At 32.6% G+C, this 118,149-nt stretch overlaps 1 protein-coding gene across 4 annotated transcripts; it reads left to right on the forward strand.

Annotated features, from left to right (window-relative positions):
- The first annotated feature begins 312 nt into the window (after window positions 1-312).
- On the forward strand, window positions 313-84,561 carry LOC103575353 (transcription factor SOX-13). 4 transcript variants are annotated; one of them, XM_008555102.2, is made up of 9 exons: window positions 313-1,154; window positions 18,190-18,265; window positions 18,414-18,518; window positions 64,460-65,290; window positions 67,768-68,041; window positions 80,498-80,782; window positions 81,015-81,354; window positions 81,413-81,619; window positions 81,690-84,561. In XM_008555102.2, the coding sequence occupies exons 3-9, from the start codon at window positions 18,472-18,474 to the stop codon at window positions 82,361-82,363; spliced, it is 2,658 nt and encodes an 885-aa protein (XP_008553324.1). In that variant the 5' UTR covers window positions 313-1,154; window positions 18,190-18,265; window positions 18,414-18,471; the 3' UTR covers window positions 82,364-84,561. The 4 variants fall into 4 exon arrangements, with proteins under 4 accessions (XP_008553324.1, XP_008553325.1, XP_008553328.1 ...); XM_008555103.2 differs by having other exon boundaries at window positions 67,771-68,041; XM_008555106.2 differs by lacking the exon at window positions 18,414-18,518.
- The last annotated feature ends 33,588 nt before the right edge of the window (window positions 84,562-118,149 follow it).

Below are 118,149 nucleotides of genomic sequence, written 5' to 3' on the forward strand. Positions count from 1 at the left end.
CCCTGGTACATCGTAGTGTATCCCCCTACTCAATCCCAATATCTTAGTATACCCAACTCGCTTACTCATTCACTGGCTCTCTTACTCACAAGCTTTATTCACTCACTGTTAACTCTCCTCCCTCTTCACTACCTTCTTCTACCTCTTCTCTCAAAACTACCGCTCCAGCCTCTCTACTCTTGTCTTCTTTAGCAGCCCACTATCTCTCCTTCTCTTTATTTTCTTGTCTACCTGGGCTGCCTGGACTGGGTTACCGCCGGCCCATGGTAAGAAGCCACGCACACGTGTGTGTGTTGCCGGGTATCTCTTCAGTGTAAGATCTGAACCTGTGGAGAACGCACCGTCTATTGTTAATATCAAAACTATTGTCACTATCAGCATCTTAATCTGCAGTATTGTCATCATCACTAGCGTTTCTATTGTCATTCCTCAAGTTAACAAGTGTCGTGTATGACTAAGTGCCTGCTAATAAACAATAAACTGCGCAATATCTTTTTATATTATCAGTGATCAAGTTATTAAACAGCACATGCTAGTGGATCTAGTATCAAGACCTTGTCAAAGACGTTTCGGGCGCCACACACTCGCACGCGTCCATCCACATTTGGGCTACAATCGATTGACCACGGCTAATCGAACCGAGGGTTGTCTAAGGCCTCAGGCGAATTTGTCCCTTAAGAATATTTAAAGGAAAGCAAGCTAGCACGTAGATAGACCAGCCCCAAACCCCAACCCCATCTCCAACCCCAAGCCCATTCCCTTAATTGATTAGACTTTCGGGTTAATTGTCGTGGAATGCTCTTATCAAGTGACTGAGGGATCGAATGAGGAGTGAAGTGTACTGAGGGTGTGTGTTTCTGTTAAAAGCCTTTAAGGAAAGCTTGTTCGCTGGCTAGGAATCAGGACCTTAAAATGACCATCGTCACTTTACGTCTGTCCATCTGGGGATTCAGTGTATGTGTTAACGTTAAACGTTTGTTTGTTTAAGTGATCTGTGATTGTACTGTGGTTGTGATTATATTTTTTATTTATATATAAATATATCAAATAATTGGAATAAATAGAAATAATAATAATAAAAAAAAAAAAGTAATAAACGATGAGAAGTGATCAGTGGTTTACGTAAATGGTTAACTTACGCAGAATTGTTGACGGTGAGTTTCTTCTTTTTCCCGCCGTTTTCTCTATACGTACTGGAATGCACACCCGATTGTCGTTTATATACCATTTTTGTGTTTGTGTCTGTTCTATACTTGTTTTATACCCCCCGTATCAATTCCGTAGCATAAATACTCGCTTTCTTGGAAATAATTGTTGAATTTTAATTTTTACTTGCTAATAGTACCGGTCAAGAAAGTTTTTGTTATCACGGTTTTAAGAAAATCCATTATATAAAAAGTCCTACTCTTCGGGTTCAATTTCAATAGCTTATTGTGGTGAAAGTATTGATCTGAGAAAAAAGTCACTAAGAGCTTTTTTGTAGGAAATTTAAAGAGCTAACAGAATGGTTATTATCATTTTGGTCATATCTTTGATAGTTTGGCTGTAATTTGAGTTTGAAAAAATTCCGAAAAAATACATAAAATCGGTGTTAATAAAAAATAAAAATTTTTGGTGGTTGGTAGTTAAAATAAAAATAGTTTGCATACAAAAAATATCCTCGAGAGTTTTAAAGAAGCACCAGCGGGATCAGAAGGGGTTGATTATAGCATAAACATTTACGGGCCGGGTCACAAAAGAGGATAAATTATCAGAGCCCTTCGTCATCTTAAATTACAACAAGTTGTTGCTGTTTCAAAACCTCAAGATGATTCTCATTCGTGTGTACGACACTTGTGTACCGACATACACCCAATACGAGAGCAAGAGCGTTAGTCACCCTGCTCATTTTCGTCTTGCTCTTTGAAGAAATTCATCCTACAATTCCTGCACATCCACTTGTCTCTCTTCTGTTATTTTGTATATGTATTTTTATTTAAACTTAAATCTTTTGCTCAGTTCTACTACGAACATTAACAATGTCAAATCCAATTAAGACATCTTACAGCCTCGACCAAAGTGTTCTTTCATTATTATTTTATGTTTTTTTTTACAAGGACGTTTCAAAGACGTTGCGTAGTGCCGTTAGACAAAACACTATTTCTTAAAGTTATGAAAACTAACTTTACACATTCGGTGGGTTTTGTCATAGTTGAGAAACACCAACCAACTTTTAAAAAAAAAATAACATTATGCTTTTTATTTTATTATTTATAATCTTTATCCCTACGGAATGGAAAACACCTAATGGCTTTCTTTGTTAAGCCTCTCTATTCTTTTCATCTTTTTTTATTCTCTATACGCCTTTTTATCACGGACACACATAACCTTTTACTTTTTTTTTTATTTTCATCCACCGATTAAATTTTTAAAATAGTTTTTGATAAATACTTAATGCATGGGATTTATTTTTAATTTATTTACTGAGAAACTATTCGTCGGAGAAAAAAAGTTGTAGAATTTTATTTTTGTAGGAAATTTAAAGAGCTACACATTTGTTTCTATTCATTTTCTCTGTATCTCTGATCGTTGGTTCACAATTTTAATTTAAGTCGCGGAAAATTTAAAAAATGCACACCTTTGGTTGTGCGGAATTTTAAAAGCTTATTTAATTGAAAACTATCAATCTGGGAAAAAACGTCAATGATACCTTTTTTGTAGGAAATTTAACAAGCTACAAATTTATTTCTATACATTTTTGTCGTATCTTCAATTGTAACCCCACAATTTTAAATTTTAAGCTGCGGGAAAAAAAATTTTAAATGCACACCTTTAGTTGTGCTGAATTTAAAAAGCTTATTTACTCGGAAACTATCAATCCGGGAAAAAAAGTCAATGATACCTTTTTTGTAGGAAATTTAACGAGCTACAAATTTATTTCTATACATTTTTGTCGTATCTTCAATTGTAACCCCACAATTTTAAATTTTAAGCTGCGGGAAAAAAAATTTTAAATGCACACCTTTAGTTGTGCTGAATTTAAAAAGCTTATTTACTCGAAAACTATCAATCTGGGAAAAAAAGTCAATGACACCTTTTTTGTAGTAAATTTAACGAGCTAAAAAAATCACTACTTATATTTATTGTAGCTCGAATAGTTTAACCGTAATCAGCATTTAAACATTTAAAAAATAGTAAATGCCTTTGAAATTAAAAATAATCGAGCAATTGAGTAGGCAGTAATGATAAAAGAAAAGCATGAAAAAAAATAAATAAAAGTAGAGGACTCTGGGCCTAATTAGTCAGGGATATATCTGGAATCTCATGGCATCGAGTGACTATAGTTGTTTGGTCCCCTTAAGTTTTATGTACGCAGGCGGATTTCTCGATCCGCCGGGATTAGCATACAAATCGATTTAAACTCGAGATAAATAGCCACTCAAAGGCTTCTCACGTGGAGCCGACTTGGAGCATTATCTTGTCCACCGTTGAGATTAACGCTTAATGCTTTATATTTTACCGTCCGTCTTCTTACCCCCTCCCCCCTGGCCTTCCCTATCGATAGCGGACTCCCGCGGTCGGAAACTCGACAATTAAACTCCTCCCGATTTTTAAAAAGTCTCTACATACATATATATACATATATATTTATTTCTCTCAACAATAAAAATATCTATTGCTGTAAATAATGTCGATGACCGCATTTTTTATTTCTTAGACCCAGTGTTTGGTGATCGGAGAGAATAAAGACTCGATAGGACGGCGATGGGCGACGGACGGACGGACGCTTAAGAATGAGATAAAAAGAGAATAAGAATGAGAATAATGAAATAAAAAAATAAAAAAAAAAAAATATTTCGAAATGGTTGATAATTTATGCTCGGCCCTTACGATAAGAGTTTATTTTATACTTTTTTTTTTTCTCAAGCTGTTCGAGCTGCCAGCAAGTCGGTCACAAAACGAATTTTAAAACTCGGGGATTACAGATATAGAAAAAACCTTTTCGACAGCTAAGATGAGATTAAATCATTTTTTATTACTCAATTAGACAATACTGATTTTTTTTTTTAATTCCATTCTGTTTTGGAGTCGGCTAGAAAAATATTTAAAAAATTTTTTGTTTCCCTGAGACGGGCGGGTATCAGGTGACACACGAAACATTAAAAGCTTTCTCTCTTTATATCTGTTGTCCTTTTTCAGCGACTCTTTGGGATGCTGGGTATCCCCTTATACCCGCGACAGGTCCGCGACACCCAGATTTACGCTCGCTCACCTGCTCATCCGTTTCAGGAGTGGCCCACTTGCCACCTCGTACACTTGTTCCAGCTGTTTTAAATACTTAATATTTATTATTGTATTTCTGGCATATTTTCAGTAAACTAACTCTTATATTGTTGATTCTAAATCTCTTGAGATTTATTTGTGAATCTGCAACTGATTTATTTATTTAGTTTTCGGTTAAATAATTGAGAATTATAAATTGATTACAGAAATCGAAATTCCAGATTTTAATATTTTTTGTGAGTCATAACAAAACTAGGCTTCCGTTTGACTTGAAATTTTTTTTAAAAATTCCTAAACACATCTCATAACCTATCCCAGACTTTATTTAAAGTCCTTGAGCCCCTTTCTACCAAAACAAATAAATTCCAAAGCAGCTTTACACCTTCTGGAAACGTTACAGACAAAAATTTACTATAGATGACTTCAACTATTTCTGACCATACAAACCCTTTATATTTGATATTCATATACTTTTCCTATCATATTAAAGACTAAGAACTGAAAAATTAACAGTTTTTCCAAAAAACCGAATTTCCGAAATTTTGCATTTTTGAGCCTAACAACCAAACTAGGCTTCCGTTTTGTTCAAAAATTTTTTTGTACATTCCCCAAGACACTTAGAAACCTCCTATTTATCTAAGCTTCAATCCTTCAACCCCTTCCACCAAAACAACTGGATTCCAAAACAGCCTTACCCCTTCTGAAAACGTAAATGACTAAAATTTACTGTAACCGACTTTAACTATTTCTAACCATCTGAACCCTTCATATTTGACATATTTATACTTTTCCTACCATTTTCAAGATCAATAACTGAAAAAATTAGCAGTTTTTCCCAAAAACCGAATTTCCGAAATTTCATATTTTTGAACCTAACAACCAAACTAGGCTTCCGTTTGGTTCAAAATTTTTTTTGTACATTCCCCGAGACACTTAGAAACCTCCTATTTATCTAAGCTTCAATCCTTCAACCCCTTCCACCAAAACGACTGGATTCCAAAACAGCCTTACCCCTTCTGAAAACGTAAATGACTAAAATTTACTGTAACCGACTTTAACTATTTCTAACCATCTGAACCCTTTATATTTGACATATATATACTTTTCCTACCATTCTAAAGATCGATAACTCAAAATATTAGCAGTTTTTCCCAAAAACCGAATTTCCGAAATTTTACATTTTTGAGCCTAACAACCAAACTAGGCTTCCGTTTGGTTTAAAAATTTTTTTGTACATTCCCCAAGACACTTAGAAACCTCCTATTTATCTAAGCTTCAATCCTTCAACCCCTTCCACCAAAACAACTGGATTCCAAAACAGCCTTACCCCTTCTGAAAACGTAAATGACTAAAATTTACTGTAACCGACTTTAACTATTTCTAACCATCTGAACCCTTCATATTTGACATATTTATACTTTTCCTACCATTTTCAAGATCAATAACTGAAAAAATTAGCAGTTTTTCCCAAAAACCGAATTTCCGAAATTTCATATTTTTGAACCTAACAACCAAACTAGGCTTCCGTTTGGTTCAAAATTTTTTTTGTACATTCCCCGAGACACTTAGAAACCTCCTATTTATCTAAGCTTCAATCCTTCAACCCCTTCCACCAAAACGACTGGATTCCAAAACAGCCTTACCCCTTCTGAAAACGTAAATGACTAAAATTTACTGTAACCGACTTTAACTATTTCTAACCATCTGAACCCTTTATATTTGACATATATATACTTTTCCTACCATTCTAAAGATCGATAACTCAAAATATTAGCAGTTTTTCCCAAAAACCGAATTTCCGAAATTTTACATTTTTGAGCCTAACAACCAAACTAGGCTTCCGTTTGGTTTAAAAATTTTTTTGTACATTCCCCGAGACACTTAGAAACCTCCCCTATAACTAAGCTTCAATCCTTCCACCCCTTCCTATAAAAAAAAAAAAAATTCCAAAGCAGCCTTACCCCTTCTGGAAACGCGCTCTTCCAAAAACTGACTTTACTTAAATTTTATAAAATCTTCTCATATATATTCCTTGAAATCGAATAAAATTGTATTACCGGTGATGAAAAGAAGCCTCTGCAGCAAAATAAACTTTCTTTTACCCAAAACTATCACCATTGTGATCCCGCGAGTTGATTAATTACATTTTTTACCGGTACTGTTAGAAACTTTTTCTTAATTTAAACTCTAAAACTACCTGTATATATATATTTGTTTATATATATTTATACCAGAATGTAATACTTAATACTTAAGAAATGTATTTAAATGTTAATAACAATAAATCAAGTGATAAAACGTTGAATTTAATCTTAATCATAAGATAAATCTTTTATAACCGATACACTTGGTATTATATATGTCAAATATAACACACTATATATATATGTATATAATATGAACGTTAATTCAAGAGTATAGTAGTTATCGGTTTGTGTCTTAGCTGCTGGTTGCTGTGTGTATTTAAATTGATTAGCATACTCGGTCTTTTCTCTTTACACATTTTATTAACTCTCTTACTTGATGAAATTTTTTTTTTTTTGGTTATGGGTTTTGTTTGGTTATTTATTTTTATTTTTTCTTGACTAACATCTTTTACTACCTAGATATCTAAGCACAGAAGAGTTACTGTCTTTCTATCATAGAATAAAAAAATATTTTTTTTTGTCGTAAACAAATAAATTTCTCTTTACAAGAATCGGGTGATTTTTATTATTTGGAATTTTTATTTTAAATATTTATTTTTATTTTTAAGTTGATACCCTGGATTTGAGGTTATAAATTTGATTTTTGGATAAATAATATAAAATTTTAAAAAAATAATTCGATTTTTCGAAGTTCCGTTTTCGGAAGGGGTAGGGCTGTTTTGGAATCCAGTCGTTTTGGTGGAAGGGGTTGAAGGATTGAAGCTTAGTTATAGGGGAGGTTTCTAAGTGTCTCGGGGAATGTACAAAAAAATTTTTGAACCAAACGGAAGCCTCGTTTGGTTGTTAGGCTCAAAAATGTAAAATTTCGGAAATTCGGTTTTTGGGAAAAACTGCTAATTTTTTGAGTTATCGATCTTTAAAATGGTAGGAAAAGTATATATATGTCAAATATGAAGGGTTCAGATGGTTAGAAATAGTTAAAGTCGGTTATAGTAAATTTTTGTCATTTACGTTTTCAGAAGGGGTAAGGCTGTTTTGGAATCCAGTCGTTTTGGTGGAAGGGGTTGAAGGATTGAAGCTTAGTTATAGGGGAGGTTTCTAAGTGTCTCGGGGAATGTACAAAAAAATTTTGGAACCAAACGGAAGCCTAGTTTGGTTGTTAGGCGCAAAAATGTAAAATTTCGGAAATTCGGTTTTTGGGAAAAACTGCTAATTTTTTCAGTTATTGATCTTAAAAATGGTAGGAAAAGTATATATATGTCAAATATGAAGGGTTTGTATGGTCAGAAATAGTTAAAGTCGGTTACAGTAAATTTTAGTCATTTACGTTTTCAGAAGGGGTAAGGCTGCTTGGGAATTAATTTTTTTCTATAAGAAGGGGTTTGTAGGTTCTTATTAAATTCTCAGAGGGGTTCAAGGGTGTCGTGGGGAATGCAGAAAAAAATTTTCAAGCCAAACAAAAGTCGGGTTTGGTTATTAGGCACAAAATAGTAAAATTTGGGCAATTCGGTTTTTTAGAGAAACTACTGATTTTTTGAGTTATTAATGACTTTATGTAGCAGTATGACTATATATATGTTAAATATAAAGGATTCGGATGAATAGAAAGGGTTAAGGTCAGATAGGTCAATTTTTTGAAACTTACGTTTTCAGAAGGGGTGAGGCTGCTTTGGAATTAATTTTTTGTACATGAAGGGGCTTAAAGGTTCTTATTAAATTCCAGAGGGGTTCGGAAGTGTCTGAGGAATGTAGAATAAAATTTAAAGCCAAACAGAAACCTAGTTTGGTTATCAAACTCAAAAATGTAAAATTTCGGAAATTGTATTTTTGGTCAAGAAAAAATATTTCATAAAAATTGTGCTACTTACCGTGGCTTCACATTAAATAATACAGTATTAAAAAAGTAATAAATTTTATGAATCTAGTACATAATTAACGTTTCAATTTCCCACTGAGTCCACATTAAACTCTAGATAAATATTTGATAATTATTTAAATTAATTCTTAATCCATAGAACCTCAGTATTTGTTCCTAATTTTAAAGGTATTATTTATTTAGAAAATAAAAATTTTAATTTTTTTAATCTATTATTTATTTAAATTTTAAATAAATTTATCATTTTTCATTGTAATTGATTTTTTTATCAATAATTACGAGTTTCCTTTTTTAGAAAATTAGAAAATAACGGTCATATTTAGGTCATTCAATTAATTTTAAATATATATAAATGTATATATATATTTATATATTTTTTATTTCGAAAAGTATAGGAAATGTAACGCCCTTTCATATGAATACCCACAAGCCATATTTATTTTTTATATTTTAAACAATGTATATATATATATATATATATATATATTCATATATATGGATGTCAATTATAAAAAATAAGTATAGCATGTGGGTATTCATTTCAAAGAGCGCGAAATTCTTCATATCATCTTAATATTGAAATATATATATATATATATATATATATATATATATATATATATATATATATATATATATATATATATATGACAAAAAAATTTTTTAATCAAATTTTGTACAAAGATAATTTTTGTAGGATTCGAATAAAAAGGAAAAAATTTAGTCTATGACATGTAAAAAAAATTAGAATATAATGAGTCAATTGAGAGCTTAAATATTAAAGAATTTAAACGTTGAGTTAAATATATAGATATATATATATATATATGTGTATAGATACGGAGAGACGTGTATCGGATCCCGTTAGAGCAGAGCCTTAATAAAGTAAATAAAAGAGTCGTTGGACAAGTCGAGCTGGCCTCTTCGTTCTTCATTCCATTCCGATATAATCCTCTTCCCTTCTTCGGTTCATTCTTTCAATTTTTTTTTATTTTCTTAAGTCGAAAAATAATATAATAATGATAACAAATGCGGACAATACAAAAGGTGGCCTAATTGCCACTGATAATGAAAAGAACTTCTCGATACTGGAGATAAAAAAATTTTTTTTAATGGACTATTTAAAAGGAAGCTGTACGAAACTTTTATTGGAGCTTGTTGGACCAATTATCGATGATAATTAAAAAAATATTTTTCTTTTACTTAATTGATCGACTGTCTTTGTTCGATATATTTTTTAAAATTTAATTTTTAGTTTGAGATCGAAAATCAATTTTTTGACGGTTTGATACTTCGATATATCGAAATTCGAGTTCGATATATCGAATTCTTAAGATCGATTATATGAACGTTTTTTTATACGAAGTATCAGAGATTATTTTGAATTTTTGGATTCGAGATATCGAATTTATAATAATCGATATATCGATAAATCAATAATTAATATATCGATGGTTACTGCTAACATTTCTGGAAATGATAAAAAAATTAAACTATAATTTTTTTTTCGATATATCGTACGTTAATTCGATATATCGAATACTTGATTCGATATATTGCTTTACATAAAGTCGATATACTTAATTTTCAATTTTTAGCATAGAAAATGTCAGTATCGATATATCGAAGTCAAAATTATCGATTTATTGAAGTTCCAAGTATCGATACATCGAAGTTGAAAGTATCGATATATCGAAGTTTCGATATCTCAAAAATAAAATATAAAAAAATCGATTTATTAAAATTTAAAATATCGATATATCGATGATACAATTATCGATACATCGATATATCGATATTTTCGATTCGATATATCGAAATCCGTGAAATTTATACTCCAAAAAAATATGACATGAAACTCAAAAGTTTAAAATTACAATATATCGAAATTTCGATAATCGATATATCGATAAATCAATAATTGATATATCGATTGTTGCTGCTAACATTTCTCGAAATAATAAGAAAATTAAACTATAATTTTTTTTTCGATATATCGAAGTCAAAATTATCGATTCATTAAAGTTCCAAGTATCGATACATCGAAGTTGAAAGTATCGATATATCGAAGTTTCAAGTTTTGATATCTTAAAAATAAAATATAAAAAAATCGATTTATTAAAATTTAAAATATCGATATATCGATGATACGATTATCGATATATCGATATTTTCGATTCGATATATCGAAATCCGTGAAATTTATACTCCAAAAATATGGCATGAAATTCAAAAGTTAAAATTACAATATATCGAAATTTCGATAATCGATATATCGAGTTATTTCGAGATTTTTCGATTTCGCGGAAAAAAAAAAGTTTCAAAAGTTGATTTTAAACTTATTTTGTGGTACAAGAAGCCGCAAAGTATGTTTACCTCTCAATATATATATATATATATATATATATATATATATATATTTGGGTGTACTAACATAACACGTATAGAGTAGTGCATCGTATCCATCGGTTGGTCATTAAAGTAAGTCGTTTTAAATTACAACCTACAGTGAACGCGCCGACTGACGTAGACTGATTGCACCCTACCCTGTATGTTTTTGTCATTGAATAATTATTGTCTACATGTTGAATAAAAAAAAAAAAAAATAAAAATAATAATAAGATTTTTCGGAGTATGCTCTTCTTTGGCTCTTCTTACTGTTATTCGTCTTACTCCTCATTTTTTCAGCCCGAGTACGTGGCTTTAATGGTTACCCTGGGATCGTTTACGTGTAGGCGTTTTTTTAAAATCCAAGTAGCGTAATTTTTTCATTTAATGCCATGGGAAACCCAAGGGATGCCTAATTTTTTAAACCAATGGACAAATAATTGCGCAGAGATGGATTTTTAATAATTGAGGTTAGGAATTTTATTTTTTTATTCTCTTGGAATTTTTATCTCATCATTACAGCCGAAATTATAACGAAATTTTTTTATCCTTCGATACAATTTTTATAAAATTAGTCGATATAAGAAGTCTTCAATTACCCTGATTTTAATGATTTAAGATCTTTGGAAATTTTATAAACCCAATTTTTGGGAGGATTCCAATTTTTTTTGTTACCATCCTCGACTTTTTTGTTTTTTCTAAATTAATTACTTGGAAAATGGGGAAATAATTTTTTAGGAGTTATCATGAATTTTTTTGAGAATAGAGCGGATATGTAAAAAATTTTTGAGCCCAATTTGGAGTCGGTAGCTCAATTAGAAGCCGAGTTATGAATTTTTGAAGTTAAACCAGCCGATTTTGATGAAATTCAAAAAATTGATTTTGAAAGTTCTTGAAAATGGGGAAAAATTATTTTTGGATAAAATTTCATATTTTTTTAATATAAAGGATTGTTTTAAGAAAATTTTGAGCCCAAGTCAAAGTTTGTAGCTCAATCAGAAGCCGAGTTATGAATTTTCAAAGTTAAACTAGTCGATTTTGATGAAATTCAAAAAATTAATTTTAAAAGTTCTTGAAAATGGAGATTAATTTTTTTTTTATATAATTTCATATTTTTGTGATATAAAGAATTGTTTTAAGAAAATTTTGAGCCCAAGACGGAATCCGTGGCCCAATTAGAAGCCGAGTTATGAATTTTCAAAGTTCAGTAGTCGATTTTGATGAAATTCAAAATATTAATTTTAAAAGTTTTTGAAAATGGAGATTAATTTTTTTTTTATATAATTTTATATTTTTGTGACATAAATGATTGTTTTAAGAAAATTTTGAGCCAAATTCAAAGTTTGTAGCTCAATCAGAAGCCGAGTTATGAATTTTTAAAGTTAAACTAGTCGATTTTGATGAAATTCAAAAAATTAATTTTAAAAGTTCTTGAAAATAGAGATTAATTTTTTTTTTATATAATTATATATTTTTGTTACATAAAGAATTGTTTTAAGAAAATTTTGAGCCCAAGACGGAGTCCGTGGCCCAATTAGAAGCCGAGTTATGAATTTTCAAAGTCGAACTGGAAAAAAAATCCAATACATCATATAAAAATTTTCTTTTTAAAAAAAAAAAATCAAAATTAAAAAACAGAATCCTTGAGCCGTAGAATCAATACTCTAGAAAAAAGAACATATCCTGAAATTAACCGATAATTAGAGCCCTGCTTAAAAGGCCATAAAAAAAAATGTCGATTATCTCCCGGAAAATGACAATTTGGTTATTTGTCGCCTTCTTGCCGCGAAAAAAAAAGTATACAATTATCCTCGAAGAATTATTTCGTAAATATAATTTTGTGTACATATACATGTGTGATGTGACATAGGTAGAATTTTTATTGGTTGTTAGACGCGCTCGAGTGAAGGCAAATGCAATGCGGCTACATCTATACACGGGTTTTGAATGGCCCCTTTGAATTACCGAGGCCGCTTGTTTTCTATAGAATAATATACGTTTGTACATCTATATATATACATATAAATATACATATACATTGAAAGCATCGAGCTGTGAGTTAATGTCTCCGAAAGTTGCATTTGTATCCGCCAGAGTATAAATATAGTTGGCGCCCAATCTCAGCGGCTTATAATCCTCGTTGATAAAATTACAATTTATATAAAATTATATATACATATAATTAATTCTATAAAAACAAGCGATGCATTAAGAGGTTAAAAAAAGTCGTAATTCATAAAAAAGTTTATTATCTTTGATACTTTTGTTGAATTTGTATATATATGTGTATATATAATATGTTTTATAATTAATAGCATAATAAGGTTATGTGTAGACTTATTATGGTAATGGTACAATTAAATAAATGAATACTGGAAAGAAATTTGCTTGGATTATTAGCACATTGATGCTGGTTGAGTCTGTGGTGATGTTGAAGATGCTGGTGAAAAAGACAGACCAGTAGCTTTAGCTCTAGATGATATTCACAAAGAGACTATTGTATAAGCGAATTCTTTATTCATAAAAGCCGTCTGTTCGTATTACTGTTCTTTTTGTATTTTTATGTATTTTGCAGCGTAAGTGTGAGCATGGATGGATATTTATATAAATGTGTGCGGGGGGATGTTACTATATGGACTGTAATAAATAGCTTTTGATTGGATACAATGTTGTATTATTATTGTACGCTGAGTGATTTGTAATTTGTAATTTGTGTTTATTGATATTTTATTTTATTTTTAAACTATTACGCCTTTTTTTTTATTTTTTTTTATTTCAGTGTTGTAGTAAAAGAAAGTACATTTTTATTAGTAAGTTTTGGATGAAGAGACATTTGGAAATTCAGTGAAAACAGATCCTAACCTCACTTTTGAAGAAATTCGTTAATTTACTACTACAGTGTCTAAACATACTTTTTTGACTACTTGACTTAATATTTTAGACATAGGTCACTGTCAAAAGTTTTCTAAAAAAATTCTAACCTCTATTGCAAAATAATGATTTTTTGATTTTTTCAATGCTCGCAGGTTGAAATTATGGAGTTTAATGGTGATCTGACTTAATTAATTACTTAAGTGTCGAAATTTAATTTTGTTTGCGAATTTACTAGATATTCTTATATTAGAATTTAATTAAAATTTTCAAGTGACATTTTTTTCTAACCTCACTTTTTTCGAACCTAATTTTCTACTAATTTCTGAGGACAAAGACACTATTAAACCATCAAATCATCTAAATTCACTTCTCCTATGGCTAAAATTACATCAAAAGTTGAAATTCTTCGAAAATCATGAGCATGAGCCCCGACAAAAATCTCGAAGTGGAAAAAATTTTCTTACTTCAGTACTTTTTAAGTGTCAATCGATATCTACCAATCAAAGTGTTATATGATACTGCTGATTACAATAATAAAACAGTGTAAAAGAGCTAACGGAAGATTAAGGTCATAAGTAACCCTCGAAAACAAGGATTAGCTCCCCTCGCTCGCTCTGTTGGCATCATTGTAAATTAATTATCTGGAAATGAGAAATCTCCGGTTCACTTTTACAAACTTTTATACATATATATATAATTTTTTTTTTTTTTTTTTTTTTTTTTTTTCATCTAAATCTCCATCAATAAGTTCAATGGAAAGTAAAAACTGTCCTTTGATAAAAACTGGACCCCAGTCTAAATCACTCGACCCTTTGACGATTTTTTTCATAATAGCTGACCTGGCGCCCATTATATATATTTATTTATTTATTTTTTTTTTCGTGTGGTCCAGAGATAAAAGTAAGACAACTATTGCGTAATTTCACACGCATACACTAATTATATTAGAAAACTATTGTCAGGTGACGTATTGTGTTAAGAATAGAGATGTTGCTTCATTTTAAGAAAAAAAAAAAAAAAAAGTAAATTGTCAAAAATTTTTTTTAAACTTCTTTGTACTATAAATGACAAGCGTGACCTTAGTAGATATATAATAACACAATACATAATAAATATACATAAAATATATATATATATATATATATATATATATATATATATATATATATATATTATATGATGGACTTGTCTTGTGATGTGTAGTTGCTTAAATTTTCACCTGGTCAAACAAAGTCCGACAATAATGACAACTATGATGGTTTAGCCTCGTCATTGTGTGGTGTATTATTATGGTAATAATTCAAAAATAATAAAATAAAGATAAAGACCGGTGACAATACGTCAACCTTAATTTAGGAAGCGTAGAAAGGAACGCGTAGCTGAACAAATATTAACTAAGCAAATCATTATAGTTGTCCGCGTACTTGCCACCTTACTGTTACCTACTCAATGTGCTCAAGTATGTGTGCGTGTGTGAATGTGTGTTTTTTAGTCAATAACCTTGACAATTTACTTTTAGTAACCAACAATTACACCAGTACTTCAATGAAGCTGAAGCTAGCGGCCGTAATAAGTAGCGGCCAGAATTTTTTTTTGCGTGGCCGCTACTTATTACAGCCGCTAGCTTCAGTTTCATCCAAACCTACAAAATGTGACCTTGAGCTGCCAGAAATTTCCGAGCTAATTGACCACGTTCAGTCGAACGATCACAAATTTGATTAAAATATCGATCTCGTAGCTCAATTATAACTAAAAAAAATTCGTAAAGCTGGTATTGCATAAAATGTTCAAAGTGAAAATAAAACAAAAAGCGAAATTAATTTAATTAGAGAGTTAAAAAAAAAGAGAATGGAAAAATGGCAGACGTAAAAGAGAATGGAATGAAATGAATATAGTGAGAGGTTGACAGTGCTCATACACGTGTTTGAATGATTGTACGTTAAGCACTAACAACGTTAACATGAAAAGTGGGTAGTGCGTCAAGTGTTGATTCGAGAAGTCCGAAGGTGCTCGAGTTGCGGGTACTCGTATTCATGCAATCGCTAGACACACACACACTCACCCATTTTCACACATGGACAGAAAACGACTACCGACATTTCCCCGATGACGTTTCTCTTACTCTCTCATTTAGTTTTGGTTAAAGCGTATATTAGAGAATACACGCAGGTCTTGACTTGCCGTGTATTGAGTTGGTGTAACGCAATTACGATTGTTGTTTGAATGAACAATCAAGCACCCTCGTCGCGCCCCAATCATTCAATTTATGTTCAATCGACTTTTGCTCCCTACCATCGGCTCCTTTGCCCCCCACCCCTGTTGGCTCCTAGACCTCCTACCCGCGAGCTCTTATAATTCTTTCTTCGTTCTTTGGCTTCGCTTCACCCCACATACATACATATATAGATATATGAAGAAATAAAGTCGCGAAACAGCCCCGGAAACTAATCGCCGCTGTACAAAAGTATTGTATGCTCCCAGTCGCATACTAACAAACTCAAACGAACAAAACTTGTTCTTATTTCCTGGCTTTGACAGCATAAGTATATTGCCGGTGAAAAGAAAGCTAATAACAGCAATATTCTATCGAGACAAATGTATTAACAATCAAAATATTTTCATCTCTAAATCCATTAAAAATTTTTTTTAGGTTCGTTATTTTATTTCAAGTCATTGTTAATTAGAAAGATATCATTCAACTAGAAAAGCATTATAAATTTCTATTAATACCTTTTTTAAATTATTAATGCGTCGTAATTAATGATTAACGCTTCGTGCTACTTATTAATCCTTCGTAATACTCATTAACCGAAATCTAGACTTATTAATGCATAGTATTAATCATTAATGCGTCATATTAATCATCATTAATAACCAATATTTAGTAATTAATCACTAATACTTACAAAGTATCCAATAGATTAATGCTTCGTAATTAATTATTAATTATCAAAAAATTAAGACTTTTGATGTATGCATCGATTAATTCATTACTTTAATGATTAATGCATGATTATAATTGACTAATTTAATTAACACTTAGTAATTAAGTATTAATATCCCTTAATTAATCATTAATTCATCAGTATCAAAATTTTCGACATCTTCATTAATGATTAATCCATTGTAATACTGATTAATGCTTCGCAATTAGTTATTAATTCATAATAAAAATAATAAATTACAAGATGACGAGGAAGAGGAAGATAGGTGGGGCGTATTAGTAGCAAAGTTAACCGAGAGCAAGCCCACTCTCGAAGGAAACTAAATAAACAAGAAAAAAAAGTACGCATATGTACGGCTGAGATATAAGCGAGTTGGGTGAATGGCCTGGCGCGTCCTTGCGAGCCACCTGACCATGCTACTCCACCAGCTACTCCACTCGGACTGAACTGGACTCGACTCGACTGGACTTTCCAGCATCCTGCTGCCGCAATTCTTACATTATGCCTACACTATATTGACTACATGGACAAACTACATGCTTGTACATAACATTACCCAGACATTTTACGCAAACAAAGTTATGTTGCTCAACTTAGTGGCCCTCAATTGAATCCTCGTAGTTTATTTGTCAATATATATATATACATATATGAAATAAATAATTTGAATTAGGACTTAACATAATGGCGGAAGAAATTAAATCTTAGTCTTAGCCGCTTTCTAATGCCAGCCAATCCAAACTCTGGCTACTGAAGTAGAGAGTATCTCTTACCTTCTCACTTATATTAGAAATATACTATATATATATATACCTTAGGTTGTAGTATACGTCAATATACTTGTATATCCACTCCCATATAACCAGCAACCTCAATCCCAACATCATCTAACTATTTATAGATCAGACCACCTGCAGCTTCCGACGGTTACGGCATGTCCGGCATGCTTTTTTTTTATACCTTTTATGAGCTTCAACGTTACCTTTTTAAGATATTAATTATAAGATTATAATTATAATTATTATTTTACGAGATATTTACATTTTTATGACAGAATTCATTTCCGAAATTGAACCTTCACTTTTATACTTTTAGTTTTTTATTATTATTATTAAGAATTTTTGAGATAAGGGTCTTCTGTTAGTGGTCGCTGGAAAGCTTTTTTCATTACCTACAACTTTGGTTCAGTGAAATTAAACCGTAGAATCGATCGCTAGAGAGGGACAGTTAGTTCAAGTTGCAGCCACTTTTCGGAAGGGTATGACCGCCTTTTTTTTTAGGCTTCTCATGGCGATATCTTTAAAACTATTCGTTTTAGAGGATTTTCGTAAGAGAACAAAGTTGTAGAGAATTAAATTTCCTTTAAAATAAGTCCCTATGATATCTAATTATAATAAATGGTACTAAGATCAAATGGATCCAAAAATTCGATTTCGAATTCCGAAAATAAGCGCTTAAAATTTTTTATTTCAAAATCGATTTTCGCGAGAAAAATATGAGATAAATATATAAAATATGTGCTTGTCTTAAAGCTTGTTTCATTTCCTACAACTTTGGTCTCACAAGAAAATGTCATATAACCTATTGTTAAAAAGTTACAACCATCTAATTCCCGAGTCCTTTCGTAGACTGAAATCAGCTTCCAATTCACCAGCAAATGATAAAAAAATAATAATTATTATTGTTATGATTACAGCCGTCATTGCTTACCAATGACCCATAGACCGCGAGCGTGGGTGGAAGCAGCCCGGAATTAAAGGATCCACAATCCGGTAAGCAAAAAAAAAAAAATAAATATACAAATTGGATTACAAAATATTAATAATTCGATATCAGTGGTATTTTAAAAATAATAATTAAATCCTTGAGATGTTAAAAGAGAAAATAAAATATTATAAATAATAAAAAAAAAAATAATAGACGCACAGCATGAGACTCAAGTCGACGCTGAGGGAGTTCCGGTGGAGACGATAATCGAATGCACGGGGGAATCCGGTGTTTGCTGAAGGGAGAGATATCTAATCGGTAAGAGACGTCTTTCTGCTCTCTACAATATATATATGTATATATATTTATATAAAAGATATTATTATTATTTATTAGTAAATGTGGATAGTGCGTATAGACACGGGTCTTACTTACGCTCACCTGCCTCTACTCAGTTCAACTTCTGTCTTATACTATAATACCAGATATATATACATATAACGACTGTAAACGTAAACGAGAGGACTCTCACGCGTACAGATTTAACCGTAGCCTTAAGGCATTTATACTCTATACTGCCCGTTGCATTCACATTGAATCGAGTGTGTCGTATCTACGTACAGGCCTTTTTTACTTTCTGTGTATGGATGTTATACAAGTCTGCCTTACTCTGACTCTTAATATGAATATGAGTGTTAGTGTGAGAGGCAATTGTATACCTGTACTTTTACTATTTTTTAAAATACTACCTTAGGCATAACGCATCTATATCTACTTAAAGTTACATTAAATATACATTCATTGTCCTGTAGCGCAACAGATAACGCTGATTTTAAGCCCGCTTATGGGGTTTATTTATTGGATGAGGATAAGAGGTATAGAAAATTAATTATATGGGAACAGGTAGTCAAATTAGTTGTTTTAAAAAATAATCGAATTTCAGAAAAATATAAATTCGGTGGTTAAATTTATGGGGTTCCGGTGAAATAAACCAGTTATAAGACATAGAAGATAAAAAATTGAATTTTAATATGAAAACAGAGAAAAAATTGATTTTCCGATAGTTTATTCATGGAAAATTGTCTATTTATAGTAAAAAAATATTTTATCAGAAAAATCATTAATTGATTTTAATAAGTCCGAAAAAATACTTTTTTTACTACTCGCCATTTTATTTTTTAAAAGTAATAGCTAGCAAATATAAAAAAAATGTAACCCTTTAAAAAAAAAAATTTTGTCCTGTATTGCAACCGACAACACATCAACGTAACCTAAAAAATAAAACCAAAAATAATAAATGAAATTGTCCTGTAGCACAACAGATAACCCATCATCAATAGCTACCATTTCCACTCAACGTTAAGTGGATATGAATTAAAAAAAAAAAAATGTCAATGTAACATAAAAATCCGTAAGTGGTGACAATATATATTATCAGATATATGTATACATTTAAATACATACTTGGTCGATTTAACCAAACACACGTACACATACCCATATACACATATGCATATATATATACAAATATGTAGCCAGTATTATATACATAATGCAAGCATTGATAGCCGTCGTCTCTTTCACGCACGCGATCTGTTGCAGTCGTGGCAACTCGTGTCCGGTGACAGCGTCCAGTGTCCAGTCTCTCCCTCCCGTTGAGTGTCCACAAGATTTATTTTCCCATGGAATATATGTGCGCGGGTTGTAGGCACCGTGAAAAGTCGTCGTCCTGCCTTTACTACTCTCTTATTTTTTTTTCTTACCATCTTGTTCTTGTTCTTCTACTTCTTCTTCTTATGCTTCTTCTTCTCCATCTATAATCACAAATATAAGAAAAAAAAAATTATTATAAGTACATATATATGTATATATAAATATATATATAGATTTTTCTTACCATTGAATTTATGTCCCTGAGTCATCGATAGTCTACTTAAACATCCGATCTATTGTCAATAGCTGTATCGGTTATTTTTTTATTGATAACGATTATCGAGGGTAGATAACCTTCGTCTTTTGTTACTCGAAATGTTATTTTGTTGGGTTTTAAAAGGTAGAATTTTTTAATCTGTAAGCAATAGGGTCAAGTTACAAATAAATAATATTTTTTTTTTAGAAAAATAGAATTTAGGTTACTACGAGTTATATTACAAAATATTACCTAAAAAAATTTCTTTTTCAAATTTTATCAATTTTCAGTCAAAAATTATAAAAAAAAAAAATTTTCGATTATTTGAATAATTTTCATGAACGTAAATTTATCTTGGATAAATATTTATAAATAAAACTTATGAAAATGTTTAATAAACATAAACAAAGAGCGTTAGGTATTAGATGGAGGGCAGAGAGATAAGATCGGATAATAATACACGGGACAGTGCACCGACGGCTAAAGAAATTAGGAATACAAACAGAGACATTGGGGGCCACATCATCACAGATTGAGATAAAAGGGCCACAGTATGCTTTCCCCTTCCTTTCTATTCCTCCTCTCTGTCTTCTCTATCTATCGCCCTCTCACCCCCTCCCCTTTATTACGCTGACGACTAATACGAACATTCGTGTTGAGAAGATAAAGTTTGTAAAGCATTTGGCTTTCACGCAAACATTATTTTAATCCAGTCTCACGGATTTTCGAAACACAGATAAAAGAAGGAGAGTTACGGCCCGGAAATCGGTGGACGCGCGCCATACTATGACCTGAGATCTGGTATGAGTTGATATAAATAAAAACTAAACAAACCTGACTGAGCGAGAGAAAGAGAAAGAGAAAGAGGAATAAAACTAGAGACCGGTAGAGTTCCACTGAGCCGAGTAATCAGAGAGACATTATTTTCCTTTGAGCTTTATGTTCGCGCGTTTTTAATGCTGGAAATGTCGACGAGCAAATTTTTATTCCTTTCAAAAGAAAATCATTTTTTTTCACTAGAAATATGAATTGTGACGTAAATTAAAATTGTTGAGTTTGCAGAAGCCTTTGGCGAGTGCTGCCAACGCGGGCTTTAATCAATTCAGAGACAAAAAGTCATAAAAACTTTTTTTTACAAAATTTAAAGATCTACAAAAAAAGTCTGATTGACTTTTTCTCTATTTTTAATATTTGACCCACAATTTTGATATCAAAAATTGAAATTATAATTTTGCAGAAGCCTTTGGCGAGTGCTGCCAACGCGGGCTTCAATCGACTCAGAGACAAAAAGTCATTAAAACTTTTTTTTACAAAATTTAAAGCTCTATAAAAAAGGTCTGATTGACTTTTCCTTTATTTTTAATATTTGACCCCTAATTTTGATATCAAAAATTAAAATAATTTTCCAAAAAAAATTTTTTTTTTTTTTTACTTACTTTAAATTCTGGATAAAAATTCCTCTCGAATGAGTACCGACATGATGAGTTTTTTTTCTAAAAATTTAAGAAAAAAAATTAATTTCAAAATAATGATTTTGAAAAATATAAATTTTATCACTTAAATTTTATGTCTCTCACCTTCACCATAAAATTTCCTCTCAAACGAGTACCAACAACCCTCCTCAGAAATAACTTGCCAACATTTTTCATCACGAATTTACTCAGCACACATTATTAATATCCTCTCTATTTCAACTTCTCTTCTTTCATTCTCATCTTCTTTTTATCTCTACTTCGCCTCTCTACTCTTTACTCTACTCGTCACTGGCCGGATGTCGTATAATGGCGTACGTTCACCGACAAAAGCTTTATTTTTCTTCTACTGCCATTTTCACTCTACTAAGCTACACTATATCCTCTTCTATACTCTTTTATTTATTTTATACCCCTTCTTTAGTCTACTAGTGTAAGTGCAGATTGTACAGTAAAGTCATGACAACGATTGCGTTGTATATATACACATATATGTATATATATATATATTTTTTTTTTTATTTGTGGCCATGGTGATAAAGGATCCTCGTCTTACAAAGCCACAAGATCCCTTTGTACGCCAAGTGTACAACGTAAATTTATATATATATGTATATTTATATATATATATATATATATATATATATATATATATATCTGTTTGTTTGATTGTATACATGAGACAAGTACGTGGAATAAAATACTTTCTACGAGAGTTAGTTCGAGAATTAATGGCGAGTTCACGCGCGCGTTGAGTGGTTTTCACACGCGAATCAACATTTTGTTGTTGTTTATTTAACTTGTTTATTTTATTTATTTTGTTGTTGTTGATTAGACGAGTCAAGTGGATTATTTATATATATAAATATAATTATAATTATAGTTATAAATTCTAATATATAAAATTATAAAAAGTCTTATTTTTGGTTTTAATAATAGATATCTTTGAATTTTACCTCCTAGAGCTGAGGATTTTGATTTTAGAATAAAAGCTATGGGGACTTTTTTGTAGGAAATTTTAAGAGCTACAAAAAAGGTATTTAACATTTTTTCGATATCTTGGATATTTTAGTCAAAATTTAAGATTTTATAAATTTGGACATTATAGATTTTTGAACATTATAGATCTTTATTGGCTTGTAGATCCTTAACTATAGATCAGATAAAAAAGATCTTGAGACGTCTTTTGTAGGAAATTTCCCGGACTACAAAAAAGGTCTCTATAAATTTTCCGATATTTTAAATATTTAACCCCCAATTTTCATTTTTCAAAATTTGGTTTCTAATTTTGGTCATTATAAATTTTTGAACATTATAGATCTTTACAGGCTCATATATCCTTTACTATAGATCAGATAAAAAAAATCTTCAAATGTTTTTTGTAGGAAATTTTCCGGGCTACAAAAAAGGTCCTTATAAATTTTCCGATATTTCTAATATTTAACCCTTGAAAGTAATAAAAAGTAAAATATTATAAAAATTTCGAGATCAGTAAATTTGTTGACCAAAGCCCATGTTTTTTTTATTCCCTATTTTTAAAGGAAAATAAGTAGAATATGCAGTGAGATAAGAAGGGTGGCCTTACAAGTTCTCATTCATAATAAATGGCGTCCGTGCGACATAAAATTTCTCCAATTGCAAAATTGATGCGGCTTATGTTACGCTTCCTCAACATCCCTTGTGAAGACTGCATATATATATAACATTCAAACTAAACTCAACGACGTAACTCGTGTCTCGCGGGTACGCTACTCGTTTTACTGTAAAGCAACTCCTCATATTATATATTGTAGTACATAGGGAGACGTAATTCATTTTTTACCGGACGCGTATCAATTATTTATAAATTGCTGCTCCCTCGTGATCATAAGATCACATTGGCAATACTTTTTTTCGTGAAAACAAGAAAAAAAGTTTTAAGGAAACCGGCTGATACTCAATTGAGTACACGTGACATTTTTTGTAACAATGGCTAAAAATTTTCTAATTAAGAAATTAATTTTTTTTACGAAATTCATCAGTTTTTCGGTTTCAAACCACGATAACTTGGAAAATATGAAAAATACAGCAAAAATTCACTGGACCTTTTTTGTAGCCAATGAAATTTTCTATAAAATTTATTCGGAACTTTTTTTGTTTTAGTAAAAATTTTAGGCTCCAGAAGCTTTTGAAAAAAAAAAGTCAGTTTTTTTGAAAAAGCGATACTGAGATGGAAATATTTAGATTATGAGCTCAATATTGAAAATAATGGAAAAGTCATAAGGACCTTTTTTGTAGCCTATAAAATTTCCTACAAAATTGATAAAAAATTTTTTTGATTTTGATCAAAATTTTAGGCTCCAGAAGCTTTTGAAAAAGAAAACTAATTTTTTGAAAAATTGATACTGATGAAAATATTTGAATTCTGAGCTTAATATTAGAAATGATGAAAAAGTTATAAGGACCTTTTTTGTAGCTTATAAAATTTTCTACAAAAAAGTCTTATGACTTTTTTTTCTAAAATTGATACCAACAGCTCTAGGAGCTTTTATAGACAAAAAATCATTAGTGAAAATGAGAACTGAAAATATCGGACCAGAAGAGAAACTGGGGTATAATAAAATATAAAAATAAAATGGTTGACTAATTTAACGAGTAATGCTAATTAAAAGGTACGATGTCCTTAAAAAAAAAAAGTTAAATAAATAAAAGGAAAAAGTTGTGCTTTGACCGATTTGCAAACAAGAATGAGTGTGGGTTTCTGTAGAATCGAGAGCAGTAATAAATATAAGGGACATAACTACGACTAGGGTGGCCCTTAAATGTAAGGGCAGAAAGAGAAAAAAAAATAAATATAGAGAGAATTAAAAGTGAGTTGTAACAGCGAATGGTCTAGTTTGGAATGAGGTGACGGGAAAAATGTGAGTGTGTATGGTGGTGTCGGTCGGAGAATTACTAGAATTGAAGGTGGTCTTGGTGAGGTCCCTTCATTGGGTCTGGTTGAGATGGTGACGGTGGTTCAGTATAGCAACGAAAAGGGACGCGGCGTAACATAACAGAGAGATTTTGTTCTCTAGGGAGCAGTCAAAGCGCGTGGCCCTTGCCATGACGATCTGAGCATCAAACAACCGTCTGTATAGATCTATCGTCGCATGTCAGTAAAGATGAGAAGGAGGGATGGGGTTGGAGAAAGGTAGGGATGTAAGAAGAAAGGGTGGGAGGGTTGGGGTGGGGATGAGAACTGAAGCGATTCAACGTGTATACATTGGACGGCACTCGATCGTATCTATCTATCTATCTGCCTACTTACGATGCGCCACGACAAGCTAATGTATAATCATACACGTCGAGTTTATATCTAGATGGAATACACGAGGAGACACTTTGTATCAGCTCTCAATCGCTGTTATAATAAAAGGGGACGGTATAAAGACAGGGGCCGTGTGGGTTTGCTGGGATTACTTGTTATAATTGCTGATTGTATCTTAATGACGAGCGGCTAAGTTTGGAAATGGAAAATTTTTAGCGGTTGGCGGTAAGTGATTATTAAATCATTGCTATCGATTAATTCGTTGCGTATTTTTATAAATTTATCGAAAAGAAAATAAGCAAGTGATAAGTAAAAAAGCAATCTATTATTAGAAATGAAAAGTTAGCAATCATTTTCCAGCAAAAGAAAATTGGTAATCATTTTCGAGCAACGAAAAATTAGTAATGCTTTTTCAGCAATGGAAAATTGACAATTACTTTTCAGCAATAGAACATTGGGAATGATTTTCCAGCAATAGAAAATTGGCTATGATTTCCCAGCAATGGAAAATTGGCCATGATTTCTCAGCAATTATTTTCCAGCAATCAAACTTTAGTAATGATTTCCCAGCAATGGGAAATTGACCATGATTTCCCAGCAATGGAAAATCAGCAATTATCTTCCAGCAATCAAACTTTAGTAATGATTTTCCAGCATTAGAAAATTGGCAATGACTTTTCAGCAATAGAAAATTGGCCATGATTTTCCAACATTAGAAAATTGGCAATGACTTTTCAGCAATGGAAAATTGGCCATGATTTTCCAGCATTAGAAAATTGGCAATGACTTTTCAGCAATAGAAAATTGGCCATGATTTTCCAACATTAGCAAATTGTCAATGACTTTTCAGCAATGGAAAATTGGCCATGATTTTTCAACTATAAAACTTTAGTAATATTATTCCAGCAATAGAAAATTGGCCATGACTTGCCAGCAATAGAAAATTGACAATGATCTTTCAGCAATGGAAAATTGGTATTGATTTCCCAGCAATGGAAAATTGGCCATGATTTTTCAGCATTCGGACATTAGTAATGGTTTTCCAGCAATAGAAAATTGGCAATGACTTTTCAGCAATGGAAAATTGGGCATGATTTTTCAGCAATGAAAAATTAGTAATAAAAATAAAAAATAAAAATCAGAAATTGAAAATCATCAACAATTACGCAGTAGTAAAAAAATGAATACTATCCCAAAAAATACATAATTTTTTAAAATTTGACACCTCACCCATAAATAAAACCCCAAATTAAATATTCTCAATCTAAAAAATCACTGCTGCTCAAAAGAGTATATCCCGTACGTACAATAATTCATATATATATACATCTTCCACTCATATAAATTCTTAACTCCATTGTTATCCATTTATTCGTACGAATCTGACAATTGTAATCGTTTATAACCGTTACATTGATACTTTATGTTACTTATACTACAATATACTACGGCACTATTCTCATCCTTTACTTCTTGAATCCCATTGTTAATACACATGACATTATGATCCACCGGCTTATGTTCGAACAACTACTATAAATATTCCATATATATATATCCCATATTTTTCTTTTAATCTCCCCTTATAACATTTTTGATACCGAGTCCCGCGATTTTAATTTTAATTTTAATCATCACTCATTTTTTTTAATATTTTATTTGGGAATGAAAAATAAAAAATTTGAAATAAATAAAAAAAAAATTTCCATTCACGTGACTAATTAATCTCAAGGTGAAAGTTTTTACTCTCATCTTCGTCCTCATTTTATTTTATATCCGTGTTATATATATATATATATATATATATATATATATATATATATATATATATATGTTGGTAAGAGTGAATTGTAAATTGAGATAACAATAAAATAGTTAAATTATAAAAGCAATTTATTGACAGTAATTGGTCATATATATATGTATATATATAATTTTAATATCAAGGTTGAGAAAAAAAAATTCGGATTAAAATGAGGAAGGGAAAAAATTCAAGTGTTTAATCAATTGGCGAATTAAAATATTTGTGATTAAACGGTTGGTTTGTCCACAATATGTGTTAAATGTGGTCTGATTATGATAACAATAATTGTGATAATAATTATGATTGTTTGTTGCGTGAGAGTGTGAGGTGTGGAGGTTTGTTTGGTGATTGACAATGTGTAATTGAAAGTTGAAGCGAAATTTTAAATTTCAAGGCTAGGAATTGAGAACAATGTTGTGTAATATTGTGATCGAAAATATGTAAGCTAAAATTATATTTTTTGCTTGTGAGAATTTTTTTTACTTTTTTAGTGATAAATAATGGCACAGAAAATTATTGAAGGGTTTCATTGCTGATTTTTTTGATTGAATTTTATGCGGAAAAATGACTAATTTTATTGCTGGGAAATTACTAATTTTATTGCTGGGAAATTACTAATTTTATTGCTGGAAAATGACTAATTTTATTGATGAAAAATTCCTAATTTTATTGCTGGAAAATTACTAATTTTATAGCTAGAAAATTACTAATTTTATTGTTGAAAAGTTACTAATTTTATTGCTGGAAAATTACTAATTTTATTGCTGGGAAATTGTTATATTTTATTGCTGGGAAATTACTAATTTTATTGCTGGAAAATTACTAATTTTATTGCTGGGAAATTACTAATTTTATTGCTGGGAAATTGTTATATTTTATTGCTGGGAAATTACTAATTTTATTGCTGGAGAATTACTAGTTTATTGCTGAAAATTGTTATATTTTCGTTGCTGGAAAATTGTTGCTGAATTTTATTGGTGAAAATTTAGCACTAAATTTTAATATCTAAAAGTTACTAATTTCATTGTTGCAACGTCTCTAAATCTAGTGACGAAATATGATTGGTATATCTCTATTACTGGAAATTTTTTGTTTCATTTTATTGCTGAAAAATTACTGATTTTATGGCTGGAAAATCATTTCCACGTTTAGTGTTGGAAAATTTTATAGTTCATTGCTGGAAAATTGTTGCTGAATATAATCACTGGAAAATAGACTTTTGAAGTTCGTTGTTAGAAAATTAGCATTTTTATTGCTGGAAAATTGCTAATTTCATTACTGGAAAATTATAACTTTATTTTTGTTGCTGAAAAACTATTTCTAATTTCTGTTGCGAGAAAACTGTTACTGATTATTATTGCCGGAAAATGGTAACTTAATTTTACTGCTTTATTTTTTCCTACTGGAAAATTATTGCTGAATTTTCCGACTGGAAAATTATTTCGGAACTTTTCATTTCTGAATTTTTTCACAACTAAAAATCTATATCTGACTTCGAGTATTTATTTCTATTTTGTATAAATAAGCAATTATCGATAATTTTTTAAATTTTCTTTAATAACCACCAAATTTTCATTTCTGAAAATAACCATTAAAGTTTTGACCACCAAAAAAATTAACAACTAATTAAAATTACACTGTAATTATGATGAAACAGTAAAAGCCCGAGGTAATAAGGAATTGAAACCCTAAATAAATAAAAAACAGAACTTTTTTGATAGTACCGTTGATACTCGCGCCTTTTTGGTCGATTTCCGCGAGTAAATACAACTTAAACTATAACGACCGGTTAAAGGCTCGATTGTAGTAATATAACTTAAGAATAAGAAGACGGGCAAGAAGAAGAAGAAGACGGAGAAGGAGGAACACAAGAGGAGGCAAAGATAAAAGAGAGAAGAGAAGAAAAGTTGGTTCGGATCATCTATCATGCAGCTGTTGCCTCCATTGTGTTGTTAGTCTTACGTTACGTCTCTTGTTGTGTATATATATATATATGTATGTATATATATGTATATGGTATGGCGACGACTACCATGCGTGGACCGAGTGTGCAACATGTGTTTGTCCCCTTGTCCTCTCAATTTCGATCTCTCTCGGTTACTACAAACTCAGGGAATTTTCTATCCTCGTCGCTCATTGCCGCCGTCACCGAGTCAGGCTCTGGCTCTGTTCACTGCTCGGTCCCTTTATCTCGCTTAGCTTCATCGCTGTTGATGCTTTTTTTCTCGCTCCTGGCGTTATTCTTCATGTCGAATGGATATACCAATGAAAGGACGTTTCATGTGTGCGTGTGTGTGTCTATGTGTGGTGTGTGTACAGTACTCTGCACTGGATAGTACGGAAATACTTTTGGTTTTGCATTTCAAACGATTTTATGTTTTCGTTACTTTTTTACTCCCTTTTTTATTTTAATTTATTGGTGATGACAGTTTTAGGGTTAAAAGGTCATTTTAATGTCAATAAATAATTGCAAATTTATTTGTTTATTTTCTTTTTAATATTTTTACTTTCATTGCTGATTTTTAGATCTAATAATTATTGTTGATTTTGAAGCCTAATAATTATTGCTGAATTTAAATTTCTAATTTTTATCCCTTAATTTTATTGCTGATTTTTAGTTTTAGAATTGCTGCTGATTTTTTAGTCTTAGAATCGTTGCTGATTTTAAATCTTAGATTTGTTGCTGATTTTGGCCTGATAATTGTTTCTGATTTTTGTTCTTAGAATTATTGCTGGTTATAAGTCTTAGAATCGTTGCTGATTACTGATTTTAGAATTGTTACTGGTTTTTTGGTCTTAGAATTATTACTGATTTTTTAGTCTTAGAATTATTGCTGATTTTCGATCTTAGAGTCGCTGCTGATTTTTGGTCTTAGAATTGTTGCTGATTTTTGGTCTTAGATTCGTTACTGATTTTTTACCTTAGAATTGTTGCTGATTATAGGTCTTAGAATTGTTGCTGATTTTTTTGGACTTAGAGTCGTTGCTGATTTTTGATATTAGAATTGTTGCTGATAATAAGTCTTAGAGTTGTTACTGATTTTTCTGTCTTAGAATTGCTGGTGATATTTGGTCTTAGAATCGTTGCTGATTTTTCGTCTTAGAATTGTTGCTGATTTTTGGTCTTAGAGTCGTTACTGATTTTTGGCCTTAGAATTGTTGCTGATTTTTTGGTCTTAGAGTCGTTGCTGATTTTTGACCTTAGAATTGTTGCTGATTTTTTTGGTCTTAGAGTCGTTCCTGATTTTTGATGTTAGAATTGTTGCTGATAATATGTCTTAGAATTGCTGGTGATATTTGGTCTTAGAATCGTTGCTGATTTTTGGTCTTAGAATTATTGCTGATTTTCGATCTTAGAGTCGCTGCTGATTTTTGGTCTTAGAAGTGTTGCTGATTTTCGGTCTTAGAGTCATTGCTGATTATTGAACTTAGAATTGTAGCTGATTATAAGTCTTAGAATTGTTACTGATTTTTTGGTCTTAGAATTGTTGCTGATAAGAAGTCTTGAAATGATTGCTGATTTTAAATTTTCCCTCCCCAGTCCTCGAACTTTCACCGAATCCTCCAACAAATTGCTAATAATCGACCGCAAAAATTAAAGCCTCCGAATTAGCCCCTCCTCCTTTCCCTAAAAAAAAAGAACATATATATTAAATTTATATTACACGACAAGTATTACATCCCCGACATATCAGACACCGAGACACCGTGGTAGCAACTACACACGGAGCATACGGAAGGAGATACGCACGCTATCTTAGCAATAAATTGTCCGATCTTGTCGTGTTCATTTTTATTTCATTTCATTTTACTTATTATTATTATTATTATTATTTTTATTTTATTTGTTTCACGTACTTATTTTATATATATTAAGTATTATTATTATTATTTTTATCTCGTGTCGTTTTCCATCGGTAGACGTCGGCTTCCTATGCCATTTGCAGTAACAACTTTTTGCCATCTTCGATTCCCGACGACTGGGACTTGGACGTTCGGATGCACAATACCAAGAGAAGAGAATAAGAATCAACGGCGATTACTCTGAGATCTAACAACGGCCGTTTATTGAACATGTATACCTGGGTTTACGTTGTTAAAAGTATATTATATATTGGTAGTGAGCAGCGAGTACCGAACAACAACAACGAGTAGCGAGTAGTAAGTAGTAGGTAATAAGAAGTGCGTTGTATCCTCGTATCGTCCTGCTTTCACACAATATCCAATGTAGGAACGAGAAAGTTCTCCGGCTCGTCCGCCTTTATACATACCAATCGAATAGAAAGCCAGATAAACATTGCAGTCAATCCAAATCATCAGATTATTCATAGATTTTATTGTTATTACAACTTTATTCAAATTTTAATATTTTTTTTATTTAGAAATGAATTTTTTGTGGTAATTTTTGTGGCGGGAATTATCTAATAGAATATTATTGTGGAAAATTTTTCATAGCTGGAAAATTATTACTGATTTTCCATTACTGAAAACTGTTACAGAGTTTTCTTTGCTGAAAAGTGTTGCTGATTTTTCATTGCTGGAAAACTGTTACTGATTATCTTTTTCTGAAAAACTGTTACTGATTTTTCATTGCTGAAATTTGTTCCTGAATTTTCATTGCTGGAAAACTGTTACTGATTATCTTTTTCTGGAAAACTGTTACTGATTTTTCATTTCTGAAATTTTTTTACTGAAGTTTCATTGCTGGAAAACTGTTACTGATTATCTTTTTCTGGAAAACTGTTACTGATTTTTCATTACTGAAATTTGTTCCTGAATTTTCATTGCTGGAAAACTGTTACTGATTATCTTTTTCTGGAAAACTGTTACTGATTTTTCATTTCTGAAATTTTTTTACTGAAGTTTCATTGCTGGAAAACTGTTACTGATTATCTTTTTCTGGAAAACTGTTACTGATTTTTCATTGCTGAAATTTGTTCCTGAATTTTCATTGCTGGAAAACTGTTACTGATTATCTTTTTCTGGAAAACTGTTATTGATTTTTCATTGTTGAAATTTGTTTCTGAATGTTCATTGCTGGAAAACTGTTGCTGATTATCTTTTTCTGGAAAACTGTTACTGATTTTTCATTGCTGAAATTTGTTTCTGAATTTTCATTGCTGGAAAACTGTTACTGATTATCTTATTCTGGAAAACTGTTACTGATTTTTCATTGCTGAAATTTGTTACTGAAGTTTCATTGCTGGAAAACTGTTACCGAGTTTTCATTGCTGAAAAACTATCATTGGTTTTCTTTTGCTGGGAAACTGTTACTGATTTTTCATTTCTGGAAAACTTTTACTTATTTGTTTTTGCTGAAAAACTGTTACAGATTTCTTATCGTTGTAAAACTATTACTGATTTTTCATTGCGGGAAAATTACTCCTGTTTTTCCATGACTAAAAAAAAATTTTTCCATTCCTGAGAAATCAGTGCTAGTTTTTCATTGATGAAAAATTTTTGCTATGTTTTAATACAAAAAAAAATCATGACAATTCTATTACTGGAAAATTAGTAATAAATTTTCATTACGAAAATATTGTCGCTAATTTTCCAGCAATAGAAAATTATTGCTGACTTTCCAGCAATAAAAAAATTATAATAAATTTCTTATTGCCCACAAATAATTGCTAATTTTTCATAACTAAAAAAATAATTACTAATTTTCCTTATAAATTTTTGCATGCCCCCACCCTAAAATTTTCCCCTCTAAAACATCATCTGACCTCAAAAAATAAACTTATTCTCACCGCAGGAGTTGACACACGTGGCCACTTGTTTGTACCGATTCATCCTCATCGGTTTCATTCCCCGAAATTTAATCTCATGTAAGCGATAAAGAAGCTCTTTGCCGTCGATCCGATAAAGACACCCGACTGCACGTGCTCGAGCTCAAACTCACTCCTCGGACCTCGGTCATTACTAAAACAGTAACCAGTACCGATAAATGGCCGCAATAATTCCGCCCGTCGATTGTAGAGTTGAAAAAAAGAAGTTAAATAAAAACCCCATAGCCCATGGACTTTTTATTTTTTATATCCTTACATTTTCCCTCACCCTTCTTGCCCCCCCCCCTTCTTCTTGCTCGTTCACTTCCTTCCTTTATAGTTTTTTTTGGACAGCCTATACTCGACGGGCCGATAAATAGTCGAGGGTGATCCACCACCAGCTACATTTATTTCCCATTCCATCCCTTCAATTCCCTTTTTTATCATTCCTCTATACACTCACACACTCTGCCATAGATACTCGCGAATTATAGACGTTTTAAAAATATTGTTCCTTTATTTATTCACGAACGATGTGTACATCCTGGCGTACTGAGCTATCGTTTTCCAATAGTCTGCATTTTTTTACCTCCTCTATTATTTAGCTCATATATTATTTTTATTTTTTTAAATTTATTGCATTCATGTATCTCTCAAAAATTAATTATATTTTTTATAACCTACTATTTTTATAAATTTTTATTTAGGTAAACGCAAAGTATTTTACTCCCAGAAGTTTTTTAAATTTCAAAGCCGAATTATGAACAAACTATCGCAGATATGAAAAAATTTATTTAATATTAAGTTGTAGAGAATTTAATTTTCCATGAAAAAGGTCCTTAGTAACAAAGCCATAAGTATGATAGTTTAGTTAAAATTTTGATTTGAAAATGACCTATATAATAATTTTGATAACGGGCGCCATATCTAGATTTTTGACTTGGAGTCAAAATTCTGGCGAAAGTATAAAAGATATCAAAAAAATGTATAGAAACAATTTTATAGGAAATTAAATTTCCTACAAAAAAGATTCTTAGTAACAAAGCCATAAGTATGATATTTTAGTCAGAATTTTGATTTTAAAAGATCTATATAAAAATTCTGATAATGGGCGCCATATCTAGATTTTGAAGTATAAATTCTGGCGAAAGTATGAAAGATATCGAAAAAAAGTATAAAAACAATTTTATAGGAAATTAAATTTCCTACAAAAACGCTCTCAAGTAACAAAGCCATAAATGTGATAGTTTAGCCGGAATTTCAATTTGAATAAAAGTTGAGATAACAAGAGCATCGATCATTAGATTGACGGTCAACTCTGAGTTTAGTCAAACCAGGGTGACATTTGACGACCTGTGACACAAAGTACAAGTACTAGAGAATTATCTAGAAGCTTAGAGACCATAGTCTCGAAGAGAAAGAGTAAAAATGATCAGAAATCGGCGCGAGACAGAGCCAGAAAATGGCAAAGAGGAGAATCGCGAATAGGAATGAGAGGAAGCTCAACGAGCGGCGCTTTCAATTATTCTCCGAACAATTCTGCCGCTTGTTTCCTTCAGCGATTACATCTCCAAGTATTTATTCGTCGGGTTCTTACGCCCTTTACCGATCTCTTCTTCTTATTTCAGTTGTTTCCTTATTTTTTTATTCTTTCCATATCCAACTCTATTTTATTTAATCCTTTTTTTTTTTTTTTTATAAACAGATTTCTTACTCGTGTCTGTCGTAAGACCATTAACTTTTTCTACTTGTCTTGTATTGCCATACCGAGTCTACTCTTTCTTATTAACGGATCCTACTTCTCTACCTCTTATTCAATCTCCGAGCAATATGTTTACTTTTATTTTTTTTTTCTACATCTGATCGCTGATCAAGATCAGAATTATCCTTAATTAATGCAACTCTTTGTTCCCAACCCATTTAAAACTCATTTATTTTACTTATTCTATCAGTTATTATTCCCCAAATTTTTTTTTCCAATTTTTCAAAAACTAAAATTAGGCGGAATTCATTTTTCTCGAAAACTATTACAGGTATCATCAAATTTTTTTTTTTAGAAATTTTCCTCTCCAAAACCCCTCTGGAACGAGTACCAACACGACTAGTTTTCCTTTGATAAATTGCCTAAAAATTTCCAAAAGGAAATTTCCCTTTTTTTACCCCCACAATCTTTGACTTCCATTTTCAACGAAACTATCAAAGATACGAAAAAAATTTATGAGACTATTTGTATAGGAAATTTAATTTTCTATGAAAAAGGTCCTTATAAATTTAACCCTAAACCCAATAGTTTACCCGCTGGGGTCATTTGAACAAAAATATTTAGTTTTAATTGAATCGACGATCTAGTCCCGTATCCTTGAACTGAAACAAATGACGACTCTAGCGTATGGTCCACACGTGTTTGAATTATTGTCTGAAACATAACGCCCAGACGGAAATAACAAAGTCAACCGCTTTGTCTCATCACTATTTTTTGCTGTCATAATTTTTTTTTCTATTCTGAGAATTCATCCGCCGAAAGTTAAAATGAATAATATAATAAATAAAGTGATACAGTTTGTTTTAAAACATATCATCAGTATTACAAAGACAAAGAGGTGTGTAATTTGGTATACAACTTTAACGAGCAATCGTCAAATTAAATTTAAACGACATGAGAACGTTAAATCGTTAAAGCGGCGCCCGTTTATGCGGATGCGCACCGTTAATTTAACTGCAAATTACGTCCAAGTACCTCTGGTCTCTGCTCTACTCTAGTCTCTTCTCTGGTCTCTGATTCTGCTTCTGATTCTCCGCTACTGACAACCTATCGCTGCTTTTACCCTTTTTCGCTCCAGCTGTCGTCGACTTCTGACGCCTACGGTCCTCTTTCTTTTTAATTATCAACAAATCGCTTAACAAACAAATTGTTTCCTCTCGTGCTTTGCTGAGTATAATCCTACCAGATGAACTGTCTCATTTTTTTTAAGCAATTGCCATTTTTTTTAAGCAAACGAGTGAATAGGAACCAGTAAAAACAATATCAAACTTTGAATGATTTTTCTGGCTAAAGTTACAGAGTTAGGGCTAAAAGTCTCTGGATCAATTTTGTTGGAAATTCTATTCTCTACAACAATGGTCATGTGCAATTTTCATGTAGGTTCAATATTTTTGCCAGAAATTTCATTTGAAATCAATCCACGTGCCACTTCCTAACCACGAGTTGCAATGGACCAATGAACCAGCTTGCCTGGCTAAACTATTAGAGTTACGACAAAAATGGACTGAGATACTTTTGTAGAGGACAAAATTTCTTAAAAAAAACTCTTTAATAACTTTCCTATAAATTCAATATTTTATGATGAAATGAACGAAAAATAAAAATCAATACTTGCAAACCCGGAGCACAAGGTTTCTTAGCTTCCTACATGATTACCACAGATTCCACACATCAGAATCCCCTACTAGATCTCTCCCGTCTCCTCCTCCATGTCAAGAACTAGTCGTAGACCAAAAATCTGTCACATTCTCGCTAATTCTTCTAAGTCATCAGCCATGAAATGACAATTTGTACCCCACAATCTAATCCTTCAATACCTCTATCAATGTTTTAACACTCAGACTAAGCGAAATCGCCTGGGGCTTTTGGGATTACAACCTCAATGACAATCGTGACAAAAGTTTTCTTTCTGACAATGGCCATTGAAAAATTCATCATCCCTTCGGGGGCTGGGGTGAACAACCAACACTGAATTAGAAACAAGAACCAAGAGCAGGACCTAGACCAGCCAAAGGCTATTGCAGTAATAAGTAATGAACATAAAAGTACCGGTTCTGAGTACAAGGATCCAGACACAGAGGGAGTGATAGCAGCAGTTTAATACTAGTGTAAAATCGTTCTTCTCCATCTGCTAGTGGATCTTGAGCATTTGCGATAATACTTTGCGCCGTAATATCATGGCGCTAAGCCTGTCTTTTATGACAGCTACTGGTACTTTAAGGATATTGGTAATCTTAAGAGTAATATTGCCAGTGATCCGACGGGTGCGCCACATACGCCAAGTAATTTCGAAGGCCAGGGATTCAATAGGCTCTTGCTGTACTTAGACGCAGCGAGAGAAAATCAAGGGCGAGATGGGGAAGAGGAGCGAGGGTAAGATTGATGGGTGAAGGGGTGAGACACTAAGGTAGCTCAGGGTTTAGTCGGATTGGTAGGGATGAACGACGCCATCTACTGCTACCTGAGCCCACTAATACCAGAACCTTATCGTGGCTCCGGGCGACGTATTGACGCGGCTGAAAAACCCGGCTGAAGAGATAGCTTCGATTTATTCTCACTATTGTTTGATAGGTTCCTTCATTTTCATTTAAGCTGCCGCATATTTTAATTTTACCCGAAAATGGCGCCCACTTTTCGAACCAACGGAATTTATAATCAAAATTCTGGCTAAAATATTCAATTTACAAAAAAACGACTAAGACGTTTTTTGTAGGAAATTGAATTCCCTACAAAAAAGGTCCAATAAATTTTTATCATATCTCTACTAGTTAGGCCACAATCCTCCGATAATCTTTTAGTGATTAGCTTTTTTTCCAGAAGTAAAAATATATAAATTTTTCAACTTCCGTCGACAGATTGACCAATGGCATCTTTGTATCTGTTATTGCGAAGTGTAATAAGCAGGATAATTGGCTTTAGGTATATTCGTGCTACGATTGACGGCTTAAGCGGATAAGAGTACTTTTGCTCTTTATTTCTTTTCCCCTCCCTCTTCCCCTTCCCCCTTCTCTATCTCTTTCTCACTCTTTCTTTCAGTAACTTTTTTTTAGCAGATTATGCCTCGGGCAATTATACTTGTTATTGGACAATGTGGAGTACGATGATATGTGACGTTGGCAATACAAATCCCGTGTGCATGTGTGCGTATGTTGAATGTTGTTTGTCAGTTGTCAGAAAGAGATGACAATATCTAACATAAAATTGCTTAATCCTGTCTTAGGAATTCCAGAATCTAGTTTATTTTGCAATTAGAAATTATAGTTTTATTTAACAGGTATTGCAATATTTTTTACATTATTATTATTATTATTTAATTATATTTCTTTGTCAGCAGAAACAATTTTCATTTTTTTTTTCTCTGAAAATTTACTTTTTCTTATTTTTGAATTTTTTTTTCTGGTCTCTATTTATTATCTAAAGTAATATGAACCCAAAAAAAATTTTAACCCTTAATTTTTGGTTCAAAATTATCAGATTTGAATAAAAAAAAAAGTAGTATCTCACAACTGGGATTCTCTAGTTTTCGACCCCATGGTCAATATTTAAAAAAAAAAAATTTTATAACCCCAAGGGTTGAAAATAAAAGCTAACAGGCCTTTAGAACACTCTCGCAAATCCTAAAAAAATTTAATTTCTCACCCCCCCCCCCATACTCGGGAGGAATCGCAGTATAAAGATAAAATTCGTGTAAATTTTGAATCAGTGTCCATTTTACCGTATTGAGTAAAATATATTTGAAAATAACTGGTTACATTAGTAATTCACCCTCAATAAATAATAATACTGCTAAAATGACATTACTACATTATAATTCCCGGGTTGAAAGTTTAAAATACGTTAGGGCTCTAGTCGATTCCGAATAGGGTGAATATTTTCCCCTCCCCTTCCTTCTCCCTTCCCCTTCTTCCTTTTTCTTCACCCGCTCCCCTCTTTTCCTTTTTTTTCCAAGATTAGCACCTCATATAAAAGTAGCTGCTCGCAATTTTTTTTTTTATTTTTTTTTGTGTCTAGAAAAAGCAGAAAGAGGCATATGAAGATAAAATAAATAAAAGTAAAGAGGTGAAAAAAATAAAAAAAAAAAATAATTTACCCCCTTTTATTTAATACTCTTTTTATTTTATTCTCTTGTTGCGAGTTTTCTCCAAGAAAATTAGTTTTCACGACAAAATTTTTATGAAAGCATTGAAAGGAAACTCTACAAGGCTTTTATTGCCAGGCTATTTTTATTTTATATATTATATTATATATATATATATATATATATATATATATATATATATATATATATATATATATATATATATATATTTATATATATATATATTTATATATGTAAGAAAATTCAATAGCTTGCCGTGTTAATCTCGCTAGGTCCTTACAAAAGATGTGTCTGCTTTTATTTTATTTATCATTTGTGCAAATATGCCCACTAATTAGTAACAATAATTATGGAAAAAAAAAATATAATAAATAATGAGACATTTAAGTTTCTTGAATTAAGACGAGAAATGGACGGTTTTATGTAGGAGGGTATTATGGTATTATGAGTATGTAAATGCTGGAATTGGAGATAATTAAAATGGCGCGAGGGAGGGGGGGGAGAGAATTTTTAATTTTAAAGAGAGCTTTTTAATTAGGATTTGGGGAGAAAGGACTGGAGATGGGGAAGAGTGGTAAGGAGCTTTTTTGTAGGAAATATAATTCTCTATCGAAATGTAAGGAATCATTTTTTTGATAAGTGTGATGGTTTAGTCGCAATTTCGATTTTTGGAAGGAAATAATGAAAATTGGGATTCATTTTTGAAAGGGTCAGTTTTGATTTTAATTTATGAGGAAATTTACAACCTTATCAAAAATTTTGTAAGAACATTTTTTGTTCCTAATTGAATTTCCTACAAAATTGTCCTTACAAAATTTTTTCTATCTCCATTATTTTACTCATGATTTCAATCAAACTTGAAATTTTCAAATTTTAGCTCGAATTTGAATTTCAGTCTTCTCACATGCAATATTCTTGTTCATATATATATATATGAAAAAAAAAGCAAGTCACCATATTCATAACTCACCTCGACTATAATCCATTAAAAAATGTCATCTATTATAAATAATCTCGTCATTCTTTATATAAATTTAAACATTTTTTAGTGAAAATGTCTTAAAATTTATTGATCATTTTTAATTTAATTTTTTTATTTCTAAACATGTCGACATGGAAATCAGTAACGTGAGTCGTATGTCAAAGGTCATATATATGTATATATAAGGGTCGTAGCAGAGTAAAAAGAGTAAGTGGGGTCGGAATGACGAAACGAGATAGTGTAGAATCTGAATTAGAGCGACGCAATCAAAGGGAATAATTCAACAGGCGACCCACATTGTTCCAAAAGCTTTATGCATGCTACTGCTCACTACATGACATACCTGGACAACTCCCATGAGATAAAATTTAAGCTGCAATGCGTAAGACATCACATTACCTTCATAAAATGCAAAAAAACCCGCCCCGGAAGTGCCACCTCGAATTTTTGATCTTCCATAGCTGATTTTTTTAATGACGCTAATTTTTTTAATAATTTTATTTAAATACTACCCGAGTGAACCTTCGAAACCCGACCTTAATATTTCATTTCGGGAAAAAACTCACTGAGTTATTAACGGAATTTATTTTTTTCAAAAAGTGGGGTTAGCTTTGATTTCTTAAGGACCCACAAAAATCATTTATTTTTCAAAAACTATGAGAGCTATTTACATAATTAATTTTTTATAGATTCTATGAAGTCTACAGAAAATTTTAAGACCTTACTGAAGTCTCTATCTCTGTAAACTTTTGAGTTAAAAATTTTTTAATTCCGATATTCATGGAAGAGTGAAAATTGGAATCGATTTTAGAAAGGGTCAGTTTTGAATTTAAATTCTGGGGAAATTTATGAGTTTATGGAAAATTTTGTGAGGACCTTATTTGTAGAAAATTTTATCCTCTATCGAAATGTAAGAGGTCATTTTGGTGATAAGTGTGATAGTTTAGCCAGAATTTCGATTGTTGTAACAGAGATCATAAAAATGGAAAATTAGAATCGAATTTTGAAAGGGTCAGTTTCAAATTGAAATTCCGGGAAAATTTACAAACTTATCAAAAAATGTATGAGAATACTTTTTGCTCCAAATTCAATTACCTAAAAAATTATTTATATAAACTTTTTTCTATCTCCAAAAACTTGCAAGTTATAAATTTTTTAAGTTCCAAAAAAATTTTATCTCGAAATTTTGCTATTTTTCGATCACTTGAATAATTTTTTTCTCAAAAACTATGAAAGATATCAACAAAAAAAAAAAATTTCCTACATTCTGCAAAGTCTACAGAAAATTTTGAGCCCTTTCTTAAGTCTTTATTCTAAGAAACTTCGAAGTTACAAATTTTTTAAGCCCAACTTCCTCGACGTCGTAATTTTAAGTTAAAAAAAAAAAAAAGAAACCGGGAAAATATCAAAGTACTCAATACGTAATAAAAATAATTGAGTAAATGAACTCTATCAAGTGAGATTATTAGACAATTAATCATCGGTGATCAAGGATCGTGGCATAAATAGGGAGCGTTGGGAACAAAACACTCTTTTGGACCCGAGGCTTTCATGGAAGTAAATAAATAATTTTCTGGGGCTGGGGGATGGTGGTTTCGTAGAGGGGGCTCTAGTTCAGTCAAAAGAAGCAAGGAGGGGACTGAAGGGTGACAAGTAGCAAGTTATTGTGTATTTATTGTAGCCGAGAGCCGGGATGACGGCTAGTGAATGCAAAATGAACTTGCGCAAGAAAGATTTTGGTGTGGGCGCTTAGCATGCTAATGAAAGGAATCAGCCAAGGTTTGGGTACAAGACTTACGTTACCTCAGATCTCCAAGATGGTTAAATTACGGCAAGAGAGAGGGAAAATAATGAACGAATGGCGAATCAATCATCCCTCGACTCATTAGCCACAGTGTGCACGCTCGTTCATCTCTTTCAACTTGCGCGCTAATTCTCGTTCACTCATGAGCTTTTCCGTCTTTCTTGACACTCATGACGGTTTATTCAACCAATAATTGAAATTCTGTTATTGATACTAAATTTCTTTTTTAACAAAAACGATCCCTTATTTTTTTCTGAGTCATTTATGGGCAAATTGTTGAAAAGAAAAAAAAATTTATATGCATATACATATATATATTTACATATATGTATAGATATATGGTTTTTGGATTCAGAATAGTACTGGAAATCTGATGCTCTTTAAAATGAGTACCCACAAGCCATATACATTTTTAATATTTCAAAAAATATATATAGTCATATATTTAAATATATGACAATTATTACGCAGAAATATAGCATGTAGGTACTCATATTGAAGGCCACGAAATTCTTTACCTTACTGTTCATTCAAAAATATATATTCATGTATATTTAAATATATATATATATATATATATATATATATATTTTTTTTTTTTTTTTTGGATTCAGATTAATATAAAAAATTTTATGCTCTTTTAAATGAATACCCACAAGTCATACTTATTTTAAATATTTCAAACAATATATATATTCATATATATATATGAGTATATAACCTGTTTAAAAAATTAAAAAAAAATATATCATGTGGGTACTCATATAAAAGCGCATAAAACTCTTTATTCTAATGTGTATTTAAATATATGAAATATGTGCATACTAACATAAAATCTTGTAATTTTCCACCCGTTTAATTTCTTACAACAAATAAAAAAAATATATATACATAAGAATAAAATCACTTGATTAGACAATTTCTCTCTTCGTCTACTTCCTGATGGGATCGACTTAACGGGTTAATCAACTAACGTTTTATAGGATTACCTTCTTTATATATATATATATATATATATATATATATATATATATATATATATATATGTATGTATATTAAGAGAAAGTCAGGAAATTAAAACGGAGTATCTTGTTTTAAATGATCAATAAATTGTGATAAAAAAAAACATAAAGATGGTTATCAATGATGAATATGATTGACGGTAAATCCGATGGGACCTTGTATATATTTATTATTATTAATAAATATATACATAGATATATACGTAGATATATATGTGATATGATGACAAAGTTGTCTAGCAAGTATCCTGAAGCCATTAGCGGATAGATCGAGTCCCAGAGGATGTAGTCGGGCGTTGGCCCCTAGCCCCCAACCCTGGAATCTAGGTCCTCAAGCGATATATATATTTATATATACCCTATGAGCGCCCTCTATGTTAAACTACTCAAAGGACAAACATAACAACTTTATGTACGACCACAAGCTCAAGGGGTTAAGTGAGCCAGCGTTAACCCCCGGCTCTGCTAATGCGGGATTTGAGTACGCGGAGCCAGGGGAGGGAAAGGGAAGGGGAGGAGACACGCGACCGAGAGTTGCGACCGATTGATCTATGGTTAATATTTGATACTGCGACCAAGTATCACAATTAGTTTATTAGTTCGGTTTTCGGGCACGAGGGGTCGTTGAACATTTTTTTTTTGGTCGAATTTCAGTGGATTACACTCGAAAAGCCATTTTTTTAAGTAGTCAAACTGTAGTTTCTCGCATGGATTTTTTGATGGTCTTCAGAATTTTTAAAAATTGATAAATTATTTTCAGAAAATTTTTTTTATTAACTTCAGATGTAAACTTTTGATATTTTATTAGAAAATTTCTTACTTTGATGAATTTTAATCGAAAAGTTGATCAATTAGATGAGAAACTGCCACCTCGAATTTTTAGCGCCCTCTGGCAACGTGTTTAATCAATAAAAAAATTAAAGTAAATTATTTTTAGAATCTTCTCAAGTGAACTTTTGAACCCTACCCCCAATATTTCTAAAAAAGAAATTTAATTTTCAAAATAAGACTAAAAATGAACTTTTCGAAATGTTGCCATCTCGAATTTTCAAAATCTTCTTACGCCTCAACGAATTGTTAAAAAAATAAAACCAAATTTTTTTTAGAATCTTTCCAAGTGAACTTTTGAAGCCCACCCTCAATATTTTTTAAAAAATATTTATTTTCTAAAATAATATCAAAAATTAATATTTCAAAATTTTGCCATCTCGAATTTTCAAAATCTTCTGACGCCTCAACGAATAGTCGAAAAAATAAAAGTAAATTATTTTTAGAATCTTCTCAAGTGAACTTTTAAACCCCACCCTCAACATTTATAAAAAAAAATTTGATTTTCACAATAAGACTAAAAATAAAAATCGAGGTTAGAAAATAAAAGCAGTCCTTATAAATCATAATTAATAAAAATGTTTTAATAATTTTTTTTTATCACAAGCTATACAATGACCCGAACCCACTGGAATATTTTCCTCAGCATGAGAATGCGGGTCTAGTATTTCCATAAAAAATGTAAAAAAAACTTGGAACAAGATAACAAAAGAGCCAATAGAAATATGGATGAGTATCTTGTCGGTAGATCGAAGCGAGAGAATGAAATAACCCATTGAATGTAGGATATCGACTGCGCGGTATCTACCAATGAGGGAATACCGCGCATATAATGGACTGACTCCCTTTGCCTCCTCACCTGTGTTCTTCCCAGGATTCGTCCTCGATATCGACACAAGCACCAGCCATCCACTGTATCCTACACCCAACCCCGATACCTCAAAACCTCCGAGCCCAACATAGAGAGCACATTCCCATCCATACCCAACTCAACCCAGCCCAACCCAACTACAACTCTCTGTTACTCTATTTACTCAGTAATTATAATTACCAAGTGCATTCGCTGTGCATTTCCCGTAGCAACCGTCGAACGTCTATTGATTACCGCCTCATCTGAAATTTTATCAACCTCAATACAATAAACATCATGCTTTTATTAACTTCCCAATGTAACATCTCCCCCCGCCCTCAGCCTTTGGCGCCCGACCAAACTTTGAAGTCTCCTAACTCCGCTCAGAGTTATCGTACTGAGAATAAAAAAATGTCATTTCAAAGGTTAGAGTCTCTACTTCAATGTACATTCCATCGATATGACGTAAAAAATTTATTTCAATCGTTTTTATGACGAAAATAAATTCATTAGAAAATCGCCGAATTCGTTTTTTTGGTTTCCGGCCCGAAAATAGGGGTGAAATTTTTTTTTTGAGAATTCGCTGGTGTCAGAGCAAGAAAGTGGGCACTCTAAGCTGAAAAATAATTTTTTTTCATTTACGGTACGAGCATTTTTCGTAGAGATATGACAGAAATATCAGAGGTCGAAATTGGAGCCCACCTGCGTGGCGCGCAATGAAATTTATTTTTTTGACAAATTTTGAGGATTAAAAGTAAATTGTGGGCATTATTTATACAGGGCATTAACAGATGACTGTTAAGTAAAGCACAAGGTCTCGAACCGCCAACAAAACTAAATAACATCCCCTTTCTCATTAACTTTTTATTCGCAAAAGCACTAAAAGTTGCACGCCCGTCGATAAGAAGCTCGTCCGGCTTACTTTTCTTTACTTACTTATATATATATTTTTTTATCTCCATCTCTCTTCAGCTCTATTACCTTTTTCTTAGGTTACTTCTATCCACGATAATATAGGGGCGCCGGAAAAAGCTCGTGACGAAGACGGAACAAAGTTGGTTCTTGTGACGGGAAAAACAAATGCGCGATGAGATCAAAGTAGCCTTAGGGCGGCTCATTGGATGATGGAGTTGATTATTTTTATGATATGGATACTCGTCCCTCCCTACCTCACCCCCTTGCCTGTTTCATCCACATCGACCACCCCCTCGACGCTCTCTGCCACCGACTGGTCCATCATCATCAGCCAGAGCTCGCTCTAAGAGACTCGATTCAACTCCACAAAGATATTCCTCATTCCAGTGTCTTTTGCTGTCGCTTATCGTGACCGGAATATTTTTTTATATTCTCTACCAGTCATCAACGTCCTCTTTGTCTTATTACAATATTAATTGCTTTTTTTATTTTCTAATTGCAAATTTTTTCTCTTCTTGTCCAGAAAAAAAAAATTATTTTTATACCAACAGCTCGAGACAAAAAATATACATCTAATCATATATAATTATATACGAACAAATATATGACTATGTTCATTCCTACACAATTATACGACATTTTTTTCAATCTATTCAAAAATTGACAGAAAATGTTACATAAAATTATATATAATCACTATATGTGATCCTGATCATATGTAATTACATGTGACCAGATATACGTATATATGACACTATAATTATAGTCACTAAAAATAATCACCTATAATTATATGTTATAGTAAATAATAATCTGATGGCCACATATGCTCATATATAATTATATTTTGCTCTATACAATTATACAAGAACCGTATAAGATCATATAAAAGCAAATGTAATTGTATGAAATTATATGAATACCATATTCGATCAGATAGAAGTATATATGAGTACTGTAATTATTTCATCACTAGAGATGATCGCACATAATTATATTTTACAGTACATAATTTTTTGATAGTCATATATGCTCATATATAAGTACATTTTCCTATGTATAATTATATGAGAATCATATATGATTAGACTTGAAATACATGACTGCATATAATTATATAAGAACCGTATATGATCATATATGATGAAATTAGAATATATAAAATTATATGATTGTCATTCATGGCCAATATAATTTTCTAATCACTATAAACGATCATATATAGTTATATTTTACTAAATGAAATACATAAAGCATATATAATCATATAAGCAAACAAAATTATATATAACTATCTGACCACCATATGTGAACGTATATGAGAGTATTTGCCTGTATATAATTATATGAAAATTTTATATGATCATATAAATGATCAGTGACTATATATAATTATATAGGAGAACATATGATTCATATATAATTATATACCGCAAAATTTTGCTAATTTAGAGCCTAATTATAACAAAAATATAAATATAATTATAAATTATTAATATAATTATATTTACACTCAATAAGTTGTAATTTCATAATAAAAAATAAAAATGAGTGATTGTGACCCTAGTAAATGTAATTCATTGAAGTAACCGTAATTTACAATCACATCAACTTTAGACATTTAATTATTTGTTAAACTCAAGGGCGAAATGAAGGCATTACTCCGTAGAATAGGTTATAAAATTGGATCGAATGATAAAATAGAATTGAACATGAGATAAAAGGAAATAACAAAAATGTGAAAAGAAAATAGAAAAAATAAAAAATAATAACGTGAGATGGATAATAGTGGAAAAGACGTAAAACGAAGTAGGATGTGGCTCAACTCGTTCAAGCCATTCATGTCTCGAATGAAAAGACCGTGTAGTTCTACTGCTCCCGCTTCTGTTCCCGTTGCCTTCTATACTACCTATATATTTATATACATATATATAACTATATATATATACCTACTACATCAGACAGCGTTTGAAAAGAGAAGGGAAATTATTATTATTATCATTATTATTATTAACGTTTTCTATAGGAATGATTTTACCTTTACTTCGACTTTTCATATATACTACAGACATTACAAGAAATATATAGATATATATTTATATTCAAGAAATTGCTTTTTCCATAGAATAAATTCAGTGCCCAAAAGTTTCAGTACTGTATTATTCTATTGAGAAATATAAAGGAGTCAGTGGTGACAATTAATATAAAATTATATGACATTTTTAAAATATCAATCATTTTTCAGTTTTTTGTGATTACTTGCATATTTTGGGTGGTAGATAAAAAAATTTTATTAGTTATTTTAATTTTGAGCCACTGGAAACGTCGAAATCGTGCAAATGATCTATATAAAATTATATGAATTTTTGGAAATACGTTATTTTTCGGTTTTTTGTGATTACTTACATATATTTAAGGGTAGGAAAAGGAATTTTATTAATCATTTTATTTCAGACCATGAAAAGGTCGAAATCGAGTACATAGTCTATATAAAATTATATTAATTTTTTTTCGTGGACGACATTTTATATTTTTTATGTACTGAAAATATATGTGCGTATATTTTCAGTAGCATTTTGATAATTACTTTAGTCTAAAGTCGCTGAAAAAGGCAAAATCAAATAAAAAGATCATGTATAATTATATGAATTTTCGAATTAAAAATAATTTTAATATTTTGATGGGTGGAAATTATATACTTGGGTCTGTAGAAAAGTATTGCATTCATTATTAGGCTTCCAAGTCGTTAGAAAAGGCAAAATCAAGTAAAAAATTAATGTATAATTATATGAATTTCCGGAATAAAAATTATTTTAATGTTTTGAGGGACGGAAAATATATATTTGAGTTTTAGAAAATAATTTCATTCAGTAGACTTCCAAGTTGCTGGAAGGGCAAGGTCGAAACAGACAAACAATCAATATAAAATTATATGACATTGATATAAAAATCTAATTCTGTTATTTAAGAAAAATTTATATAAAAAAAAGGTTTAATAAAATTTCTTGTTCCTTTGCCAGTGAGCAGCAAAAATTGAATGAAAAAAGAGCATCAAGTGGCACTCGATGATGAATAAAAGTCCTTTGGACAATTGCGATAGCCGTCGAGTTATAATAATAACAGACTACCGTCCATTGAAATGAATTTCATCTCATACATAATTGACCGTTGAAAAATACTAATGATATTTCTTACGTTTTTTGTTAGCGCTAATCAGACCACGTGTTTTCAATTGAGAATCACGGTCAACACGTGTCGTTACTCATACAAAGAACGTTATTGTATTAATCTCAAGCTGTTGAGCCGAATATACTCCGGGGTAAAATGGACCTTCTTTATAATAAACGTCTAGAAATATAAATCCAAACACATTTTATGCAAAAAATTCAAAGTTTCCGTTACTTTTAACAAAATTATCAAATTTCCATTCTTATGAGCTCTCGATATTTTACGAAAACTATTCAAGTTTCGACTTTTATGTTTTGTATACTTTATTCTTTGTTCGAAGCCCTCTTGAAAGAGTACCCACATGCCCAGATTTCCGTCAGTACATTTTCCAAAATTTTCAAAAAATTCAAAAATTCAATTAAATCGATTTTTAAATAGTTTCTATTACATACTTAGTAATCAAACCCTCTTGTCACATATTGAATAATAATATATGTAAAAAAAAAATGTAAGGTGCTTTGACGAAATGATTAATGACTTAACGCATTTACACTGACGTCATCTAACGAATGAGTGAAAAAAGGGGACGACCCTCAGCTTGCATGTCTCCGACCCTCAATTCAAGTGAAGACGATCAAAGTTGTTACGGACAGGATTCATTCCCTTGTAGATTTCGGAATCGACAGCACAGTAAAGAGTTTTATAAGAGAAGGGGAAGGGGGGATTTCTTTTATAAATTCATACAAAGCTATCGATTTCGATTTCCGTGACGTGACAGTGATGATGACTTGGATGATAACGTTTCAGATTTATACAACTTTTAATTCAAACTTAAATTTCGAGTTGAACATAAACGATTTTTAAAAATCATTCCGTTCCTTACTGTCATATACTAGAGAAAAAAGTATTTAAGAATTCTCGGATCTCTTTAGAAACTTATTCGTGCATTGAACGACGTACTAGATATGTCAAGTAGTCTAGTTTTCAATTTAAATTGACGATTTTTTTTTTTTGGGAAAAAAAAATGGCGAATTTATTTTAATGGCCAGAGAAGTGAGTTTTGAAGAAAATTTGTAAGAACCTTTTTTGTAGAAAATTTAATTTACTAAAAAAATGCTGTCACTGATTTTTTTTGTATCTTTGATAGTTTAGTTGGAATATGGATTTTAAGTTAAGAGGAGGAAGTGAAAATTTTAAAGTGGAAAATTGTGGAAAACTTTTTAAAGGAAAATTCGTCTTGTTGGTACTCTTTCAAAAGGGTTTTGAAAGAGGAAAATTTCAAAAAAAAAATTTTTATGATAACTTTGATAGTTTTCTAGAAAAATGAATTTTCCATAATTTTTAGATTTTCGTTTAGTCAAAAAATTAATGAAGCAAATCTAGTCTTGTTGGTACTCTTTCAAGAGGGTTTTTGACGAGAAAAATTTCAAAAGAAAAATTTATATGATAACTTTGATAGTTTCCTAGAAAAATGAATTTTCCATAATTTTTAGATTTTCGTTTAGTCAAAAAATTAATGAAGCAAATCTAGTCTTGTTGGTACTCTTTCAAGAGGGTTTTTGACGAGAAAAATTTCAAAAAAAAAATTTATATGATAACTTTGATAGTTTTCTAGAAAAATGAATTTTCCATAATTTTTAGATTTTCGTTTAGTCAAAAAATTAATGAAGCAAATCTAGTCTTGTTGGTACTCTTTCAAGAGGGTTTTTGACGAGGGAAATTTCAAAAAAAAATTCAAGTCTCTATCTCTAATAGTTCGTAAAAAAAGTATGAAATTAACCAGAATCGATTTCACGAAATGTTTCCAATTATTAATAATTAAAGTTATTAACCATTACCCTCTTTCCCTTATAACCCAGAGTCTAAAAATCCCTGACTAAAAATAGAGCGGAAATATCCGGTGCGGTAAAAGCCACGGAAATAACCCGGTACCATAGGCAACAGTTTTATCCAAGAAAATGACATACGCTGAAACTCTAGATAAATAATAAGAATATGAGATGAATAAAATAACAAGTCATATGAGTGAGATGAAGAGCTAGATGAAGATGAAGATGAAGATGATGAGGAACCGGGTGAGGGAGTAGAGAAATAGCTGCGATTGGAAGCTGGTCGAAACTAACCCGTGCAAGTGAGAGGTTAAATTAAAGGAGAAGAGGGAAGAGGGTGAAAGAGAAATGGTAGAGAATAAGAGGAAGGAATAAGCTGAGCACTTAAGTAGAGGAAGAGCCAAAGATAAAAGGAGTAGAGAGACAGCCTGAGAATATTTATAGCACTCTATCCGTTCCGGTGGGTTTTGATGCTGACGACGAGATGCCTCGGGCTTGGATTCGAGGAGCCAGGGCATTATTATGCTAACTCAAACGTTAGTTTATTATTCGACAGTTTATTGTGCTTCCGTACCAGATTAACTCGTTCTATTTTATTTACATTTTAACCTTTTTATTTAATTATCGCTACAAGAAATTATTAAATGATAACAAATTATTAAGATTTTCGACCCTGGGAGCTAGAGAAAGGGTTCTGGAGAAAAAGTCTTCTAATGTTTTTTGTAGAAAATTTTAAGGGCTACAAAAATGGTCCTGAGAGATTTTTTTATATTTTTGATATTTACGAAGATAACGCGTTTTTGAGGTTAGCGGACTTTCGGTTTTAGATTTTTGATAAGTTGTGGAGATTTAAAAAGTTCTAGAGCTTCTGGAGACCGAGGTATGGGTTTTATGGAAAAAAAGTTCAAAGGTTTTTTGTAGGAAATTTGAAGGAGTACAAAAAAGGTCTGATTGAATTTTTCAAAATTTTGGATATTTAACGAGTTATTCTAATTTTGAAAACTATAAATTTTTGGAACTCATTATTGTATATTTTTGATCATTATTAATCTAATTCTGCTTCTAGATCCTTAAATATCGATCTAGGAGAAAATTCATGAGTAACTTTTTTGTAGGAAATTTGAAGGGCTACAAAAACGGTCCTATTGACTTTTATCATATTTTTGATATTTCAAAAGATATGCGCAATTTAAAATTTGATCTTTGCACTAAATTGCAAAGCGAATCAACAAGCTACAAAAAAGATAAGAACTTTTCTTATATATTTTATATTTAAGTCAGAAAAGTTGAAATAAGCATACAAATAAAAGTTCATTACTTTCCCATTAAAATTCAATAAAAAATAATAATAATAAATAAAATCCATTAAAGCATAATGAGTAATTGTTATTGTCGATTTGATGTACGTTGTTTGTAACACTCCGGAAAATAATAGGGACAAGCAACAGCACCGGCACAAACATAACACAGCCAACAATACAACGGCCAATGTCTCGCTCGATTTCACTCGTTATAATTCCCTCGGCTATAAACGTTTCCACCGTAATTCACACCCACGCTACTATATATATCTATATCTATATATATGTATACAAAACCATAGAACGGTCGTGCCACACGTCCTACCTGCACATGACCACTTATTATCATTCACTCCTTCACTACAATTTAAATTATTTCCACTCCTATTTAATTGAAAAAACTGATAAAAGTCGACTGTCCCAGTTTCTGACCTTTTCAAAATTGCGGAACGTTTTATAAATATTAATCTTAATATATATTATAAAACAATTGAATGTTATATCTATCAGGTATTTTACGCCTTTATATTTCCTATGAAAAAGTTCCTTATAACTTTGATCTTAGGTCAATATTTAAAAATTTAGAAGCTTATATAGATTAATAATCATCAAAAAATCAATTATAATGAAATTCAAAATTTTAGAATTTCTAAAATTGAAATAACTACGTAACTATCGAAAATATCGAAAAATTTAATCAGATATTTTTTGTAGCTCATAAAATTTCCTACAAAAAACGTCTGAGTAACTTTTCTCCTAGATCAATATTTAAGGATCTAGAAGCTTCTATAGATTAATAATGATCAAAAAATTTATAATAATGAAATTCAAAAATTATAATTCTTAAAAAATAAAATAACTCGTTAAATATACAAAATTTTAAAAAATTTAATCAAATCTTTTTTTTAGCTTATAAAATTTTCTGCAAAAAACATTCTGATAATTTTTCTCTTAGATCAATATTTAAAGATTTAGAAGCTTATATAGATTAATAATGATCAAAAATTTCTAATCTTGTTTTTAAAGTTCAATTTTCTAAAATTGAAATAACTAGTAAAATATGAAAAATATTTAAAAAATCAATCAGAGAACTTTTGTAGGAAATTAAATTTACTAAAAATAACAACTTTAGTCATATTTTAGATAGATCGCCCAAAAATGACCATTAACAAAAAAAACTACTCAAAAAAAGAAAATAAACTAACTCCAGTAGATAAAAAAAAAGTATAAGCGAGTATCAAGTTCTAAATATGTCTTGCCCCATAACAGAAAGTCGTTGGCTCTTCTTCATCATCATCATCATCATCATCTTCTTCTTCTTCCTTGTCCTTTTATTCTTATTCTCAAGTCTTGAGTTGAATCTTGAGGCAAAGTTACTGTCGACTCATTCATAAGAGATGCACCAGCGTCTTATATTCTATACCATCAACTCAACACACAAATACACAAACAAGAACATTATGAGAAAGGGGTAAAACGATGATGCGAGATGACGCGACGTAAGAGGAATCACTTTTAAATAAAACTAAAAAATATATTAAACCGAAGCATAACCGCCGGAAACCAACTCGCGAGCCAATGTTCATTCACAACCGCGACCACGTTCTTAATTCTCATTTTTTTTTTTTTTTTTTTTTTTTTTTTTTACATTATGCTACTCTTTCCCTCTCTACTTATTATTTATTCTTATTACACTGGGGCCAAAGTTTCTGTTACCCGTTACGTTCATTTTATTTTTCTTCTTCCCCTTTTCCCTTCCCCTTCTTCTCTCCCATCGCGAACCCGCGAACTCACTCTAATTTTTTTTAGTTATGTATTTTAATCTCAGCATCTTTGTCTTGAGAACTATAAAGACTAAAATGTACCCGCCATTGCTCGAAATAAAAACCTGGTATATATATTTATATATATTTTAAATTTAAAATGACAATTTCAGGAGTTTTTGTATTTTTTATGCTTTTGGCGCCCACGCAAATGAATTTTGGTTTTGTTTGGACTTATTATGACTTTGGGAAAACGAGAGACTAATTAGCGACTTACGGAAGCTTTATTTGTAATTAATAATTGATCATTAGTTTCAAACTTGAGAGCGGGAAAAAAATGAGTTTTTGGGGATTTTTTGAAAATTGAGGGTGAAAAAATGGTTTAAGGAAAAAAGAGTTAAAATAAATTTTGTAGGAAATTGAAAGGGCTACAAAAAAGGTTTCTATAATTTTTGTCATATTTTTAATATTTATGAAGATATGGGTGATTTAAACTTTGGCGGTTTTCTTATTTTGGTTTTTTTTTAAATTTATCAAGATTCGAAAACTTCCAGAGCACCTGGAGCTTCAGGAATTAATTTTAGGAAAAAAAGTTAGAAACCTTTTTTGTAGGAAATTTTATGAGCTACAAAAAAGTTATTTGTGACTTTTTCATATTTTTGATATTTAAGCCCCAAACGGCCTTTCAAAATAATCCTCTACATATGTCAAAGTATTTAAGAAAAAAAAATATATATGTATATATATATATATATATATATATATATGTCAATATTTAGGACATTGATGAGCTGTCAGGCAAGCAACTGACTCGTTTCGCTATAGTAAAAAAAAAAATTGAGCTGTAATCAGAAAATAATAAAAAAAAAATTATGTCCTTGTTTGATAAATAAATATATAAATATATGAAAAATAATAATTATTTAGTAAAAAATATATAACGCCCGATTGACATTATTATCGCTTAGTATGGTAATTAATATATATAGATATATACATGTGCTGGTTAATTACTGTGCTATTTCTAGTGACAATGAGATGAGATGTATATTTAATAAAAAAAAAAAATAATAATAGTAAAAATATATGGACAATAAAAATAATATCAGAGTATGGAATTTATCTGACATTTCCTGTTCTAGCTTCTTCAGTATTTTATGATCAGTTTTTCTTGTTGTAATTTATTTTTTGCTTTTTTTTTCATCATTAAAATATGTGAGTATGTGAGTACATATAAATATATATGTATGTATGTATATGAGTGGATGTATATAATAAGAACAATAAATATCGTAGGTATGTACCGCTGATTAAGTCATAAAGGAGTTGATATATAACCGGATTGTATGTATGACATCTAATAAATACGCATTTAATAAAAAAAAAAATGGGAGAGGGGGGGGATAAAAAAATTGATACTTAATTGGATGACATTTTTAAAATTTTTTTTGTAAAATATTGTCATTGGATGTTATAAATTGTAAATAAGCATACGATTATGGAAGAATATTCTAGAAAATGAAAAGAAAAATTTTTAATCGATTGATCGATTTAAATCGATTAATCGATTTGAATTGAAGGACCGATTTTAATCGATAGTAGAAATTAATCCATTTTAAATTGATGAATCGATTCAAATCGATTAATCGATTTAAGTTGGCTTAAATCGAGGAATCGATTTCAGTGAACTGCTCGATTTAAATCGATGAATCGACGTAAATAGATTTGATTCAAAGAATCGATTATGATTTATTTTATCTAAATATTTAAATTTCTTTAAATTGTTAATTTAAATCGATTTTATCAATCGATTCAAATCAATATTATTCCTCGATTTAAATCGATAAATCGACTTAAATCAATTATTATTAATTATTGATTCAAACTCCTATTAAAAGAAAATTTCATTTATTTTTACTTAAATCAATTAACCTCGATTATCATCGATTTGATATATCGAACCATTTAAAATCGATATATCGAACTCTTTTAAATCGATACTTCAATATAATTCAATTTCGCTTCTAATTCAATCAAATTTACTTCTAATCGATTTACCACAAAAATCGATTATATAAAATTCGATATATCGAATCTACAAAATCGATATATCGAGCCGTTTAAAATCGACACTTCAATTTAATTCGATTTTACTTTTAAATTAATCGAATTAACTTCTAATCGATTTACCACAAAAAGTCGATTATACAAAATTCGATAAATCGATTCTTCAAAACTAATTTTCAATATTTCAAAAAAAGTCTCAAATAAAAAAAAAAAATTTCAAAAATTTTAAAAATATATTTTTCAAAAATTAACATATGTTTATATATATATTCTGACTTGAGCATCGGATGCCTATATATCGTTTGATAAAAGGTCTTACTCGTTATATAGCGAAGGCCTTCATCAACGACCTCGCGCAGTAAGAAAAGATTGGACAAATTGTACAAACTAAAAATAGCTACACTGGAACAGCTGCATCATTCAGCTGCTCGTGATTGCACCAGCACCAGTACCAGCACCATCACCAGCATCAGTATCGCCAGCATCACCAGCACTAGCACCAGCACCAGTAACAGCATCCCCAGCATCCGCTACATTACCAGGACAATAAAAGAAATAAAACCAAAGAAAAATGTACAAGACGAAGAAGCAGAAGGAAGAGAAGGAAGAGGAAAAAGAGTATAAAATATAAAATGAAAATGGTAAAAAATAAAGGAGATAAAAAAAGAATAAGGTTATAATAGTGAAGAGTAGACGGGATAGGACAGAGGCTGGTGGGTGGTTGGCCGGGTGGATCGTTGGATGGATGGGTGGGTTATACACAGAGAAAGCTCTCTCCAGTCGACTGCGCGGAAGATGCGAGAGCTTGGAAGCATCACAAGGGGTCACGGGTGCGGAGCAGGGAGAAAGGTTTGCGGAAGACATGAAAGGGATGCGCCGACGCCATTCTCCTCCGTTTTCTCTTCTTCCTTTACTTCTCTTTGGTTCTCTTTGCTACGGGCATCTCGTCTCTTTAGAGGATTCTAAAGGAAACAGAGACAAGTGAGGCGTGTCGACTGTTCTGTCATCCTGCAGATCGACACTAAATGAACCCATGGATCGGCTGCTCGGAACCGACTAATTACCATCGAGATATCTGCCCGGTCGTTCCGCCGCAACCCGTTAAAATGGGGCGTTTGTTAACCGGGATAACAATGGGGCATTGTGATTTGCGGGGGTGGACTGACTCGGTGTCTTATTGGTCGGTGGGTCTTGAACCAGCATTCCCACCCTGAAGAATCTCATTGGATCGACGGTAAACTGTATCGGGGCTGCTGCGACGGCGCTGCCTGCATCCCACCGAAACAATAGACAATGCGCAGCTCCCACCAGCATTCCCAGACCTCATTCTATACCTATTTTAGCCTTTACATTATATATTGATTTATGTTGCCTCCGAAAGTTCCCCTGGTTCCGAGACAAATCAACATCCATCGTCTTTAAGGCTACGTTCGCTCCAAAGACTCGATCCAACCTTGTCGTTTAATCATTTCGGGCATCTAATGCTACTGTATCAAACTATTTTTCATTTGCACCAGCCATTTTGTTGCTGGAAAGCCAAAAAAAATCAACCCGGAATCAATAACGCCAGAAAGCCCGTCTGTCAGAAAATGAAAACTTTTTTCTGGCTGGAAATTCCTAAGAAAAATTGCTCTGGGTATCACTGGGTCATCTCACGGAATGTCTCTGAGTGATTCCGCAGCAAAAGTGCCGGCTAGCAGTCTCACAGAATCCAAAAAACCCATTTTTCTAAGGCTGCCTGTCCAAAATCGTTCTTTGACATAATGGAAAAATTTTTCTACGCAAAGATTGCTGGGGAAATTCAGCTGGGATCCAAAGTTCAGCACCTAAATAACGTCTATAAGCAATTTCCTAATGAAACTGCTGAGTATTTGCTTGTAAAAATCCAAAAAATGGTGATTTTTGAAGCCACCCTTGCAAAAACGAAATCAAAATTCCACAGAATTTGGATTTCCATCAAAGATTCCTTGCGGAATTCAATGGGGGTCTATTTGTCCCAGCTTTGGAAGCCTCCCCGAGCTGACAACCAGCAGAACCAATGGTACTTCCCTGGGTGAGCTTCAATGAAGGAGTTCCGCTTAAGCACGAGCTAAATTCCAGCAGCGTAACAAAAAGCCCAAATGGATTTTGACTATAGCTGACGCCCAATGTCATACAAATCTCAGCAAAACAGTAGTTTGACATCCCATTATACGAGTCTTCTAGCGTACCAGCAGTGGGGGTGCGTGGGTGTAGAGAAAGAAGGCGTCTACCAACGAACAGGGCGTGGCATAGCTTCCCAGTGGTGTAGTAGTTGGTAGTGCATCTAACCGCGACAGCAGCACTCTGACAATCGATCTTGGTGGTAGTGACAGAGAAGCAGCTTCCGCGTTCCCGTAGTGGGGATCGACTCGTTGCGTGGGAGCAAGTGAGATAATGTTACGACCGACAACTACTACACCAGTGTGTTGGCTTGGGTATCCATGTGCTAGTGTAGGTTTTTAGTAGCCGATAGCTCAGGGCGGGGGTGCGTAGTACGCCGGCAGTTTTCTGCGTCAGCCAGCGCCCGCCGAAACTTGTATTACTGCTTCCTCAGTCAACTCAGTCTGCCTGCCGACGCTTACACGCGGTCATTCCTATTGTATTTTATAAATATATATGTATTATAAAATACACTGTCTGGATTATTTGTATTGTTCGTAAATTAGTGGGCGCCTGGCCCACTTGTTACCAAGTGACGTGTTATTATTATTACTTATTTATTGTAATTAAATAATAAGAGGTGGCTACCTGATACCTGAACTATTTACTTGTCGTGATTTAAATAACACGCAGGTATGAAAGTGAGGCCCGGCCCCTGAGGCGGGTCCCTCAGACCCCCACTTAGTGCGCTAGTGTTAAGTGTCGCTGTGTTATTAGTTCCTGTATCTATTTATTTATTTATTTATTTATTTATTTATTGGTTTGTTAATTTAATCTTATGGTCATCTGACGCGACGGTTGCTTTGAACAACGGGGATGATATGAGCACGCTTGGAAGGTGAGTAATCATCTAGCTTTTATCCGGTTGTCGATGGCTTACAGATCGGGAATTATAAATTAGGGATCAGGGTATTGGATTTCTGTAAAAGTGGAAGTGGATTTTTATTTGGTGACCCAGTGACCTGAGTTTTACACTCGATCCTAACCCTGTTATGTCATGTGACGCTGGATCAGGTTACCGGTGACGTTCTCGGCTATTGTTAATGCGTCCTTGGGAACTTAAAAATTTTTTTTATTCCTCCGGCATTCTAGTTGGTTTATTCTGTAGTTCGGGTTCTTTAAATAGACCTTCCAATATTTTATTCTTGCTTCCGATGATTAAAAAAAATAAAGTTAGGTAATTCTGAGACTTCAACGAGAAATTGTGGGTCAGCTATTAAATTTATGTGAAAAATCAATGGAACATTTTTATTAGGAAATTAAATTTCCTATCGAACCCTTTCTGTTGAATATTTTTTGTCCTCAACCTTTGACCCAAAACTTGAGTAAATTTGAAATCTTAATATAGGAGGAAAATTTATTTCACTTCCAATGAAAATTCTGGGTCAACTATTGAAGTTGCATCAAAATTACTAAGAAGTTTTTTTTAGGAAATTGAATTCCCTACAAAAAGAGTCCTATACATTTTTGTCGTATCTCCAATTCTTTAGCCAACTAAGGAGGTCCACTAAAAAAAAATTAAAAATAATAAGAATTAAAATTATAATTGTGTCAATAATTTGATTATAAATTATCATATGTGTTATTAATAAAAAATATCTAGTTCAAAGAACAGTGCTAAGTTAATTGTTTAAGTAAACGTAAATTAATTTTTTGTTTTTTTTTCTTTTATCGATTCAATGTCTTGTTTAATTTTGCAATTAAAATAATAACCGATATTTTTTGTGGCGATGAATAATTTTTTTATATTTTTAAGGTCAAAGCTTTTATTTTTCTCGTGAAAAATTTAAGTAAGTCACGTATGTACTTTGTAATGCATTAATTTACATGACAGTATTTTTTATTGATGTTTGTATATATGTATATATGTATATATATATATATATGGGTTTGATATGCAAGGGGATGAGATTTAGTTAGTACGTGTGATAACTGAGGACTGAGGACTGAATAAGAAGAAGCAGAAGAAGAAGTAAATGATTAATCCCGGCGGCGCGATTTCCCGCGGCGTGAATTAATCTCAGCGGCGTTCTTATTAATCGATTTGCTCGTTAGCGCCAATAGCTCTTTCTCTACCTATATTCTTTCATCTCATGATCGTTATTGTATATAAACCGTTTTACGTTACAGCGGGTGGTAATTTTTTTTTTTTTTTATAAAATATTGCGATTAAATAATTTAACGTTGAATATTTAGCTGTACGATATTTTTCGATCTGAATGCTGGGAATTTAGTAATTTTATCTGATAGAAAATTGCCATCCATGATTTTTAGTTTTGGGGGGTAAGTTGGTCAGGGCGCGAAATGCAAAAATGAGACATTGATCTAAGGTGATTGAAAGATTGAAATTATGGACGAAGGGTTGAATTTAGGGAAAAAGTATATGAGATCTTTTTTGTACGAAATTTATTTCTAAACAAAAATGGTCCTTACTACTTTTACGATATCTTTGATAGATAACCCAGAATTTGAGTTCAAAGTAATGGCATACGGAAATTTTCATGAATGCTTTGAAAATTTTTAGGAAAATGGGGGAAATTAATCTAGTCTTGTGAGTACTCTTCTAAGAGGGCTTGGAGTGTAGAAAGTTGTCAAAAAAAAATTTCTTGATACTTATGATAGTTTTCCTAAAAAATGAGGTTGTCATCATTTTTGATATTTTTTATACTCAAAAATAAACTGCAGCAAACCTTGGGTTGTTGGTACTCATTCTAAAGCTCTTGAAGCCTAGAACCCGAATCCCCATACCCACTGACCTCAACTCTGATATTTTTCCCAAAACCATCTAAACTCATATCCAAGCGATTTGAAACAAAGTAAAAAATGATAATCTATAAAATCACCACGTGGCTTACAATCACATCCGGCTATTCACACATGGACTTAAACTAGTTGCGGGGTTAAAATAATAAAAAAATAAAAGAAATAAAGGAAAGAAGGGGAGAAATGAGTGAGGGCCTTCTGGCCAAGAGTAGCTTTTATTTAAGAAGAAGTGGGGCCATGTGTTTAGTGTCAAATAGCTAAAACCTCGGCAACAGTGGTTACAATATCTACCTCGTAAATAATCTTTGTGTTTTAAATAAAAACCGATCCTATAGTCTAGAGTCTACTCAGCTCAATCTTTAGTCTCATGATTCTTAGCTTCGCTTTACAATAAAGTTATAAATATATTTTTTTCTCTACACTAGTTTAGTTTCGTTAAATTACTATAGACTATTTGACAGTATTTGTGTCGGTTCATGAGCCGAGAACCGGCAACTGAGCGAGCGAGACAAGAGTCGAGAACAAAGCCGGCATCTGGAACGCGTTAGTTTTGCTGCCCTCCCACGTCACCGACACGTGTGTCTAATTTTTTTTTTTGTTTTATTTTTTTACTCTCTATTCTTCGGCGAGGCTTTACTCCAAACAATTGTCTACAGTATTTTTAAACGAGACTTTAATTTTTTCGAATATTTTCAGCCCGAAATCTTTCAGTGGGCGCCGGTTTTTATTTTTACGTTTTAGGGGGGTAAGGAAAATTTTTTTTTAGTCTTCTTGGGGCTCAAGCTACTGTCAAGTGCCGGATTTACAGAAAAATTGAAAAAAAAATTTTTGAAAATTTTTTTATTTTTCGGTGGGCGCCATTTTTTAAATTGTTGGGATAAAAGTTTTTTCAGAAAATTTTGTACTTGGGCATGGTAATTTAATGTCATTTTTATAAGACAGTTAAATAATCGAATTTAAAAAAATTTTAATTGGGCGCCAAATTCAAAAATTGGCGCCAAGGGCAAAAAATTTTTTTTTCAAAATTTGCGTAGTTTTCACTCAAAATTACTAGTCCACGATAAATTTGAATTAAAAAATATTTTTTCACTTCAAATTTGAATTTTTTAATTTAAAATGGCGCGAAAATTTGAAATTTGAAATTTTAAACTTAGCGCGAAAATTCAAATTTTTTAATTTTGTAAAAAATAAATTTTAAAAAAAATTGGTATAAATTTAGGTACAAAATGACTTGTAGACAACAGTCTAGTCTAGAAAAAATAAAAAATCTATTTGTATTATTTTCCCATGTTTTTTTTTTCGAGGGTTATTCAAGTGACGGAAGTTAAACCGGCGCTACACAACACTAGAGCTTTTGACCCTCGACACACTATAATGTGACTTACACCCAACTAGTCGTGTTTTATTTCTTAGATGTGCTACTTGAGTCCGAACAGATGCCGTTCCGACGACAAAAAAAAAGTAAAAAAGTATATAAGCCACACATTCCCATTGTGTGCTACTAATAGAAACTCACAAAGTCAAAATTTTAATCTTACACTAAAGCTCACATACAATTTATTTTAATTTCATTATAAATACATTTTATATTTCTGTAAAATTAAATCTCGAATTTCGAAATTCTTAAAACCAAAATTTCGCTAAGAAGTGCTGAATTTTTTATACTAGACTTTAAATCAAAATTTTGAGCGAAATATTGGATTTAAATAAAAATTGCTAGGAATACTTTTTGTAGGAAATTTAATTGTCTACAAAAATTGTCTTATTAATTTTTATGGTATCTCTGATAGTTTAGTCAGAATTTCAATTTTTTCTCAAGAAAACACTAAATATAGAAAATTCATCAAAATTTCCAAAAATTAGATTTTTTAACAACGAAATTCTGGCTCAAATATCAACTTTAAGTGAAAAGTCTTCAGGACCTTTTTTCTAGAAAATTAAATTTCCTACAAATAAGTTCCTTATAACTTTTCCATAATTTCCGATAGATTGCCCACAATTTTAATTCAAAATCCAAAATATATAAACTAACAAGATTGTAATATTACCATTGACATTCTATTATCTCATTCATTTCTTAATTCATTCACATTAGTTAATACGATCATATATATACATACATACATATAAATAAACATAAATATACTAAACATCGCGTTGTTACAAGACCGTTATCTCTTTACCACGAAACGTCTGATTAAAAAATTACAAAATTTTTTTCTTTTACCTTTTTCTTATATCTATATATATATATCCATATATATATTTATACTACGCCTTATATATTTATATAGAACGCAATCATCCAATTGTTATGAAATTTTATTATTTTTATTGATAGTTAATCTTAAAAAAATCAATAAAAAAAAATTTCTTTTTTATCAATTTTGAAAAAAATATACATATACATACATATATACATATATTTGAGTTCAGAAATTTATAGCAAATTTGATGCCCTTTCAAATGAATACCCACAAGCCATATTGATTTTCAATATTTTATATATGTTTATATATATATAAATATATAAGTTGGGTCAGTAATTAAAAATATATATCGCATGTGGGTATTCATTTAAAAGGGCATTAAATTCTCTATTTTACTAAATAGTCAAATATATATATATATATATATATATATATATATATATATATATATATATATATATTTCTTTTTTTTTTGATGACTGAGTTTTATTAAAATGAATATGAGTTACTATATATAAGCATTTACATATATATGTATGCATGTACATATATATATATATATATATATATATATATATATATATATATATATATATATATATATATTGGTATTGTTTCGAAATTGTCGTTGGCAAGAAATAAATTAAATGTTTACATTTGAGTGAAAAACTAGTCGTTACAATACGTGCCTTGGCTATTATCGTTTAGTTTGTATTGTATGATTTGTTACCGTGATATATATGGATTACTATATACATATATATACTAAAAGCGTCAACAATTACGTTAATAATAAATATATGACGAATAATGACAGATTTTAAGCATTTCTCATGTATAGAGTTGTTTATATAAGAAACTATCAGTTTTTTCAAAAAAGTCATCAGAATGTTTTTTGTAGAAAATTTTATGAGCTACAAAATTATTTATTTCCGTTTTTCACGTATCTTTAAATCTGAACCCAGAATTTTGATTTTTAACTCCGAAAACTGGAATTTTCTTCTTACCGCCTAATTTCGATTTTTTTTGAGTTTTTGACATGGAACAAAAAATTCTAAAAAAAGGCGAAATAGCTTATTGTTTAGGAAATTTTCTCAGCTACAAAATTACTCCTCATAAATTTTATCATATCTCCAATAGTTTACCATAAAATAAATAAAAACTGCCAGTTAAAATTTTTTATTAAAACGGGCTGAAATAATGAATAAAAATAATCATTAAAAAATATGATTATTAAATAATTGTAATAGTTACATAAGAAAAATAAGGCTCAGTAACCCTCGCTATAATATAACATAATATAATAAATTAATCTATATCTTCATTATTTCACTACAGTAATGATATTTCGCAAGAGAATAAAAATAAGCGTAAAATCATTCATTAAAAATATGTAACTAAATATCTCATCAAGTTTATTAAAACTATTACAATCATCCAATAATTATCTTACTTATCGCATTACGCCGGGTCATCATAGGTTAGGTTTGATAGTACGCATTTTTTCTTTTTTTTTACAATTTTATTAAACTAGTAACACATTTGTTAATAAAAATAACGATTTATTTAATTGCTACTTACAAATTACTTATTTTATTTTAATTATTACCCTGCAATTTATTCATTAATCATATATATGTGATATAACGCAACAATGTATGCCATTAATCAGTTATTTATGTGTTTAAGCCATTTTTTGAATAATTAGAGGTTATTTTACGTTAAAATTAAAATTGCGGGATAAATATCAAAAATATGACAAAAATGGTTATGGACAATTTTGTAGCCCTTGAAATTTCACAGAGAAAACGTCTATAGGTTTATTTTTACGACAGTATCTTAGGGGTTTTTTTGTTAATTAACGAAATATATAACTACTGAGGTATAGATAGTGCCAATTTTATACCGGAAATTGATGAATAAATTTAACGTAAGTCAAGTAAATTAGATAATAATTGCAGTATATATGTAGATAAATCCTTGACTAAGGAGTGACCAATTTCCTAGCTTAGATTGCTGCCTTAAATGTCAAGTTATTGATCCCATTCCCTGTGCTACTCGGGTTCCTTATCTATATAACCTATTATCTGAAACCTATCAAAAATATCAGTAGCCTAAGTCATATTTTCTCAGCCCACGTTATTCAGAAACCCATAAAAATTATCACCTAGACTAATTATCTTGATAGAAACTGGGTTTCCGTTGCTGTTTTCAATGACCTGATATTTGAAGCTCATTATCTCGCTAAATATCAAAAATATCAAAAAATTTTATCAGTAATTTTTTTTAGCTCACTAAATTTCCTACAAAAAAGTCAAATGACATTTTTCTCTCAGACCAATAGTTTAGCCAGCTAAGGCGTCCCACTGAAATAAAAATATCACTGATTATCGAAAAAATGAAGAGTAACAATAAATGGTATAAAATAATGAAAAAAAAAATAATTAAATCCGTGGTTGCACTTGTGTTGCAGACTAAGGATGTCCTCTAAGAGGAAATCGCCACCAACGAAGCTATCGGAGGGCGGGGGCGGTACGGGAACAGTAGCGGGTGGTGAGGACGAGGAGGACACATCAGTTACGGGTTTGGGTGGTGAAGGAAGTGAGGGTGAAATAGATAACATTATCAAAGAGGAACCAAGCCTTAATCACCATCTGCATCATCACCAGCATTTGCAGCATCATAATCATCATAATCAACACAACAATAATCATAACATAACAGAAGACTGTGTGTATCCACATCAGAGGGATTGTGAATCCTCTGGATGTTCATCTCCAACGTTAAGTGAACCGGAATTTCAAGACTCGCCATCTCCGTCACCAAATTCACCACCACCAACAAAACGACAGCGTCTCTGTTTGACTACGCATCATCAAGAGACTTATCATCATCAGCATCATTCATCACCACACCAGCATTCATCTCCAGGACATCACCATCACTCATCACCGGGACACCATCATAGCACAAACACGTTATCAGTCTCAAGCTTGGAACCTGCTAGCTCATCAGAGTGTGGCTCGCCTCCAACGTTGCTAAACGATCAGTACTATCATCACAACCCAAACCAGCTCCTGCACAATAACAACAACACGGTCACTCATAACAATAACAATACCAGCAATAATAACAACAACGGAACTGTTAACAATTCAGCTGGCCCTCCGGGTACCAAGAGGTCAATGGATGACGTGCTAAAAAGGCTCACTTGTAAAATGAACAGTGGATCCCTCTCGCTCCAGGACGAAGCCAGGAGGTCTCCGCCACCCTCAACCACTCCCACGAATCACAATACGCATAGGTTAGTTTGCTAATTAATTCGAAACTAATCCCTCATTAATATCAGGCGTCTTTCTTTAGAATCATTTTACAGCTAAACTATGAAAGCTACGCCAAAAACTTATATTACATAATTTGTTCAAAATTTTATTCTCTACAAAAAAGGTCCTAAGGCATGTGACCGTAGAACTAATAGCAAAAAAGTTACAGTCTTCTAAAGTTCCACTCCTCAAAACTGGCGAGTCAACATATCTCGCATTGATATCGTGGCATTAAAATGTAAATTCCAGCTAAACTATCAAAGCTACGGCAAAATTATATCAATAATTTTTTGTTCAGAATTAAATTTCCAAAAGAATAAGACCTCAAACATCCAAATAAAGTTATTAGGAACGAAATTGAAGCCGTCCCAATCCAAATGTCAGCCTTTCAGATACCCTATCATTCAGATGTAAATTCCAGCTAAACTATCACAGTTACAAAAAAATGATATCAGTAATTTTTTGTTCAGAATTGAATTTCCAAAAGAACAAGACCTCAAACATCTAAATAAAGTGATTAGAAACGAAATTAAAGCCGTGCCAACCCAAGTGTCTTAGCTTCTCATTGATACTCTTTCATTCAGATGTAAATTCCAGCTAAACCGTCCAAGTTACCTTAAAAATCAACTGATACTAATTTGTTTAGTATAAAATTTTCTATCAAACAAGTGCTGAGCTGTTATAAAATCCATAAAATCTCAAGTGTCACTAAAATAAAATTATTAATCTAATTCTTGGCATAAGCATTTCATAAAATACCATCAGTAGCCAACTTTAACTTTTATATCTGGAAATAAATCCTGTCCCTCAGTATGATTCCCTCTCGATCTATAAATACTCCGTCCGTGAGTAAAAAAGATATTTAACAATAATAATAAACATAATTATGCATACCCATGTTCTAATTGTCTGGAGATTAGTGTTTTGTATGACAAAAAAAACTAATATGGCGCCCAACAAAAAAACATAATGAAATAAGTTTTAAGAATAGATACAAAGTGACGATTGCTGTGTAAGAAAATAAGCCCTTGGATCTTGTTCTTATGTAGGCAGAAGTTCTTTTGCTGGCTAGTATTGAGTATAATGACAGAATGAGGCCTTTTGTTCAGCCGTACACACAGCGGGGCTTAGTAATGTATAACTGGGGTCACTGGGTGCCAATAGAATTTATATTGCCATTGATATTTATCGTTAACTCTTAAAGGATATGTTGTAACAGTTGCGGGCTTTCATCAGTTCTTAACTTATTTCCTTTTTTTTTTGCTCGAACTTGTAAGTATTCGTGACTTACGGATGGGCGTTGATATTTTGGGGACGGGGTCACTTAGAAAGGGAGGAAGGGAGGGAATGTAGAGTTGATACGAAAGCGGGAGGAAAAATTAAAATAAAAAATAATAATAAATATGACGGTTGCAGTATCATCAAAGAATAGTATAAAGCATAAGAAAGAAGCGAGGTCATACTCATACATCATACGGCACAATAGAGCAAGCTATCATTGGTAGGATTTATAAAAGAACGGGAGATCACACCAACAGAACCCTACTCGGTGTACTACAGGTTGAGACAGCTTCACACACTGACACCCACATACACCTTTATAGTAACACAAAAAATATAATACGGCAACTTGTTCTTTGGGTTTAGTTGAGTAACGATAGAGAAGAAAAGAAAGAGATGAGATGAGAAGAAAAGAGAGAGAATAAAAAAAACTACGCGAGTATTTTAAAGAGTCGAGTGTCGAGGGGCTGGTATCCCGGGACCCATCACCGGTGCAAACATACACTGAGATTGCACCACCGCGACCCTATTTATTATTCACTAGCGGTAGTTTTTCCTCAATACCTTTCTGGAACAAAACTTTTGGGATTACTCGTTCTTTGTAACTGATTTTTTTTCAAAAGTTAAATAATGAGTTAAATATTGGAGATACTGTTAAAATGATTGGAACAAACTTTGTAGAGTTTTTAATTCTCTACAAAAAAGGTATCAATAATTTTTTTTCCCAGATTGATAGTTTGGGAGTTAGGAGAAAAATAAGTGATAGATAAATTCAAAAAAATGATTTTTTGGTCATTATTAATTTTGTTTGACTTTAGATTCGATTTGGCACTAAACTATTGAAGATATGATAAAAATGATAAGAAATGATTTTGTAGAACGTTAAATTTCCTGTAAAAAAGGTATCCATGACTTTTTCTCTCAGGCTGATAGTTTACTTGCAATTAATATTTTAAATAAATTTTGGAAGTTTTTCCAAAATTTTGATCATTATTAATCTCGATGGATTCAAAAATGACTTCACGGGTTAAATATCAAAGATACGAAAAAAATGATAAGGACCATTTTTTTAGAGCGTGAAATTTCCTATAAGATAGTAGGTTTTTTTTTTTTTAAGTGATAGCGCGTAAGGAAAGAGGGGGAAAAAAATAAAAAAATTTTATTTCTTTTGTTGCAGCAGCGGTTACAGTAGTATATCAAATAGCGTAGCGGCATCACCACCTGCCAGCAGGAGGACGCCTACGACAATTATTTCCAGCGGGTGTAGTAGTAGCAATACTACTACCAACACCACGACGACGGCGATAACGGAAGGATACCAAGACGGCGCGTTAGCGCTGCATCGCGTATTATGCGCGGAATCAAATGCTGAAAAAGAACGTCGGTTAGATGAGATGATCAAGCATTTACAGTTGATACGTGAACAACTTTCACTTGGACAAGATCAAAAGGTAATTATTTTTTATTCCAATTAAACTTTCATCGCAAAAAAATTCAATTTTTATATTTTTGATTATTTTTAAATGCCAGTAAAATTTGAAATTGTAGAGATAAAAATTTGAAAAAAATCTTAAAATATTACTCAGACTTTTGGCGTTCCCAAACACACCCATGAAGTCTAATTAGAGTGATTAGAAATCTCAAAAAAAATTATTTTGTAAATATAAATGTTTGATCTAAAATTGAAAAAAAAAAATTGAGTAGGAAAATAAATGATCAATTTGGGATTCGCGTCTGTTTAAATAATTTGATTCAAATGTGTTATTTTACCGGTCGTATAACGATCAAATGGGACAGTACAGATATTTTAGTGACATACGACTATAATTACAATAACTTTTATGTTTCGTCAAGCTCGTACTATTTAACTTCCCGTTGTTTTGTAACACATTTATATTTTTGATTCTGTCAACAAACTTGCACATACATTTGCGCACATAATATCTGTTAAAATAATTATTGGGAAATATTCAAATCGCATCAAAAAAGCATTGTAATTGCTTTGGAATTAAATTCTATATAAACTACTGCAGTTACAGGAAAAAGTGTAAGGACTTTTTTTGTAGAGAATTAAATTTCCTATAAAATCGGTTTCTTATACTTTTTCCATATTTTTAATTCTTTACCCAGAATTTCGTTAAAAACAGATTTTCGTGAATTTTCCATCCCAATTTCAATGTTTTATAGTCATTCAATGAAATAATTATGATAATTAGTAAAATATGACAGTTAGACAAAAAGTTATAAGGACCTTTTTTGTAGGGAATTGAATTTCCTACAAAATCAGTCTCTTATACTTTTCTCATATTTTTAATTTTTCACCCAGAATTTTGTTAAAAACAGATTTTCGTAAATTTTCCATCCCAATTTCAATGTTTTCAAATCATTCAATGAAATAATTATAATAATTAGTAAAATATGACAGTTAGACAAAAAGTTATGAGGACCTTTTTTGTAGAAAATTAAATTTCCTATAAAATTGGTGTCATATATTTTTCTCATATTTTTGATAGTTTTCTCAGAATTTCGATTTTTAAAAAAGTTTTTTATTTCAACAAAAATATAATCACATCTGTATACATATATATATATCTAATATATATATGGAGGAAAATATGAACAAAAAAATAAAGTTCTTTATTGTTATCATTTTTAAACAAAACGTGACATCCAGATAAACTTACGATTGAAAAAAAATAACACGTGTAATAAACAATAATAATAATAATATAAAAAACAAAGAGAGTAAGGTCATATGTCCTGGTAACCACAAAAATGCGTGCGCGTGCAGATAATACGTCCGAGGTTTGTATGACCGTTATTACGTTTCCTATATATGTATACATATATAAGTATGTACATATGTTTTGTTGTATTATAATGCTTCTGGTACTTAAAGAGAGCATACAATTCTTCGAATGCGTTTATGCAAACACTCAGATGCGTGTTCAGTTTCCAGACCTCAATTTTTATTTTTTTCAATAAACATTATCTGGAATTCCTATTAAATTTTATGTAATAAATTTATTAACAAAAATTCTCATTTAAATTTTTCGCGCGTAATTTCAAATTTTCAAATTCAAAATTTTCCCGCCTCTCATACTCTCTCTTAGTAAAGAACTTCTAATTCAAAATTCCTTCCAATTAATAAACTGAACTCCAAACATTTAATTTTTTCGCGCGAAATTTAAAATTTTCAAATTTCAAATTTTCCCGCCTAAATATTTTTTCCCCTCAGTAAATAAATTCCAATTCGTCTGAACACATAAAAATAAATATAAAGAAAATTGAATTTTTTTTTTACAAAAAAATGTATATACATATAAATATATATCTATATATATATAAAGACATGAATTTGTTGAGTTTACGGTAAAAAAGAGGAAATCCATTGGTACTAAATTTCCGTGCTCGTATTGCGGTTTTTCCCGGCAATAAATCATTCCTATATATATGTATATATATATTTATATATAAATAAAAATATATAAGAGTTGGATGAATTGAAAAGCTTAAAGCTTCAGTTATTGGAAATGCTAACGGAAGTGGTCGGTAGACTAAGGAAAGAGGAAAAATATAAAAAAAAAATGTATATATATTTATATATATATATATATATATAAAGTAACAATTTGAATAAAAAAAATGTATAATAAATTAAAAGAAGAATGAGTGGGTGGTAAAGAGACAAGAAGGCGGTCTTAATTTCTATCCTCTCTACTGGCAACTCCATCGGAGGGCGTATAGTTTATGCCGGACTTTAGTTTGCTGGTGAGTTTTAAATATAGTGGGGGATTTTCCCTACTCTTACTCGCGAGCTGCAGTAACTGAGAGTGAGAGCTACCGAGGGAGGACTCTAAGTACCTGTTTAACGCAGGTGCTGATTTATTTTTACAAATCATCAAGTCTAAGGAATAGGGCGGGAATTCATTTCATTTTTTATTTTTCAAATTTGACAAGGAAATATTGAGTTTTTGATTAAAGGTCATGAATACTTATTTGTAGGAAATTTAATTCTGTACAAAAATGGTTCTTATTAATTTTTCGATATCTCGATATCTTCACTGACTTTTTGAAATTCAAAAGTTCAAGGTCAAATTTAAACAATTTTTGAATTTTTTTTTTTCATTTTCTTTAAATTACTTTTCTGGCTCAAGAATCCATTTTACAAAAAAAAGTAATTAAACATTTTTTGTAGCAGATTAAATTTTCTACAAAAATGGTCCTTATGAATTTTTCGATATCTCGATATCTTTACTGACTTTTTGAAGTTTAAAAGTTTAAAGTCGAATTTAGTCAATTTTTGAATTTTTTTTTTCTGTTTACTTTAAATTAATTTTATGACCCAAGGATCCATTTTACAAAAAAAATAATCAGACATTTTTTGTAGCAAATTAAATTCTCTACAAAAAAGTTCCTTATGACCAACTGAAAATATGCGTAACTTTTCTTAGAATCTCAATTCAAACTCCAAAAATCATTTCTAACCCCATTCCCATCAAAATCAAAATATATATATATATATAACCAATAAATATATCAACAAAAACCTTTCAATAAACATACACATATACAAAATATATAACAGATTAATCATAGCCACACAAAGCCTGTTTGTATTCTGCGTTTCATGTCCGAATTTGGGATTAAAATCTCTCCCGCCCCTAACCTCTTTTCCCGCTCCCCTTATTCGTAACGACAAACGTAACACCCCCCCCCCCCTAACTCCCCTTATCCCGACATAAACGCACTCTAGATTCGAATACTCGCCCTGTTTACTGCGTGCGTCTGTGACATCAATGACGAGCCGGTAATGGTCAGTCAGTAATGGTCATGTTGGTTGGTCGATTCAATTCCTCTTATATATATATATATATATATATATATATATATATATATATATATATATATATATATGTATATGTTTGTATACTCAGTATATATCCGCGTATTTGTCCATTTGCGTGAACCCTATTGACCGCGCGAAACGCGAACGAGCTTTATAGGAATTAACGTACTGTTGTATTGTGGGCGTTATATATATATATATATACATATATATATATATATATATATATATATATATATATAAATACGAGATGGGATAATATGTACAATGTATACAAAGGGATTAAATAGAAGTAGGAAGGGATGAGGGATAGGAAGAGGGAGGAGAGAAGGGGGTGGAGGTGGGGTGAGGATAAGGGTGGGAGTGGGATTGGAAATGATTATCGTATTCTGTGGTTGTCAATATGGAGCGATATGATCGCTGTAATAACTTGGTGGTATTCTTTGGCCCCTAAGCACTCTGAAGTTCCGAGCTAATATGCTACTGATATTATACGCTGGGTAAATAGTGAATTTTAGATGGGGGGGGGGGGGGTTAAATTCGTGATTGTGGAGCTTTGAAATTTTTGAGAATTTTAAAAGTGCAGGGTTAGGAAATTTTGGTTGAGTTCTGAAGTTCTGAAAAAATCTGGAACTCAAGAGTTCTGAGACAGTGATAAAAAAGATTTGAGAACTTTCTGGAGTTCTTATGCAGTTTAAATTTTTTAAAGAACTTAGTAAAGTTCTAGGAGTAAACAAATTTCTGGGAGTTCCAAGAACTCTAAACAGTGATAAAAAATTTCTAAGAATTCTTTGGAGTTCCAACGCAGTTCAATTTTTTTTAGAAAACTCAAAAGAGTTCTAAGGCAATAAAAGAGGATTTATAGGAACTCTAAGAACTTTAACACAGTGATAAAAAATTTCTAAGAATTTTCTGGAGTTCCAGTACTGCTAAATTTTTTTGGAGAACTTAGATAGTTCTAAGACAGTAAAAAAAATATCTGGGAGTTCTAAGAACTCTAATACAGTGATAAAAAATTTTTTAGAATTTTCTGAGTTCCAATGCAGCTGATAATTTTCTGAAAATTCTCTGGAATTTGAATTCAGCTAAAAATCTTTTAGAGAACTCAAAGTTTCTAAGACACCAAAAATTCTCTGAGTTCCAGGAACTCTAACGAAGCCATAACTTTTTCTGGAGTTTTACTATTGCTACAAATTTTTAAAAAATCTTAGTCGAGTTCTAAGACAGGAAAAAAATAGTTCTGAGTTCTAAGACAGGAAAAATATAGTTCTGAGTTCTAAGACAGCAAAAATGAAGTTCTGAGTTCCAATGCAACCAAGAAATTCTCAGAATCCTCAGAAGAGTTCTAAGACCGCAAAATTTTTTTCTAGGAGTTCCCAGAACTCCACCCCCCCTAACCTCAAAATTTTTCTCTCGTTCATATTTTTTCCACCTGAACGCACCTACGTGTCCAAATTTTTCTAGCCTCTCTCCCCCGTCACCCAACCCCCCACCCACCCACTCCCACCCCACTCTCACCAAATCCACTAGATCAAACCTAAAATAACTAGAACTGAACCCTTGATATTTCATTCTTGCCTCGCCCTCTATTCTGTTCTATTCTATATGACGCCATTTACCCCAGCATACCCCACCCCTTGTATATATGACTACTCTATACTGTTCATCATCTCTCTGTGTATAGTATCCATATCCACATCCGCTCTTCTGTCAATATAGAATGCTACTTTGTAACATACAAGAGAATTTATATAGAACATCCAGGGCTTTATTTTGCACAAATGAAACGCGTCCTCGTTGTCAATGGAAACCGCTATCATCACCCAGTCAACGGTTTATTAATATTCTACCCTTTCACTATGTCTTTCTTTCTATACATTTCTATTTGTTTGACTCTATATATAAATATATATGAGAGATGGATTTATGTTTTTAATCGAAACAGAGATTGTTTGTCGGCGAATCTGTCAAATTAAACTTCAAAGCCCCATAACTCGGGTTGCTATTGGTGGAAATTCATTTTTGTCTAGATAAATTTTGTAGGAAATTTTGTGGGCTACAAAAATGTTTATGAGGAATTTTTGTGTAGGATTAGTAGTTTTTGAGATATTGAGGATTTGGGAGAAAAGCTTTTTTGAGTTCTAGCCCGGGGTCGGGTTTCGGGTTAGGAGTCGGGTCACGTGAATTTTATTGGTCACGTAGCGAAGGCTGTCAATTTGCGGAGATCGTTTGGGAGTTAAAGGCGGGGAAATTGGATTTTTGAAATTTGGGGTCAGGGATCGAGGGAAATTTCATCAGTTTATGCAAAAATGATTTAATTGCAGTTCATTTTATAAAAAATGGTCGTTAGGAAAATTTTTAGACCCCAGTTTTTGTGGAGAAAACTTTAAGAAACTCGGAAAATTAAATCGGGCTCGGGAAAAGCATTTTTGAATTTTATGAAAATTTTTGAGGCTCAAATTCTATTGATATAAAATTTTTTAAGACTTCTTGGAAGACTGAAAAAAATTATCGGTAGCAGTTACCAGTTAGTAATTGGTAGCAGCTACTGATTATTTTTTGGTAGTCGTTACTGAAATAATCGGTAGCTGCTACTGAAGAATAATAGGTAGCGGCTACCGAAAAATAGTAGGTAGCAGCTACTGAAAAATAATAGATAGCAGCTACCAAAAAATAATCGGTGCAGCTACTGGAAAATAATAAGTAGCAGCTACTGAAAAGTAATAGATAGCGGCTAACAAAAAATAATAGGTAGCGGCTACCGAAAAATAATCGGTAGTGGCTACTAATTGCCAACCAGTAGCTGCTACTGATTTTTTTTTCAGTGTAGGAAAAATATTAAATTGTAGGTCATTTTACTCAGAATTAAACCCTCTACAACCCCCACCCCTTCATTTTCCTCCCACAAATTTTCCCTACCCCAAAAATTCAAAAAATTCTCAACTAAATTTTTTTTTAATTTTCCCGCCTAAATTTAAATATTCAAATTTCTTCCTCCCTTTCCCAGTCCAAAAGCACTCAAGCCCCCCCCCCCTAATTCTCATTTAAAATAATCTTCTCAAGAATTCAGTCACTTAAATAAAGACTTTGTATGATTCCAAGACAATGGGCCCTTGTAATCTGCATAAATTTATTTAATTAAAAGATAAATTACAAGAATATACTCATTGTGATATTATTAAATATATTGCGTCGCATTGACTCCATTTTTAATTCTTAACCTCTTAATTCAACTTTTCTTCTTTCCTCCTCCTTCTCCTTACTTTTTTTCTTCATACAAGTGCGTTTATATAATTACTGTAATTGCCGGATGTAATTTAAATAACATACGAGACGTCATAAAAAAATAACAATGGCGCACAATGTTAATGAGGAAAGTTATTAAAATATATATATTACTAAAAGATTTACTTAATTATTTTATAATAAATTGAGTAAATGCCCAGGCAAGTGGTTCGCGGTCATGTTACGGGGTGCGAATAAGTAAAATAAAAGAAAAAAGAAAGTCATTAACTCTTGGGATTTTAACAGCCGGTCACTCGACTGTGTTCAGTCATTTGGTTAAATTTCATATATATACATATATGTTTTTATATATCTAGGATTGTAATTATGGAAATTTTTTTCTTGACGCGAAAATTGGAAATTTTTATTTATTTTGAGGTAAAGAAATTTTTTGGCCCAAAAAATTTTCAAAATGTCAAGTTCTTAAAAAAAAAAATTGATGATTAATTATAATTACAATAAAAATATAAGAATCTGGAATGTAATGAGGTATAAAAAAATAATAATAATAATTACATTGAGAGCGACGCAATCGATCTTGGGTGACTTTATCAGTTTAAAATCTGTGGCGCGTAAAGTCTCCCGGTTTATAAAATGTTATATACATCCACATATATATAGAAGCGTTGTAAGATTAAATTAAATGGAAATACTTGATGGCACATTGAGTGGAGGCTCTTCTTCTCGCTCGGTTTCTACAAACTTTTAAATGTCTTAAGAAAATTCCAGCGTTCATGTGAATGAGTCGGCCAGCTGCTTCGACATTCCAACATTCTGTAACTTCATTTTTTTAATTTAACGAACGTATATAGTATCCTATTTCACTCCTCTCCTCTGGAAAAATAAAAAGTTATTCCCTTTTTTCTCCTACCCCTATGTATAGAAGTCCGTAGCTCGTGAACTTACTGGCGAAATCAAACAAATTAGGGGTCATTTTGTAGCTTTTTTCATCCACTACAAGAAAGGAGTCTTACGTTTTTACCGTACAGTTGATAGTTTTGTCAGAAAGTTCAGCCAAAGGTCAAATTCTACTGCAACCGGTCCTAGGACGATGTAAAAATTTCTTTTATGGAAAATTGTAGATATCTTGGAAAATTATTGAGCTAGAGCAAAAAAGTTGGGGACAATTATGTAGCTATTTTTATGGGCTACAAGAAAGGGGTCTTACGTTTTTACCGTACAGTTGATAGTTTTGTCAGAAAGTTCAGCCAAAGGTCAAATTCTACTGCAACCGGTCCTAGGTCGATGTAAAAATTTCTTTTATGGAAAATTGTAGATATTTTGGAAAATTATTGAGCTAGAGCAAAAAAATTAGGGACAATTTTGTAGCTTTTTCTATGGGCTACAAGAAAGGATTCTTACGTTTTTTCCATATAATTGATAGTTTCGCCAGAAAAGTCATCCGAAGTTCAAAATTCGCTACCGATCGATTAGGAAACTGGTTCGGGGGAAAATTAGAGATATCTCGGAAAATTATGAGGCTAAAAAAAAAAAGTAGAGAAGAAATTTGTAGCTTTTTTTGTGGGCTACAAAAATGTAAGAGTAACTTTTGTCCGTACGATCAATAGTTTCGATGTAAATTGCAGTTTAGTGAAAGTATTTCCTATAGGAAAATTAAATACAGAATTTATTTAATAGATTTACTTTTAAAAGTAATGTTATTTGGATTGTTATATTGTTTATGATATTTGTATGGATATAAATTATAATAAATATACAAAGTTATTGAATATCCATAACATTTATTCGTATGTGAATAAAAATGTACAAGTTTTGCCGGAAGCTAAAGTCTTACGAAGCGTAAAGACATCAAGGAATACATAATCATAGATCAGAGAGAACATACTTGTCTACTGTATATACGTGTATACCTAAAATATGATGTTCTGCATATCCGATGTTTATTATCATATATTTTTTATATTTATGTAAACATGAAATGCCGAGGGATCAATTGTAACAATAATTTTATTTCGTTTATTTAAGATTTTCTCAATTTTGGACTAATGGAAAAACTTGACAAATTTTTTTCTTATAGGAAATTTAATTCTCTACAAAATTGATCTCTTTAAATTTTTCCGTATCTTTAATACTTTGGCGGGAATTTTAATTTAAAATTTTCGCGATTGGAAAAATTGGGAATCCAAAATTTATCAAAAAAGGAATTTAACCAAATTCTTGTAAAATATTGAATTTACGACAAAATTGTCTAGAGTCTTTTTTGTAGTAAATTTAATTTCCTACAAAAAAGGTCTCTTTGAATTTTTTCATATTTTCAATATTTTACCCTCAATTTAAATTTCCAAATATCTCTTTTTATACCTCCTCGCTTTTCCTCAAAAATAACCTAAAAAATATGTAGAAAAATAACTGGCTGATAATTCCACCGAGTAAAGATGTCAGTTATTACAATTGACCCTCACCTTCTCTAAAAAGCCACTAATCGAACTGAAAATTAACCAGAGCCGACATTTATCCGATTACTGATCCCCGACTCCATCTGACGGCTCCTCGTAAAAACATAAAAAGACTAAAATAAGCCTCGAGTCAGCCGTCAGAAGGATTATTGTCTTGGGTTCTTATCTGCTTGAGAAAAGAGAAGAAACGAGAAGACAGTCGTATCTTTTGAACGACACACACGTAGTCTCCAGAGACCGACATTGAGGGAGATGACACGCGTTACGAGGACTACTTTCTACGACTTTATGTCTCCAACTTTCTTTTTCCCATCTTACCTTATTCTTTTTTTTTGCTTTATTCTATTCCCTGTCCCCTGTCCCCTATCCCTTGCCTCCTACCCCTGTCGCCTATCCTGTCATCAGCCTCCAGCTAACGGCTGTCAAAAATGTATCCAGCGAATAAAATCATTGTATAAAATAACGATCAAAAATTAACAACAATAATTTATAAAAAATATTAACAAAGTTAAATTAATAATTCATTTTGTTGAGATCCAGAGTATCTCAAGTTATGCCGATGATACGTATTCATGACAGCAATACCGCCCACAGAGGCTAAATATAAACAGCAGGCGGGGTGCCAACCAAAGTTCCATTCACATTTACGTACACAGTAGGGATACCGTCTTATCCATCCTCTATTTGCTTCTTCAGACTCAGGCTACTGTATTAGTCTCTCTTACCCCCCTTTCGGCCTCTTTTACCCTCTTTTTCCCTCCGCACAACAGCAACGAGTATCTTTCTCTTTAGATACTTCTCTGAGTTTTAGTTAATAGTCTTTCTTTATTTATTAAGTTTCTCTCAAAGCTTTCTCTCTCATATTTATCTCTTTCTCAGTTGGTCCAGTGTATGCATACACGAGAATATTACCGTTCTGAATATCCAACCGTGCATTAACGCCAACTCTTAACTTACTACAACAACTACTACTAAGTATGAATAGCAAAACTATATTTAGATGTGTAATTACTGCTAAAACTTACCTATCTCTCATGACTCTTAATTTATTACCCAGTGATTTGTCGTATTCTAGCTCAATTCTCTGTCATATACAATTATACCATGCTACAGAATGGATAATAACAGGAACAAAGGGTTAGAAACTCAAAAAACCCATTTTAGGAATTTTGCAGCGTTGCGGGGATGGGAACTTTGGGGGCTTACAGGCTGAATTCATTGACTTTTTTTGATCTGAGCACTTCTTTGGGGGCTGTTCCAAGTGTACATGAGCTGGCGATACAAACAAAGTGGTCTGAGTTGGTCATGAATGAGGTCCAAGGTCGAAAAACGCCTTTTTCGGGAAGATAGCCTACTTTTGGGGCATTTTTGAGGATTTTTATCAAGCCTATGCTAGTTATCAACAAAAATATCGTGAGGGCACTTGTTCCTGATGGTATAGAACAGAAAAATTTGTAAATATCATTGAAAGTAATTAAGGAAATTAATTTAGACCGCTCTGTTACCAATTTCGAATACTCGTTGAAAGAAAATGTTGATTAATTCGACTCTTTTAACTTGATCCCTAGACTTTTGGGTATCTGAGCTCTTGTTTGCATGCTAGAGTACACGCTCCAGAGTAATCAATTCAATCAAATTGGTCTAAGATGGTCATGAATGAGGTCCAAGGCCAAAAAACGCTTTTTTTTAGAATATCGTCTACTTATTCGCCATTTTCCCGATTCCTATGAAACCTGAGATATTTCCTGAGTTGGTAATGATAAGTAGGCTTGCTCTGGAAGTATAATAAGTGTAAAATCTATAAATAGCAAAGAACTAACGGATAATAAAAATTTTAATTATTAATTTATTTGAGTGAAGAGTTTGTTATGAGGCACGTGCATCGTTTGCATTATTGATTCAAGTGGATCTCACTGTACTCTGGTTCCGTTGTGTTACTGCTTGAAGAATTAAAGACTTGATATAACCGAGAACAGACGATAGACGATGAGAACACCAACAAGAGGCTTCATCTCATTTTTATTTCTCATTGGTGACTTTATATTCTTATGTGGTCGCGTGCGACACATACAAAATTAATTAAAGAGTCTCTTGCGGGTTGGGAGGCTACGAGGGGATCACATTGTAGGTACGCTAAGGACAAGGGGTTAAAACTCAACCCGACCGGCTTTCAGAAAACGAGGACGCAGCATCATTGTAACCATTTTTTTATTCTTCTCTATTATTATTGTTTTTTCTGATCTCTCGCTCGTTCTCAAGTACCAGAAGCAAGATAATAAAATACCCTTGGATTTAAATCGATATTTCATCACGTCACTGGATGCGTCAGCTCCTCTTTTACAAATTTTTGAAAATCATTCATTTTGACCCTTCCAAAATTATTTTACCCTAACTTCGATACCACCAACTTCTAGCCGGTAATTTCAGCTTCAATTTCTTTTTTTAAACTTTATTCTAGACCCGCTCACTTCCGGTCAATCGGTGGTCAAAGCAAAAAATCGGCGGACCACTAAAATTGTCATAACTCTCTTAAAAAAAATCCTACAGAGCCCCGGAAAATTCAGTACACTCCTAAAACTACTGGCTATCGCTTCCCGAAGGTTAATTTGATCCAAAATAATTTTTTCATGCCCCCTGGCCAAAAAAACCAAAAAAAAAAATTTCAAAATTTTTCCTTCTTTACATTCATGCCCCAAACTCTGTCACCAAATTTTTTTTCAATCTAATTCCCATTCCTCTATAAAACAAAAGACTTTAAGCTTTAAAAAAAATTTTTTTTCATCCAGATCCGATGATTTGAACCCAAGTTACAAGGATTTGAATTTTCGATTTATCGTTCCCGGGTTCAAAAATCGAGGACCGCTTTATCCTGCTCGTGACAAAATGAATCTTTACGCCTGTTTTGGTAACTGGACAGCTTAGTTCACTAGCTGGTATCATGTTTTATGTAAATTGAATGTAAAAAAGCCCGAGAAATATAATTTTGCATCAAATAAATTAATTATCTGGTGGACAATCGGCAAAAAGGGAACCTTGAGTTAATAATTTACGCATACATTGGCTCGGAAAATTTATATAGAGGGTTAAGATATACATTGAACGTATCGTAGTGTAACAAATACACGTATTGCATTTAATATGACGTGCCCCGGGCGTATAAACCGGCCTGGATGAATAAAACGTCTTCCTTATCGTCTAAAATAGACTTTAAACTTGATGCATATCTGGATGAACGCCAGAGGCCTGCGGGACTCGAATAATCGCATTGAATTATAAATTATAAATTATTGTTGTTAGCAATAGTATTAGTAACAATGAATATATAATTATATATTTTATGCTAAATATATTTTCAGGCGTATGCAGGTCAGATGGCGGTTGATGCCAAGCAAATGGAGATGCAGCGGGTGCAGACAGAGCACCTGAAACGTCAGCAGGAACAAATGATTCAGCATCATCACAATAATCTCCAAGAATTACAGGCGCAGATATCTAAAGGCCAACTAAATATGCCGAGCACACAATCGCTTATGTTTCTACCATTTTTGGAGCAGCTTCGTGGTCTGCCTGTTTCTTCGTCGATGCCTCCGCCAACATCGACCGCTACCACGGGAAATAAACATATCAATTCTATTGCCAATGTGAGTCATTTTCGATATCACTCGGTTGGAAAACTTTGAATGATATTTCTGGCTCAAATATTGGAGATACGACAAAAACTCATGAGAGTAATTTTGTAGAGAATTTTATTCTCAACAAATTTGTATTCATGTGTTTTTGTCGTATCTTTTATATTTGAGCCAGAAATATCATTCAAAGTTGGTGGCAAGATCTAGGTTGATGGTGATCATGACTAATTTGTAATACTTCTAGATGATAAGCGGGCATCGTGATACGCAGAGCTGGGCAACGGCTCACTTGGCCCAGGTATCAACCCAGATGGAGAAGGAACGATCGCCCACGCCAGTATCGTCAGCAATAGCACCAACCGCAGCACCCTTACTAGATCCTGACGCGCCTTTGAATCTTACGAAGCCTAAGTCCTGTGCCAACACATCACCAGGTCATGAAGGTGCCAGCAGTAGCCAGGAGCAACCACTCGCTGCAACGGCACCCAAGTTATTTCCACCTGGATTACCAATGCCGCGTAATTACTTGCCCAATCTTCCCTACGCTGGACTACCACCTCATCTAGGATCCATGTCTTCCCCTAGTAAGTATTCTGAACCCCTTGATGAACCAGACCAATGCTAATCCACGAATTGTTCCAGTTATGGTGAAAGATGAACCAGGTGGATCAGCTTCAGCAGCCTCCAATGCCACAGCAGTAGAAAAACACTTTGCTATGCATGGTATCTATAGTCTACCAACCTCTGCTGGTTCAATGGCAGCATCACCTTCACCACAACGACCCATCAAACAGTTTTCCCGAGAAGATGCCATGTCCGATGATCAAGACTTTCTATCAACCTCTCACTGTAAGTATCGGAGTAAATCCTTCAGCAAATCATCAGCAATCTTGATGACCAATTGGTACTTTGATTACAGTATGGCGTGACCCAGGTTACAAAGTCCCAGAGGATATTACGGAGAAGGCCAAGATGGTCCGGCAGCAGAAGCGCGAGAACGAGAACAAGCCACATATCAAAAGGCCGATGAATGCTTTTATGGTTTGGGCAAAAGATGAACGACGGAAAATTCTCAAAGCATGTCCAGATATGCACAACTCAAACATATCAAAAATACTAGGGGCAAGATGGAAAGCCATGTCCAATTCGGAAAAGCAACCATACTACGAGGAGCAGTCACGGCTGTCGAAGCTTCACATGGAAAAGCATCCAGACTACAGGTACCGGCCTCGTCCCAAGCGAACTTGTATCGTAGATGGCAAGAAGATGAGAATCTCTGAGTACAAGTCACTGATGCGGCAACGCAGGCAAGAAATGCGACAGCTCTGGTGTCGCGAAGGTGGTCCAGAAATGGGATTCCTTTCACCAGTTGGTGATATGTCAGGACATCATCCAGCTGGACCAGGTCCTTCTGCACGACCATCAGCGTCTCCGCCAACGATGATCAATGGAGCGGGTCCTAGTCAGGAGCACTCGTCATTCTACTATCCCCAGGACAGTCTTTCTCCAGGAGACATGATGGACTTCTCGCCAGATAACTCGGGGTCCATAAGTGGCTACGATGCCAGTCCCAGGCACCACGATGAAGATTGAACAGTAGCTCCGGGTCAGCCAATATGGCAACCCGGAGCATCCAAACTAACACGTGAATTATTCTGGTAATCAGTGTCGATTATTTAAATCCAAGGATATAAACTGTGCCATTGAACAAAAATTAATAAGTTATCATTTTAAACTGCTGCTACCAAAGTATTGCGAGTATGCAATTAAAGCAGTTTTTTAGGAAAATTTATAATCAAAACAAACTAATAAAGACTATATCAAAGATTTATGGGTACAAAGTACTCTTTTTATTAAAACTGTTTTACCGACAGTTTAATAATTACTCTATCGACTTTATCGACTTACGGTCACTGGCAGGAGTTGAAATTTAAGGGTGACTTGGTAGTAAAGTGGCTGATCGGTAGCGGATGAAGTAGATTAGTCTCTTTTATCGACAATAAGATCAAATATTTGGCCAAAAGGTAGTTTTATTCAATTTCGGAGTCGATAAAACAGATTTTTCGAGTTTGAAGTGATTTGTGATACTGATTAGTCACTTTTTCAGAACTTCGGGTCTCTTAAAGGAAAACGGTGGGCTTCCAATGTTTCCCAGTAGATAACAAAGGCCACACCTCTTGTTTTACGGCCGGTAAAGCAAACAGGGCAAATTATAGGCCTCTCAGAACTTCTGAGTTGGAGATTTAACCTTCAACGATCATTTTGAAAGTCAATTGACTCCTTAGTTAACTTTAAAACCTTTTCCACGACCGGTAAAACAGATTTTAAGTCAACTAAGGGTCAGAAATCGGAAATTAGAGTTGAAAACTCTTCAAACGTTTACGCAAGTCAACTTCTTGACTCTGGAGCAGCTGCCTCGACCGGTAAAACAGATTTATCAACTTTTTCGTCTCCCAACCTTCCCGATCGTAAGCTTAACCATTAAAAGTCTTCCTGGGTGTCAATTGATCCCCTCCTTTGGCTTTTTGCGGTCGGTAAAACAGATTGCAAACTCAATTACCTTCAAAAGTGCAGGCTCAGCTTGAGAAATTTTCTTTACCGTCAAAGTCTACTTTAAAACCTTCCACGACCGGTAAAAAAATTCTCAGGCCCTCTTACTCTAGCCTTGAGCTCCAAAAATCTACTTTACCTTCAGCCGACGCAACGAATAAATTATCGCACTAAATGATTGTCTGATAAAACAGATTTTTCTGATCTGACGATCAAAAATCTCAGCCGTACGACTTTACCATCACCAGCAAATGTACCAACGGTCGATAAAAGAGAAAAAAATCCAACAGTCGATAAAGTACATAACCGATAAAAAATCATATTCTTAAGACTCTATCGTATGAAAATCAATAATTTTATCCCTTCCCAAATAAAAAAATCTAAAAGTCGCTTTAATTAAGCAACGTAGTACTTAGCAATTATTTTAATTACATATTTTTTTTCTATTTATTGAATCTCGTTTCTAACACATTACAAAATGGTGGCTTGGAGCATGTGATAATTACTTATGTGCCAAATAATTAACGATGATTAATTATCCGATTGGCTTGAAATTATGATAAAATCAATACGTCTCCTTAAACTCACCTTATTAAAAATTAATTAATTAAACTAAGTTTTTTTTTAACAGTCAGTGCAATTTATCGTACCTTGTATAAAGCGATTTTTTTTAATTAAAAAAAATCATAATAATTTTTATAATGAGCCAGTATCCGATCGTCGATTTTTAAAAAAACCGACCGGGGATCGCTTAATGTTGATATTTATTTTATGTATATAATGGAGTTAATTAGAGTAATTAATATAGGTAATTAATAAAAATAAGTAAATTAATTAATTAATTAATTGAACTAACAAGATTGTTTTTTAATCGCCATTTATTATTATTGTACAGTGTAATATTAATTGTGATGGACTATGTATGTGTAGTTACTCAATTCTAGATATTACTGTTGACAATTAACGTTTTTTTTATTATTATTATTATTATTATTATTATTATTATTATTATTATTATTATAATTAATTAATTAATTAATTATTAAAAAAAAATAAATAAAGTTATGGGTCTTGTTGATTTTTTTCAATCTATAGGCTGTAACTTGGAATCTATCAACCTGAGGTAAATTTTTGTCGAGTACTTTTTTGTAGGAAATTTAATGAACTACAAAAAAGTACTAAAATACTTTTGCGATATTTTCGATAGATAACGAGATATGAGTGTTTATAGATTGAAAAAAATATTTTGTCAATTTTAAGACTTATTATTATTATTATTATTATTATTATTATTATTATTTTTATAGTAATTAAAAATAAGAATTTTTTTCGTTAAGTAATTTTTCATTTAATTATTATTATTAATTATATTGTTTTATTATTATTATTATTATTATTATTATTATTATTATTATTATTATTATTATTATTATTATTATTATTATTATTATTATTATTATTATTATTATTATTATTATTATCATTATTGTCTGTAATGGTACTGAGGTAAAGGTTGTATGTGCCAGTTAAAATGATGAATAAAAAAAAATTTTTTTTTTAAATTAAAATAGAAAATTTATTTTTTTATGATTATATATATATATATATATATATATATATATATATATTTTTTTTTTTTTCAATAATTTGTTAATTATTTATAAGAAATAGTGAGGGTACTAAATAATGAGCAACAATTATTTGATTTGCCTAAAATTCGAATTTTAAATCTAATTTTCATTTAAAATGAAGATTTTGTGGTAACTAATGGGAATATTAAAAAATTTATAAGGACCTTTTTTGTAGGAAATTTAATGAGTAATCAAAAAGGTCCTGAGGATATTTTACCTAGAATTCATATTTCAGCCATAAAAGTTCAATTAAATGCGAGAGAATTAAAATTGCAAATTATGACCCGGTGACCTTGAAATTTTGAATTCAAATTGTGGGTCAGGGAATAGAGATACGGAAAAGTTTATAAGGACCTTTTATTTAGAGAATTTAATTTCCTACAAAAAAGTATTCTTATGATTTTCTCGAAAAATCGATAGTTACAGAGATTCGAGCTTGGTCATTATTTGGTACCGTCATTTAATTAATCGACTATTAAATTAAAATTGCGTAAAATAAAAATAGGCTTAAAAATCTTGAAAGGCATAAAAAGAATCTGTAATGAATAAAAATATTAAATAAACTAAAAAAAATAACTAGCGCATTGTACATCACTACATAGCTGACTTATAATTATTAATATAATTACTATTAATAATAATAATTAATTAAGTGAAACATTAACACCCAAATATTCCAATTCACTTACATAGAGATTAAAAAAAAAAAGAGCGCGGTCCGATCGATAACGCGCTGCACTTATAAATAAAGAAAAAAAAATAGTGTAATGCTTTTCTGATATTCAGATCTAGTTTAGACTAAAAGTATCTAAAAATCATAAATTTTAATTATTAATATAACTATAAATCCGAGTGAGAGTTGAAAATGTACATAGTCATATTGTATGAATTAATGAATTTATGAATGAATATTTAAAGATTTTTTATTTCAATACATTTACACACCGGAGAAAAATTATATTTCAATGAAAAATGTAAAAAAAAAAAAAAAAAAAAAAAATCTGTAAATTTTTCTTTTTTTTTTTGGTTGATATGGTAACGTAGGCTTGGTGACGATCATAGCAACACTTGTGGTAGCCTATCAACGCTTGCTACTCCTTTGAAGTCACCCTAGGAACGCTCCCTACCTTACTACCGAGCCATAGCAACGCTTCCGACCCCACTTTGTACCCTAGCAACGCTCCTTACTCCTTGCAGTAACCATAGCAACACTCCCTACTCTACCACTAAACCATAGCAACGCTTCCGACTCCACTATCTACCCTAGCGACGCTCCCTACTCTACCACTGAGCCATAGCAACGCTCCCTACTACTTGAAGTCACCCTAGAAACGTACCCTGCCCTACTACTGAGCCATAGCAACGCTTCCGACCCCACTTTGTACCCTAGCAACGCTCCTTACTCCTTGAAGTAACCATAGCAATGCTCCCCACTCTACTGTGAAGCCATAGCAACGCTCCCTACTCTACCACTGAACCATAGCAACGCTCCCTACTCCTTGAAGTCACCCTAGCAACGCACCCTGCCCTACTACTGAGCCATAGCAACGCTTCCGACCCCACTTTGTACCCTAGCAACGCTCCTTACTCCTTGAAGTAACCATAGCAACGCTCCCCACTCTACTGCGAAGCCATAGCAACGCTCCCTACTCTACCACTGAGCCATAGCAACGCTTCCGACTCCACTATCTACCCTAGCAACGCTCCCCACTCTCCTACAAAGCCATAGCAACGCTCCCTACTCCTTGAAGTCACCCTAGTAACGCACCCTGCCCTACTACTGAACCATAGCAACGCTTCCCACTCCATTGCATAGCGATAGTAACTCAAAAATTGTAACTATAACTACCCTCCACAACAGTAAGTGTTGCTATAACACTAATTTGCTTATATTTTCATTATTTGGCTGTGAATTTTTTTTTTTTTTAATAATTAATAATTGAAAAAAAAAAAAATTACTATTGAGATTTTTGAATGCGTTTAATATAAATAACTACTTATATAAATGTAACATTATATATATGAATATAAATATATTTAGTATAATTAATAATAATAACAATAATAATAATAATTTACAAGTTAGGTATTCTTTGTTGTTTGTATTTTCCAATCGTAATCATTATTATATATATAAATATATATAAATAATAAATATCTATATAAATAATAAAAATATGAGTTATTTATTATTTTATTCACTTCACTGGAAAAAAAAAATTCCGTATCAAAAATTTTCCTGTTAAATTTTCGTTTTTAAATTTTCAAAAATTTTCTTTTCTTTTCATTCGGAAAATTCTCTTACCGACGGTCAGAAGAAATGAAAACTAACTAATCGGTAGCCGATTCGTAGAATTCAAATTTTCCAACAGACGGTAAAGGTCAGGCTTCGGGTCACAGGTCAAAAGTCATGAAAATTCAAAGGTCGAATTTTCTTATTCGAATTTTAGGTTAGGAAAAATAACCAGGTTACGAAAAAACCCGGAAGATGGCGGCAGGTCATCGACTTCGCGAAAAATTCACAACAAACTTCCACAGGTGGCGCCACTGGCTAGAAAATTAAAAATCCTCTCGAATGAGTACCGACATGACACCTTTTGTAATTATGAAGAAACATATATTTTAAAGTGCATTATATAAAATATATGTATATCTTTAAGAATATGAAAAATAACTATGTCATGTTGGTACTCGTTTAAAAGGTCTTTTAATTTCCTACAAAACTACATATTCAAAAATTATTATTTCTCAATTTTTCATGAATATATATATCAAATTTATATAAATCAGTATTTAAACTTAAAAAATTTTCATATATTAGTTTTCTAACAGAAAATTAAAAGCTCTTTTAAATGAGTACCAATATGACATTTTTGGACATTTGGAAGTATATATATTTTTAGTTGTATAAAAATATATATATCTTTTAGAATATGAATAATAAACTAAATCATGTGGGTACTCTTTTTAAAGGGCATTGAATTTCCGAGTTATCAACGTACTCAAAAGGGACTAATTACCAAGTCTTGATAATAATCAACCATCAGAACAATGATACTGGTCAGCCGACGTCTTATAATTTTTGACTTTCTTTGATAACTATATATTACAAAAAAAAAATATTTGAAAAAATTGCACTTATAGTTCGTTAAATTTCCCAGATGTGCATTTTTTTTTTTTTTTTTGTAATTCGTTCATTGAAAAAAAAAATCATAATTAAAAATAGAAAAATATTAAAAAATAAAGGTAAAGATTAAAATGAAAATAAAATTTTACTTTTGGATTTTCAAATTTTCTTTTTTATCAGTAGAAATCTATAAGGAAAAATGTAAATTTTTTTTTATTTTATTTATTTATCAAAAAAAAAATATCAACAGTTAATGTATTAATATAATTATTACTATATATATTTTTTAAGAGAGACATATATTTATATATTTTTTAATATACTCAGAGTACGGTACAATTTTCCTTAACCCAATTTTATTTAATTACATTATTATTATTTTTTTTTTAATACAATTTTTTTATAGTATAAATATAATAAAGGCATAGTATATATTTATTATTATTAATTACTAATTAAAATCTTATAATTATTTTCTTAAATATTTATTATTATTATTAATGTTAATTAATAAAAAAAAATCTATTTACATAAAAAAAAAAAAAAAATAGAAAAAAAGTGGATATAATTTAAAAAATAAATAAAAGCAAAAAAAAATGTTTTCTGTTGTTGATATATAAAAATATGTATATATTCTGTGTGTATGTGAGGATAAATTGACTCTAGGATATCTCTAGGATATCTCTAGGATTTCTCTAGGATATCTCTATGATTTCTCTAGGATATCTCTAGGATTTCTCTAGGATATCTCTAGGATTTCTCTAGTATGTCTCTTGGATATCTCTAGGATTTCTCTAGGATTTCTCTAGGATATCTCTATGATTTCTCTAGGATATCTCTAGGATTTCTCTAGGATATCTCTAGGATTTCTCTAGGATATCTCTAGGATTTCTCTAGGATATCTCTATGATTTCTCTAGGAGATCTCTAGGATTTCTCTAGGATTTCTCTAGGATATCTCTAGGATTTCTCTAGGATATCTCTATGATTTCTCTAGGATATCTCTAGGATTTCTCTAGGAGATCTCTATGATTTCTCTAGGAGATCTCTAGGATTTCTCTAGGATTTCTCTAGGATTTCTCTAGTATGTCTCTTGGATATCTCTAGGATATCTCTAGGATTTCTCTAGGATATCTCTAGGATTTCTCTATGATTTCTCTAGGATATCTCTAGGATTTCTCTAGGATATCTCTAGGATTTCTCTAGAATATCTCTATGATTTCTCTAGGAGATCTCTAGGATTTCTCTAGGATTTCTCTAGGATATCTCTAGGATTTCTCTAGGATATCTCTATGATTTCTCTAGGATATCTCTAGGATTTCTCTAGGAGATCTCTATGATTTCTCTAGGAGATCTCTAGGATTTCTCTAGGATTTCTCTAGGATTTCTCTAGTATGTCTCTTGGATATCTCTAGGATATCTCTAGGATTTCTCTAGGATATCTCTAGGATTTCTCTATGATTTCTCTAGGATATCTCTAGGATTTCTCTAGGATATCTCTAGGATTTCTCTAGTATGTCTCTTGGATATCTCTAGGATTTCTCTAGGATTTCTCTAGGATATCTCTATGATTTCTCTAGGATATCTCTAGGATTTCTCTAGGATATCTCTATGATTTCTCTAGGATATCTCTAGGATTTCTCTAGGATATCTCTATGATTTCTCTAGGAGATCTCTAGGATTTCTCTAGAATTTCTCTATGATTTCTCTAGGATATCTCTAGGATTTCTCTAGGATATCTCTATGATTTCTCTAGGAGATCTCTAGGATTTCTCTAGAATTTCTCTAGGATATCTCTAGGATTTCTCTAGGATATCTCTATGATTTCTCTAGGATATCTCTAGGATTTCTCTAGGATATCTCTATGATTTCTCTAGGAGATCTCTAGGATTTCTCTAGGATTTCTCTAGGATTTCTCTAGTATGTCTCTTGGATATCTCTAGGATATCTCTAGGATTTCTCTAGGATATCTCTAGGATTTCTCTAGGATTTCTCTAGGATATCTCTATGACTTCTCTAGGATATCTCTAGGATTTCTCTAGGATATCTCTATGATTTCTCTAGGATATCTCTATGATTTCTCTAGGAAATCTCTAGGATTTCTCTAGGATTTCTCTAGGATTTCTCTAGTATGTCTCTTGGATATCTCTAGGATATCTCTAGGATTTCTCTAGGATTTCTCTAGGATATCTCTATGATTTCTCTAGGATATCTCTAGGATTTCTCTAGGATATCTCTATGATTTCTCTAGGATATCTCTAGGATTTCTCTAGGATATCTCTATGATTTCTCTAGGAGATCTCTAGGATTTCTCTAGGATTTCTCTAGGATATCTCTAGGATTTCTCTAGGATATCTCTATGATTTCTCTAGGATATCTCTAGGATTTCTCTAGGAGATCTCTATGATTTCTCTAGGAGATCTCTAGGATTTCTCTAGGATTTCTCTAGGATTTCTCTAGTATGTCTCTTGGATATCTCTAGGATATCTCTAGGATTTCTCTAGGATATCTCTAGGATTTCTCTATGATTTCTCTAGGATATCTCTAGGATTTCTCTAGGATATCTCTAGGATTTCTCTAGTATGTCTCTTGGATATCTCTAGGATTTCTCTAGGATTTCTCTAGGATATCTCTATGATTTCTCTAGGATATCTCTAGGATTTCTCTAGGATATCTCTATGATTTCTCTAGGATATCTCTAGGATTTCTCTAGGATATCTCTATGATTTCTCTAGGAGATCTCTAGGATTTCTCTAGGATTTCTCTAGGATATATCTAGGATTTCTCTAGGATATCTCTATGATTTCTCTAGGATATCTCTAGGATTTCTCTAGGATATCTCTATGATTTCTCTAGGAGATCTCTAGGATTTCTCTAGGATTTCTCTAGGATTTCTCTAGTATGTCTCTTGGATATCTCTAGGATATCTCTAGGATTTCTCTAGGATATCTCTAGGATTTCTCTAGGATTTCTCTAGGATATCTCTATGATTTCTCTAGGATATCTCTAGGATTTCTCTAGGATATCTCTATGATTTCTCTAGGATATCTCTAGGATTTCTCTAGGATATCTCTATGATTTCTCTAGGAGATCTCTAGGATTTCTCTAGGATTTCTCTAGGATTTCTCTAGTATGTCTCTTGGATATCTCTAGGATATCTCTAGGATTTCTCTAGGATATCTCTAGGATTTCTCTAGGATATCTCTATGATTTCTCTAGGAAATCTCTAGGATTTCTCTAGGATTTCTCTAGGATTTCTCTAGTATGTCTCTTGGATATCTCTAGGATATCTTTAGGATTTCTCTAGGATATCTCTAGGATTTCTCTAGGATTTCTCTAGGATATCTCTATGATTTCTCTAGGATATCTCTAGGATTTCTCTAGGATATCTCTAGGATTTCTCTAGTATGTCTCTTGGATATCTCTAGGATTTCTCTAGGATATCTCTAGGACTTCTCTAGGATATCTCTAGGATTTCTCTAGGATATCTCTATGATTTCTCTAGGATTTCTCTAGGATATCTCTAGGATTTCTCTAGGATATCTCTATGATTTCTCTAGGATATCTCTAGGATTTCTCTAGGAGATCTCTATGATTTCTCTAGGAGATCTCTAGGATTTCTCTAGGATTTCTCTAGGATTTCTCTAGTATGTCTCTTGGATATCTCTAGGATATCTCTAGGATTTCTCTAGGATATCTCTAGGATTTCTCTATGATTTCTCTAGGATATCTCTAGGATTTCTCTAGGATATCTCTATGATTTCTCTAGGATATCTCTAGGATTTCTCTAGGAGATCTCTATGATTTCTCTAGGAGATCTCTAGGATTTCTCTAGGATTTCTCTAGGATTTCTCTAGTATGTCTCTTGGATATCTCTAGGATATCTCTAGGATTTCTCTAGGATATCTCTAGGATTTCTCTATGATTTCTCTAGGATATCTCTAGGATTTCTCTAGGATATCTCTAGGATTTCTCTAGAATATCTCTATGATTTCTCTAGGAGATCTCTAGGATTTCTCTAGGATTTCTCTAGGATATCTCTAGGATTTCTCTAGGATATCTCTATGATTTCTCTAGGATATCTCTAGGATTTCTCTAGGAGATCTCTATGATTTCTCTAGGAGATCTCTAGGATTTCTCTAGGATTTCTCTAGGATTTCTCTAGTATGTCTCTTGGATATCTCTAGGATATCTCTAGGATTTCTCTAGGATATCTCTAGGATTTCTCTATGATTTCTCTAGGATATCTCTAGGATTTCTCTAGGATATCTCTAGGATTTCTCTAGTATGTCTCTTGGATATCTCTAGGATTTCTCTAGGATTTCTCTAGGATATCTCTATGATTTCTCTAGGATATCTCTAGGATTTCTCTAGGATATCTCTATGATTTCTCTAGGATATCTCTAGGATTTCTCTAGGATATCTCTATGATTTCTCTAGGAGATCTCTAGGATTTCTCTAGAATTTCTCTAGGATATCTCTAGGATTTCTCTAGGATATCTCTATGATTTCTCTAGGATATCTCTAGGATTTCTCTAGGATATCTCTATGATTTCTCTAGGAGATCTCTAGGATTTCTCTAGGATTTCTCTAGGATTTCTCTAGTATGTCTCTTGGATATCTCTAGGATATCTCTAGGATTTCTCTAGGATATCTCTAGGATTTCTCTAGGATTTCTCTAGGATATCTCTATGACTTCTCTAGGATATCTCTAGGATTTCTCTAGGATATCTCTATGATTTCTCTAGGATATCTCTAGGATTTCTCTAGGATATCTCTATGATTTCTCTAGGAGATCTCTAGGATTTCTCTAGGATTTCTCTAGGATTTCTCTAGTATGTCTCTTGGATATCTCTAGGATATCTCTAGGATTTCTCTAGGATATCTCTAGGATTTCTCTAGGATATCTCTATGATTTCTCTAGGAAATCTCTAGGATTTCTCTAGGATTTCTCTAGGATTTCTCTAGTATGTCTCTTGGATATCTCTAGGATATCTCTAGGATTTCTCTAGGATATCTCTAGGATTTCTCTAGTATGTCTCTAGGATATCTCAAGGATTTCTCTAGGATATCTCTAGGATTTCTCTAGTATGTCTCTTGGATATCTCTAGGATATCTCTAGAATTTCTCTAGGATTTCTCTAGGATATCTCTAGGATTTCTCTAGGATTTCTCTAGGATATCTCTAGGATTTCCCTAGGATTTCTCTAGGATATCTCTAGGATTTCTCTAGGATATCTCTAGGATTTCTCTAGGATATCTCCATGATTTCTCTAGGATATCTCTAGGATTTCTCTAGTACGTCTCTTGGATATCTCTAGGATTTTTCTAGGATTCCGTTAGGATATCTCTAGGATTTCTCTAGGATATCTCTAGGATTTCTCTAGTATGTCTCTTGGATATCTCTAGGATATCTCTAGGATTTCCCTAGGATATCTCTAGGATTTCTCTAGGATTTCTCTAGGATATCTCTAGGATTTCTCTAGGATATCTCTAAGATTTCTCTAGGATTTCTCTAGGATTTCTCTAGTATGTCTCTTGGATATCTCTAGGATATCTCTAGGATTTCTCTAGGATATCTCTAGGATTTCTCTAGGATTTCTCTAGGATATCTCTAGGATTTCTCTAGGATATCTCTAGGATTTCTCTAGGATTTCTTCAGGATTTCTCTAGTATGTCTCTTGGATTTCTCTAGGATATCTCTAGGATTTCTCTAGGATTTCTCTAGGATATCTCTAGGATTTCTCTAGGATATCTCTATGATTTCTCTAGGAGATCTCTAGGATTTCTCTAGGATTTCTCTAGGATTTCTCTAGTATGTCTCTTGGATATCTCTAGGATATCTCTAGGATTTCTCTAGGATATCTCTAGGATTTCTCTAGGATTTCTCTAGGATATCTCTATGATTTCTCTAGGATATCTCTTGGATATCTCTAGGATTTTTCTAGGATTCCTTTAGGATATCTCTAGGATTTCTCTAGGATATCTCTAGGATTTCTCTAGTATGTCTCTAGGATATCTCAAGAATTTCTCTAGGATATCTCTAGGATTTCTCTAGTATGTCTCTTGGATATCTCTAGGATATCTCTAGGATTTCTCTAGGATTTCTCTAGGATATCTCTAGGATTTCTCTAGGATTTCTCTAGGATATCTCTAGGATTTCCCTAGGATTTCTCTAGGATATCTCTATGATTTCTCTAGGATATCTCTAGGATTTCTCTAGGATATCTCTAGGATTTCCCTAGGATATCTCCATGATTTCTCTAGGATATCTCTAGGATTTCTCTAGTACGTCTCTTGGATATCTCTAGGATTTTTCTCGGATTCCGTTAGGATATCTCTAGGATTTCTCTAGGATATCTCTAGGATTTCTCTAGTATGTCTCTCGGATATCTCAAGGATTTCTCTAGGATATCTCTATGATTTCTCTAGGATATCTCTAGGATTTCTCTAGGATATCTCTAGGATTTCTCTAGGATTTCTCTAGGATTTCTCTAGGATTTCTCTAGTATGTCTCTTGGATATCTCTAGGATATCTCTAGGATTTCCCTAGGATATCTCTAGGATTTCTCTAGGATATCTCTAAGATTTCTCTAGGATATCTCTAGGATTTCTCTAGGATATCTCCATGGTTTCTCTAGGATATCTCTAGGATTTCTCTAGTACGTCTCTTGGATATCTCTAGGATTTTTCTAGGATTCCTTTAGGATATCTCTAGGATTTCTCTAGGATATCTCCATGATTTCTCTAGGATATCTCTAGGATTTCTCTAGGATTTCTCTAGGATTTCTCCAGGATATCTCTAGGATTTCTCTAGTATGTCTCTTGGATATCTCTAGGATATCTCTAGGATTTCTCTAGGATATCTCTATGATTTCTCTAGGATATCTCTAGGATTTCTCTAGGATATCTCTAGGATTTCTCTAGGATTTCTCTAGGATTTCTCTAGGATTTCTCTAGTATGTCTCTTGGATATCTCTAGGATATCTCTAGGATTTCCCTAGGATATCTCTAGGATTTCTCTAGGATATCTCTAGGATTTCTCTAGGATATCTCTAGGATTTCTCTAGGATATCTCTAGGATTTCTCTAGGATTTCTCTAGGATTTCTCTAGGATATCTCTAGGATTTTTCTAGGATATCTCTAGGATTTCTCTAGGATATCTCTAGGATTTCTCTAGGATTTCTCTAGGAGATCTCTAGGATTTCTCTAGGATTTCTCTAGGATTTCTCTAGTATATCTCTAGGATTGCTCTAGGATATCTCTAGGATATCTCTAGGATTGCTCTAGGATATCTCTAGGATATCTTTAGGATTTCTCTAGTATATCTCTAGGATTGCTCTAGGATATCTCTAGGATTTCTCTATGATTTCTCTAGGATATCTCTAGGATTTCTCTAGGATATCTCTAGGATTTCTCTAGTATGTCTCTTGGATATCTCTAGGATTTCTCTAGGATATCTCTAGGATTGGTCTAGGATATCTCTATGATTTCTCTAGGATATCTCTAGGATTTCTCTAGGATATCTCTAGGATTGGTCTAGGATATCTCTATGATTTCTCTAGGATATCTCTAGGATTTCTCTAGGATATCTCTAGGATTGCTCTAGGATATCTCTATGATTTCTCTAGGATATCTCTAGGATTTCTCTAGTATATCTCTAGGATTGCTCTAGGATATCTCTAGGATTTCTCTATGATTTCTCTAGGAGATCTCTATGATTTCTCTAGGATATCTCTAGGATTGGTCTAGGATATCTCTATGATTTCTCTAGTATATCTCTAGGATTGCTCTAGGATATCTCTAGGATATCTCTAGGATATCTCTAGGATTTCTCTATGATTTCTCTAGGATATCTCTAGGATTTCTCTAGTATGTCTCTTGGATATCTCTAGGATTTCTCTAGGATATCTCTAGGATTGCTCTAGGATATCTCTATGATTTCTCTAGGATATCTCTAGGATTTCTCTAGTATATCTCTAGGATTGCTCTAGGATATCTCTAGGATTTCTCTATGATTTCTCTAGGATATCTCTATGATTTCTCTAGGATATCTCTAGGATTGGTCTAGGATATCTCTATGATTTCTCTAGTATATCTCTAGGATTGCTCTAGGATATCTCTATGATTTCTCTAGGATATCTCTAGGATTGCTCTAGGATATCTCTAGGATTTCTCTATGATTTCTGTAGGATATCTCTAGGATTTCTCTAGGATATCTCTAGGATTTCTCTAGTATGTCTCTTGGATATCTCTAGGATTTCTCTATGATTTCTCTAGGATATCTCTATGATTTCTCTAGTATATCTCTAGGATTGCTCTAGGATATCTCTAGGATTTCTCTATGATTTCTCTAGGATATCTCTAGGATTTCTCTAGTATATCTCTAGGATTTCTCTAGGATATCTCTAGGATTTCTCTAGGATATCTCTAGGATTGCTCTAGGATATCTCTATGATTTCTCTAGGATATCTCTAGGATTTCTCTAGTATATCTCTAGGATTGCTCTAGGATATCTCTAGGATTGCTCTAGGATATCTCTATGATTTCTCTAGGATATCTCTAGGATTTCTCTAGTATATCTCTAGGATTGCTCTAGGATATCTCTAGGATTTCTCTATGATTTCTCTAGGATATCTCTAGGATTTCTCTAGTATATCTCTAGGATATCTCTAGGATTTCTCTAGTATGTCTCTTGGATATCTCTAGGATTTCTCTAGGATTTCTCTAGGATATCTCTAGGATTTCTCTAGTATATCTCTAGGATTGCTCTAGGATATCTCTAGGATTTCTCTATGATTTCTCTAGGATATCTCTAGGATTTCTCTAGTATATCTCTAGGATTTCTCTAGGATATCTCTAGGATTTCTCTAGTATGTCTCTTGAATATCTCTAGGATTTCTCTAGGATATCTCTAGGATTTCTCTAGGATATCTCTAGTATGTCTCTTGGATATCTCTAGGATTTCTCTAGGATATCTCTAGGATTGCTCTAGGATATCTCTAAGATTTCTCTAGGATATCTCTAGGATTGCTCTAGGATATCTCTATGATTTCTCTAGGATATCTCTAGGATTGCTCTAGGATATCTCTATGATTTCTCTAGGATATCTCTAGGATTTCTCTGGTATGTCTCTTGGATTTCTCTAGGATTTCTCTAGGATATCTCTAGGATTTCTCTAGGATATCTCTAGGATTTCTCTAGGATATCTCTAGGATTTCTCTAGGATATCTCTAGGATTTCTCTAGGATATCTCTATGATTTCTCTGGGATATCTCTAGGATTTCTCTAGTATGTCTCTTGGATTTCTCTAGGATTTCTCTAGGATATCTCTAGGATTTCTCTAGGATATCTCTAGGATTTCTCTAGGATATCTCTAGGATTGCTCTAGGATATCTCTAGGATTTCTCTAGGATATCTCTAGGATTTCTCTAGGATATCTCTAGGATTTCTCTAGGATATCTCTAGGATTTCTCTAGGATATCTCTATGATTTCTCTGGGATATCTCTAGGATTTCTCTAGTATGTCTCTTGGATTTCTCTAGGATTTCTCTAGGATATCTCTAGGATTTCTCTAGGATATCTCTAGGATTTCTCTAGGATATCTCTAGGATTGCTCTAGGATATCTCTAGGATATCTCTAGGATTTCTCTAGTATGTCTCTTGGATTTCTCTAGGATTTCTCTAGGATATCTCTAGGATTTCTCTAGGATATCTCTAGTATGTCTCTTGGATATCTCTAGGATTTCTCTAGGATATCTCTAGGATATCTCTAGGATTGGTCTAGGATATCTCTATGATTTCTCTAGGATATCTCTAGGATTTCTCTAGGATATCTCTAGGATTGGTCTAGGATATCTCTATGATTTCTCTAGTATATCTCTAGGATTGCTCTAGGATATCTCTAGGATTTCTCTAGGATATCTCTAGGATTTCTCTAGTATATCTCTATGATTCCTCTAGGATATCTCTAGGATTTCTCTAGTATATCTCTATGATTCCTCTAGGATATCTCTAGGATATCTCTAGGATTTCTCTAGTATATCTCTAGGATATCTCTAGGATTTCTCTAGTATGTCTCTTGGATATCTCTAGGATTTCTCTAGGATTTCTCTAGGATATCTCTAGGATTTCTCTATGATTTCTCTAGGATATCTCTAGGATTTCTCTAGTATATCTCTAGGATATCTCTAGGATTTCTCTAGTATGTCTCTTGGATATCTCTAGGATTTCTCTAGGATTTCTCTAGGATATCTCTAGGATTTCTCTAGTATATCTCTAGGATTGCTCTAGGATATCTCTAGGATTTCTCTATGATTTCTCTAGGATATCTCTAGGATTTCTCTAGTATATCTCTAGGATTTCTCTAGGATATCTCTAGGATTTCTCTAGTATGTCTCTTGAATATCTCTAGGATTTCTCTAGGATATCTCTAGGATTTCTCTAGGATATCTCTAGTATGTCTCTTGGATATCTCTAGGATTTCTCTAGGATATCTCTAGGATTGCTCTAGGATATCTCTAAGATTTCTCTAGGATATCTCTAGGATTGCTCTAGGATATCTCTATGATTTCTCTAGGATATCTCTAGGATTGCTCTAGGATATCTCTATGATTTCTCTAGGATATCTCTAGGATTTCTCTGGTATGTCTCTTGGATTTCTCTAGGATTTCTCTAGGATATCTCTAGGATTTCTCTAGGATATCTCTAGGATTTCTCTAGGATATCTCTAGGATTTCTCTAGGATTTCTCTAGGATTTCTCTAGGATATCTCTATGATTTCTCTGGGATATCTCTAGGATTTCTCTAGTATGTCTCTTGGATTTCTCTAGGATTTCTCTAGGATATCTCTAGGATTTCTCTAGGATATCTCTAGGATTTCTCTAGGATATCTCTAGGATTGCTCTAGGATATCTCTAGGATTTCTCTAGGATATCTCTAGGATTTCTCTAGGATATCTCTAGGATTTCTCTAGGATATCTCTAGGATTTCTCTAGGATATCTCTATGATTTCTCTGGGATATCTCTAGGATTTCTCTAGTATGTCTCTTGGATTTCTCTAGGATTTCTCTAGGATATCTCTAGGATTTCTCTAGGATATCTCTAGGATTTCTCTAGGATATCTCTAGGATTGCTCTAGGATATCTCTAGGATATCTCTAGGATTTCTCTAGTATGTCTCTTGGATTTCTCTAGGATTTCTCTAGGATATCTCTAGGATTTCTCTAGGATATCTCTAGTATGTCTCTTGGATATCTCTAGGATTTCTCTAGGATATCTCTAGGATATCTCTAGGATTGGTCTAGGATATCTCTATGATTTCTCTAGGATATCTCTAGGATTTCTCTAGGATATCTCTAGGATTGGTCTAGGATATCTCTATGATTTCTCTAGTATATCTCTAGGATTGCTCTAGGATATCTCTAGGATTTCTCTAGGATATCTCTAGGATTTCTCTAGTATATCTCTATGATTCCTCTAGGATATCTCTAGGATTTCTCTAGTATATCTCTATGATTCCTCTAGGATATCTCTAGGATTGCTCTAGGATATCTCTATGATTTCTCTAGGATATCTTTAGGATTTCTCTAGTATATCTCTAGGATTGCTCTAGGATATCTCTAGGATTTCTCTATGATTTCTCTAGGATATCTCTAGGATTTCTCTAGGATATCTCTAGGATTTCTCTAGTATGTCTCTTGGATATCTCTAGGATTTCTCTAGTATATCTCTAGGATTGCTCTAGGATATCTCTAGGATATCTCTATGATTTCTCTAGGATATCTCTAGGATATCTCTAGGATTTCTCTAGGATTGCTCTAGGATATCTCTATGATTTCTCTAGGATATCTCTAGGATTTCTCTAGTATGTCTATTGGATTTCTCTAGGATATCTCTAGGATATCTCTATGATTTCTCTAGGATATCTCTAGGATATCTCTAGGATTTCTCTAGGATTGCTCTAGGATATCTCTATGATTTCTCTTGGATATCTCTAGGATTTCTCTAGTATATCTCTATGATTTCTCTAGGATTTCTCTATGATTTCTCTAGGATATCTCTAGGATATCTCTAGGATTTCTCTAGGATTGCTCTAGGATATCTCTATGATTTCTCTAGGATATCTCTAGGATTTCTCTAGTATGTCTATTGGATTTCTCTAGGATTTCTCTAGGATATCTCTAGGATTGCTCTAGGATATCTCTATGATTTCTCTAGGATATCTCTAGGATTTCTCTAGTATGTCTATTGGATTTCTCTAGGATTTCTCTAGGATATCTCTAGGATTGCTCTAGGATATCTCTATAATTTCTCTTGGATATCTCTAGGATTTCTCTAGTATATCTCTATGATTTCTCTAGGATTTCTCTATGATTTCTCTAGGATATCTCTAGGATTGCTCTAGGATATCTCTAGGATTTCTCTATGATTTCTCTAGGATATCTCTAAGATTTCTCTAGGATATCTCTAGGATTTCTCTAGTATGTCTCTTGGATATCTCTATGATTTCTCTAGGATTTCTCTATGATTTCTCTAGGATATCTCTAGGATATCTCTAGGATTTCTCTAGGATTGCTCTAGGATATCTCTATGATTTCTCTAGGATATCTCTAGGATTTCTCTAGTATGTCTATTGGATTTCTCTAGGATTTCTCTAGGATATCTCTAGGATTGCTCTAGGATATCTCTATGATTTCTCTAGGATATCTCTAGGATTTCTCTAGTATGTCTATTGGATTTCTCTAGGATTTCTCTAGGATATCTCTAGGATTGCTCTAGGATATCTCTATAATTTCTCTTGGATATCTCTAGGATTTCTCTAGTATATCTCTATGATTTCTCTAGGATTTCTCTATGATTTCTCTAGGATATCTCTAGGATTGCTCTAGGATATCTCTAGGATTTCTCTATGATTTCTCTAGGATATCTCTAAGATTTCTCTAGGATATCTCTAGGATTTCTCTAGTATGTCTCTTGGATATCTCTATGATTTCTCTAGGATATCTCTAGGATTGCTCTAGGATATCTGTAGGATTTCTCTAGTATATCTCTAGGATTTCTCTAGTATGTCTCTTGGATATCTCTAGGATTTCTCTAGGATATCTCTAGGATTTCTCTAGTATATCTCTATGATTTCTCTAGGATATCTCTAGGATTTCTCTAGGATATCTCTAGGATTTCTCTAGTATATCTCTAGGATTGCTCTAGGATATCTCTAGGATTTCTCTATGATTTCTCTAGGATATCTCTAGGATTTCTCTAGGATATTTCTAGGATTTCTCTAGTATGTCTCTTGGATATCTCTAGGATTTCTCTAGGATATCTCTAGGATTTCTCTAGTATATCTCTATGATTTCTCTAGGATATCTCTAGAATTTCTCTAGGATATCTCTAGGATTTCTCTAGTATATCTCTAGGATTGCTCTAGGATATCTCTAGGATTGGTCTAGGATATCTCTATGATTTCTCTAGTATATCTCTAGGATTGCTCTAGGATATCTCTAGGATTTCTCTAGGATATCTCTAGGATTTCTCTAGTATGTCTCTTGGTTATCTCTAGGATTTCTCTAGGATATCTCTAGGATTTCTCTAGTATATCTCTAGGATTGCTCTAGGATATCTCTAGGATTTCTCTAGGATATCTCTAGGATTTCTCTAGTATATCTCTAGGATTGCTCTAGGATATCTCTAGGATTGGTCTAGGATATCTCTATGATTTCTCTAGTATGTCTCTTGGTTATCTCTAGGATTTCTCTAGGATATCTCTAGGATTTCTCTAGTATATCTCTATGATTTCTCTAGGATATCTCTAGGATTGCTCTAGGATTTCTCTAGTATATCTCTATGATTTCTCTAGGATATCTCTAGAATTTCTCTAGGATATCTCTAGGATTTCTCTAGTATATCTCTAGGATTGCTCTAGGATATCTCTAGGATTGGTCTAGGATATCTCTATGATTTCTCTAGTATGTCTCTAGGATTGCTCTAGGATATCTCTATGATTTCTCTAGTATGTCTCTTGGTTATCTCTAGGATTTCTCTAGGATATCTCTAGGATTTCTCTAGTATATCTCTAGGATTGCTCTAGGATATCTCTAGGATTTCTCTAGGATATCTCTAGGATTTCTCTAGTATATCTCTAGGATTGCTCTAGGATATCTCTAGGATTGGTCTAGGATATCTCTATGATTTCTCTAGTATGTCTCTTGGTTATCTCTAGGATTTCTCTAGGATATCTCTAGGATTTCTCTAGTATATCTCTATGATTTCTCTAGGATATCTCTAGAATTGCTCTAGAATATCTCTAGGATTTCTCTAGTATATCTCTAGGATTGCTCTAGAATATCTCTAGGATTTCTCTAGTATATCTCTAGGATTGCTCTATGATTTCTCTAGGATTTCTCTAGGATATCTCTAGGATTTCTCTAGTATGTCTCTTGAATATCTCTAGGATTTCTCTAGGATATCTCTAGGATTGCTCTAGGATATCTCTATGATTTCTCTAGGATATCTCTAGGATTGGTCTAGGATATCTCTATGATTTCTCTAGTATATCTCTAGGATTGCTCTAGGATATCTCTAGGATTTCTCTATGATATCTCTAGGATTTCTCTAGGATATCTCTAGGATTTCTCTAGTATATCTCTATGATTTCTCTAGGATATCTCTAGGATTGCTCTAGAATATCTCTAGGATTTCTCTAGTATATCGCTAGGATTGCTCTAGAATATCTCTAGGATTTCTCTAGTATATCTCCAGGATTGCTCTATGATTTCTCTAGGATTTCTCTAGGATATCTTTAGGATTTCTCTAGGATATCTCTAGGATTTCTCTAGTATGTCTCTTGGATATCTCTAGGATTTCTATAGGATATCTCTAGGATTGGTCTAGGATATCTCTATGATTTCTCTAGGATATCTCTAGGATTTCTCTAGGATATCTCTAGGATTGCTCTAGGATATCTCTATGATTTCTCTAGGATATCTCTAGGATTTCTCTAGTATATCTCTAGGATTGCTCTAGGATATCTCTAGGATATCTCTAGGATTGCTCTAGGATATCTGTATGATTTCTCTAGGATATCTCTAGGATTTCTCTAGTATGTCTCTATGATTTCTCTAGGATATCTCTAGGATTTCTCTAGGATATCTCTAGGATTTCTCTAGTATATCTCTATCATTTCTCTAGGATATCTCTAGGATTTCTCTAGTATGTCTCTTGAATATCTCTAGAATTTCTCTAGGATATCTCTAGGATTGCTCTAGGATATCTCTATGATTTCTCTAGGATATCTCTAGGATTGCTCTAGGATATCTCTATGATTTCTCTAGGATATCTCTAGGATTTCTCTAGGATATCTCTAGGATTTCTCTAGCATGTCTCTTGAATATCTCTAGGATTTCTCTAGGATATCTCTAGGATTGCTCTAGGATATCTCTAGGATTTCTCTATGATATCTCTAGGATTTCTCTAGGATATCTCTATGATTTCTCTAGGATATCTCTAGGATTGCTCTAGGATATCTCTAGGATTGGTCTAGGATATCTCTATGATTTCTCTAGGATATCTCTAGGATTTCTCTAGGATATCTCTAGGATTGGTCTAGGATATCTCTATGATTTCTCTAGTATATCTCTAGGATTGCTCTAGGATATCTCTAGGATTTCTCTATGATATCTCTAGGATTGCTCTAGAATATCTCTATGATTTCTCTAGGATATCTCTAGGATTTCTCTAGTATATCTCTATGATTCCTCTAGGATATCTCTAGGATTGCTCTAGGATATCTCTATGATTTCTCTAGGATATCTTTAGGATTTCTCTAGTATATCTCTAGGATTGCTCTAGTATATCTCTATGATTTCTCTAGGATTTCTCTAGGATTGCTCTAGTATATCTCTATGATTTCTCTAGGATTTCTCTATGATTTCTCTAGGATATCTCTAGTATGTCTCTTGGATATCTCTAGGATTTCTCTAGGATATCTCTAGGATTGCTCTAGGATATCTCTATGATTTCTCTAGGATATCTCTAGGATTTCTCTAGTATGTCTATTGGATTTCTCTAGGATTTCTCTAGGATATCTCTAGGATTGCTCTAGGATATCTCTATGATTTCTCTAGGATATCTCTAGGATTTCTCTAGTATGTCTATTGGATTTCTCTAGGATTTCTCTAGGATATCTCTAGGATTTCTCTAGGATATCTCTATGATTTCTCTAGGATATCTCTAGGATTTCTCTAGTATGTCTATTGGATTTCTCTAGGATTTCTCTAGGATATCTCTAGGATTGCTCTAGGATATCTCTATAATTTCTCTTGGATATCTCTAGGATTTCTCTAGTATATCTCTATGATTTCTCTAGGATTTCTCTATGATTTCTCTAGGATATCTCTAGTATGTCTCTTGGATATCTCTAGGATTTCTCTAGTATATCTCTATGATTTCTCTAGGATATCTCTAGGATTGCTCTAGGATATCTCTAGGATTTCTCTATGATTTCTCTAGGATATCTCTAGGATTTCTCTAGTATGTCTCTTGGATATCTCTATGATTTCTCTAGGATATCTCTAGGATTGCTCTAGGATATCTGTAGGATTTCTCTAGTATATCTCTAGGATTTCTCTAGTATGTCTCTTGGATATCTCTAGGATTTCTCTAGGATATCTCTAGGATTTCTCTAGTATATCTCTATGATTTCTCTAGGATATCTCTAGGATTTCTCTAGGATATCTCTAGGATTTCTCTAGTATATCTCTAGGATTGCTCTAGGATATCTCTAGGATTTCTCTATGATTTCTCTAGGATATCTCTAGGATTTCTCTAGGATATCTCTAGGATTTCTCTAGTATGTCTCTTGGATATCTCTAGGATTTCTCTAGGATATCTCTAGGATTTCTCTAGTATGTCTCTTGGATATCTCTAGGATTTCTCTAGTATATCTCTATGATTTCTCTAGGATATCTCTAGGATTGCTCTAGGATATCTCTAGGATTTCTCTATGATTTCTCTAGGATATCTCTAGGATTTCTCTAGTATGTCTCTTGGATATCTCTATGATTTCTCTAGGATATCTCTAGGATTGCTCTAGGATATCTGTAGGATTTCTCTAGTATATCTCTAGGATTTCTCTAGTATGTCTCTTGGATATCTCTAGGATTTCTCTAGGATATCTCTAGGATTTCTCTAGTATATCTCTATGATTTCTCTAGGATATCTCTAGGATTTCTCTAGGATATCTCTAGGATTTCTCTAGTATATCTCTAGGATTGCTCTAGGATATCTCTAGGATTTCTCTATGATTTCTCTAGGATATCTCTAGGATTTCTCTAGGATATCTCTAGGATTTCTCTAGTATGTCTCTTGGATATCTCTAGGATTTCTCTAGGATATCTCTAGGATTTCTCTAGTATATCTCTAGGATTGCTCTAGGATATCTCTAGGATTGGTCTAGGATATCTCTATGATTTCTCTAGTATGTCTCTTGGTTATCTCTAGGATTTCTCTAGGATATCTCTAGGATTTCTCTAGTATATCTCTAGGATTGCTCTAGGATATCTCTAGGATTTCTCTAGGATATCTCTAGGATTTCTCTAGTATATCTCTAGGATTGCTCTAGGATATCTCTAGGATTGGTCTAGGATATCTCTATGATTTCTCTAGTATGTCTCTTGGTTATCTCTAGGATTTCTCTAGGATATCTCTAGGATTTCTCTAGTATATCTCTATGATTTCTCTAGGATATCTCTAGGATTGCTCTAGAATATCTCTAGGATTTCTCTAGTATATCTCTAGGATTGCTCTAGGATATCTCTAGGATTGGTCTAGGATATCTCTATGATTTCTCTAGTATGTCTCTTGGTTATCTCTAGGATTTCTCTAGGATATCTCTAGGATTTCTCTAGTATATCTCTAGGATTGCTCTAGGATATCTCTAGGATTTCTCTAGGATATCTCTAGGATTTCTCTAGTATATCTCTAGGATTGCTCTAGGATATCTCTAGGATTGGTCTAGGATATCTCTATGATTTCTCTAGTATGTCTCTTGGTTATCTCTAGGATTTCTCTAGGATATCTCTAGGATTTCTCTAGTATATCTCTATGATTTCTCTAGGATATCTCTAGGATTGCTCTAGAATATCTCTAGGATTTCTCTAGTATATCTCTAGGATTGGTCTCGAATATCTCTAGGATTTCTCTAGTATGTCTCTTGAATATCTCTAGGATTTCTCTAGGATATCTCTAGGATTGCTCTAGGATATCTCTATGATTTCTCTAGGATATCTCTAGGATTGGTCTAGGATATCTCTATGATTTCTCTAGTATATCTCTAGGATTGCTCTAGGATATCTCTAGGATTTCTCTATGATATCTCTAGGATTTCTCTAGGATATCTCTAGGATTTCTCTAGTATATCTCTATGATTTCTCTAGGATATCTCTAGGATTGCTCTAGAATATCTCTAGGATTTCTCTAGTATATCGCTAGGATTGCTCTAGAATATCTCTAGGATTTCTCTAGTATATCTCTAGGATTGCTCTATGATTTCTCTAGGATTTCTCTAGGATATCTCTAGGATTTCTCTAGTATGTCTATTGGATTTCTCTAGGATTTCTCTAGGATATCTCTAGGATTGCTCTAGGATATCTCTATAATTTCTCTTGGATATCTCTAGGATTTCTCTAGTATATCTCTATGATTTCTCTAGGATATCTCTAGAATTTCTCTAGGATATCTCTAGGATTTCTCTAGTATATCTCTAGGATTGCTCTAGGATATCTCTAGGATTGGTCTAGGATATCTCTATGATTTCTCTAGTATGTCTCTAGGATTGCTCTAGGATATCTCTAGGATTGGTCTAGGATATCTCTATGATTTCTCTAGTATGTCTCTTGGTTATCTCTAGGATTTCTCTAGGATATCTCTAGGATTTCTCTAGTATATCTCTAGGATTTCTCTAGTATATCTCTAGGATTGCTCTAGGATATCTCTAGGATTTCTCTATGATTTCTCTAGGATATCTCTAGGATTTCTCTAGGATATCTCTAGGATTTCTCTAGTATGTCTCTTGGATATCTCTAGGATTTCTCTAGGATATCTCTAGGATTTCTCTAGTATGTCTCTTGGATATCTCTAGGATTTCTCTAGGATATCTCTAGGATTTCTCTAGTATATCTCTATGATTTCTCTAGGATATCTCTAGAATTTCTCTAGGATATCTCTAGGATTTCTCTAGTATATCTCTAGGATTGCTCTAGGATATCTCTAGGATTGGTCTAGGATATCTCTATGATTTTTCTAGTTTGTCTCTAGGATTGCTCTAGGATATCTCTAGGATTGGTCTAGGATATCTCTATGATTTCTCTAGTATGTCTCTTGGTTATCTCTAGGATTTCTCTAGGATATCTCTAGGATTTCTCTAGTATATCTCTAGGATTGCTCTAGGATATCTCTAGGATTTCTCTAGGATATCTCTAGGATTTCTCTAGTATATCTCTATGATTTCTCTAGGATATCTCTAGGATTGCTCTAGAATATCTCTAGGATTTCTCTAGTATATCTCTAGGATTGCTCTAGAATATCTCTAGGATTTCTCTAGTATATCTCTAGGATTGCTCTATGATTTCTCTAGGATTTCTCTAGGATATCTCTAGGATTTCTCTAGTATGTCTCTTGAATATCTCTAGGATTTCTCTAGGATATCTCTAGGATTGCTCTAGGATATCTCTATGATTTCTCTAGGATATCTCTAGGATTGGACTAGGATATCTCTATGATTTCTCTAGTATATCTCTAGGATTGCTCTAGGATATCTCTAGGATTTCTCTATGATATCTCTAGGATTTCTCTAGGATATCTCTAGGATTTCTCTAGTATATCTCTATGATTTCTCTAGGATATCTCTAGGATTGCTCTAGAATATCTCTAGGATTTCTCTAGTATATCGCTAGGATTGCTCTAGAATATCTCTAGGATTTCTCTAGTATATCTCTAGGATTGCTCTATGATTTCTCTAGGATTTCTCTAGGATATCTCTAGGATTTCTCTAGTATGTCTATTGGATTTCTCTAGGATTTCTCTAGGATATCTCTAGGATTGCTCTAGGATATCTCTATGATTTCTCTAGGATATCTCTAGGATTTCTCTAGTATGTCTATTGGATTTCTCTAGGATTTCTCTATGATATCTCTAGGATTTCTCTAGTATATCTCTATGATTTCTCTAGGATTTCTCTAGGATTGCTCTAGTATATCTCTATGATTTCTCTAGGATTTCTCTATGATTTCTCTAGGATATCTCTAGTATGTCTCTTGGATATCTCTAGGATTGCTCTAGGATTTCTCTAGGATTTCTCTAGTATATCTCTAGGATTGCTCTAGGATATCTCTAGGATTTCTCTATGATTTCTCTAGGATATCTCTAGGATTTCTCTAGGATTGCTCTAGGATATCTCTAGGATTGGTCTAGGATATCTCTATGATTTCTCTAGGATATCTCTAGGATTTCTCTAGGATATCTCTAGGATTGGTCTAGGATATCTCTATGATTTCTCTAGTATATCTCTAGGATTGCTCTAGGATATCTCTAGGATTTCTCTATGATATCTCTAGGATTGCTCTAGAATATCTCTATGATTTCTCTAGGATATCTCTAGGATTTCTCTAGTATATCTCTATGATTTCTCTAGGATATCTCTAGGATTTCTCTAGTATGTCTATTGGATTTCTCTAGGATATCTCTAGGATATCTCTATGATTTCTCTAGGATATCTCTAGGATATCTCTAGGATTTCTCTAGGATTGCTCTAGGATATCTCTATGATTTCTCTTGGATATCTCTAGGATTTCTCTAGTATATCTCTATGATTTCTCTAGGATTTCTCTAGGATTGCTCTAGTATATCTCTATGATTTCTCTAGGATTTCTCTATGATTTCTCTAGGATATCTCTAGTATGTCTCTTGGATATCTCTAGGATTGCTCTAGGATTTCTCTAGGATTTCTCTAGGATATCTCTAGGATTGCTCTAGGATATCTCTAGTATGTCTATTGGATTTCTCTAGGATATCTCTAGGATATCTCTATGATTTCTCTAGGATATCTCTAGGATATCTCTAGGATTTCTCTAGGATTGCTCTAGGATATCTCTATGATTTCTCTTGGATATCTCTAGGATTTCTCTAGTATATCTCTATGATTTCTCTAGGATTTCTCTAGGATTGCTCTAGTATATCTCTATGATTTCTCTAGGATTTCTCTATGATTTCTCTAGGATATCTCTAGTATGTCTCTTGGATATCTCTAGGATTGCTCTAGGATTTCTCTAGGATTTCTCTAGGATATCTCTATGATTTCTCTTGGATATCTCTAGGATTTCTCTAGTATATCTCTATGATTTCTCTAGGATATCTCTCGGATATCTCTAGGATTTCTCTAGGATATCTCTAGAATTTCTCTAGTATATCTCTATGATTTCTCTAGGATATCTCTAGTATGTCTCTTGGATATCTCTATGATTTCTCTAGGATATCTCTAGGATTGCTCTAGGATATCTGTAGGATTTCTCTAGTATATCTCTAGGATTTCTCTAGTATGTCTCTTGGATATCTCTAGGATTTCTCTAGGATATCTCTAGGATTTCTCTAGTATATCTCTATGATTTCTCTAGGATATCTCTAGGATTTCTCTAGGATATCTCTAGGATTTCTCTAGTATATCTCTAGGATTGCTCTAGGATATCTCTAGGATTTCTCTAGTATATCTCTTGGATATCTCTATGATTTCTCTAGGATATCTCTAGGATTGCTCTAGGATATCTGTAGGATTTCTCTAGTATATCTCTAGGATTTCTCTAGTATGTCTCTTGGATATCTCTAGGATTTCTCTAGGATATCTCTAGGATTTCTCTAGTATATCTCTATGATTTCTCTAGGATATCTCTAGGATTTCTCTAGGATATCTCTAGGATTTCTCTAGTATATCTCTAGGATTGCTCTAGGATATCTCTAGGATTTCTCTAGTATATCTCTATGATTTCTCTAGGATATCTCTAGAATTTCTCTAGGATATCTCTAGGATTTCTCTAGGATTTCTCTAGGATATCTCTAGGATTTCTCTAGTATATCTCTAGGATTGCTCTAGGATATCTCTAGGATTGGTCTAGGATATCTCTATGATTTCTCTAGTATGTCTCTAGGATTGCTCTAGGATATCTCTAGGATTGGTCTAGGATATCTCTATGATTTCTCTAGTATGTCTCTTGAATATCTCTAGGATTTCTCTAGGATATCTCTATGATTTCTCTAGGATATCTCTAGGATTGGTCTAGGATATCTCTATGATTTCTCTAGTATATCTCTAGGATTGCTCTAGGATATCTCTAGGATTTCTCTATGATATCTCTAGGATTTCTCTAGGATATCTCTAGGATTTCTCTAGTATATCTCTATGATTTCTCTAGGATATCTCTAGGATTGCTCTAGAATATCTCTAGGATTTCTCTAGTATATCGCTAGGATTGCTCTAGAATATCTCTAGGATTTCTCTAGTATATCTCTAGGATTGCTCTATGATTTCTCTAGGATTTCTCTAGGATATCTTTAGGATTTCTCTAGGATATCTCTAGGATTTCTCTAGTATGTCTCTTGGATATCTCTAGGATTTCTCTAGGATATCTCTAGGATTGGTCTAGGATATCTCTATGATTTCTCTAGGATATCTCTAGGATTTCTCTAGGATATCTCTAGGATTGCTCTAGGATATCTCTATGATTTCTCTAGGATATTTCTAGGATTTCTCTAGTATATCTCTAGGATTGCTCTAGGATATCTCTAGGATATCTCTAGGATTGCTCTAGGATATCTGTATGATTTCTCTAGGATATCTCTAGGATTTCTCTAGTATGTCTCTATGATTTCTCTAGGATATCTCTAGGATTTCTCTAGTATGTCTCTTGGATTTCTCTAGGATTTCTCTAGGATATCTCTAGGATTTCTCTAGGATATCTCTAGGATTTCTCTAGGATATCTCTAGGATTGCTCTAGGATATCTCTATGATTTCTCTAGGATATCTCTAGGATTGGTCTAGGATATCTCTATGATTTCTCTAGTATATCTCTAGGATTTCTCTAGTATGTCTCTTGGATTTCTCTAGGATTTCTCTAGGATATCTCTAGGATTTCTCTAGGATTTCTCTAGTATGTCTCTTGAATATCTCTAGGATTTCTCTAGGATATCTCTATGATTTCTCTAGGATATCTCTAGGATTGGTCTAGGATATCTCTATGATTTCTCTAGTATATCTCTATGATTTCTCTAGGATATCTCTAGGATTGCTCTAGAATATCTCTAGGATTTCTCTAGTATATCGCTAGGATTGCTCTAGAATATCTCTAGGATTTCTCTAGTATATCTCTAGGATTGCTCTATGATTTCTCTAGGATTTCTCTAGGATATCTTTAGGATTTCTCTAGGATATCTCTAGGATTTCTCTAGTATGTCTCTTGAATATCTCTAGGATTTCTCTAGGATATCTCTATGATTTCTCTAGGATATCTCTAGGATTGGTCTAGGATATCTCTATGATTTCTCTAGTATATCTCTAGGATTGCTCTAGGATATCTCTAGGATTTCTCTATGATATCTCTAGGATTTCTCTAGGATATCTCTAGGATTTCTCTAGTATATCTCTATGATTTCTCTAGGATATCTCTAGGATTGCTCTAGAATATCTCTAGGATTTCTCTAGTATATCGCTAGGATTGCTCTAGAATATCTCTAGGATTTCTCTAGTATATCTCTAGGATTGCTCTATGATTTCTCTAGGATTTCTCTAGGATATCTTTAGGATTTCTCTAGGATATCTCTAGGATTTCTCTAGTATGTCTCTTGGATATCTCTAGGATTTCTCTAGGATATCTCTAGGATTGGTCTAGGATATCTCTATGATTTCTCTAGGATATCTCTAGGATTTCTCTAGGATATCTCTAGGATTGCTCTAGGATATCTCTATGATTTCTCTAGGATATTTCTAGGATTTCTCTAGTATATCTCTAGGATTGCTCTAGGATATCTCTAGGATATCTCTAGGATTGCTCTAGGATATCTGTATGATTTCTCTAGGATATCTCTAGGATTTCTCTAGTATGTCTCTATGATTTCTCTAGGATATCTCTAGGATTGCTCTAGGATATCTCTATGATTTCTCTAGGATATCTCTATGATTTCTCTAGGATATCTCTAGGATTTCTCTAGAATATCTCTAGGATTGCTCTAGGATATCTCTAGGATTGCTCTAGTATATCTCTATCATTTCTCTAGGATATCTCTAGGATTTCTCTTGGATATCTCTAGGATTTCTCTACTATGTCTCTTGAATATCTCTAGGATTTCTCTAGAATATCTCTAGGATTGCTCTAGGATATCTCTAGGATTGCTCTAGGATATCTCTAGGATTTCTCTATGATTTCTCTAGGATATCTCTAGGATTTCTCTAGGATATCTCTAGGATTTCTCTACTATGTCTCTTGAATATCTCTAGGATTTCTCTAGAATATCTCTAGGATTTCTCTAGGATATCTCTAGGATTTTTCTAGGATATCTCTAGGATTTCTCTAGTATGTCTCTTGAATATCTCTATCATTTCTCTAGGATATCTCTAGGATTTCTCTAGGATATCTCTAGGATTTCTCTAGTATGTCTCTTGAATATCTCTAGGATTTCTCTAGAATATCTCTAGGATTGCTCTAGGATATCTCTAGGATTGCTCTAGGATATCTCTATGATTTCTCTAGGATATCTCTAGGATTTCTCTAGGATATCTCTAGGATTTCTCTAGTATATCTCTAGGATTGCTCTAGGATATCTCTAGGATTTCTCTATGATTTCTCTAGGATATCTCTAGGATTGGTCTAGGATATCTCTATGATTTCTCTAGTATATCTCTAGGATTGCTCTAGGATATCTCTAGGATTTCTCTATGATATCTCTAGGATTTCTCTAGTATATCTCTATGATTTCTCTAGGATATCTCCAGGATTGCTCTAGGATATCTCTATGATTTCTCTAGGATATCTTTAGGATTTCTCTAGTATATCTCTAGGATTGCTCTAGGATATCTCTAGGATTTCTCTATGATTTTTCTAGGATATCTTTAGGATTTCTCTAGTATATCTCTAGGATTTCTCTAGTATGTCTCTTGGATTTCTCTAGGATTTCTCTAGGATATCTCTAGGATTTCTCTAGGATATCTCTAGTATGTCTCTTGGATATCTCTAGGATTTCTCTAGGATATCTCTAGGATTGCTCTAGGATATCTCTAGGATTTCTCTAGGATATCTCTAGGATTGCTCTAGGATATCTCTATGATTTCTCTAGGATATCTCTAGGATTTCTCTAGTATGTCTCTTGGATTTCTCTAGGATTTCTCTAGGATATCTCTAGGATTTCTCTAGGATTTCTCTAGTATGTCTCTTGGATTTCTCTAGGATTTCTCTAGGATATCTCTAGGATTTCTCTAGGATATCTCTAGGATTTCTCTAGGATATCTCTAGGATTGCTCTAGGATATCTCTATGATTTCTCTAGGATATCTCTAGGATTTCTCTAGTATATCTCTAGGATTGCTCTAGGATATCTCTAGGATTTCTCTATGATTTCTCTAGGATATCTCTAGGATTTCTATAGGATATCTCTAGGATTTCTCTAGTATGTCTCTTGGATATCTCTAGGATTTCTCTAGGATATCTCTAGGATTGCTCTAGGATATCTCTAGGATTTCTCTATGATTGCTCTAGGATATCTCTATGATTTCTCTAGGATATCTCTAGGATTTCTCTAGGATATCTCTAGGATTTCTCTAGTATGTCTCTTGAATATCTCTAGGATTTCTCTAGAATATCTCTAGGATTGCTCTAGGATATCTCTAGGATTGCTCTAGGATATCTCCATGATTTCTCTAGGATATCTCTAGGATTTCTCTATGATTTCTCTAGGATATCTCTAGGATTTTTCTAGGATATCTCTAGGATTTCTCTAGTATGTCTCTTGAATATCTCTATCATTTCTCTAGGATATCTCTAGGATTTCTCTAGGATATCTCTAGGATTTCTCTAGTATGTCTCTTGAATATCTCTAGGATTTCTCTAGAATATCTCTAGGATTGCTCTAGGATATCTCTAGGATTGCTCTAGGATATCTCTATGATTTCTCTAGGATATCTCTAGGATTTCTCTAGTATATCTCTAGGATTGCTCTAGGATTTCTCTAGTATGTCTCTTGGATATCTCTAGGATTTCTCTAGGATTTCTCTAGAATATCTCTAGGATTGCTCTAGGATATCTCTAGGATTGCTCTAGGATATCTCCATGATTTCTCTAGGATATCTCTAGGATTTCTCTATGATTTCTCTAGGATATCTCTAGGATTTTTCTAGGATATCTCTAGGATTTCTCTAGTATGTCTCTTGAATATCTCTATCATTTCTCTAGGATATCTCTAGGATTTCTCTAGGATATCTCTAGGATTTCTCTAGTATGTCTCTTGAATATCTCTAGGATTTCTCTAGAATATCTCTAGGATTGCTCTAGGATATCTCTAGGATTGCTCTAGGATATCTCTATGATTTCTCTAGGATATCTCTAGGATTTCTCTAGTATATCTCTAGGATTGCTCTAGGATATCTCTATGATTTCTCTAGGATATCTCTAGGATTTCTCTAGTATATCTCTAGGATTGCTCTAGGATATCTCTAGGATTTCTCTATGATTTCTCTAGGATATCTCTAGGATTTCTATAGGATATCTCTAGGATTTCTCTAGTATGTCTCTTGGATATCTCTAGGATTTCTCTAGGATATCTCTAGGATTGCTCTAGGATATCTCTAGGATTTCTCTATGATTGCTCTAGGATATCTCTATGATTTCTCTAGGATATCTCTAGGATTTCTCTAGGATATCTCTAGGATTTCTCTAGTATGTCTCTTGAATATCTCTAGGATTTCTCTAGAATATCTCTAGGATTGCTCTAGGATATCTCTAGGATTGCTCTAGGATATCTCCATGATTTCTCTAGGATATCTCTAGGATTTCTCTATGATTTCTCTAGGATATCTCTAGGATTTTTCTAGGATATCTCTAGGATTTCTCTAGTATGTCTCTTGAATATCTCTATCATTTCTCTAGGATATCTCTAGGATTTCTCTAGGATATCTCTAGGATTTCTCTAGTATGTCTCTTGAATATCTCTAGGATTTCTCTAGAATATCTCTAGGATTGCTCTAGGATATCTCTAGGATTGCTCTAGGATATCTCTATGATTTCTCTAGGATATCTCTAGGATTTCTCTAGTATATCTCTAGGATTGCTCTAGGATATCTCTAGGATTTCTCTATGATTTCTCTAGGATATCTCTAGGATTTCTCTAGGATATCTCTAGGATTTCTCTAGTATGTCTCTTGAATATCTCTAGGATTTCTCTAGAATATCTCTAGGATTGCTCTAGGATATCTCTAGGATTGCTCTAGGATATCTCTATGATTTCTCTAGGATATCTCTAGGATTTCTCTAGTATATCTCTAGGATTGCTCTAGGATATCTCTAGGATATCTCTAGGATTTCTCTAGTATATCTCTAGGATTTTTCTAGGATATCTCTAGGATTTCTCTAGTATGTCTCTTGAATATCTCTATCATTTCTCTAGGATATCTCTAGGATTTCTCTAGGATATCTCTAGGATTTCTCTAGTATGTCTCTTGAATATCTCTAGGATTTCTCTAGAATATCTCTAGGATTGCTCTAGGATATCTCTAGGATTGCTCTAGGATATCTCTATGATTTCTCTAGGATATCTCTATGATTTCTCTAGTATATCTCTAGGATTGCTCTAGGATATCTCTAGGATTTCACTATGATATCTCTAGGATTTCTCTAGTATATCTCTATGATTTCTCTAGGATATCTTTAGGATTTCTCTAGTATATCTCTAAGATTGCTCTAGGATATCTCTAGGATTTCTCTATGATTTTTCTAGGATATCTCTAGGATTTCTCTAGGATATCTCTAGGATTTCTCTAGGATATCTCTAGGATTGCTCTAGGATATCTCTATGATTTCTCTAGGATATCTCTAGGATTTCTCTAGTATGTCTCTTGGATTTCTCTAGGATTTCTCTAGGATATCTCTAGGATTTCTCTAGGATATCTCTAGTATGTCTCTTGGATATCTCTAGGATTTCTCTAGGATATCTCTAGGATTGCTCTAGGATATCTCTAGGATTTCTCTAGGATATCTCTAGGATTGCTCTAGGATATCTCTATGATTTCTCTAGGATATCTCTTGGATTTCTCTAGTATGTCTCTTGGATTTCTCTAGGATTTCTCTAGGATATCTCTAGGATTTCTCTAGGATTTCTCTAGTATGTCTCTTGGATTTCTCTAGGATTTCTCTAGGATATCTCTAGGATTTCTCTAGTATATCTCTAGGATTGCTCTAGGATATCTCTAGGATTTCTCTATGATTTCTCTAGGATATCTCTAGGATTTCTATAGGATATCTCTAGGATTTCTCTAGTATGTCTCTTGGATATCTCTAGGATTTCTCTAGGATATCTCTAGGATTGCTCTAGGATATCTCTAGGATTTCTCTATGATTGCTCTAGGATATCTCTATGATTTCTCTAGGATATCTCTAGGATTTCTCTAGTATATCTCTATCATTTCTCTAGGATATCTCTAGGATTTCTCTAGGATATCTCTAGGATTTCTCTAGTATGTCTCTTGAATATCTCTAGGATTTCTCTAGGATATCTCTATGATTTCTCTAGGATATCTCTAGGATTTCTCTAGGATATCTCTATGATTTCTCTAGGATATCTCTAGGATTTCTATAGGATATCTCTAGGATTTCTCTAGTATGTCTCTTGGATATCTCTAGGATTTCTCTAGGATATCTCTAGGATTGCTCTAGGATATCTCTAGGATTTCTCTATGATTGCTCTAGGATATCTCTATGATTTCTCTAGGATATCTCTAGGATTGCTCTAGGATATCTCTATGATTTCTCTAGGATATCTCTAGGATTTCTCTAGTATATCTCTATGATTTCTCTAGGATATCTCTAGGATTGCTCTAGGATATCTCTATGATTTCTCTAGGATATCGTTAGGATTTCTCTAGTATATCTCTAGGATTGCTCTAGGATATCTCTAGGATTTCTCTATGATTTCTCTAGGATATCTCTAGGATTGGTCTAGGATATCTCTATGATTTCTCTAGTATATCTCTAGGATTGCTCTAGGATATCTCTAGGATTTCTCTATGATATCTCTAGGATTGCTCTAGGATATCTCTAGGATTGCTCTAGGATATCTCTATGATTTCTCTAGGATATCTCTAGGATTTCTCTAGTATGTCTCTTGGATATCTCTAGGATTTCTCTAGGATATCTCTAGGATTGCTCTAGGATATCTCTAGGATTTCTCTATGATTTCTCTAGGATATCTCTAGGATTTCTATAGGATATCTCTAGGATTTCTCTAGTATGTCTCTTGGATATCTCTATGATTGCTCTAGGATATCTCTATGATTTCTCTAGGATATCTCTAGGATTTCTCTAGTATATCTCTATCATTTCTCTAGGATATCTCTAGGATTTCTCTAGGATATCTATAGGATTTCTCTAGTATGTCTCTTGAATATCTCTAGGATTGCTCTAGGATATCTCTATGATTTCTCTAGGATATCTCTAGGATTGCTCTAGGATATCTCTATGATTTCTCTAGGATATCTCTAGGATTTCTCTAGTATATCTCTTGAATATCTCTAGGATATCTCTAGGATATCTCTAGGATTGCTCTAGGATATCTCTATGATTTCTCTAGGATATCTCTAGGATTGCTCTAGGATATCTCTATGATTTCTCTAGGATATCTCTAGGATTTCTCTAGTATATCTCTATGATTTCTCTAGGATATCTCTAGGATTGCTCTAGGATATCTCTATGATTTCTCTAGGATATCTTTAGGATTTCTCTAGTATATCTCTAGGATTGCTCTAGGATATCTCTAGGATTTCTCTATGA

Source organism: Microplitis demolitor, chromosome 9, assembly GCF_026212275.2.
Source record: "Microplitis demolitor isolate Queensland-Clemson2020A chromosome 9, iyMicDemo2.1a, whole genome shotgun sequence".
Lineage (NCBI taxonomy): Eukaryota > Metazoa > Arthropoda > Insecta > Hymenoptera > Braconidae > Microplitis > Microplitis demolitor.

Coding starts and splice junctions, on each gene's coding strand:
- LOC103575353 (XM_008555102.2), top strand. CDS start 18,472: ATGCACGGGGGAATCCGGTGTTTGCTGAAGGGAGAGATATCTAATCG. Junction 65,291..67,767: donor ACGAATCACAATACGCATAG/GTTAGTTTGCTA, acceptor CTTTTGTTGCAG/CAGCGGTTACAGTAGTATAT. Junction 81,355..81,412: donor AGGATCCATGTCTTCCCCTA/GTAAGTATTCTG, acceptor GAATTGTTCCAG/TTATGGTGAAAGATGAACCA.